The sequence below is a fragment of the Ochotona princeps genome, chromosome 24 (genome assembly GCF_030435755.1).
Source record: "Ochotona princeps isolate mOchPri1 chromosome 24, mOchPri1.hap1, whole genome shotgun sequence".
Classification (NCBI taxonomy): Eukaryota; Metazoa; Chordata; class Mammalia; order Lagomorpha; family Ochotonidae; genus Ochotona; species Ochotona princeps.
Genome location: NC_080855.1, coordinates 22116760 through 22259500, shown reverse-complemented (window position 1 = coordinate 22259500; position 142741 = coordinate 22116760). Strand labels below are relative to the sequence as shown.

Genomic DNA, 142741 nt, shown 5'->3' with positions numbered 1-142741 from the left:
AAAAAAAAGGTTATCCATCCACATCATTGCTATTCAACGTAGTGCTGAAAGCTCTGATGGGTACAATAAGAGGAAATAAAATGTATATTGATCAGGGGGAAGAAACAAAATGGTCCCTCTTTGCAGATGACATGATGGCTTGCATAAAAAAATGCAAAAGAAATCTAAAAACTTTCACTAGCACTAACGGGAATTCAGTCAGGTCACAGTATACATAGAAAACATGCAAAAAATCAACTGCAAGATTATGTATTCACAAGGAACACATGAAAACTGAAGTAAAAACATAATATCATTTATAATTACTCAAAATATAGAACAGATATACACCTCACTATGAATAGGAACTAACTATAGGGTACACATTACAAAGTCAAAACCTTAAACAGATACAGCAGGTTGGTGAGCAAGGCCCAGTACAGCAGAGACAACTAGTCTTCCAAAACTGACACACAAGCATAGCAACATTTTTCTCAAGATCTCATCAGGATTTTTTATAAAACTAGGCAAAATGATTCTAAGGATGCATACAGTAAAGTAAATGACCTAGAATGACTAGAACAGTTTGAAAAGACATTAACAAATCGGGAGAAATCACTGCACCTGGTATCAAGAATTATTATAAGCAGTTCCAGCAATCAAGTCTTTGGTGACAGCAGAGGGACAGACACAGGGACCAACAGAACAGAAAACCCAGAAATAGTACTACACAAAGATAACAGACTGATTTTGGACAAAGATGTGACGAATTCATCGGAACGGGTATTCTCAGTGAATAGTCCTGGAGATGGTAAAAGTAACTTGGTCTAATCTTACTCTTTATATGAAAAAAGAATTCAATTGGCTCATACATTTAAATGTAAAATCATAGTTAAGTTTAACAAAAGAGAAAATATTTGGGGCATAGAGTTTGTTGAAACACTCTTAAACACATGACACAAAAGGCATGAATCCCTGAAGACTTGAAAACGAAAAACCTGCACCCTCAAAGACCCTGTTAAGAACTGATAACGTGCTAGAAAATATCTACAAACCCCACAGCTAACACAGGAATCACGTGTAAAGAACTCAGAAAAGGGCCTGGCGGCATGGCCTAGCAGCTAAAGTCCTCGCCTTGAACGCCCTGGGATCCCATATGGGCACCGGTTCTGGTCCCGGCAGCTCCACTTCCCATCCAGCTCCCTGCTTGTGGCCTGGGAAAGCAGTTGAGGATGGCCCAATGCATTGGGACACTGCACCCGTGTGGGAGACCTGGAAGAGGTTCCTGGTTCCCGGCATTGGATCGACACAGTACCGGCAGTTGCGCTCACTTGGGGAGTGAATCATGGGACGGAAGATGTTCCTCTCTGTCTCTCCTCCTCTCTGTATATCTGACTTTGTAATTAAATAAATAAATCTTAAAAAAAAAAAAGATGCAAGTGCTAATACACTTTGTATTTCTAATTGTGTGCTTTCAGGAATTTCAGGTGAGGTGAGGCCTAGCAGTAATGGAATATGGACAGAGAAACCAGGAAAAGCTGAATGTGTGCAGGTTTGTGGTTATGTTCAGGTTATTTGCTGCACGTCTCTTAGGATAATTTATATAGCTTTGGTAGGTGGACACAGGTCTTCAGTTTAATGGATGGGTTCCACAGTAAGGACCATTTGCTCCTCTCAGGGTTTCAATTCAGACTGGATTGCCATATGGACTTGTTATTTGCTAATTTCTAGTGGAAACTGCCATCATCAAGCTTGGTTAATAAAGACCTTTTTTTAAGATTTATTTATTTATTTATTTATTTATTTATTTATTTATTTCAAAGTCAGATATACAGAGAGGAGGAGAGACAGAGAGCAAGATGGGCAAGATCTTCCGTCCGATGATCCACTCCCCAAGTGGCTGCAATGGCTGGAGCTGAGCCAATCTGAAGCCAGGAGCCAGGAGCTCTTCCAGGTCTCCCACACGGGTGCAGGGTCCCAAGGCTTTGGACCATCCTCGACTGCTTTCCCAGGCCACAAGCAGGGAGCTGGATGGGAAGCCAGGCCACTGGGATTAGAACCAGCGACCATATGGGATCCCAGTGCATTCAAGGCGAGGACTTTAGCTGTTAGGCCACTGCACCGGGCCCAATAAAGACTCTTAATATATCCTAGATTTGTCTGGTGTGATCTTTATCACACATGCCACAGGTGGATTAGCCTGCATGCCAGTCTCTGATCTTTTTGTTTTATGCTTTTTTGCTCAATCTGGCAAGGCACCATGGTCCCTACCCTAATGAAGTTCAACAATATAATCAACTGAACAAGACAGTTTCCAAGCCACCAAAAAAAATAAAATGCACAAACCATGATTCTATGCTGAAGACCATGGAGGCCTGATATGAGATGAGGGAAGCAGAGTATGCCTCTCTGGCAAGGTGGTATTTGACAAGTGATATATAAAAATTAAGCAGTTTATGAAGACTGGAGTGGGAATGATCAAAGCAAAAGAAACAGTAATGGGGTTGGCACTGTGGTGCAATAGGCCAAGCCACCACCTGCGGAGTCGCCATCTCACATGGAAGCTGGCTGGAGACCGGGCTGCTCTGCTTGTGTTCAGCCCCCTGTCAGTGTGCCTGTAACAGCAGTGGAAGATGGCCCAGTGCCTGGGCCCCAGCTGCACACATGTGAGACTGCATGGGGAGCTAGGCTTCTTGTTTCGGCCTGGGCCAGCCCTACCACTGCAGCCATTGGAAGAGTAAACCAGTGGATGGAAGATTGATCTCTCTGTCTCTCTGTCTCTCTGTCTCTGCCCTACTCTTGTCCTCTTTCTCTGTAACTCTGCCTTTCAAGTAAATAAAATAAACCTTAAAAGAAAAAAAAAATTTAACCCAGCAAGGTCTGTGGTGTGGGAACAGGTTTGGAGGAAGCCAGGGAAGCCAACGCAAAGTGAACAAGGAAGTACGAGCTAAGGGAGTTTGAAGCAAGGAGCAGGGTCAGTCCCAACAAGCACAATAAAAATGAGATGTTTCGCATTGAAAAACTCATCAAGGGGGAAGGAAAGATCCAGGTCCCAAGTCGACAGATCGCTTGGTATGAAAGCACAGGAAAGGGAAGAAAATCAGATGGAAAAGCACACAGAGTTCAGACCAGAGCTGAAGGCATGGACTCAGTGCTACAACCGGGAAGGCATGGAGAGTTTCCCAAGTGGAAACAGCAGGACCTACAGACGGAACGAAAGAAAGGGATACGGGAAGGAGGTGAGGCGATCATGGGAGGCAAGAGTCAGCACAGGAGCTGGGAAATCAAGCGCTCAGGGTCGGGCCTACTGAGGTTGAAGCTCCTAAGGGGCAGCTAAGCAGGAAGGCCAAGCCTACGCAGCTGAGAGTATGAGAAAGGGTTTTTTTTTTGAAAGGGAGGTGGTTGGAGCTATTGTGAGAACTGAACAAATGAATACAAAAGGTAGAACTTGGTTTGCTGTAACAGAAGAACAAATACAGATGAAGTGTGCTCATCACCTAAGCAGAAAAATCGTTCTCCTCTTAGCACAAGCTTTTTATTTGTGCCCAAAGGAGAGATTTAGACAAGTCCTGGGAGAGAGGTTCATGCCAGGCCTCCTCATGCTTGTGAGAACTTAGCTAAAATCCTTACAGTTAAGAGGACTGAACACATGAATCTCCTCTGTGTCTTAAGCATATAGGCTAAGACATCAACATCACAGCCTGCACATCCTACATGTGAGGCTGTGGTAGGGTAGACAGCTAGTTCAGGGTCAACTAGTTCAGGGTCACAAGCTTGGAAGCCACTCCCCACCACCACCTAGGTGGTCCCTCCTGCCCACCTGTGATGCCCACCTATCATCACCTGGAACCTGAGCAGGAGAAGTATTGCATTGTTGTGTAACCACTCCCCTCACAAACCCCTATAAAGGCCCATGATAGGGAGGGGCTCACCCTCTTGGTCCTGTGCTTCCAACGCTTTGGCACTCAGACTCTCGGCCTCCCCAGTACCTGCTTGCTCTCTGGCTTTCCATGGACAGACTCTTAGGACAGGTGGCCCCTGACCATGGCCCCTGTATGGCTGTATTCCTCACCCTCTCTCTGTTCACAGCTTGGGCGGGACCGTAAAGATAGCAATGCTATGACGCTTTGTATTTCTAATTTGTGTACTTTCAAGAGTACCAGGAGAGGAGGGGTCTATGTGGGCAGAGAAGCCAGGGAAAGGTGGATGTCTGCAGCTTTGTAAGGGTGTCCTGGCTGTTCACTGCATGTCTCTTAGGAAAACTTACAGTACTGGAGACCTAGACTTGTCTGGCATGATCTCACTCACACCCACAACAAGGCAAAGTTCTAAGCACTTTTTGTCTACTCAAAAACTTGCCTATTTGAGAAAGGCAGTGTGGCCTTCCAAAGGCACTGCTCTGATCATGTCTCATGGGGCTTTTCTGGAAGAAGCAGCGGTGGGGTAAGGGGGCTCCAGAGCAATCTGTGAGTCTCCTGACTCCAGCTCCAGGGCCACCTGTAGACGGCAGACCATCAGGGGGAAGGGTGTCCCACAGTGCTGTTTGAATTCCTTCATGGAGGCTGTGCCATGGACAACTTTCTCTGGTTTCTTCAACTCGTTGCATTTTTACTGATCACGCATGGACGCCAATGTACCTAAGCATCTCGCAGAGTTTAGAAACAGAGATGGTTCTCTCCACTATTTGGTGGGAAAGCTGAGGCTTGCAGAATTTAAATAGCTTCATACAAATATAAATAAATTACAGAATGTACACAGCCAACCAGACTGAGTCAGAACTCTTCTTTAAATACCTGAAGTCCAAGTTCATGTATTTTCTTCTGCCAGGCTTCCCCCTGCCCCCCCTTTTTTTTAATAAAATCTAGAGGAAGTAAAGCATAGTAAAATTAAAACAATTCAAAAACAAGACCTAGGAAGACTTCACCTTCAATTCACAAAGTTTTAAAAAAACGGACAAAGAATATGAATAGGTAAGTTGCAAATGAGGTCCACAGATGTTGAACAAATGGAAAGATTGTAAAAGACATACTTTTTAAACTAATCTTTTAAATTGGAAAGTCAGATTTACATAGAGAAGCAGAGGCCAAGAAAAATTTCTTCCATCTGCCGGCTTACGCCCCAAGTGGCCACAAAGACTAGGGCTGAGCTGATCCGAAGCCAGGAGCCAGGAGTTTCTTCCAGGCCTCCCACGTGGGCACAGCGTCCCAAGGCTTTGGGCTGTCCTCTACTGCTTTCCCAGGCCACAAGCAGGGAGCTGGAAGGGAAGTGCTGCTAGGACACAAACCAATGCCAATACGCATCCCTGAGCACGCAAGGCAAGGACTTTAGCCACTAGGCTACCACACTGGGCCCAGACACACATTATTTTACACTCAATAGATTCATTTTAAACATAAAAAAACTCGGAAAACTACAGGTTTCGGTGAGAGGTGCTCACACATTGGTGGTGAGCACTGTAGACTGGCAAAATGACCATGGTTATCTAGAAAATTCTAACATGCTCACACCCAACAGTTCAGCAACTCAACTTCTAAGCAGACTCTACAGAGAAGTTTGTCTCACTCGTGTACAGGGAGATATACACAAGAATATTTCCTGTTGGTGACAGAAAAAAAAAGTAATTTAGATGCCCATTACCAGGGCATGAGTATATAAAATGTCACCAATTCATACTGGAGAATACTGACTGGCAGTTAAAGTGAATAAACTAGATCAATGTGCTCCACTGTGGATAGATCTCAAACAGACAAGCCTAAAGGGAAAAGGCAGCTTTACAGAACGAGGCATGAAGTATGACGTCACTGACTGAGGAAAGTGATTTACAGGATAAATGTAGATCCCAAGACCAGCACAGGGAAGGGGGGGAATACATCTGCAGCCAGAGGAATCTTGGGTCCAAACTTGCCAAAATGTGCTTCCAAAATCTTCCCATTTCCCATTTTAAATGCAGAGAAAGAAGGAGAGGGAGAAGAAATCTCATATCTACTGTTTCATGTCCCAAATGTCCACGACAGCCAGGGATGGATTAAGCCGAAGCCAGGAACGGAGCTGAATCTGGGTCCCCTGCTGGATGCCAGCAACCCAAGCAAGCACTTGAGCGGTCAGCTGGCACCGCCCAGGGGGCACAGCACCAGAACAGTGGAATCAGAGGCAGAGCTGGGACTCCAACAGGCACGGTGACACGGGATGCAGGCCGAGCAGCGACTGAACCACTGCGCACATGCTCACTCCCCTCCCACTGCTTTCTGACTCCTCACCACCATTGTCTTCCTGGCCTTCCAGTCTGTCTCCCATCTCATCCCCCGTTTCTCTCTTCAGATTCCCCCATCTAAGCTCCAACAGTAAACGGAAACTATTAGTTCCCTTGATACTGTAAGAAAATTTTTGTTATTTATGAGTGTTATTCTGGGGAATGGGCCCACATCTCTCATCAGATTCTCAGAGAGGTCAGTGTCCCATAAGATGAGAATCCAAGGAAGGTTTTTTGTTTTGTTTTGTTTTTCCAGAGAGTAAATGCAGCATTACAGTTTCTTTGGTCTCTCGTGCCTTGGGGAGTAGGAGTTAGTTCTCATCAGAAGAAAAAAATAAATAAATAAAAGGGACAGAAAATGTAAAGTGATTTGTTCTGACCCTGTTTCCAGGAGCTCTGTGCCCTGGGAGAAAACACCCTGCCATAGGAAACATAAACACCTCCATCCTTCCCCGCCTGCCAGGCTGCCCATCCATCATTCCAGGCAGGCTGTGGGCAGCTGTGGCCAGCTTCCTCTCCTGCTGTTCCTGACCCTTTCCATCAGATAGCAGGGTCTGGCTCCAGCCAGCATGTTGACAATTAAAAAGATTTTTCAGAGCCAGGAAGAGAAACTATGCACCATTGGAGCCCTCGGGTTGGGTACCTACGGCGATCAGGAAGAGCACAGGTCTGCAGAGGAGGCATCAATACAACCAACCCCACGGGGCCCAGGCATGGCTACCAGGCTCCCCAGGGCTGCGGGCCCGAGATCCGAGCAGCTCCTCTGGAATGTGGATGTTGCGGAGCCCACAGCTTTCTGCTCTGTCCTCTCGGGCCCTCTGGAGAAAGAAACCAAGAGACGAGCCTGGGGCCTATCGAGGGTGAGCCAGGTAGCCCTGCCACACTGGCAGGCTTGCTCACATGCCTGGGTGACAGCTGGTGGTCAGTTCATCTGGACAGCTCATTATCTAAGAGGACTGTTCTAAGAGCTAATGCTGTCAACAACAACAAAAAAAAGATCAGAAATGTGTCTGCCCTCACACAGCTTGCATTGCAGGGCAGAAACAGAATTTCTTACACCATTAACTACAGTCATCTGAGCAAGTGTGGTCTGTGAAAAGACAACAACAATAACTCATAATAATAATGCAGGAACCAGCATCATGGCATAGCGGGTAAAGCCACCAACCATTATGATGGCATCCCATATGGGCACCAGTTCACGTCCTAGCTGGTCTACTTCTAATCCAGTTTCCTGCCAATGGTCAAGGAAAAGCAAAGTTGGCACAAGGGCTTGGGCCCATATCACTCACAGGAGACACCTGATAGACACCCCTGGCTTTGGTCTGGGGAGTGAACCAGAGGATGTTAGAACTCACTCCCTTTTTCTCTGTCTCTCCCTCTTTAACTCTGACTTTCAAATAAGCAAATTCTTAAACAATGACAATAACAATAATACTGTGGAATGCTATTATGTTCTGGGCACCTTTCAGATGAGGGTCGTGAGGCTGCAGAGGGCTGTAACAGTGAGAAAGCAGACAGGAGCCCGTGTAACACGGCGGCGACAGCTGAGTCAACAGCCTCACTGCCATCTGGGGAGGGGCTTCTGAGCGAGCCCCGCTGGGCTAGAGCCAGGCAGAGAGCTGCAGGTGAGGTCAGAGGGAAAGCGGAGGCCACCTTGTGGAGAGCCACCGCAAGGAATCTTCTGTACATTCTTGTACAGTTCACATCTCTTCAACCGTGTGTGGTGTGTGTTTTTTCAAGATAATAATTTCTAACCAATATATACAGCAAAACCAAATAGCAATTCTGAGCTGCACCCTCAGATTCCCACGTTAGTGGACTCCGCAAGAATAACATTGTAATCCCAGGACTCAGTAATGTGAGCCTGCTGGGAGCCAGCAGGAGAGACCTGTGATTTTTGGACATAGGCTGCCCTCTGCTGTTAGCTTCTAGAGTAGCTGCCAACATTAAAGAAGTGCGTGCCTGTTCCAGCAGAAAGCAGATAACCAGCCATGGCAAAGCCCATCTTCCTTGCCAGTGAACCTGTCACAGCAAGTCCTGAAAGACCAGGTCAGAAAAAGAAAGGAAATATGTCCATATTTTTCCCATTTATTTCTCTTTCAAATGTTTTTTCAATACTTATTTATTATTAGTAGTAAGGTAGAGTCACATAGATCATTCATCTCAACCACACTCATGGGTACTTAGATTCAAAATAGACTGCTCTGGTCCAGGCTGTAGCACCCACAGGCACACCCAAGAACTGATGTTTGGACCAGGCAGGGCCAGGCCAAACCATAGCGCACTGGCATATGCAGGAGCCAGGATGGGATCCAGGCCATGTTGGGGTAGGCTGCACACCTACTGATTTGCATGAAAGCCAGGGATGGGAGCACGCTGGACAGGGTTAGGTTCAGCACCCACCAATAAGTCAGAACTGGGGGCGGGCCGCGTCAGGCCAGGCTGCAGCATCCAAAGGCAAAGGATATGCCAGGCAGGGTCAGAGCAACCAATGGCATGCACAAGATTTGTAGCTGGGGGCAGGCCTCACGGGAGAGCTAAGGGACACTCCAACTGCACTGCAGTTCCCACTGGTGAGCACAACAGCCAAAATGGGGGCAGCAAACTGAGACAACACTGCAGCAACCCCCAGCATGGGTGTGGACTGGGTCTGGAGTATGCCAGACTGGGCGAGGCTCAAACACCTGCTGGTGCTCAAGAAGCCAAAATGGGTGGAGGAAAGGTTGAGCTAAGTCTTTGCACCTGCTGAAGCACCTTAGAGCCAGGTAGGGGGTTAGGTCAGGCGGGCTGGGTTACAGCACCCAACAATAAGAGCCAAAATGGGTGTGGGCCAGTCAGGCAAGGCTACTGTACCTGCCAGGGCAGGAGGCAGGCCACATCAGGCTGAGCCAAGAGCCTACCAATGTGTGCAAAATCTAAGACTAGGAGGTGACCTGACAGAGGAGCGTTGGGAACTCCTTTGTCAAGATACAATGCCTGCAGCTGAGCACAAGAACCAAGACTGGGGGCAGCCCAGACCAGGTCAGGTTACAGTACCCACTGGCTTATGTGGCACAGGTAGAGGGGCAGCCAGGCTGGGCCAGTTCATAGCACACACTGGCAGATGTGAGAACCAGGACTGGACCAGTCTGCTGCACATACTGGTATGCACAGGAACTAGGGCTGGGGGAAGGCCTGGTGAAGGTTATTGCGGGTCACTCTGACTAAGGTGCAGTTCCCACTGGTGTACATGAGGGTTGAAAAGATGATGGGCAGAGTTGGGCTGTGCTATAGCATCCACTGGTTTGCATATCAGATGGGGCTGGAGACAGAACTGACCAGGCTACTGCAACCACCAGTGTGTGTAAGCTGGTGTGGGTGATGGACTGAGCTGGCACACACAGGAGTCTGGTTTGGGTCACCTCTGGCAAAGTTTCTTTGTTCATCCCACCCAACCCCCCTGAACTGGACTGCTGGACTCAAAACTCCAACCATGGGGAAAAAATCACAGGTTCTGTGGTCTGACCATGGTGGAGTGCCCGTGTTAGAACCAGGCCTCCTCAGTTGCTGAAGCTGTGCAGTGGATGGCATGCCCACATGCACATGGGGGGAAGGGGAGTAGGGCATGACAACCAGTTCATTGAGGACTGCAGAGGACTTCTAGTATCATGGAAGGCAGAACAAATTGGACAGCTCAGCCACCCAAGAGTGTATCTGGGTGAGTGGAAACTCTAAAGTGGACTTTGGAAGGATTTCCTCATCCTTGGAGCAATTAAATGAACACATCTCAGAATTACCAAAACCACTTAAGCAGCAGCCTTGGAACATGCTGCACAGCAGGGACACTTGCATGGCACCGAATGGCCATCCCACATTCCGGGGTACTGATGTGCTTGGGTTGCTGGCAGAAACCCTCTCTCCTTTCCATCTCCCTTCCCCTAGATACTGGAAGAAAAATTACAAACAATTGTCTCATCCACTTTCTCTTATTCCTCAAACCTCCCCACTAATCAGTAGTCCATCAGTGGTCCATTAGTGGTCATCACCCTAATGCGGTGTATTCTTACCAACCATATAAACATCATCAAAAATAAAATGTATTATTTTTAAAAGAGAAAGATTGTTCATCCTATGGCTACTTCACAAAGTCCTGCAATATCTGAGACTGGGTCAGGTCAAAGCCAGGAGCCTGAAGCACTATCTGGGTCTCCCATATGAATGACAGGAACCCAGGTTCCTGCATCATCATTGCTGCTTCCCAAGGTAGACGTTAGCAGGAAGATGTGCCAGAAGCAAGGCAGGACTCTAAGGCACCCCAGTATGAGATCTGGGCATCCTAAGTGGTGCCTCAACCCAATACACCACACCTGCCCCTGTATTATTTTTTTAAAAAAAGTTAGAAGACTTCATCTTTGAAGATCAATTTTAGGTCTACAGCAAAACCTAGGCACTTCTCACTCCCCACCCCTACTCAAACATCTCCTCCCCTTTATTAACATCCCCTGTCCCAGGAGCATGTAATTGTTACAACTGATCAACCCACACAACTGTGCTGTACATGCCATGGGTGGGAACAAGTACAATGTCACATACCTGCCACTATAGTGTCGTACACAGTAGCTTCACTGCCCTAAAAGCATTCCTCCCCACTCACCCACCCACCTACCCCCAACCCCTGGCAATTCTGATTCTTTTTCAAGTGTCTCCACAGTTTGTCTGGAAATGTGAGGAGGAATCATACAATTTATATGACAAAACGATACAGCACTGTCTATAGGTCTCAAAGACTCACCCACCTGCTCACATGATGCTCTCCTCCAGTGTGTATGAAACAAGCTGTGTGGGCACTGTTAGCCCATTAGCAACTGACAGGATTGAAATGCTTGGAAGGATCTATAACTTGCACTAGTCTCATCGGCCAAGACTGCTAAGACCAGGATGAGAAGCGAATCTTTCGACCCCTACTCCAACATACCTGAGGGCCAAAGAGAGTGGGTGGCTGGCTCAAACTCACCCAAACTGTGACAAATTCAGGATGAATAAAAGCCATGATTTGACCTCACTCCAAGAAACACTCCTTCTCACGGTCCCCACCCTCAACCCCACTGCCTGGGTAGTCTAGATCAAAGACCATAAGTGACTCTGTTGTCCAGAGTTTATATGAAGAGTTTCTCAGTCCTGGCGGTAGAGGAGGGTGGCAGGCACTGCTCTCTACAAGTTGAGCGATATTTTTTAATTTTAACATGCTTCTCTCCTAGGCATTGCCAGCTCCCCTACCTGCCACCCGCTTCAGGATGTAGCAAAAGCTCTCTATGCTCAAACCCTCAGGATAGAACTGCAAGGAGAAAGACCATGGCTGCTCCACTCTTCATTTGAAATTATTCTTTTGAAACTCATAGCAGAAGGAATCATTTAAGAGAAATGGTTTCTAAATCTCCACAATTGGGACTTAGGACATCAACAGCCAAGGTATAGGATTTATATGCCACACACCATAGAGTTGGAGAGTGAGGCACCAACAAAATCTTACCACCAGAGAGAGTCCGTAGCTAATTCCCATCCGTGAAAAAGGGGCCCGCCCTATCTGCCTCACCTGCCCCACCTCTGTGGGCTAAGTCTTGGGAGAAAGGGAGAAGGCAGACAGAACTCCCAGATGCAAGTGCCCATGCACCTGGGGCCCATCACCACCCTGGCACCATCAACAGCCTCACACGGCAACAGGAGAACGGAAACAGCAGGTGACTGGCCCACACTAAGGGTCAAAGACTTGATGTCCTGTGGATTCAGGAAACCATTCTGATGTCCTGCTCTCCTCAACCACTACCTTTGCCCAAGAAGGGCCGGGGGGGAGGAGGGCGCAGAGGAGCGGCCTGTATGGAGCCAAGGTTGACCCACAGTGAACTTGGGGATGGTGGAGAGCTCTAGGGGGTATGTCTGTCCACTTAGAATGTGGCCAAATCACCAGCCTCAAGCAGGAGTTGCCCGGGGTAGAAGACTGGGCACAGTGGTTAAGATGCTGTTCAAGCTGCCTGTATTTCATACTGGAGTCCCTGGGCTCAAGGCACAGCTGTACATCCAATTCCAACTTCCAGCTAAAGTACACCTGGGAGCTAACCGGTGACAGCCCAAGTACTGGGGTCCCTACCACCCCACAAGGAAGACCCAAATTGAGTTCCAGGCTCCTAGGTTCAACCTGGTTTAGCACTGGCTGTTATGGGAAATTGGGGAGTGAAATAATGGATAGAAAACCCATCTTCTGTCTCTCGGCTTTTCAAATAAACAAGTTTTTCTCAAATAGCTGTTATTCAAAGGATAGCTTCACTTACTTGTGACAAGTAAAGGAAACAGTGGGAAGGCGTAGTTTCCCTTAGAAATTACCTCCCTGCCTGGACTTTCACAGTAAGAGTTAGGGGAATAAACAAGATGGGCCCGGTGCAATAGCGTAGTGGTTAAAGTCCTCGCCTGCACGCCCGGGATCCCATATGGGCACCAGTTCTAATCACAGCAGCCCTGCTTCCCATCCAGTTCCCTGCTTGTAGTCTGGGAAAGCAGTTGAGGACGATCCAAAGCTTTGGGACCCTGCACCCGCCTGGGAGACCCAGAAGAAGCTCCTGGATCCTGGCTTCGGATTGGCTCAGCTCCGGTCGTTCTGGCCGCTTAGGGAGTGAACCATCGAATGGAAGATGTTCCTCTCTGTCTCTCCTCCTCTCTGTATATCTGACTTGGCAATAAAAATAAAATAAATCTTAAAAAAAAAAACAGAGTAGACAGGAGGGCTCTTCCTGCTTGAGCAACCCACCTCATATACACTGTGTTCAAAATTCCGACACACTGGTTTCTTGCAGCTTTCCCTGCTTGTGATGATCTGGACCTCTCTGAATACGAAGTTGCAAGATGAGCCTTCCTGGAACAGCCTGAAGAGCAAATTCTGGAGCCAGCACTGTGTACAGTGGTTTAATCCACTCCCTGTAATGCTGGGATCCCGTATCAGAGCACTGATTCGAGACCTGGCTGCTCTGCCTCAGCTCCAGCTCCCTGCTAATGCTCCTGGGAAAGAACGAAATGAGGGCTCCAGCACCTGGGTCCCTCAAGCCAAGCAGATCAGTCCCACCTGTGGCAGCCATTTAGGGAACAAACCAGCAGACAGAATATTCTCTCTTTCCCTGTCTCTGTCTCTGTCTCTCTCTCTACTGCCCCCCCCACCCTGACTCTCCCTCTGTCTCAAACAAATAAAACTTTAAAAAAGAAAGTGTTATATAACAGGGCCTGGCACGACAGTCTAGTGGCTAAATCCTTGCCTTGCATCCACCAGGATCCCATACAGGTGCCAGTCCTAATCCTGACTGCTCCACTTCCCATCCAGCTCCCTGCTTGTGGCCTAGAAAAGCAGTAGGGGAAGTCCCTAAGCCTTGGGACCCTGCATCCATGTGGGAGACCCAGAAGAAGCTCCTGGCTCCTGGCCTCGGATCAACTTAGCTCTGGCTATTGTGGACACTTGGGGAGTGAACCAGTGGATAGATCTTTCTCTCTGTATCTCCTTCTCTCCATGAATCTGACTTTCTAATAAAAATAAATACATTTTTGTAAAAGGAAAAAGGTATCTATTTGAAAGTGAGAGTTATAGAGAGACAGAGAGGATCTTCTACTCACTGGTTCACTTCCAAAGTGTCTGGTACATCCAGGGCTCAGCCAGGTCAAAGTCAGAAGCCAGGGGCTTCATCCACATCTCCCACAGGGGTCATAGGGGCCCAAACACTGCGGCCATGGCCATCCTGTGCTGCTTTTCCCAGGTCATGAGGATCAGAAGTAGAACAGCTGAGAGGAAATCACCCACATGGGATGCCAGTATTACAGACAACACTGGCCCTATTTTTTAAAAAAGATTTATTTGTTCAAAAGTCAGAGTTAAAGGGAAAGAATGGGTCTTTTTTAAGATTTCTTTCATTTTCATTTTTATTTGAAAGGTAGATTTATTTACAGAGAAGGAAAAACAGAGAGATCTTCCAGCTGCAGGCGCACTCTCCAAACAGCTACAATGGCAAACGCTGAGCCAATCAGAAGCCGGGATCTAGGAGCTTCTTCCAGGTCTCTCACACGGGTGCAGGGGCCAGGTCCTTGAGCATGACGAGCACTGTGACAGCCACCTCCAGAAGTGCATTCTCCTTGTCAGGGTATGTAAACAAGGAGCAAACCCTGCAGCATCCCCGGGTGAACATGGAGGCAATCCACAGGCAGAAGCCAACACACACAAGACTAAAATGCGCTTGGGCCTAGCAAATCCAAAATACAGAAAACAGGGCCCAGGGCGGTCGCCTAGCGGCAGAAGTCCTCAACTTGCACACACCAGGATCCCATATGGGTACCAGGTTGTGTCCTGGCTGTTCTACTTCCCATCCAACTCCCTGCTCGTGGCCTGGGAAAGCAGCAGAAGATGGCCCAAAGCCTTGGGACCCTGCACCTGCATGGGAGACCTGGAAGAAGCTCCTGACTCCTGGCTTGGGACCAGCTTGAGACCATCCAGGCCTGCTGGGGTCTTGGCCACACCTTCAGGTGGGCGGCACCAGCATTGCCCACCCATTTTCTAATTAATGAAGAGACCACCAATAGGGAACATCTTACCTGTAGGTTCCCCGCCCAATAAGGAGGGGTCAAGGAAGGTTTAAATTCCCAAGACCCTTTCTCAAATCTTCAGTGTCTCTCTCTCTCTCTCTCTCTCCCTCCTCTGTTTTCTCTCCGGAGGTGCTTCCCCTTCCCTCCCTTCCCTGCTCACCTGGTCCCTTCACAAATGAACTTTCCTGTTTGCAACACATTCCCGGCTTTTTATTTCTATACTAAGCTGAGGAAAGAACCCACCGGGCATTTCTGGTAACAAGCTCAGCCCCAGCCATTGTGGCCACTTGGGGAGTGAGTCAGCGGATGGATCTTCCTCTGTCTCTCCTCCTCTCTGTATATCTGACTTTCCAATGAAAATCAATAAATTTTTTTAAAAAGAAGAAAAACAAAGTGCAAAATATGGAACTAGTTTATTAAGAAAGTAATGAATGTATCAGCTGACAACGATGGGACAAGCCGTTCCAGCAACAAACACAAACATTTCACAAAGTGGAATAGCAGTTTGGGGAGAGGGGGAGGGCATTTTATCACAGCCAACGAAAATTGTCCCCACAAAACCCACGTACCAGTAGCTCAAAGGACTTTGTTTTGTTTAACAAATGCTAACTGCTGACTCTGCCACAAGTTAGACATATGTTTAACTTAATGGATAAACAGAATGCTTGTTTGAAAATTCCAGAGACTGACCTGGAGAAAGCTGGCTGAAGCTGCAAAGTGATCCAGCCCACACTGACCGGACTTCCCACTGCAGCTGCAAGTGTCTCCTGCAAGGCGGCTTCTGGTCAGCCCTTTACTCCCCAGCAGGAGGCCAACATGCAGCTGGCCCTGTCCTTTGTTCCCCTTGCTCCTGGCTCCTTCACTGCCTTCCCTTTCTGTTCCCTTTAAAAGCTGAGCATCTGAGACAATCTTGGTGACAACTAGTCCTGCATCTCACAGAGAGGCTTCCATCTTGCGTAAGCCTGACCGCCTCGCATGAACCCTGGGATCTCAGCCCTGACCACTGGGCGGTGAGCAGCCCAGCCTTGCTTTTGATAATGGTCACGTGTCCGTTAGATGCCACGGACAACAAGATGAAAGACACCACAGTCTCAGGAAAACTCACCGGCGGAAGTAACATAGGCAATGAATGCGCACGCCTGAGAGCCAGAGACCTCAAGCTACAGGGCAGGCATTGTGGCACAGTAAATCAAATTGCCACTTGGTATTCCCACATCCCACTATCAGAATGTCAGTTCAAGTCCCAACTACTCCATGCTTCCAATTTGGGTGCCTATTAATACATTAAAATGCTTGGGCCCCTGCCATTCACAAGAGACTGGGATGGAATTCCTGGATCCTGGTTTCAACATGAACTGGCCCCAGCTGTTGTGGACAACTGGGGACTGAACCAGCAGATGCAAGATTGGTATTTCTCTTGCTTTTGTAAAAGGGATTAGACAAAAAATGGAGAATAAAATAACAAAGGCAAAAGTGGGATAAGTTTTTTTCCCCAAAGAAAGAAATGTGAATCCATGAATAGTCAAATGATGCATAAAACATAATAACAGAGTGGGCACTGGGCATGGGGGTAAGACACCAGTTAGGAAGCCTTCATCCCATCTCAGAGAGCCTGGGTTCAAGTTCTGGCAAAACCCCTGAATCAGCTACCTGCCAACACAGACCCGTCACTGGCAGTGGTGATGGCTCAAGTGCTTGAGTTCCCTCCGTTCACATGGGATGCCTGGACTGTGTTCCTGCCCAGCCCTGCCCCAGCCACTGCAGACATGTGGCCAGTGAACCAGCGGATGAGAGCTTTCCCTCCACCTCTGCCTGCCAAATAACTCATTAAAATATGACACACAAACTTATATTTTCCAACAGTCAAGGATTCAAAATATCGAACTCATGTCCTTATTCTAAAATGACAAAAGAGAAAACAGGATATAAGAGGTGTCAGAGGTTACCCAGCAACACAAATACCCCGGGATAATTGCACAGCAGGTCCAGAAAGCCACTAGTTTGTATCCAGGCAGGAAGCCAGAAGGCTCTGGGTTAGAGATCATTAACTATCATCAAGACACCACTCAGAACAGAGTGCAGTTAGAAATCTGTTAGAAATATAGTTGACCTTAAAGAAATCATAAGGATGGTTCTCAAGCTAACAAAAAAGACTGTGTAAGAAAATTAGGTCCAGATATGAAGCTAAGTAAAATATGGAGTGATTACACGCAAACGGTGCAGTATTTAAAAAAAGGAAAGGCATTCCATTTTGATGCCCCAAACCACTTATCTTTAAACATACAGATTTAGCAATGTAAGATCAAATTCTTACTTTGTACAAATTCAAATATATTATGTGACTCTGTCATGGAAGATATTTATATGATCTTAATTCTGTCCATGGAGTTTGTTCATTTTAAATTTCTCTTCTAAAAAAAAATTTCTCTTCTAAACCTATTAACAAAATGTTAAGTGTTACAAACCTTGCCATGATAGAAGCTGGGAATCAGAGGAATGCAGGAAACATAAGGAAAAACGTAGGAGTATTAATTCGCACATCTAGAGGTAGTGTCTAACGGTAGTGGAACTAGAAATAAGAGTATAAAGATCCTTTTTAATGTAGAAGTGATTGCTTGAAGAACTACAAATGGTGAAACAGCTACTAAAATTTGTGGGTGAAATTTTTAAGTAAGATCATTTCTTTTTCATGAACCCCGGGGTGGGGAATCTGGCAGGTCTTGGGTCTCCTCCCACTAGGTGGGTGCTAGTTCGTGAGCCCCAGGGGAGAGAGATTCAGTGATGCTTGGGACACCTGGTCCTGCTACTTGGACTTGCCTGCAAGAACATGCCCTACTTAATGAAAAGGTGGCGCAATGGACACAGGCCCTGTTGTAAAAGGAGAATATGGCAGCTCATTTGGAGCTATAGCAGAAGAACAGAACTGGACAACAACCCCGAACAAATGATGACAGCAAAAAGCTTCGTTGAATGGAGCCAACAGACATTGGGAGGATGACATAATCCTTGGATTGGTGAAATTCACAGCATTTTAGAACTATCCAAACCACCTGGACAGAACCCTTTGAATATGTACACATTGAGACTCTGGGTTGATATGAGGTGGCAGTTCCTCAACCCTGGGTACTGGGATGTGCAGAAAGTCATGAGTGGTTTTCCCCTTTGTCTCTCCCCTTCCCCCAGAAACAACAAGAAGAAATTGCAAATTTGGAAGCAATGAATTCACCCAATTTTCTCTCAACCTTGATCCTTTCCAACCTGATCAACCATGTAATCATTATTTTAAAAAATGATAAATTTTTTTAAAAATATAATTTCTTAACTTTCAAAATGTAGTGTCAGTAAATGTATTTGCTTGCAAAAAATTAAAAAGTAAAAATATAAGGAAGGGTATTGTGGTCCAGGGGTGCCACCTCCTGAGATACATGCATTCCATATTCAGAGTACCTGGATCAAGTCACAACTACTCTGCACTTCCAATCACCTTCCTGCTGGAGTAGCTGGCAGGAAGCAAGTAATACTTCAAATACTTGGCTCCCAATTGCTTCCACAGGAGACACTAGTGATTTGGTGAGTGACCAGTGGACAGATATTTCTCTCCCTCTTCCTCTCTTTCTCTCCCAAACTCCCTCTCTCCAAGTCACTCTTCTCTTTTAAAAAAAATGAAAAAGCAAAAATAAAAATATCAAGTTATAAAAATGGCGATCAGAATAATTTAGAAGAAATGGTTTAGAAGTAGATTATTCTGGGGAGGTGGAGAGAGAGTTGCGAAATCAGGCAGGGAAGACTTCATGTTATATGCTTTCCCCTATTAGATTTGTTGTGTTTTTTCTTTTAATATTTGCACTCTAATTTAGTAATGCTTTTTTAATGTCTTAAAATATTAGAGCAACCAGTGAAGAAGAAGAGAATAGGATCTGTAACTTCCAAAACCCAGTATGGAAAAAAATGAACCAAAGAAATTCAATCAATGCAACAATATCCGGAGAATGAGGAGCGGGAGAGGAAAACCAAGTAAACATGGTAAACCTAAAATAAGATTGAGAACATAATAAGGATGCAAAATTCTCAGAAGACAAATTGATCAGAAAGTAAATATACCATTCTGAAGGACACAGGTGTATTAATGAAAGTAGAGTTTGTAGTCTGAATATATGACTATGCCAACGGTAATACAATGAAGTTATGAATTCAAAAAGGACTTGGAGGAAAGCGCTTGAGAAGATGAGAGAGAAGTGGTTTACATTCTGAGACCACAGGAGCGAGCCCTAAGCACAGCTGCAGTCATAGCAGGGAGGCCCACGCAGAGGCCAAGGGCGTTTAGGACCACCATACCTGACTACGTTACGGGCTGAATTCTGTCCCCCCAAAAATCACATGTTCAGGCCCTAACCACAGACAGCACTTAGACCAAAGTCTTTAAAAGAGACAATCAAGAGGCTGGTGATATGGTGAGGTTAAGCCTGCTCCACTGCTGCTCCACTTTCCACGCAGCTCACTGCTAACATGCCTGGGAAAGCAGCAGAGGTTAACGAAAATGCGTGGCCTCCTACCAACCATGTGGGAGGCTTGGCTACAGCTCCAGGCTCCTGGCTTCAGCCTGGCCCAGCCCCCACCATTGTGGCTACTGCCGGAGTAAAACAGCAGATGGAAGATCTCAATTTCTCTCTTTCTCCCATTCTATTAGTCACTCTGCCTTTCAAATAAGCAAAATTAATCTTTATTATGAATTAATACTCTATATCAACAACTCAGAGTAAGGAGAGATGAGCATATCGATGGAGCAAACAAGAGCACAGGATTCAACCCCTTGCTTGCAACAGATGCTCCAAGGCAGTGCAATGGAGAAAGAGGAGAGTTTCAACAAATGATGCTGAAACAACTCCATATTCAAGCAGGGAAAAAAAAAAACATGAAGAATTTCCACCTCTTTCTCACTCCATTTATACAGTTTGTCACAGGCCAGAATACAGAAGGTACAAAGCCTCACTTGCAAAAGGAGCAAAATGCGTAACTAAACACCTCACTTAACAGGTCAGCATGTTGAAACATGTTCAGTGTCACAGCCATCAGGGAAATGTAAACAACAGAGACCTACTGTCCCTGTGTTTAGAGATTTATTATCTGTTTGAAAGGCAGGATGATAAAGAAAGAGAGAGAGAAAGAAATCTTATGTCGCTGGTTCACTTCCTCAAATGACCAAAGCCAGAAACCTAGAACTCTATCCAGCTCTCTCATGCAGGTGGCAGCAGCCCATACCTGAGCCATCTTCCGCTACTTTCCCAGGAAGTTGGGCCACGTGTAGAATAACCAGGACTTGAAATGATGCTCCAAGCTGGGATGCCAACATCACAGCTAGCAGCTTATCCGGCTGCATCATGACACCAGCTCATCTCTCTTTTGTTTAAGTTCGGCCACCTAGGAGGTATGCAAGACATACCTGAAGCAAAACATTATTTCCCCCCAAAAATGTGAGAAATCAAATGCATAGTAAACAAACCCTCTCCTTCATCTTTGCTAAGAAGGTTCACTGGCATCGATTTTTCTGAAAGACAGAAAGACACCTGCTGATTCCTTCCCCCAAACACCTGCAACAGGCCAAGCGAGGCAACACTAAATCCAAGCGGGAGGAAGTCTTCACTCAATGCCTTCTGGAGGGCTCGCTAGCAAGAAGCTAGAATCCAGAGCAGAGAGCCAGGACCTGAATCCCCCATTTCAGGAGATAGGAACATCTCAAGTGTCATCTCAACCACCAAACCAAACATTCTACCCCTGGCACAGGTGTTTATGGAAGGGAATTTGAATTTAACAACATTACACACACAATAATATCTGGCCTAGAGTTACCAATTTTAGAAATAGTCTAGAGAAAAATTTGCCATGTGTGTGAAAATCAATATATAAAAATGTTCACAAGCAGGTCTGCTTGGAAGAGTGAAAATCTAGGAATACTAAAACACCCACTGATATGAACAGCGGTTAAATGAGTTACAGTGCACCCATTATTCACAGAATGGAAATGACTATCAAAATAACAAGGTAGATTGTATTTATTTACATGGAGATCTCCAAGATATAATATAGGCCTATTGTTATGAAAAAAGAAGGGAGCCATACAACAATGTGAACGGCCCTATTTGTATCCCCTTTTTCTTTTTAAATTGTACATGTTTATAGAATGTGATATGGTAAGTCAATGCATGGGTTCCACGCGTAAAGATAAAATCAGGTAGCTAGCATTCCCTTCTGTTTCAACATTTCTAAAATGTTTTCGATTAGCAATCATTGTGCATATTTATGAAGTATGGTGTGACATTTGGATGCATGTACACAGTACACACACCAATTCAGGCTGGTAAACGTTTCCCTCTCCTCATACTTACTTGATGATTGGGCCCGGGAGCTCCCCTCTCCTATCTACTCAGAAAATAAACTCTTCCTTATTGTGAACTGTAGTCACTCCACTGTGCTGTGCAAGTCTACCAACTTCCTCCTCTGACCTATCTGTGCTTTGCTGTCTGCTATCCAACCATCCTTCATCCTCCCTTACCCCAACCTTTTCGAGCCTCTGGAGGTCACTATTCTACATTCAGATATGCTGTTTTAATTATATTTTATTTGAGAAACAGAGAGAAAGCTCTCAGGTGCTATTTCACTCTCCAAGGGCCTACCACAGTCCTCAGAGGGGGCCAAAGCTGGGAGCAGGAACTCAGTCAAGGTGGCTGGCAAGAACTCAGTTACTTGGGCCATCACTGCTGCTTCCTAGGGCCTGCAGTGGCAGGAGCCAGATCAAGGAATCAAACCCAAGCACTCTGATGTGAAGACACATGCACCTTAACCAGCATCTTGACTTCTGGGCTAACGTCTTGCCACTCAGGTTGACTTTTTGGGAGGCTGTAACTGAATATGCACATTTTTGCAAACAACTACAAATTTTTAGAAGGGTATGTGTGGGGACTTGGTGTTTAACTCCATGCACATAAGGAAGTGAAAAAATATTTCACCACTTTTTATTCTATTTTATTCTATTTTTCATCACTTTTTATTCTATTTTAATCATTTCAACTGTTGATAACTGGGGTGAATTTTCTTGCTACCTATGTAATCAAAATAAAGCAAAAGCTTCCTTTAAAGATGGTGAATATTAATTACTGATGGAACTAACATTTAGTGACTTATGTCCCATATGCTGTATGAAAATTCCAATGGGTTAGGCACTGGTTCATTATACGGGAAGCTGGAGTTCAGAAAATTTAAGTTAGTGGGGCCCATATTGTGGCACATCGAGTTATGCCACAGCTTGTGACACCAGCATCCTGTATTAAAGCACCCAGCTACTCTACTTCCAATCCAACTCCCCGCTAATAGGCCTGGGGAAGCATCAGAGGATGGTCTGAGTAGCTGAGTTCCTGTCATTCATGTGAGAGACTCAGACTAAATCCCAGGCTCCTAGTTTTGGTTAGGATGCCTCTTAGGAAGCCAACATCCAGTATCAGGTGCCACGGTTCAAATCCCAGCTCCACTTTCAACTCCAGCTTTCTACTAATCTGCATCTGGGAGGTGATGGGTTACACCCAAGTGGCTGAGAACATGCCACGCACACCCCTGACCTGGACTGAATTACCAGCTATTCACCCTGACCCAGCTCCAGCCGTCGCAGACATCAGGGAAACGACCAGAAGATAGGAGATGTCTTTCTCTTTCTCTCTCTTTCTCCTACCCCTACCCTCCCATTCAAATGAATAAATAAAAATCTGAAAAAAAAAACATAGTGTATTTTGGGATAAAGTGTCTAACACATTAACTTTTAGGGGGCACATTCAAACCGTAACAAGATAGACATAGATTATATAGACATAAATACAGAAGTACTACAAAAAGTTTTATAAAAATGGAATTAAAAGGCAAGTTTTTTGCCACAAAAATCTTTTTAAGTTCTGTGCACTATATTTTCATAATATAAGTCTTCCATTCTTTTTGGAGTACCCTTGTAGATTTAGTACACATTGAGTATTTTTTTCAGTGATTGATGAAGAACATCTCGAGTATAAAATGAACTACGTGGTTTCCTCGTCTTATTCCATGAAGTGGGCCTACCCCCCATGTTTCTGCTTTCTGTAGTGGTTACTGAATCTCCTGGGGGATGATACTGCAAATTCTCAACAATCAGCACGGGCACTGACTGACCAATCAGAATGGACCCTAAGCCGTAGCACTGGGGCAGGTCTAAGGGTTAAACATTTTGCTTGCTTGATGTGGAAGAGCAAAGGGAGTCCCAAGAGAGGGTGGCACTGGGCTGTCCCTCACAAGGCTCAAGACAGCAGCGGCACATCGAGTAATGAGAAACAGCTCAATATTTTAACAGTGTCTGCTTGTCCTGGACTGAGATCTGAGTATTTTTTTAAGGATTGCTGTTAAATGGTGAGCCTGCTCAGCAACTCTTTTTTACATCTGTACCCAAGGGTTGTGCCTTGAGTGCTGCAAGGCAAAGGGGAAGGCTGGCAGGTACTCTGTGATCCTCCCCAGGCTCCCCCATCCCAGCACCAGGTGCCCAGAAGCACCCCCTCATTCCCAACTCCAACAGAGTTTAACTTTGTTGTTTACCACCACAAATCCACTCTGAAGTGGCAGCTCCAGTTGTTTCCCAGATAATTTTTGAGATGCTAATTGCCACCTGCTGATTTCCTGTAAACACTGTACTTTACACATGTGATTACTCAGAGAGTTGTGGACTGCTGCAGGGAAGAGAGAGAGTGTGTGTGTGAGAGAGAGAGAGATTACTGTGGTAGATGTAAATCACGGGCAATGTTTACTCACAAAACTGCATTTGTTAAACAGCAGGGGAAAACAAAATTACCAAACACCATAAACTGAAAGTTCTCACACTGTATAAACAACTAAAAGTCAGCCTGGCAACTTGTGAACTAAACTCTGAAGCCAAACAGCAGGAAATTGTCATTTGTAAAAAATCATGAATTACAGGTTTGGTTTTTTTCTTAGAGAAACCAAGCCTCAAAATATTATCTAGATTTTTGTTTCATTTATGTAATTTGAAAAACAGAGACAAGGCTCCCAACCACTGGTTTACCTCCCCAAAACCCATGATGATCAGAACTGGGCCAGGTGAAGCTGAGAGCTGGGGAGCCATTCCCATGCAGGTGGCAGGAACACAGTTGTCTGGGCCATCACCACTGCTTCCCAGCATCTGCACCAGCAGGAAGCTGAAGTCAGGATCCAGGACCAGCCCAAACCCAACACTTTAATTGTGGACATGAACATCTTCACCTCAAAGGACGGATTTCAAGATGTAAGAACACACACAGGTGCCTACTTCCCTTGCTTCTGATCCAGTTTCCTACTAATGAGCATCCTAGAAGGCAGCAGATGATGGCTCAAGTTCTTCAGTTACTGTCACAAACATGTAAAGCTGAGCTCCTGACTCCTAACTTTGGCCTGGCCTAGTTTTGGCTGCTTCAAACATTTGGGGGGTGATTTAGAAGATTCGAGAATATTTGTTTCTCTGCCTTTCAAATAACCATTAAAAAATAGGCCTGTCAAATAAGATTGTTCAAATCAAAAATCTAGGAATCATCCTCAATGCCCCTCTTCCTCTTACGCACCTTCACCAGACCCCCACAAGTCCCAATAGCTCTACACACAAAATATATAGCACACAGTCACTTCTCTCTCTCCCTGTTGACACACTCAAAGCCATGCCATATTCTTTCCATCAGAACACATGCTTTTATGTGTGGTCACCCTGCCTTTACACTTGTCCACACCCAACTCAGCCTCAGCACCATACAAAGTGACTGTGTTGAAGTAGAATTCAGTTTCACTTTTAGCCTAATATCCTTGAGTATTAACTTTCAGAAACAATCATAAGCCCTGACCATGATCTGTGCGTTCTTTCTACATGGCCTGGTCCCTGCAGGCCTCTGATTTTTCTCACTCATCTCTCCCCTCGTGCTCTATGCCACAGCCACACTGGTCTCCTTTGGGTTTACAGAATACTAACACTGTTACCCACATGGAGGCCTCTAGGTATCCTTGCTATTTTCATTTCCAAGAACGTTCTTTTACCAACTGCACATGTACAACTTCTAAACATCCTTCAGACTGCAGCTCAAACATCGAACCTTAGAAAAACATTCCCTTGATGAAACTTTCTAAGAGAAACTTTTCCCAGATAGTATCTGTACGACCATTCAACTTCTTAACATCTACAACGTGAAATTACTCTGTTATCCTGTATGTTGGTTTGCATATTATTTGTCTCCTCTCCAATCTCCACTAGCACCCACATTCCTCAGGAGCAGGAATCAGGTCGTTCACTGCTGTGCTTTCTGTACTGAACACCTGACTTGAAATGTAATTAGTTCTACACACATGTCTGGTGAACAGAGGGATGGATAGAATTTAAAACTGATAGGTCCTAGAGGTGTCTTACAAAAATCTGTATGCGTCAAATCTTCTCCCACCATACTACTTCCAAACTGACTCTAGCCCAGGAATCTATATGGGAAAGAACTTTTTCTTCCAGGAAGAGGAGATATATTCCTTTCCTACAGCCATGAGTACATGTTCCACTATTCATACGAAGTCCACATTCTCTGGCAGAAAGTCTAAGTGCCCTCCAACCTCTGTGCATAACTTCATCTTCCACAATTTTGTTCACCACAGTAAGTTCCCAGCATATTGCAATTCATACCATAACAGAACAGTACTATTCGGGCCCGGCGGCGTGGCCTAGTGGCTAAAGTCCTCGCCTTGAACACCCCGGGATCCCATATGGGCGCCGGTTCTAATCCCGGCAGCCCCACTTCCCATCCAGCTCCCTGCTTGTGGCCTGGGAAAGCAGTCGAGGACTGCCCAAAGCCTTGGGACCCTGCACCCGCCTGGAAGACCCAGAAGAGATTCCTGGTTCCCGGCTTTGGATCAGCGAGCACCGGCCGTTGCAGTCACTTGGGGAGTGAATCATGGGACGGAAGATCTTCTGTCTCTCCTCCTCTCTGTATATCTGACTTTGTAATACAAAAATAAACAAATCTTTAAAAAAAAACAGTACTATTCATCCTTATATCATCTCTCTTTGAAAAGTCTCTTTCCTCTCCTGCAAAGCACCTTCCAAGAGTCCCTCTATGAAGCTCTTCCTGTTACTCAAAGGGGTGTTACTCTGTACCTTGTGCATACCTCTACCAGATTTATTCTAATATTTGACAAAACTAGTCTTCATTTTATCCAATTTACTGCTAATGCTTTGACTAAAAGGGTTATGTCTAAGGCCTATCCCACAACAACCTAGCATGGTTTAAAAGAAGGTATGTAGCAAGGAGCTGCTGGTTACTATACACACCTATTGAGAATTGACTGACAATTTTTCATTATTGTTTGAATTAATGAAAAATGTCAAAAGCTTGAAAATTTTGACAGCTGTTCTGCTAGCTATCTATTATTAGGGCACCAAGGGGGGAAGGCAGTTTTTAATTTGCGAAATGGAAAATTACTTCAGTTAGTTGCCTTGGTTAAGAATAATATTGAAAATACTGTCTGAAATGGAAACACCAGTATACACATACATAACCTTTCATTTCAGTTTTAACAGAAATGGACTGGAGTTGTATAGGAGAGAAGTGTGAGGGGAGTTGTTTTGTTTCATTTTAACTCAGCCACGACACAGGTGGCATTTCTTGAAACTATTTAATGTTCATTTTTATGGTGACCCTTCATTAATTCCTGTTGGCCGTCAGTCATTAGATCTTGGAAGGATTTTCTCAACCGTGGTGCAACAAAGTTCGAAAACATTTCAAAACTATCAAAACCATTCAAGTAACACCTCTGGAACACTCATCCCCACATCCTAATTGGAGATCCACGTGGGCATGCATCCTCCTCAACTATGTAAACAATATTAAAAAATAAAATTAAAATTTAAAAAATTAGTTTAAAAAAAAAAAAAAAACCTGTTGGCCAAAAGCAAATTAATCAGCTGGCTGGCTAGTAGATCAGCACCATGGACAGAGGAAAGTCTGCCAAAGGTTGCTCTAAGGCTGGGAAATGAAATGTGCTGCCCCAATCGGTATGAACATTCCTCTCAGAATCAGGGGAAGAGAGTACCTCCAGGTTTGAGTCAACCCAGACAAGAGAAGTCTTGAGGAAGAAACTGCTCCAAGATGTCTCCCAGTAGCATGTCTTTTTCTTACGACCTGTTAATCAGGACACACACTCTCATGGAACTAAATGTAAATACCTAACAGGAAAATGTAAGTATATCTGTCCTTTTCACCTGCCTATCTCTGTGACTCTTGTCCATTTGGATGGAAACTATCTGTAAAATAAACAAGCTAGTTTTTAAAAATGACTAAAAAAATTACTGATGTAATTGGAAAGGTTCAGGATGAGGCTCAAGTTGTTTTAAAATACAAGTCTTTGGTTTTCTGCACCATATACTGACAAAATAACATGGCATCCAAGAATTGCCTCAATAGACTCCAGAATCAGTGAAGTAGGTGGCAATGTAAACAAGACCAGTGCTACGGCCAGTCACAGTCTGAGTGTCCCCTAAAGGCCTATTTATTGAAGGCTTGGTCCCCAAAGTCTCATGTTAATGGTCAACAGATTAAGGGAAGAGGCTTAATGCAATGATGGTATCTAAGGGTGGGCCCAGTGGATGTTCTTTAAGTTATTGGGGGGGGGGTGGGGGGGGGAGAAGGCAGTATGCCTGTAGATGGTAATTCTTGCACAAGGGTTGGTTTTATAAGTCAGGTTTCAATTCATTCTCTCTCTCTCTCTCTCTCTCTCTCTCTCTCTCTCTCTCTCTCTCTTTTCATCTATCTGATTCCTGGATCACAAAGTGATCTCTCCTCAGTATGCACTCTATGTCATCAGCCTCGGTAAAACACATGACTAAAGGGGTCCTACCTGATCTCAAACCTGGAAGCTCTGAACAGTGGACTGATACAATGCTTCTTCCCTTCTACACAACTCCTCTCAGGCACTGTTTGATTTTTAAAGATTTTTTAAAATTCATTTTCATTGGGAAGACAGATTTACAGAGACAAGGCGAGAAAGATCTTCCTTCCATCCGCTGGTTCACTCCCTAAATGACAGCAACAGCTGGAGCTGAGCCGATCCAAAGCCAGAAGCCATGAGCTTCCTCCGGGTCCCCCCCATGGGTACATGGTCCCAAGGTTTTGGGCTATCCTCAATTGCTTTCCCAGGCCATAAGCAGAGAGCTGAATGGGAAGTGGAGCAGCTAGGACACAACAGGCACCCATATGGGATGCTATGCTTGGAGGTGGAGGATTAGTCAATTGAGCCACTGCACAAACCCCTCTCAGGCACTTTTAAGTAACCAAATGCTGAATAATACAAGATCAGTGAAATGTTGCTCATAGTTAAAACCAAAGGACAAGAGCAGGAATTAATTTATGTTTTAAAAATTTCCCATTAAAATATATATGATATTTTAACAAATATGTACATTGTTTGTATACTCCTAAGGCACTAACACATTGCAATCATTCCTGATGACCTGTAAGATCCTGTACCTAAGTGATAATGAGGACCACATAGGCTCTGCTCTGAGAGAAGCTTCAGAAGCCCAGACCTGGCACCAGTGTGGTGGCTCAACTAGCTAATCCTTCACCTGCAATTGCCAACATCACCTATGGGAGCTGGTTTGTGTTCCGGGTATTCCACTTTCCATCCAGCTCCTTGCTACGGACTAGGAAAGCCGAGGAGGATGACCCAAAGCCTTGGAACCCTGAGTCCAAGTGGGAGACCCCAAGAAGCTCTTGGCTTCAGACAGACTCAGCTCTGGCTGTTGTGGTCATTTGGGGAGTGAGTCAGTGGATGGAAAACCCTTCTCTCTATAAATCTACCTTTCTAATAAAAATAGGCTTCTTTTAAAAAAAAATCAGCAGCAGCCTAGGCCGTAGCTGAAGCTCAGATACCTAAGGATGAGCACTTTTCTTCTGAAGATGGCTCATGCTAGCTCTTCCCCCAGCAAGCAGCAGCTGGGTGTAGCCTGGAGTTGCAGGGGCTGAGGCTGAGTGTCAAGGGTCAGATGCCAGGTTGGCATGGTGGTGGGAAGGTCCAAAACAACAAATTGTTAAAAATAGGATATAAATAAGTAGGACCAGGATACAATGTCAAGCACACTGGTGTGAGCTAAAGCAGGAAGGGGTGGAAAGGTATGAAAGGAAGACACACCTCAGTGACTTCCCAGCTGGAAATCTGCTAGGGCCTTTTCAAGCAGCAGTTGCAGAGTGGCCAGTGGAGAAAAGAAAATGACCCTGAGAGTACTCACTTATCCTATCAGGGCACCCAGCTCCTGACTCCCACTTCCTGCTACGCAAACCCTAGGAGGTAAGCTGATCCCGCGATGGGTACCTGCTACGCTTAGAAGGCAGTTTTGAACTCCTGCCACAATTTAAAAAGAAAATCCACTCAAAGGAGAGATGGGGGGGAGTCTACTGGCCAGCTTCCTTTCAAGTTTCACAAAACGTGGCAAAGCTCACCAATGAACCAGTCGTAGGCATTGCTACTGTCAGACCAGAGTGTGCCTCAAGCTCACTTGCACCCGACTGTCTTAACCTCTGCCTACCTCTACTACTGTTAGCAGCCTGAGTTTTGCAGGCATTCCACAATGTCCCCGAGCTGCTTGTGACACTCGCCTTTCCTAAAATCAAATGACTCAAGAGCACAGAAAACTGTTCTATAGACTCCTGGGTGGCCACTTAGCCTGCAGTAACCTTGGGCAAGAACATGGCCGTGACAACCTGGGCTCTGCCCCATCAGCTCTGAGCATTCTCTCCCTACCTCCTTTCCAGGACTGCCTCTTCAAGAAGCCTTCCCAGACCTGCTGAAAGGCTCACATCCCCCCCCAGCCACGTAGGTTCTCAGCGCCATGTCTCGGCGATAACCACACACTCATTTGTGGATTAGCCAACTCCTGCGCCTTCTTCTCTCACCAGCAGGACACCACAGGGTTGGCAAAGGGCCCTATTTTTGCATGTCACTTACCCTACATCCTGTCAGGCACCAAAACAAGTGCTCAATTAATACCAATTTTTTTTGTAATTTTTTTCTAGAATGTCAAGAAAGAAAAGCTGCACAAAGACTCACAGTTGTTGGCACAGCAGGTGCCCCCACAGCCTCTCTGAAGTTTCCTCAGCCTGTAGCCTCCGAACTGCTAGGCTTGGACCAAGTTTTAACTAAGACTCTGGAGAGGCAAAAAAAAAAAAAAAAAAAGCACGAACTGTGCTTTCTACTCAGCCATCAGCTACTACAGCGCTTTTGGCCCACTGGTGCGTGCCAAGGACCTAGAATTTGTCCTGGTAGAGTAAGCGCTCAGTGAACACCACACGGGCTGGCATGGTTCCTAGAATACCCCTTCTGAGTTTTACGTGAGGGGATAAATGCACTGTCCCTCGTGGGAGCATCAGGAAGAAGGCCGCCAAGCACAGCGCCCCTCTCCACCTGCTGGGCCATGGCACTTCCTCACAAACCCCTGGAAAGGAAAATACCCAGCGTGGCCGACGGGGGAACGGGGGGGGGGGGCGCCACCGGGGGGGGGTCTCTCTGAGTTGAGAACCGGACCTGCGCCGTGTCCCTCGCCAGAAGGAGAAGGAAGTCCAGAGAGGGCCGTGCCAGCTGAAGAAGCCACTAGCCAGGACCGACCCCGAACCAGGCACGGCGAGGCTGCCCAAGGCCGCGCGACCCCTCCGCCAGACAAAGTAGTCCTCTTCCCACACGGCCAGGACGCGACGCGACGGCCCAGCAGGATGTTCCTCCGCCTCACAATAAGCCTCCCCGCAGCCCCCACTCCCCCGCTGCAATCTCCCTTTCAAGGACTGCATGTTTCACGCACACAAGCCGTTTGCCACTCAGCTGTCACGGTGTCCCTCCGCCCCGGGGAACATTCTCCCGCCCCGAAGTCCCTCAGCTGCGAGTCACCGAGGTGCGCGCTCTCGCGAGAGCTGGCCCCTCGGCCTCCCCCGCCCCAGCCCCTCGCCCGCTGGGAAGGCTCGTGTGGCCTCCCCGCGGCGGGCGGCGCATGCGTGGCCGCGGCTCCCAGCGCCCCTCGCGCTGGCCGCGGGGCTGAGTGGACGAAGCAGAGCGTCCGGAGCCGAGCGGCCGCCCCGCCGCGACGAGGCCCTGCTTCGTCCTGCGGCTTGCTTTTTTTTTTTCCTCCTCCTCTCCAGGGTGGAAACGCTTTGTGGCCTTTTGTCGGCGTCAGGAGGTATCCCCAGAACGGTCGGAGCTGGTCTCGAACACCAGCCAGGCTCCAACGAGACAAGCTGCAGCGGCCCGGGCGCACCTCTGCGACCCGAGCCCGGAACCCGGCCGCACCCAGCCGGGGCCTCGGCTCGCTCCCGGGAGCCCCGACTGCCGGGGCGCTGACACACCCCCCTCCCGCCGGCCGCCTCCACCTGTCTCCCCTCAGTCCCTGCTCGATTTCTGTCCTGCGCTCCAGCACCAAGAAGGGATGCACCCTGGAACGGCACGTTGCAAGGACACATCTTGTTTGGGGAAGGGACTGGGGTGTACACGGTCACCTTTCCCCCAAGGGCCTAGCTAGGATCGATTTGGTTAAACAGCCTGGGTGGTCCCCTGTTCTTGACACACACCTTCCCACACATCCAAGGAGCAGAGAGAGCTCTTGGAAGGCATTGCCAGACCACCCCTCCTTCCCGTCCGGGAGCCTGACGTGAGCAATGGCTGAAACCCTGAATGCTCTCATTGATGCGTCCCTGGAGGTGGATGGATGTGTAATAATGAAGGTGGAGAAGGGCCCCGAGTGGACATCCGATCCCATTCTGGAAGACCCGCGCGGCTGTGAGTCGGAGACCTTGCGCCGATGCTTCAGGCAGTTCTGTTACGAGGATGTGGCTGGACCCCGTGAAGCGTTCAGTAAACTCTGGGAACTTTGCTGCCGGTGGCTGAAGCCAGAAATGCGTTCCAAGGAGCAGATCCTGGAGCTGCTGGTCATTGAGCAGTTTCTCACCATTTTGCCCGAGAAGATTCAGGCGTGGGCACAGAAGCAGTGTCCCAAAAGCGGAGAGGAGGCCGTGGCCCTGGTGGCACGCTTGGAGAAAGAGACAGGAAGGCTGAGACAACAGGTGAGAGCGCGGTCTGAAAAATGTTGTGTTTATTAACAAGGGGCAGGGGGAGGGGAGAAGCAGGTGGACGTTGCAGAAAGTGCTTACTGTAGAAAAACAGTACAGATGAGAGACTTTTTTTTTGGAGAGACTTCTAAAGTGAATTCATGTAAAAGAATTTCCTTGCGGGGGGGGGGCTTTGAAATGTCTTGCAAATGAAAGTCAACATTGTACACTTGTTTTGACTTTTGGTGTCACCTTTCTGACATTTTTTTAATAGGAAAGCAAATATGGTGATGGCTCACCAGGTTTGACTCTCGCAGCTTGATCTTAAAAGAGCTGTCTGGGGGATTGGGGTGGGGGGGACAGCCGTTATTCCAGGACCTTCTCCAACCCTTTAATGTTGCAGCTGGTGCCTTCGGGGGGCATTCCCAGTGCCACCAGCCTTGTCCCCTTTCTCCAGGGTAGCCGTCGGGTCCCTGTCTCTCAGTGGCTTTGCGTGTGCTTGCGTCTTTGAACATCCTTTCACTGACCTTATAAAATCCCGCAGCGGTCACGAGACCATGCAGCTTCAGCCGGCAGAGGATTCTGGCTGTGGGAAGATCTGTCAGCAGGTTGCTGGGCCGGACAAGATTAGACAGGTGCAAGGATTGACTTTGTAACGGTGGTAGTGAATATATTCGCATTCTAATCACTTTCCCTTTCCTGTGAACTCGGTGTCTGGCCCAGGATGTTCTGAATGCCGCTCCTGACACCCAGCAGAGGAGTGGCCTCTTCACCCAGTGCCCTGAGGGACCTCGTGGGGAAAGGAGTGCAGCGTTCATCCTTCTCATGTCTTCTGTCATCCTTTTTTTTTGGTGGGAGGGGGAAGAATATGACCCTGGTTTGGACCTCTTCTCCCACTCTGTGTTTTCACATTGGCTTTGTCCCCCAGGTCGGTAGTCCCGTACATTCTGAGAAGCGAGCTCCGCTTGGAGAAGCCTGGGAGGTGGCAGAGTTGCAGCCTGAGCCAGAGGCGAGCCAGCCCAGGATGGTGTCTCAGGACGAAGCTCGAAGCCTTCCTTCAGAATGCCAGGGACTGCTGAGGCAGAGGAGAGCGCACCGGCTCGTCCCCAGGAGTGGTGAGAGGAAGGACCCCCCCCAGGGCGGGTCCTTGGGCAGTGCAGGCTCCCCTCAGTACGTATCGGAAAAGAAATTGAATATTTGGGTAGGAAAACTTCATTTGCTTCAGGAGTCTTATATATATACTCAATGTAAGACCGGTGTTTAATCGTGGGACCTGAGGAAGCTTACATTGCCCAAGCCAGCCTTGAAGTCTTGCATGTAATTTTTTTTTAAATCTCTGATCTACAGTGTAGCTTGTGTTTTTAAGTCCTTCCATGGGTATGTGCAGTTGACTGATCTTGAACACCCTGAAAATCTCTTTGGAAAGAGAAACCAGTTATACATGTCCAAAACTTGACACACCAGTTAAGTGGCGTGGCCCAGCACAATAGCCTAGTGGCTAAAGCCTTCACCTTGCACACGCCGGGATCCTGTATGTGTGCCAGTTCATGTCCCACTTCCCATCCAGCTCCCTGCTTGTGGCCTGGGAAAGCAGTCGAGGACGGCCCAAAGCCTTGGAACCCTGCACCCACATGGGAGACCCAGAGAAGGCTCCTGGTTCCCGGCTTCAGGTCAGCCACTTGGGGAGTGAATCAGCAGACAGAAGCTCTTCCTCTCTGTATAGATGACTACAACAATAAAAATAAAAAACAAATAAATCTTTTAAAACAAACAAGCAAAAAAAAAAAACTTCACAGAGGAGAGACCACTAACATTAAGGAATCAAGTCAAATGCAAGGAAATGAACACCCTGTTCCTGGCAGTCCCCGCTGATGTGTGGTTCCATCTCAGACTTGGAGAAAAATGACAAGGTCAGGGAAACTAGGAGCAAGAGCCTTTGATCTGCATCGTACTGCCACCCCGCCTTGCGCTCTTGCAATGTGACAAGGAGCACCAATGCATACAAGTAAGAAGCTTGTTCTTAAAAGGCAAACAGGCGGGCCCTGCACAGTAGACTAGTGGCTAGATGGGTGCCAGTTCATGTCCTGGCTGCCCACTTCCCATCCAGCTCCCTGCTTGTGGTCTGGGAAAGCAGTCGAGGACGGCCCAAAGCCTTGGGACCCTGTACCTGCATGGGAGACCCAGAAGCTCCTGACTTCTGGCTGCATTCAGACTGGCTCAGCTCTGGCTGTTGTGGCACTTGGGGAGTAAACCAGCAGACAGAACATCTCTGTCTCTCCTCTCTGTACATCTGACTTTCCAATAAAAAAAAATAATAATAAGGCAAACAGACGTGGGTGCTAAAGCTGACGCTGGTGTGGCCTGTGTGGCCTTGGTCAGGTTACCTCGTGTTTTACAGGTGAGTCATTCTCATGTGTAAAAGGAAAATAATGCAGTCATTACTACAGGTGAAATCAGGCAGTATAAAAGGGACAATGCCAAATAGTGCTTTAAAAAAATTGTGCCTTTTTTCAAGATTTATTTATTTTTATTGGAAAGTCAGATTTAAGAGAGGAGGAGAGACAGAGACAAAGATCCTCCATTCACTGATTCACTCTCCAAGTGGCCACAGTGGCCGGAGCTGAGCTGATCCAAAAGCAGCAGCCAGGAGCTTCTGCCAGGTCTCCCACATGGGTACAGGGTCCCTAGCCTTTGGGCGATCTTCAACTGCTTTCCCAAGCCACAAGCAGGGAGCTGGGTGGGAAGTGAAGCAGCCAGGACAGGAACTGACGCCCATTTGGGATCCCGGCGCGTGCAAGGTGAGGACTTGAGGCACCGGACTATCACGCCTGGTACCTTTAATCCCTTTACCAAGAAGCAAGATGCACTACCTCCATGCCCCACCCTGTCATACCAAATTCACATAATGGCAGAATGTTCACTCACACTTATTTCTTAGTAACAGCATGAATGAAAAGGGCAAGAACCCAGAATGTTCACTGTTTTTCTTCTGTAGTTCGGCCCTCTGCCTGGGTTTCTGTTGCTGCTGGTGAGTGGAACACCATTGATGAGGAAGTGACAGCCACACGTCTTCCTGCTGGGCCCCAGGTAAAGGGAGTTGTGCTCTCTGGCTTCCTTTCCTCGGCTCTTTAGTAACACATCTCTTGCCATCACAGTCCTCCAACATTTATGTTCCCTGCAAGACTTTGTCCTCCTGTACCTTTTTTGCGGAAGGCCTGAAAAGCAGAACCCCCTGCTGGGTCGGGTCACCCCTCTCATCTCAGGATTCTCGATTTTATCTTGTGCCACACCTGTCGCATAGCATGCGCTTGACTGCTTGAGTCTAGTTCTTCTTCAGGGCCTTTTTCTGCTTCCTCCGTGATCATCGGCCTTTGAAGACTCATGCAGTTGCCGTGGTAGTGATTGGTGTTAGTGTTGTTCCAGGAACCGGTGAAAGATGTCCACGTGACCAGAGGTTTCTCCTACAAAAAGAGCCTGCATCAGCTTCCTGCTCCCAGAGAACTCTGCCGGGATGTCAGGAAGGGAGGTGTCAGGAGTACTGTCTCTCTAGGTAAGAATTCTTTCCCTTTTCAAGTAAAAGACTTGGGGGTTTCTGACATACTCATTTCTGCTGATGATGTCAGCACTGAGATATGTCCATGCTAACACTTAAAGGATCTCCTTGAGTTACCAAGTGTAGTCCCTTACTACTTTCTCTTACCTCACCTGTGTCCTCCTTGCTATTTAAAAAATACTAAAAGTTTAGTGATTGAAACATTGAAGAGGAATAATATATGACTATCATATTTATATTATCAAAAATATAAATTTACACACATCCAGTATACTAGAAGCTGCATTAAGTCACAGGCTCTTTTCAGGATTTGTTTTCATTTTACCATAGTAACCCGACACATAAGCCAGAGCTTTCATTTACACATGCGTGCCCATTATTTGTTGGATGCATGGAAACACTGAGAAAGTAAGGGGCTAAAAAGCAATAGCGAGTGGTGAATTATTTGAAAATGTTTTATATGCATGAGAGACAGAGAAGGAGAACAACAGAGAGAGGGTGCCGCTGCCTCCTTGACCGTTGCCTAGATGTTCCCAGGGGCTGGGGTCGCACCAGCAGCGCTCTCCAGGTCTGCCATGAGTGTGGCAGGGAAGCGGGTACTTGAGCCATCGCTGCTGCCTTAGAGGAAGGCTCAAGTCAGGAGAGTCAGGGCTTGGACCCAGACACTGAGGTGGGGAACGGGCTTCCCAAACAGTGGCTTTAACCATTAGGCCAAGCACCCATCCCTCGGTGATGCAGTAGCACAGGTCTTCAGGCGGACGTGACCAGTGATGTGTCCCTCTGCAGGCAGAGCTTTTGGGTAACTATCTTCAGGCATTTTAACATGAGACGTAACTGTGATTCATTCATATGTGAGCTTTGATTCATAAGTCAGAATTTTCTTATGAATAAAATTATGGGTCAGAAATGCACACTAATCCACATCACAGATGATTTATACCTATGCTTCCTAATAGAGTAGCCACCAGCCAGATGTGGCTATTTAAATGTGTTATATCAATTAAACTAAAACTCCAGTTCCTCTGTGGCAGTAACCATGATTAAAACGTTTGATAGTTCTGTTGGACAGCACTGTGACAGAACTTTTCCATCATCACAGAATGTTCTACTGGCAAGGCTACATACATATATTACCAGTATAGAGTATGAAATGAGCCGCATTGGGCTAAATGGATAAAAGCATAACACATTGTTTATCATTAGAAAACAGTTAGGATAGTTATAAAAGAAATGCTAACTTCAGGTGGGCATGTGAAGAACAAAGCAGTCTTGCCAAAGCAGCAGGCATCTCGGCTGTCTGCCTGCTGCGTATCGTACACACGTCTCCTTCCATTTCCTTGGAAATTCCACGCAACATCCAGAACTAGCAAAATACTGAACTGGAGTCCTCAGGAAGATCTGCTTGTGGGAAGGGACCTTACTTTGAGAATTCAGATTTCACCTAACAGAGTTCATGTGCAAAATCCCAGGTCCAGAGCCACCGCCCCCTACATGTTGGTGGTGGTTCAAAGGCTGAATCTGCCATTGGAATCTATTTTGGCCCATATGATGTTTTGACTTAAAATAAGTTTATAAATCTGAATTTCCACTCTCTTTATACATGCTAAGTGACACGCTGGGCCCATTTTCCAGTATGGCAGCAAAGGGCCAGAGCTGAGTGAAGGGTTCACGCTCAACTACTGACTGCACTTGTCACTCGAGCCTCCTTCACAGTGGACTTTGCCTGCCCAGTCCCTCAGGTGTGTGCGCTTGCTCTGTCTGCACAGCTGCTTTTCTCTTGTAGAAACGCAGTAACTCTGCTTCCGCATGGTGCTGTCAGGCAGGTTCGGTTTGATATTGCTTCTGTCAAATCCTGAAACCTCTTTTTGTGTTGTCTGGGAAACAAAGCTAAATGTCATTCCATGCCTGTTGGGCATTGAATACTTATAAAATGAACATTTATGTAATTTTCCCAGCACTTCTTTGAATAGATAGTATAATTTCCCCGGGAAACCAAGGTTTAGAAAGGTTAAGGAACTTCTCCTGGTCAAAAACAAAGTAAGCAAACTAGCTAGTATTCAAATTTAAGACATGTTTATTTCTTCAGGGTTGTCAGCAAACTCTGAATTCCAGTCCCATCCCTACAGCCTTCCAGAATGTCCCCAACTTCTCCAGAATGTCCCTAAAAGTTTATTTTTTCAATTAATGCAATATTTTGTTTGCCATGAATACTTGTGAAAATACATGCTAATGATTTTAGAATGTATCATTGCAGGTAATGTCTCTCCTAATGATAAAAAGTGGAGTTCACTTTGTCTTGAGGAAAAGTCAGATGTTTTGTGTCTTAGGACGAGAAGCTAAGTTATAGTGAGTCTCTTCTGCAGCCCCACCCTTATGCAAAACAGCTCCACACTATTTGCCATGTGTATCTGTGGACGCCTATAACTGTTTGAAAATTAGGTTCTCTTGTCGCAGGTTTTTCTCCCAGCTCTATTAAAATATAACTAACAAAATCTTATGTACTCGTGTTTAAGATGCAAATGCTGATGGTTTTATATGCATATACATTGCAGTTCACTGGTGAAGTTAGTTAACACAACCATCACCTCACATATTTGTGTCTCGGTGCGTGCTGAGAACACTAGTGATGTACTCATTAGCAACTTCGCATCTGTACACAGCTTTGTTAACTAGAGTCACCGTGTCGGACTTTGGCTCCGGAACCTAACCATGGTACAGCTTCGCCCTCCTTCCCCTCACCTCTAAGCGCCCGGCAGCCACTCTCTCTGTGAAGTCAGCTTTTCTGGGTTCTCCGTGTAGCTGGGCTATATGATGAGTACAATGTTCATTCATCTCTGGCTGACTTCACCTAACATAAGCTTTCCATTCATGTATGTTGTCGCAAATGGCAGCATTTCCTTTAATGGCTGAATTAAAGTACATCTCTTGCTCATTCATTCCTCTGTCAGCAAGCACCTGGATTGTGTCTTGGCTGTCGTGAATAATGCTGCAGTAGGCTTGGGCTGCAGTTAACCTCCTCCACATACTAGCTTTGTTCCATCATGTGAAATGGGATTGCTTGATCATACGATCTCTCTGGTTTTAAATCTTCCGAGGAACTGCTGTGCTGTTTTCCACAATGACTGTACCGATTTACATTCCTCCCAGCTCTGCAGAATGGCTTCGCTCTCCCTGCAGCCACGCCAACACTGACCTTGTTCTGTGAAACTGCTAGTAATTGTGTACATGTATGGAGTACAATATGATGTTTTGAGTAAATCAAGCTAATTAACAGATTTATCAGCTCATATGCCTTTTTTGGTGACAGCATTTAAAATTGCTTGGGAATTTTGAGATGTACACTATCTTACCACAGTGGCCAGTCTGTGCAGGACATCAGTAAAGCTCATTGCTCCTGCTGGAATTCCATACCCTCTCCTCAGCTCTCTGCTGCTGTGTGTTGGACAGTTTCAGAAAGACATGAGATCATGCAGGGTTTATCTTCCCATGCCTGGCTGCTTTCACTTAGCGTAAGAGCCTCAATGTTCATCCTCACAGTCACAAGTAACAGAATTCCCTTTCTTCTTAGAAGCTGAGTAATATGCCATTGCATATGCGTACCACATTGTTAAATTTTTTTTATTGTTTTTCACGAAGCATTCTGTACCACAGCTCTTACCCATTCATCGAGGGAAGACACCTAAGTCACCCATGCCTTAGCAATTAGCGCTAGTGCTGTTGGTTTCTCCTCAACATATAAATCCGTGGCTGTAGGATGATACTTCAGTGTGGTTTTAATGGGTATTTTCCCCACTGACTAGTGATATTAAACACCTTTTCATGTACCTTATCACCATTTGTATGTCTTGGTAAAAATATATGTACAGGTCCTTGGTAGATTTTAGTTAGATTACTTGTTTTGAGTTTCTTGTAGCTTTTTGTTTGTTTTTTGTTTTATTTTGTTGAGGCAGATGGGGTTTGTTAATGCTTTTGTTGGAGGTGGTTATGTTCTGCTCCTGAATTGTATGAGTTCCCAGTGTTTTAGTTTCTAACCCCTTACCAAATACATGGTTTGCAAATAGTTTCTCTCTTTCAGTTTGCTGGTTGTTTCCAGAGTTCTGCAGAAGCTTTTACATTGATATAGTACCACTTGTTTATTTGTGCTTTGTCATCACATTCAAAAATAATTGCCAAGAACAGTGTCAGGGGCTTTTTGCCTGGTTGGGGTTTTGGTTTGGTTTGGTTTAGTTTGGTTTTAAGAGCTTTATCATTTCAGGTCTTAGGCATGATCCAGTTAATCTTTTAATCCATTCCAAGTTGATTTTTGTGGGTAATATAATACAGGTGTCCAATTTCTTTTTTTTTTTAAAGATTTATTTATTTTATTACAAAGTCAGATATACAGACAGGAGGAGAGACAGAGAGGAAGATCTTCCGTCCCATGATTCACTCCCCAAGTGAGCCGCAACGGCCGGTGCGCGCCGATCCGAAGCTGGGAACCAGGAACCTCTTCCAGGTCTCCCACGCGGGTGCAGGGTCCCAAAGCTTTGGGCTGTCCTCGATTGCTTTCCCAGGCCACAAGCAGGGAGCTGGATGGGAAGTGGAGCTGCCAGGATGAGAACCGGCACCATATGGGATCCTGGGGCATTCAAGGCGAGGACTTTAGCTGCTAGGCCATGCCTTCGGGCCCACAGGTGTCCAATTTCACCCTTGCACATGGATGTCTGGTTTTCTTAACACCAATTATTGAAGAAACTTTCTTTCCCATTTGTATATTCTGTGTACCCTTGTCAAAGGTTATATGCATGATTTATTTCTTGGCTCTATTTTGTTCCACTGGTCTTTTTGTCTGTTTTTGTTTTTCTTTTAGGTTTATTTTTATTTTTATCAGAAAGGCAGATTTGCAGAGAGAAGAAGAGAAAAAGAAAAACATCTTCCATCCACTGGTTCCCTTTCCAAATGGCCACAATGGCCAGAGCTGAACCAATCTAAAGCCAGGAGCCAGGAGCTTCTTCCAGGTCTCTCATGTGGGTGCAGGATTCTAAGGCCTTGGACTATCCTCTACTGCTTTCCAGACCACAAGCAGGAGCTGGATGAGAAGTAGAATAGCTGGGACACAAATCTACACCCGTATCAGTTGCTGGCACTTAAAAGGGGAGGATTAGCTAGTTGACCTATTGTGCCAGCCCTGGTTTAATCTGTTTTTTATACTGGTAACATACTGTTTGGTTATTGTAGCTTTGTAACATAGTTTGACAGAAATTCTTGACTTCACACCTTTCACAGTCCGTGTGTTTGTATTTGTGTGTAATGCTGGGATGTTCATGGAGGGAATACAAACATGGTTTCTTTTATAATTAACAAATACTAGTCAGGAGCTACTAAAAGGGAATTGGAAGTAATAAAATACAAGTTTCTTATCCTTAAGGGTTTTTCTCTTAAGAATCATGTAGGAAAGGAAGGATACCTACATCAGAAATAAGTGTGAGTTAGGTGATTATGTCAGACACATAAGAGTAACCACAGCATGCATTGTCATGATGGAGGGAGGCTTTGGCATGAAGGAGCAGCCCAGGAGAGCACGCTACACCCAAACACTGAGGCATGCAGTTAGGAATTCTCTGTCTACCGTGAAGTGTGTTTCTTTTACTGTAGGAAGTTCAGTGTCTACCTCTAACAAGACTGCTCGTTTGGAACAAAGAAAGGAGCCGTGGACTGTGAGCCTGCATTCCTCTAATAAGAGGAGCATCCTGAGAAGCAGCTACGTTAAGGAAAAGTCAGTTCATGCTGTTCAAATCCCTGCGAGCAATGCAGGAAAGACATGGAGAGAGCAGCAGCAGTGGGGTTTAGAAGATGAAAAAATAGCGGGAGTACACTGGAGCTATGAGGAAACAAAGACCTTCCTAGCAATCCTCAAAGAGTCTCGCTTTTATGAAACACTTCAGGCTTGTCCCCGAAACAGCCAGGTCTACGGTGCTGTGGCTGAGTGGTTGCGAGAATGCGGCTTCCTGCGAACCCCAGAGCAGTGTCGCACCAAATTCAAAAGTCTCCAGAAGAGCTACCGGAAGGTGAGGAACGGCCACCTGCTGGAGCCCTGTGCCTTCTTCGAGGACATGGATGCCTTGCTGAACCCTGCAGCCCACGCTCCGTCCACTGATAAACCAAAGGCGGTGCTCACTCTCCCCAGACTGAAGAGCATTGGCATTGGTGCTAAACAACACATCAGTTCAGTAGAGCACGAGGAAGCCGCAGAAGAATCTGATTGTGACGAAACGGGCATTGAATTTATCCGCAAATCTAAGATACGTGGTGCCCCTGTCCTGTTTCAAAATCTGAGTGGTAAGAATTGTGCTTGTTTTCTGATTTTTAAAAACTGATATGTAATAGTGTTAAAAAAGGAGTAACTCAGTAGTGTTGCTGTTCCCGGTGCAGTGAGGCTGGCCACACAGAGTTCTTTTTCACTTTAGAGATCAGTATGGATTTTGAGTATTCAGGGACTTGTGGAAGAAAAGTATATGGAGCTGAGTGAACTCTGAGGATTATTATTTGAGAATTGGCAGTGCAACCATTTATGTTAGATTGATTGTATAGGTCAAGGATGCATTATTTGAATGCCTGGGATACTCGAGTACTGTCTTGTGAAAGAATATGTAACTAACAAATTAAAAGGGTGAAAACAATTTAGTAAAAATGTTTGCTTAATCTCAAGGCAAGGAAGGAGAGAAAAAGAGAACACAAACAGGATCAAATAGAAAAAAACAGTTACATGATAGATGCAAGTCAGTGTATCATTAATTACAAACTTAAAGATTAACATTATGAGACATTAAAAATACCTATATGTTGCTTACAAAAGGTATATCTTAAATGTACAAACACAAGACATTAAAATCATAAAAAGTTACGCCATGCAAGAGAAAACTAACATTGACTATTTGAGGACTTGGTTACACAGAATTAAGCTTCTAGTTGATAAGTGTTTGACAGCAAAAATATCATGGAACTACTTTGAGCTTCAGTTTTTTCTTATCAAATTCTCTCTGTACAACGTGACTAGGCGTGCCTTACAGGGTTGTCTCAGTGTTGAGTGTGACGTATGGGTTAAGGGATCTGAAAATGCTGAAGTAAAGTATACCATTTCCTGACATCACCTTTCAGCAGTGCTTGTCCACTCAAATTTATGAAAAAGGGTTCAGTTCTTAGAAAGGAAAAATAATTCAGGCTAGGAGAGTTACAAATGCATTCATGGCTACATCTGCAAAGATGGCAAAGTGCATTATGCAAATGCAGGTGCTGACCAACCTACACATTGATAAATATGAGGGTGGGGCTCTTGGGATGGTCTCGAATATGGGATGATATGATAAGACTGGATGAGACCATCCAGTAAAATAAGAGAAAGAAATCCCTTTTCCACTACTGAAAACAAACAAAACACATGATTAACCCATTGGAATCAGACATGCAGTGAAGAATTTTGTTCTGGCTATAAATACAGAACAACTGCTTGTCTTGCAGTTTGTGTCACTTCTCAAAGTCGTGAGGACTCAGTGGCATAAAAAAAAAAAAAACACTCGTAGTTCTTGTCAAGAAAGATGGGCAAAGAAGTGAGTGAAACTTTTAGGAGAAATGCTCTTAATTGAGTTTCTTTACTCACTATTCTTAACCACTTGGGAACAGCAGCACTCTGCACAGCCAGAGCCCTATGTTAGTCACCATAGCAGTGATATACTTGAGGGATCACATCTTATTCCAATTAAACTCAGTGATCAGCTTGTCAGCTTCAGTTTTAAAATGCTCTTGAGATTTTTGTCTTTATAGATTCACTTGAGAATCGGTGCCTGTACAACTTAAGTCTCCCCGTCTAGGACCATAGCATCTCATTTGTCAAGTTCTTTTATATCTTGCAATAAAAACTTAAAAGAGTGTTTTTATAGAGACTTCTTCATTCCTTGCAAAGCATATTCCTGAGTCCATCATCAATCTTGAGTTCTTTTAACCCCTAATATATATGGTGTAGAAAAACTACAGACTCTTTTCTTACACCCTTCACCTTGACCCTTGAATGTAGGTGTGCACTGGGGCTATGAAGAAACCAAGACCTTTCTTGACATTCTCCGCGAGACTCGGTTTTATGAAGCGCTGCAAGCCTGTCATCGGAAGAGCAAATTGTATGGGGCTGTGGCCGGACAGCTACGGGAGTGTGGCTTCCTCCGAACTCCAGAGCAGTGCCGAACTAAGTTCAAAAGTCTTCAGAAGAGTTACCGCAAAGTCAAAAATGGCCACGTGTTAGAGTCCTGCGCATTCTACAAGGAGATGGACGCCCTGGTCAACTCTCGGGCACCTGCCCCTTCCACCGACCCCCCAGAAGAGATCCTGATGCCCTCGAGACAAGCAAGAGGGGTTATTGAGATTGAACCCCAGGAACCTACAGGCTGGGAGCCTGAAGAATTCTCGCAAGAGGCAGTGATAGAAGATTCTGACAGCGAGAGAATGAGTGAGGAGGAAATCTTACAAGAACCAGAATTCCAAGAAACCCCATGTCGACTCCAAAGCCCAAACGGTAAGGATCACCAAGAGGTTTTAGTCTAAAAGAACTAAAAGAGGCACTAGTGTAAGTTACTTAGAATCAGGTGAGGCAGCATATTGCTTTTGAATACTTATTCATTCAGCAAATATTTCAGTGCTATTTAAGGACAGGATTCAGCCACTAGGCCATTGCACTGGGCCCTCAGCCTTGATTTTCGTGTGTATTGGTCAAACAGTGTTTTGTATCTCTTGGAAATCACTGTGAACAAGGAGAACTTAGAATTATACAGGAGAAAAAAACTTGAATGAAGGGGATATATCAATATGCTCCAAACAAAAATGTTTCAAGCCTATGTGTGATGTGCCTAAAGACAAGATGTGTAATATTGTATGTTCTCAACTTCTATTCTGGTTCTGCATTCCACTTGTATGTTTCCCACTGACTCCCAGATGCTCCCATTAGCATGTGGGTAGCGGAGCCAACTGAAATGTCAGAGCTAAAATCCCACATCATGGTCCCTCCCTGTGCGCTCCAACAGCACATCCAGACTTAAAACCTCAGAGGTGAATTTACTGTCTCCTTCCTCATCACTTATGTCAAAGCAGATGACATTTTATCAGCTGTCACAGACCCTCTCATCTCTTTCCCCCATTACTCCCCTACTCTAGTTGGGGTTTTCTCTCTGTCTTTGATGCTGAAATTTTATGGTGAAAATTCCCAAGCCAGTTTTCCCCATCGTTAACTGAAGCTCGTCCTGCTCTGCTTCGCTTGTATGTTAGTTAGCATTCTCCATCCTATACTCTGTCCTTGTCCAAAATGTGGTACTTCCCTCATACACTGTAAGATGTCTCAGGTCTAAACTGTTTCATGATTTCACCTCTACCTGGGTGCCCTTAGCTCTACTTGTGTGCATGTCTAAACTCTGACTCTCAGCTCCCCTACTTTGTCTCCCTCTGTTTTTTTGCCACTAAACACTTTGGGTGTCCTGAAATCCCCAGGACATGGTGAGCACCTGAAGGAGCAGCACTCTATCTCTGCATGGCACTGCATGAAGCCCACAGGATTGATACCCTTTGATACCCTGGATATGTGCACTAGTATAGTACTGACTCCTTTAAGAGGGTGGCTCTGTCAGAACTGACTGGGGAACTAAGAGGCAACAAGAGAAAGTAATATCCATTTACATTACCAGAGAGTGAATACGAGAAATTGCCATTTGAAAGCTTAAATCAAATCTCATGTAACCTTGGCTTTGAGAACTCTGGAAGTGAAATCCTAGTGTATCTTGTTTTAAAGGTCAACACCAGACCCATACCCAAATTTGTGGGCTCTGTCTGGTTTAACTACTAGGCTGAGACTCACTGGATTCAGTCAAAGCCTTGAAAGAACCACTGCTCAGTGAAAGATGGTGGATTAGGGCTTTCTGCTCCAGTTGACGGACCGGCAGGTGACTTCCCTCCTCTCCCCAGCCCATGCTACAGCCACCTTTCTTGGATTTGAGACTTACAAGCCTTTTCCACTGAATATATGGAAGGAAGGTAATAAGGAAACTGACAAGTAAAAACAAGACAATATAACAAATGCTTAATAACAAAGGCTTGGGGAATCAAGCCTCAGTGGGCCCAAGGTACACAGTTTATGAAATGTTTAATGAAGAAATAGTGTGTCTGGAATTTGCTTCTAGATAGTCCAGGTGGAGGGGACAGAGAATATGTGAGAATAGAAATGAAACAGAATTTCCCATGAACAGATTGTTGTTAAAGACAGGTAAGTGGTTTGTGAGAATTCATTACACGTACTCTTCCATTATTTTATTTCATTTTTATTTAATTGAAAGATAAAGTTAGAGGGAGAGACAGACAGGACTGCCACCTGATGGTGCACTCTCCAAATGGCCACAGTGGCTGGGCATGGGGCCATATTGAAACCAGGATCCAAAAGCATCTTCAAGATCTCCCACATGGCTACAGGGAACCAGGCACTTGGGCCATCTTTCATTGCCTTGCTAGGTGCACTAGCAGGGAGCTGGATTAGAAGTGGAGCAGCCAGTTCTCAAACTGGTGCCCATATGAATACTGGTGTCTCAGGTGACAGTCTTAGTCACTACACCACAATATGAGCCTGACGCGTGCTCTTCTCTTAACTTCTGTGTGTGTTTGCATTTCCCATGATGAAAAGTTAATGCTGAACTCATGCATGTAATAGAGACCAAGACAGGTGCCAAAACCAAAATTGTTTGAACCCAAAACTTGTGTCTCTTCACTGTATTATGCTCTTTGCCCAGAAGAATTCATAGAAAAGCTTGTCCTAAGATGTATCTTATAGTGAATGTGAGGCAGAGATTAAAAAGAAGGTAATTCCAGTTTGGAAAACAGAAGATTTGAGGTGGCGTCATCTGTGGGACAGCTAGGGGAAGAAAAAGTGACTTGAACATCGGTGAAGAAGGAAAATATTCTTGGATAGAATATAATTGGACATCAATGAATTGTCCTTTGAAGAATTTAGACCTGATTAGTAGACTGTATGTTACAAGTAGGCTTGTAACATATTTTCATATAGATGTGAAATCAAAATAGAGTGAATATGAGTATAACTTCATGGGATAAACCAGGTTGCTCCCAAGTTAGTGGTAATACAAGCAGGGATATTGGCTGGAATTATAGTCCAATCCTGGGAATGTCTCCAGGCCCACTCAGTACTGGATATTATTGGCCTGTTCATGGAACGGAAAGAAAACACTGCACAGTAAACCCAGGAAGAGTCATCCTCTCTGAGGCCCGGGAGGTAGCTAGGAAGTGTAACATAGCAAATCTGGCAGGTTAGGTTGATTATTTATGTGGATACAGGAGTTAAGTGAAATTTATGTCCTCTTTTTTTTTTTTTTTTTCAGGTTTTGAAATTGACAGTAGTACCAAGGAGGGTCCGACACAGATAATCTATAAGGACATGGAGCAACATAGAGCATTCATGGAAAAGTCTGAAAGAGCTGTTTCACAGAACACTGATCCAAATAAATGTCGCAAAAGAGAGTTCATCTCAGGAAGACAGTGGGAGAACCTCCAAGGAATTAGGCAGGGAAAACTAATGTCTCAGCTGAGAGACACGGGGAGGGCCGCCGTGCACCCGAGGCCTTTCCTGGGGAAGAGGCCCTACAGACTGCTCAGATACGGAGAAAGCTTTGGAAGGAGTGCTCGTCTTTTGTGCAGGATGACCCACCAGAAGGAAAACCCCTACAAGTGCAGTGTCTGTGGGAAGTGCTTTGGTAGAAGCAGGAGCCTGGTCAGACACCAAAGAATCCACACAGGAGAAAAGCCTTTCAAATGCCTTGACTGCGGGAAAAGCTTTAACGACTCCTCCAATTTTGGTGCCCATCAACGGATCCACACAGGGGAGAAACCCTACAGATGTGGAGAGTGTGGAAAATGCTTTAGTCAGAGTTCTAGTCTGATTATACATCAGAGAACCCACACCGGTGAGAAGCCTTATCAGTGTGGAGAGTGTGGGAAAAGCTTCACCAACAGTTCTCACTTCAGTGCCCACAGGAGAGTCCACACTGGCGAGAATCCCTACAAATGTGTGGATTGTGAGAAAAGTTTCAATAACTGCACAAGGTTTCGAGAACATCGCAGAATGCACACCGGAGAGAGGCCCTATGGATGTGCCCAGTGCGGCAAGCATTTCAGTAAGAGCTCTGTTCTTACCAGACACCGGGAGGTTCACCTGAAAGAAAAGCTGCCGTCACACCATCCGTCCATGTATTTCCCAGAGAACACACTGAAGGGCGAGACTGAGGAATTCAGGAAAACACTTTGATGATGGCTTCCTCTCTTCCTAACTGTCCCGTGAGCCATCTTTACCCCACTCTCAGTCATGGAAGCTGTAAAGTGTAATTCCCAAAACAAACGAAAATGTGAATAAACTGAAGACTTGGCATCATGTCCTCACCCCTGTCTCGATCAGTCTGTTCTCCATCTGAATCTCAGCGTCTCGTTTTATAAAGCAGAGAAGACACACTGTCTGAGTTCAGAATGAAATATTCTTCAGCCTGTTGAGGCCACTGCTACAGGATTGCCAAGTTCGGCTTCATTCCTTAAGATCCCTCATTGTGAGTGAATTGTTTTCAAAGAGATAAACAAAGTGGAAGGTATTATTGTTATTATTATTTATTGTTATTTATATAAGATCCTGGAAGCAACTTGAAAATGGATTTTCACATTTGGGTAGAATTTTCAGGAATCTGTTCAGAAGTGCACCAAAATCTATCTTAGTTTTAAAGATAGTCACCAAAAGGACAGTGAAGATCTGATAACTTCCTTCAGAAATCTGCTACTGTCAAGAAGTTTCTTTCTGTCAAGAAGTTGCCCCCAATAGAGTACAATCTCTGTACTGTCACTGGCCCTCCATCAAGATGAGAAGCAGTTGGTCATACATCATCTGTTCTGTTTCTGAAGACTTAAATCCCATCAGCTGCTGCTGCTCTGATCTTCCAGTTGCTTTGACTGTTTGCCATAAGCCCTACACTGATGTCCTAATTGTCCCAGGTGCTCTTGTCTGACTCCAGCACTGCCGTGCCCCCCTCAGGATGCATGCTCACTGAGTGTCTCCTTAAAGTAGAATTTCAGGCACACCCTAGATCTACCCTGTAGCTCTCCTGAATCTTATCTAGACTGGACCTAATGCCCTCCCCCAAGTTTCACTAGGAAATTATAGTGGTGTTTCTAAGACATTAAAAGGGCTAGGGAAGAAGTGTGCATTAGAGATCTGAAATATTGATGTTTCTTAGGCCTGCTGCAGACCAGAGAGTCCCTTCAATCCAGGGCTGACTTGCAGGTACACCAGTCTCCTGTTCTTGATGCTTCTGGTTCCTGTCATTAGGATGATAAAACTCATGCAACCCCACAGCCCACTGAGTGAAAGTTGAAATAATTTATAGAAACTTCCTAACAGAATTTTTGTTTTCCTCGTGTACCTATCTACTGAAAAGTCTGTCTGAGAATCCTTTTAGCATTGCCCCTGAAATTGCTGGGGGGCGACGGGGGAAGGTTCAGACAGGAGGAGGGGTGGTTAGTTCATTGATGGAGTTAAAGAAGAAACCAGGAATCGGAATTAGGGCCACTTGCAAAAGGAGGACAATGGTGGCACTTGCACCCTTCCTACGTTCATGACCCAAGGCCGTTTGGCTTTGGGGAAGGACAAGCCCCCAGCGTCAGAAATGTGTATGACTTACTCTTTTGCTGTCCTCTCTCCCTTTGTTTGTCAAATGTTCTCTTGTTTGAAGACATGTGGAGATAATATTCTTCCTTTATGTTTGCAGCTGTTCAGCCAAGTACCAAGGCAGATAGGCACTGTAGAAAAAATGTGATTTGTGTCGTCAGAAGAGGGTGTGGCCTGTTGGAAGGCAGGTGACTCAGGTAACCATTGATAAATGTTTCTGATTTGTTGGCCATGTTAAAATTGTTCACATCCCAGTAGGTTGACTTCCTCTGTGTTGTCTGATTTATAGATGTCTAATGATGCGTGATTTCATGTCAGTAGTATGCCTAGCACAGTGAGCTGTGTGTGTGTGTGTGTGCCAGTGGGCCTGTGCTTACGTTATGTAGATGTTCTAGAATTCCAGCTCTAGAGAAAACACGCATAAATATTAATCATTGCTTAGTAATGTGTACACAGGATTGAGAATTGTGTGGAAGCATGATTCAGGAAGATAGATGACTCATTCATAAATATTTATTAAGCACTGTTACGTGTTAGGTTATGTTCTAGCCACAAAGAGAAATGAAAACTGAAAATGGGGGCAAGTTGCCAGTTCTCCAGGAACCTAGGAATATGATAGAGGAGGGCCCGGCCTGGCAGCCTAGTGGCTAAAGTCCTTGTCTTGCATGCGCTGGGACACCATAAGGGTGCCAGTTCTAATCCCAGCAGCTCCACTTTCCATCCAGCTCCCTGCTTGTGGCCTGGGAAAGCAGTCGAGGACGGCCCAAAGCCTTGGGACCCTGCACCCGTGTGGGAGACCCAGAAGAAGCTCCTGGCTCCTGGCTTCAGATCCGCTCAGTATTGACCATTGCAGCCACGTGGGGGGACAGAAGATGTTCCTCTCTGTCTCTCCTCCTATGTATATCTGACTTTCCAATAAAAATTTTTTTTAAATATGATAGAAGAAGTATTGCACCAAAAGGTAATTACATGGTTACACCTATGCTAGTTACCAAAGTGAGCAGATCATCTTCCCTCATCTTCCTTTGCAAAGGAGTTTGTCTAAAATGCCCAAAATTATATTTGGTACCTCTGTCTCTCCAAGTGGCAGGAAAATGCCAAGGCCCATTCCAGCTCTCGTGGGATAAATCAATTCTCCCACATACAGCAGGGCCAGCTGGAGTGGGATGTAGGCTTTGCTACCTAGATTCCTAAAGGAACGTGGACTGTGTGTGTTAATTCAAGGACGTGTCTCTGTTCTGAAGAAATGGAATGTTCTGTCATCATCTTAGCCCAAGGCGACTTGTCTGCTGCATTTTATCTTTCTTCAGCTGAGGCATAGAAGTTAAAATATCTGTGACATCACATTGCTTGTATGAAGGCCCATAGGAAAAGCTTTTCTTCAGTATCTCAGTACCAGGGAATCCTATAAACTTAAGCAACAACAAGGAAAGGGACAGTTTCTCTTATAAACACTGTGATTTTTTTAACACTATAATTTCTGTTAACTTACTGCTTTTTTGGTCTGGCTGGCTTCTGGAAAGTTTAGTAAAACACTCCTCAACCAGCTGTCTAAACTTCTGTTAATTTAATTCTGCCTTATTTCTTTAGAGATTGCCTCAAATCCTATTTTTGAAATAATAAAATAAGCCAATAAACACTTCATTCTCTGACACATTATCCAAGGTATTTTAGAATGAATTTTATATTTCCTAGCTAGGTTTGTTTGTCCCTCTCACAGACACCTCTCGAACTTACTGATGTTATTATGTACTCAATCCAATTCATTCATTAGGAATGAAAAATGGCTTTTTTAAAGACATTTATTTTACTTTAAAAAATTATGGTGAGACAGGGAGAAAGAGAAATCTTCCATCCTCTGTCTCACTCCCCAAATGACCACAGTGGTCAGAGCTAGACCAGTCCAAAGCCAGGAGCCAGGAGCTTTTCCCAGGTCTCCCACGTGGGTGCAGGGGCTCAAGGTCTCAGGCCCTCCTCTGCTGCCTCCCAGGCCGTTAGAAGGGTACTGGTTCAGAGCTGGAGCAGCTGGGAATGAAGCAGCATCCACATGGGATGCTGGCACCACAGGGAGAGAATGAACCTGTACACCACTGTGCCAGCCCCAAAATCTTTATTTTTTTTTAAAGAGGAAACTTCACATATACACATGAAAAGCTCAGGACAGCCCGCAGGTTGTGAGAGGAGCATAAGTCCAGAAACCAAAAGAGACAAGTGTTGGTCCTGTCATTCACCCCTTCCTGAGTGCTGGTTGGTCTAAAGTTCCTGTTCTGCAGAAAAGTTGAACTTGATTGGCAGGACTGTCCAGGATCTAATGTTTCATGAGGCTGTAGGGTGTAACATACATAAGGGAGAAGTCTCAGGGCCGGGCTCCCAGCCTGCGTGCAGTACCTGTGTGTTTCAAGCTCGCTCAGTAAAGAAAAAGGACAAGACATTCACATCCACAGCAGGCAGCCCCCCAGGCACCCTCATCACCAAAGACGGGGGCCTGAAGGGAAGAAAGTCTGTTTTGAGATCTGTATCCCATCCTCCCAGACACAGACGAGACAGCCATGAGCAAGCTGTTGAGTTCCGGAGTGAAAGGAGCCAGGACCGTGTAAAACTAAACTGTTGCTTCTCTGATGAATGCTTCCCCAGACCAAGTATAACTGTATCTTCGTTGTTTCGTATTAATGTTCACCTAGATGTCTTCCTGAAGGCCTGTATGTGAAATAAATGTCTAAAATAAACGGCTTCCATTGGTTTCTTCTATACTATAAAGGATGTCTTCTATTAAACTTGGAGGAGAAAAATAAAAAAAAAATTGGGGGAGAGTGTAAAATAAAACTTTTAGTTCAAGAACTTAAAAACCAATCAAAGTGGGCCCAGTGCAGTAGCCTAGTGGCTATAGTCCTTGTCTTGCATGCGCTGGGACACCATAAGGGTGCCAGTTCTAATCCCAGCAGCCCCACTTCCCATCCAGCTCCCTGCTTGTGGCCTGGGAAAGCAATGGAGGGCAACCCAAAGCTTTGGGACCCTGCACCCGCATGGTAGGTGCTGCAGCCTAGCCGTGTCCAGTCTGCTCCCATCCCTGACTCATGCAAACCAGTAGGTGTGATAACCTAGCCCAGCATGACCCACACTCCAGCCTGGCTCTTGCACATGTCGTTGAGCTAACTAACCCCAGATGTTTGCTTCCTTCCCCTGCTGTAGTGCCCACTTGGCCAATGAAAAACAAGACAACAGATGCATGGAAGGAAACACTGAACATTTTATTATCAGTATTGTCAGAAGCAAGGAAGTGGTCAGGCCCAGAATGCCATTCTGTAACAGAGGATCTAAGGAAAGGGGAAAGAGGAGTGGCTGGAGAGGCGGTGGCGGTGGTGGGAAGTGGGCAGGGAGGAACAGCCTTGTTTCGCTCTTGAGCTCCTGTCAGCTTCCCTCTTAGGGGGAAAAAAGAAATCCCTTCTGTTGGGCAGTTTGCGGTCCTCTCTAGGGCAGGGGATGCTGTAAGCATTTTCCTGGCTGAGGGCCCTGGAGCCTGCATCCTCCTGCGGACCCTGGAAGCCGGGCGGCCTCTCCTCTCCTGTGGGCCTCTGCCCTGGAGGGAAATGCAGAAGCTGGCCTCGGCCCAGGGACGGTCAGCTGAGGGCGCCTGGGGCAGCAGGAATCCCACCAGCTCCCCTTCACCGTCCACTAAAGATTAGGCGCATTTTTCCATCTCCAATGATAAACCTGAAAAAAAAAAAGGGCCTTGTAGGGGTTCTGTCTGCCAAGAGCCTCTCTCATCAAGCATCCAGGTCCAGGATACTCCAGAGAAATGTCCCCCTGAGCCTGTCCAGCAAGGGCCAGATGAGGGTGAGGGAGAGAGAGACGTTGCTTTCAATTTGGTCTGCAGCCCAGTTCCTGGCGACGTATGTGCACTGCCGCCCTTCCAATCGCAGCAGCCACGGAACAACCCGCGAGGCCTTCACGCCGCTTGGAGCCTCTCCCAGACAGCGCAAAGTGGGCCCGGCTTCTTCCAAGTCCGGACACTGTCCCCTGTGTCCCCCACCCCCACCCCATGGGCAAGGGGAGCTGGGTCTAAGAAGAGAGGACCAGGAGGAGCAGAGGGAGCACTGCTCACCATGCATCTGATGCGACTGGTATGCCCTGACCTGCCCGCTGCTGGGGGCATCATTGCCTTCTGGTGGACAGGACCCCATGGCGGCAGAGAGCAGCAGTTCTGTGGGGAAAGCTCACCCTCCCCCTTCCCATGCTCACAGCCGGTCAAGGCCGCAGGGCTAGATCCGTAGTGGGACACTGCCTGCCTGGCATTGCTCTGGCTACAGTGATGGACTCCGGCATGGGGGTGTGGGCACAGGGCCCCAGTCAGTGAGCATTGACGGCAGGAGCTCTGCCAGAGCTGTTTCCTCTGCAGTAGTTCAGCTGTTAGCAGGCAAGCCAAGCATGGCTGCCGAACACTGGGCCTCTGCTGGGAACTCTGTGTCCACATGGTGGTGGCAAGGAGGAAGACAGGAGGGTCTGGCGGGGGTGGGGAGGGGAGGGGAGATGCGGGGGTGGGTGGGGGAACCTTTTCTCTGCCCACATCCACTTCAGGTATTTATAGCATCATGTATCAGCCATACCAATGACCAACTTAAGAACCAGCCTGCTACGGATATGTATTTGTTTAATTTTGAGTCCTGCCTGTGGTTGACTTGATGGGGTCAGACCAGATGATTTTGTGGGTTAACTGTTCCCCACCTGAGGCCTTCAGGAAAGACCCCATCCTAGGGATTGCTTGGATACGCCAGAAGCCAGGGCCACCTGACCCTCCAGCCCAGGGACCCACGGGGCATGTGCCCACCACATTCCTACCTGATGAGCAGTCCTACGAACAGGCCACCCAGGAGTGGTCCTACCCAGTAGATCCAGTGGAAGGCCCAGGAGTTGGCCACCACAGCAGGTCCAAAGGCACGAGCAGGATTCATGCAGGCTCCAGATATGGTCCCCCTGCAAACACCCAACCATGCTGCTCCCAGGATCCCGAGCAGGCCCCCACTGAGACCTGACCAGCCCCCTTACCCCGAAACCCTCTCTGAACTCACCGCCCCTTCCCTCAGCATGTCAGGCAGTCCTGGGCAGAGTTCAAGGAAGGTGAAGAGGTTTTTCGCAGTAGAAAACAGCAGCCCGGCTCCTCCCTGGCCACTCTGCACCCACCCACCCTTCTAGAACAGCCAGGAATGTCAGCTCCCTGATAGCAGGGAGAGAAGATGAACCCAGATCCTCACCCAAGCCCGCAAGGCAAAGTCAAGCAGGTGTCAGCAACTTTGGAATCAAGTTGACCCAGATGCAAAACCCAGCACAGTTAATTCCACTGAGTGCTGTGTGACCTTGGCTTCACCGCTCGGCATTTCGCCACAGATGTGAAGTTCCTGTCCCATGCAGGGGTGAGAGCCCAGGCCTCACGTATGTAGTTAATGTACAACAGATGTTGACTACGATCACACTGACTCAGCTGAGGGCCTGTTGCACCACGGGCTGGGGGCCCAGGCTCTCCAAGCGCACCTCTGTTTCCGTGTCTGGATCTGTGTCCTCACAGCCGTTCACCGGGTTGGGAGTCTCCTGCAGACCTCATTCCACCCCTGGGCCCAGTAGCCAGTCAGGATCCAATCATCTTGTAAGTGGAACAGGCGTCGTGGCCCAGTGAGCCAAATGGATGCTCAGGACACCTGGCTCTCATATGAGAGTGCTTGGTTCAAATCCCAGATACTCCATATCTGATCCAGCTTCCAGATAATGCAGCGGGGAAGCAGCGGATGATGGCTCAAGTGCTTGCATCCCAACCACGCACGTGGAAGAGCTGGATGAAGCTCCCAGCTCCCTGGCTTCCTCTTAGCCCAACTCCAGCTGTTGTGGCCACTTGGGAAGTGAACCAGTAGCATTTCAAATCAAAAATTCTTTTTGAAAAAGTCTTGTAAGTGAAGCAAATGCCACTAGAGGGCAGTAAAACGTCACTACATATATATTTACGTGTGTGTGTGTGTGTGTGTGTGTGTGTGTGTGTGTGTGTGTCCCTCCATGGCCAGGAAGCGGGCATGGGAGGCAGCAAAATCCTGATGGGGGAAAAAACCTAGATTCTGTGTCCACAGGAACCAAGTCACACGTGAAGGAGACGCTCCCTCATTTCAGCAGATACCAGCTCTTGTTCCAGATTGGTCACTTAACTTGCCACTGCTGGGTCACCTGACATTAATCCTGTTGCCTCATGTTCTCATCTACAAAATGGGAGTAAATAATCCCAGAGTCAACTTTGTCTCTCTAATCCCTGCACAAACCTGCCGAGAGGCTCAAAGGAAAGGAGTGGGTCTAGCTCTCCTGCCACAGAAGGAATACAACAGTGTAGTTATTCTGTGCATGCTACAAAAATGGAAGAACGTTTTATGTAAAAATTCAGATTTCTAACTCTCCTGGAAAGAAAGTAGAAGGAGGGTCGTTCCAGACTCACACTAGCACTGAAAGAGAGGGAGTCCTCACCACTCCCTGTTGTCTGCCCAGTGCCAGCCCAGTCCCCCACACGGCAACACCGTCCTGGCTCCCCTTGGTAAGTGTGTGTCTGACACACACACACACACCACCTCCTGAGCCAGTCCTCAGCCTGGATCTGAGCCCAGCAACCCCACCTGTTGGGGACACTCACCCTGCCAGGATGTCCACGGTGACGGAGAGGCCAATGGAGAATGGGGCCAGAGGGCCTTGCGTCTTCCCATTGATGCAGCCCATGCACACGGCCAGTGCCAGCAGCATCGTCATAATAATCTCTGCCCCCAGTGCCCTGGCCACCTGCTCGTGCTCCTGGACTGTCACAAAGGCCGCTCCCGTGACGTTCCAGAACTTGTCTTCCAGGCTCACCGACTGTGGGGAAGGAGGAGGGGGAAGGGTGCTCAATGCGTCACCACCCCTTGTGAGCATCAGTTGTGGGGGCGCTGACCTGGGTGCCCAGAGTGTGCTGTGTGTGACTGAACCACTGACCCCACTGACCCCACTGACCTCACTGAGGGCTGCTTTGCTCCTGGGTCGGGTGGGGATAACCCTGCATGCTCCAGGATTTATGAGCCTTGCACTTGGGTGACGCAGGTGACCGTCTCTGAGACATCTTTTTCACTAAGAGTGTCACACATGCCACTCACAGGTGGCCAGGTCCCTGCCAGACTCCAGAAGGACAGTCCTGAAGAGCAGGCTCCTTAGGAAAGAGGTCTGGCTCCCGGAGAGGGAGAAGGGTCAGCACACAGCTTCCGGGCTCTGCAGCCAGCAGCTTGCCCAACCTCGGCCAGGGTATCCCAAAGTCTGTAGCGTGGGGGTGATCATGAGATCTCCTTGCTCACTCGCACACCAGGACATGGGGTGCCTGGCACACAGTGGGCACACTCTAAGGATGTCTGTATCCGCAGATTCCACTAGTGCAGCTCAAAATACCCCAGACAAAACCACATCGCTACTGAGCATGCACACAGCATGGTTAAGCCCTAAATGAGGCAGCATGGCTATTCCCGTGGAATTCCCATGATTCCAGGTGTGAGGTATACTCTAGGGAAGTCGGGTCTCTGGAAGCTACAACTGAGCTGTAGTAAGTGGGGGGAGGGCTGTGCGTGCAAGGACCTTGACACCCACAGAGGTACTGGGACCCTTCCATCCCCCGAAGACACGAAAGGCGGGATGAGAAGGAAGGGAAGAAGGGAGGGAGAGAGGGAGGAAATAAAGAGGGAGAGACAGAGGGAAGGAGGGGGAGAAGAAAGGGTGAGAGAGGGAAGGAGGGAGAGAAGGAGGGAGAGAAGGAGGGAGGGAGGGAGGGAGGGAGGGAGGGAGGGCGGGCAAATGAAGAGCAAATGGGTCAAGCACATAAGAACTACCCAGATCCTCTCTAAGCCACAGCTTAGTCGACTTCCCCGCTCTGGGCAGCGCAGGTTTGGAGGGGACCCAAAGTCCTGGAAGAAGCCCCTACCCTGTGTATAGCACAAGACCACCCAATGCCCCTGGGAGAAACAAAGGATTACCCATGTGTCCACTCCCCATGCCCGCCCCCTTACCCCAAAAGAGCTGAAACCAGCAGCCCAGCCCCTTGGGGGACACCCACCTTGGCCAGGGCGGCCCCAAGGAGCCCCCCACAGAGCTGCGAGACCCAGTAAGGAAGGAGCATGAGCAGACTGAGGCCTCCGGTCATCATGGCCGCCAGGGACACGGCAGGGTTAAAATGTCCACCACTGCAAACAGCAAGAGCAGGAGAGACGTGAGGTCAAGGTGCAAGGTGAAGGACTGCGGTCACACCCCAGCTAGAAACAGAATGGGCCTGCCTCGTGGCACTGTGGGTTAAACTGCTACTCCTGATGCCAGCATCCCATATAAGCACTGGTTCGAGTCCCGGCAGCTCTGCTTCCTACCCAGTCCCCTGCTAATGTCCCTGGGAAGACAGAGAAAGATGGCTCGAGCGCTTGAGTCCCTGCTGCCATCCACATGGGAGACCCTAGTTTTCTGGCTTCACCTTGGCCCAGCTGCAGCTGATGTGGCCATTTGGGGAGTGAACCAGTGGATGAAAGATTTTTTTTCCCCCTCTGTCTCTATCTCTCTCTTGTATTACTCTACCTTTCAAATAAGTAAAATTAACCTTGGAGAAAAGCTGGTTGCTTGAACTTCTCAGCCAATAAAAATCCTGGCTTTAGTCTGAAATTCAGAGTGTCATGGTGAGATTAGAGTGTTGAGGACCTGGGTATGGCTGGAAGTTCACCGTCAGCTTAGGGAGGGACCCAGATGGGTGTAAGACAAGTCTGAACCTAGGGTCCCGAGGTACACTCAGGTTCCCTAGCCCCTCCATCATTCCTGGAACATCATCCCTGGAGGCGGTGGGGGGAATGTGGCTGGCAGCAAAGCTTGGCCTTCCTCGGATTTCTCGGATACCCCCTGATGGTCAGAGACAGATTCGCACCCATGGTGTAACTACTTTAACTCGCACAGCGGAAGAGCAGGTGGCAGCTGACTCTCGGTGTCTGGCTCATCTCACGGAGCAGCGCCATCTCCGAGCCCATCCATCCACACTCCACGTGTTTGTGCATCCACTCATCCTGGGACAGGAGCCGAAGCAGATACCGTTTCTTTCCTGTTGTAAGCAGGGTTGCAATGCACACGCGCGTGCAGGAGCTCTGTCAGTGGCTCGCTTCACTGCCGGAGGGTTTGCTCCCAGAAGTGGGAAGAGCTGGTGGCAGGGTAGGCAGAGGACTCCCCACACAGCACCCCTTCATGGTAGAAGTTACTTCCATTTCCACCAAGCATGTGTGAGGACTCTCTCCACATTCTCACCCGCATCTGTTTTGTCCGTTTGCCCTCCTGTCTGGAGTCAGACAGTACCTGTCATGTTTTTATTTGCATTTGCTAGCAACATTGAACATTTTTCATGGTTTTTTTTTTTAAGTTTGTGTTTCTCTTTCTTTCTTTCTTTCTTTTTTAAAGAAAATATCTGTTCGGGGACAGGCATAATAGCTCAATGGCTAAATCCTCACCTTGCAAGTCCTAAGATTCCATACAGGTGCCAGTTTGTATCCCAGCTGCCCCACTTCCCATCCAGCTCCCTGCTTGTGCCCTGGGAAAGCAGTGGAGGATGGCCCAAAGCCTTGGCACCCTGCACCCGCGTGGGAGACCCGGAAGAGGCTCCTGGCTTCGGATTGGCTCAGCTCCAGCCGTTGCAGCCACTTGGGGAGTGAATCATCGGACGGAAGATCTTCCTCTCTGTCTCTCCTCTCTGTATATCTATCTTTCTAATAAAAAAAAAATAATAATAAGCAAAATAAATCTTAAAAAAAAGATTTTTAGCTTCTCCACTCCATGTGAATATTTATGCATTTTGAATGTTAACCCTTTGTCATATTCATAACTGGCAAAAATTCCTTCCATAAAGAGTACAAATATTCCATGAGAATCTGAAAAATGTTTAAATAGTAATACTTTTTTAAAAATCAAAATAAAGGGGCTTGGCGGTGTGGCCTAGTGGCTAAGGTCCTCGCCTTGATCCCATATGGCCGCTGGTTCTAATCCCGGCAGCTCCACTTCCTCTCTGTGTCTCCTCCTCTCAGTATATCTGGCTTTGTAATAAAAATAAAATTAATCTTTAAAAAAAAAATCAAAATAAAGATGCTCCCACGCCATCATTCTGTCCCCTCCCCTGTGTACTGAGCACGACCCAGCCAGGATCAGGCTGGGTGACCCAAGGACCACACAAGCTTCCCAGACAGACCTCACACTCATTAACTAAAAAATGATCAACACGTTCCCCAATTTCATTCATTTGTTGTGCGTGCAGCAGGTACTGATTTTTTTAAGAGATTGTATTTTTATTTGAAAGGCAGATTTATGAAATCAGAAAGATTTTCCATCCTCTGCTTCACTCCCCAAACAGCCACAATGGCCAGAGCTGAGCTGAGCTGAAGCCAGAAGCCAGGAACTTCTTCCGGGTCTCCCAAGCGGGTGCAGAGTCCCAAGGCTTTGGGCCGTCCTCGACTGATTTCCCTGGCCACAAGAAGGGAGCTGGATGGCAAGTGGAGCCACTGGGACAGGAACTGCCACCTCTATAGGATGTCAGGTGGAAACTGACATCCTCAACTTGCAGGTAGAAGTTTAGCCTGTCAAGGTACCGTGCCAGCCACAGCACGTAGTGGTTATTTATTAAACACTTACTGTATACCAGGAGCTATGTTGGTACACACCTTATCTTGAATCCATTCAGGAGCCTCAAAGTCAAGGCTAAATAAATATTGGCTGAAGAAGTCAATGATTGAATGTAAGGTCAGTTTTTCAGGAGCTGGTGCTGTGGTGCAGTGGGTGAAGCTGCCGCCTGCAGCACCAGCAATGTTATCTTGGGGTTCTGGGTTTGAGTCCTGGCTGCTCCACTTCTAACCCAGCTTCCAGTTAATGTGTCTGAAAAGGCAGTGGCCTCCAAGTCCCTGGAGCCCTGCTCCCCTCGTGGGAGGTCCCCTCGTGGGAGTTTCTGGCTTGTGTAGCTATTTGGGGAGAAAATTAGCAGATGGGAGATTCTGTGTGTTCGTGTGTGTGTGTCTCCCTTTCAGATAAATACATTAAATCTTAAAAAAAAAAAAAAAAAAGGTTGGTGTTTCCAAGACACAATACAGTGAAGTGCCTAAGAGGTTTCTTTTGCACTGGCTGGCCTGGGTTGAAAGTACAGCTCTGCCCCCTGGGTGAGCTGCATAGCCTCGCTGTGCCTCGATGATCCCTGGTGAGGCTGCTGCAGAGGCCCAGGGAAAGAATATACCCGTGGCACCAGGCCTTGTTTGTGTGATGAGGACTCAGCCAACACCTAAAGTACTGGAACTGTCCACATTCACACCACCGCACCCAGAGAGGCTCCGCCGCTGGCCCCAGCCACCCGCCCAACCAAGGCAGAACAAAGCTGCATTCAACCCGGGACTCATCAGATCAGAACAGTGCATCCCCTTGAGGCCAACCATGGCCTCCCTCACACCTTTACAGATGTGCAAGGTCATGTTTCACTCTGTTTTTCTCAGCAACATTATTTCCGTTTCCCGAGGGAGACAAAAGGCAGTCCAGCCACGGACCCTGACCGCCCTGCGAGGTGCCCCAAGCAAGAGACACTGTCTCACCTAGCACCCACTAACTCCCACTGTCCCCTCCATGAGCTTCCACCCAGAGGAGAGCGCGAAGCTGGGGGAGCAGCTCCCCTCTCCCCGAAGGTGGGGGCCATGGCAGGTGCCCGCCTACCAGGTGGGACAAGCCCGTGCTTGGTTCTTCTGCCTCTCTCCTGCCAGTTGCAGTCACAGGTGATGGTATGGGTGACAGACTCCTTGGCAAAGTCTCATGTCACCTCTCCCCCCACCCCAAAATATGTGGGTTTGGGCACTGGAGCCAGACAGCGCATGGTTGTAACTCCTAGCTGCACCCTTCCCTATAAGCTGTACAGGTTCCTTAGTCTTTTCTACCCCACAAAAAGCAGTTGCCAGTATAAAAAGATTGATAGCTGAAAAAAGTGCTTAGAAAGCACCCGGACAGCAATCTCTGCATGTTGGCTTTTAAAAGTCTCTAGTAATACTCTTAGAGCATCTCATGGCATTCCATAAGGATGTGCAATTTTTACATGACAGAAATATCCCACAATACTGATTACTCCCATGAGCTGGGTGGAAAATCTGAAGTCTACAGGGGAATTTGCCCTAAACCACTAGACCGACACTGTAGCACCAGGGCCCTTACCTCCAGGCAGTCTGACCCCTGCCCCACACTGCTTTCTGTAAGGGATCCTTCTGCTCCGCATGCATGTTCAGGGGTCCCTGTCAACAGCTCTTAGCCACCAACCCTCTCCCCAGTCCCCCAGGTCAGCAGCAGGCTGACGGCTCGGCACTACTCTCACCTGATGTTCCCCAGGGTGGCGATGACAAGCCCCAAGGCCAGGCCGTGGGCCAGGGCGGGCTGCAGCAGGCCAGTGTCCGGCCCATTCTCAATGACCGACAGGCACCCAATGAAGATGAAGAGGGTCGAGCCCAGCAGCTCCACCAGGCAGGGCTGCACAAACCGCTCGTACAAGTATACGTGGCGCCTGTCCCTCATACCCGGCTCCATCACCTTGCCTCTGCCAAGGTCGGAATCGCGCACAGATGTCTGCAGGGGGTAAAACCATAGGATGCACACAGGAGATGAGAAGCAAGCTGGAACCAAGTCCCGACCCCCGGCCACCGCTCACACCGCCCAGCTGCCACACATGTGACACGCTGGCTGTGGGCTCACCTCTCCAGACATTGGGGCAAGATGATATGAGGTCTGGGCCCTTGCCAGAGTTGCTGGGAACCTGCACCTGCTTGACTGCACACGCACGTCTCCGGGACAGGGGCTGTGGATCCTGCTACAGGCTTGGCCCATTTTAAAGGGCTGCAGAGGCTCCCGAGGGTGTTGAGAAAGCAATAAAGCCTGGGTGGGAGGCGGCCCTGAGGCCAGGAAGAGCAAACCTTTTTTTTTTTTTTGTTAATCTCAACAGGGCAGAGCAGGGCAAGGGGGGTGGGGTGGATAAGGGCTGCTGGGCTTTCTGCCAAGGGTTGGGGGTTAGCAAAGAAACCAACCTGGTGACACCATCCAGGCCCACACAATGGAATGAGGGGGCCCAGCACCCCAGTTCCCCACAGTGCGTGCAAACAGGCCCAAGGAGGGCCCCCTATGGGTGGGATTGCGTGTTAATCAGGAGCAGAGTGGTTGTCAGTGATTTTTCCATGATTCCCACCAACATCTCCTTGGGGTCGCCTGGATAGCCAGGCGCACCCTGACAGCCTGACTCAGGAGCAGCATGGAGATGACAAAATAACCCCTCTTCCCTACACATGTACATACACACGCCTCAGAGGAACAGCAGGGTCCCACAGGCATCCCCAAGGAGCACGGAAAAGCCAAGGACTTTAGCAGTCAGTTGCCTGTCTGCCCTTGACTCTGAACTCGACCCTGAGCTGGCTGTATACCACAGAGCACCTTCCTCCTGGAATCTGCTCCCGGGTGAGGTGTGGACGACAGGAATAGCTCCAGAGTTACAGGGGTCAAGGAGAGGTGGAGAGGAGTTGATGGAGGCAGAGGGTTCGGGATGGTGCCAGACAAGCATGCGCTTGTGTGGAAGTGCAAGCTCACTGCTCTCTCAGGAACACTTTCGACTACACCAGCTCCTGGACTAAGCCCCTGAAGCACATCATCTCAGTTATGCCTCCTAGGTGGGTCCTATGCTTACAGCATGACTTCAGTGACTGCCTAACTGTGGGATGTGGCAGGACAAGTACAGGACGGACAGCTCCTCGCAGGCAGCAAGCTTCCCAGAGGAATGAAACTCACAGAGACGCGATGGAGAAGGGTGGCTCCCAGGATCCAGGCGAAGGGCGGGTGGGATGCGGTGGCTCAACAGGCACAGTTCCTATTTGGGAAGACAGAGATGGGCTGTACCCACATGCGAATGCACTTACTGCCACTCACCATCCACTCAAAAGAAGCCAGGCAGTAAACTTCACGTTAACTATAATTTAACACGATGGAAGTGGGAGAGAGACTTGAGGGCTAAGCCACTATATTGTCATTTTACTGATTTCTTGGGGGGAGGGTCGCTCGCCTCCACCGGCTCACTCTCTCAGATGCCTACAATGCAACCTGATGGCTTCACACAACTCACAGATGACAACAACTAAAAAAGAAAAAGTAGCTACTACTTGTTAGTCGCAGCTAGGTTGTCAGGTACCACACAGAGCAGTTAAACACACACAAAAATGTCATGATGCCTCCGGGAAGCTGGAGTGAGGAGCTAAGACAGCTATGAGGATGGAGGGAGAGAGGGATGAAGGAAGGAAGAGAGAGAGAGAAACGGTGAGACAGGTTTCCTTATTCAACAAACATTTTAACGAGCTCTGTGAGCCCATCACCGAAGACCTAGATAAGGTTGTAGCAATGAACAAGCCAGGCCAGGCTCTCAGCTCTCACGCAAGGTGTGCAGGTATAGACACATCGTGTTAGAGATAAGAGCATTTTAATGGCGATTTTAATGGCCATTTATTATCTGTGCCAAGCATTCGGAATATTCTCATCACAACTATGTGCGTCCCATGACTTGCTATCTCTGCTCTCAGAGAAGGGAAAGAAGGCATCAAGAAGCTCGAGCTTCAGCTCCCAGTTGTGCAGAGAAAGATTTCTGCCTCTAAGTGCGCGCATTTGGTCAGGGCTTTGACGGCCTTGGTGAGCTGGAGGCCCAGGAACAGGAACAGGACACGGCCGCTCGACAGCTTCCCAGCCCTGGAGTCCCAGGCCATGCCGCTGACCGAGTCCCTCACACCCCGTTCTCTGCCGGCTCCATGCCGCAGCGCACTGGAGGAGCTATTTCTCACACCTCCCTTCGGTTCCCTCCCTGTCTCCCTCGGGCTTCGCCCAGGCCTGCCGGGATGCTCCCAGCATGGCTCTCTCTTCTCACCAGGGCTTCATCACCTCTTGCTTAGTCCCTGGAGGAAAAACTGAACCAGCCCTTGGTATGCATCGGCCAGCAGGTGGGCCTGGCACCAGAGCCCTCAGCTGCATCTTCTCAATGAAGATTCACAACCTGCTCCTTATCATTTAGAACCACCTAGTCATTTTTATAATGACCAATTAATATCAGTTATTATTTCCTCCATGTCACAGGGGAAATTAATATTTATAATAACTTTTCAATTGAAATTTATAACTTCTTACTTCGTGTTTACAAGAGCCTGTTAATTGATATTTACAAATAACACATTAATTCATATTTATGATAATCTAATGATTAACATTTTTAGTAGCCTATGAGTTGACATGTGCCAGAACCCATTAACTACTATTTACGATAACCTATTATTCCTCCCATTTGCTAGGCAGGCCCTCCTCATCCAATCTCCTTCAGTGCAGGGAGGCAGCAGGGCATCTTTCAGCCAGTGAGTCTAGATCTGGGGATCGGACTGCTCTGTCCCTCACCCCCTATTTGCTCTCTCAGCCTCCAGGTACTTGTCTGTACAGCCGATCTAACAGTGGGACCCATCCCCTTGGGCTGTTGTGTGGATCAAGTGCGGCAATACACTTGGCACCAGCCCAGTCCACAGCAAGTACTTAAAAGCTAGCTGCTATTAGCACAGTTTATCTCACTGCTCTGACAAATAATCCCAACACCTTGATGCCTGAGCGTAACAACAACGGATTCGCTGCTCACAGGACAGTCCCCATCGCACGCTCTGCCACACGGTGCCTCGGGAATCCAAGCTCCTGCCATGTTGGGGTTCCCCCATCGAGGTCCTCGGGTCTTCTTAGGAAATGGGGAAGAGAGAATGCGAAGAAGTGTGTAGGAGGTTGCCACCGGGTGATCCCTGGACACAGTAAGCTCTTCCATCCATCCACATCGGCTGGGCTGTGACTCAGTCCCGTAGCCTCCCCCGACTGCAGAAGACTCCAAGAGATGCAGCCGGGCTGTGCGTGCAGGAAGGGGCAGCAGGCACGGTGGGAGCACCGAGCAACGCTCTACCATGTTCTGGCTGCTGCGGATCCCCAGGCTGCTACTCTGATCAAGTCCTTCCAGGACTCTGACCTGTCAGCACCTCCCACGGTGTCAGGGCAACATCAAACTCCCTCGGCCGCACGGGCGTTGAGCGCCAGCCCCTGATTCACCTCTTGCCACATGGTCCACAGACATTTCACTGGAGAAGCCCCGTGTCCTCACCCCACCCTGCCCACCTCGAGTCCTCTTGCACCCTCTTGGCCAACATGTCCTGGCATTCCTATCTCAGACCAGGTAGTACGTCCTCCATGTCTCCTGACCCAAGGGGATTGTTAGTCATCGGGCCACACCTCTCCCTCAGAGAGCTAGACAAGGCTAGGCTGTGCAGCTCAGAGCCTGTGGTTTTCTAGAGAAATCTGAATTCCATGCAGGTTAAAACAACGTATTTGCGATGCAGGTGGCTTCTTACCCAGCCTGCTGTTCCCACATACAATGCCACCTAAATCACTAAGCACCTGGGAAGCCAGAGAGACACTGTCATTCAAAGCAATAACTGAACTGGTAAACCTGCCAACTTTTCTTTTTTTTCATATATAATACATTTATTTTAGTTTTGATGATGTCTACGTAGTTGAGATGCTCTGTGGACCAGTGATTAGGGTGGAAAAAGTCAAGGAACACATGAAAGTAGATGAGACTACTGCTTCCAGTTTTTACACTTTTTACCTGTATCTGGAGGAAGAAGGGAGAGAAGGGGGGAAGGCCAACTTTTCAGTTCCATGCTGATTGAGCAGGCCTTCCAAGTTCTATCCCTGTTTGAATGCAATAGTCTAAGTTGTCTTCACGCACCCATAGGCATCTTGTGCACCACTTGCAGGCAAGCCCATAAAAGGAGCACAAAAGCCGGACATGGCAGGGGCTTTGGGCCTGGAAGATGAGATACCCAGGGTCCCACGGTGGAGTACCTGAGTTCAGGTTCTTACTTTAGCACCTCACGCCAACTTTCTGCTAATGCAGATCCTTGGAGAAAGCAAGGATGGCTCAAGCGATTCAGGTCCTTCCCCGTCCGCCACAAACACACACAGACATAGAAGACCTGGCTTGGGTTCTCAGTTCCCTGCTTCTGGGAGCTTTGACCCAGCCCAACCCAGTTAATGCAGTGCTCGCTCTGTTTGTCTCCTTGAGAAATTCCTAGCACATGGCCCCTTCCCTCTTTCTTGCATGAACAGTCCCTGCACGAGTGTGTGACACTGAGAGAACTCGCAGCGGAGCCAGAGTAGTTTCCGTTTGCAAGGGAAACAGTGATACTGTCAGGAACCACTCCCAGTAGTCACAAGAGCATGTTCAGTTCTCCTATCGAGATGGCCCTCCCTTCTTTCGGGTTGTGCTGTGTTGTCACAGAGATGGCTGTGTGACAGTTGTCACGATAAAATGAAAGAACCCCCTGAAAGTCAGGGTGGAAGGGGCTGGGCAATAGATTCAAGGTTTAAGACGCTGCTCGGATGCCCATGACCCATATCTGAGTGTCCGGCTTACGCCCTGCTCTGCTTCTGGTTAATGCTTACCCTTGGGGACAGGGGACATCTCAAGTGCTGGAGTCCCTGCAGCCCGATGGAGCTCCTGGCTCCTGAGTTTGGTCTAGTCCAGTCCCGGCTGTTGTGGGCATCAGGGGAGTGAACCAGCCGATGGAAAATCTCTATGTGTCCATCTCTCTCTCTCTCCCTTGCCTCCAGTTCTGTATTTGTTTTTGTCTCTGCTTTTCAAATAAATATGATTTCAAAAGCGAAAAGAAGGAATGAGGACGGCAGTATCCAATCTGATTCCAAGATCTGAGAAGCTGGGTAGTGGCCCAAAGGTACATACAAGTACCTTCCATGATAAGTCACTGCAACATTTAAAAATGAGGGTTTATGGGACTGGCACCCTGGCACAGTCATGAAAAAGCCACTGTGTGCAGCAACAGTATTTTACAAAGGAGGGAGTACAAGTCCCAGCTGCTCCACCTGCAGTCTAGCTCCCTGCAGCAGAAGGTGGGCCAAGTGCCTGGGTCCCTGGGCCCAGGTGGAACACCTAAAAGAGGCTCTTGGCCCAGGCCCGGCAGTCACGGCCATTTGGGAAAATAAACCAGCAGGTGGAAGATTCTCTTTGTCTTTCCCTCTTTCTCTCTGTAATCCTGCCTTTCAAATAAATGAACAAATACATAAAAGTTAAAGTTATAAAACATTCACGGCTGTTTCATTAGTTACTGAAGAGTGAAATAAAAATGCAAATAAAATGTTTATTTCGTGTGTATGTGTTCAGCGTGCACAATTGTGTTTGTACAACGGGCATGGGTTGTTTTTTGGTACTCTTGCGCTATTTTTTTTCAAATAGCTTCTGAGTTGTTAGAATGTAAATACTAAATTTCTTGGGGTGTCATTACCTACTGAACAGAAGTAGCAGGCATTCCTATCAGAAAGTTAGATACACAGAGAGGAGGAAAGACAGAGAGGAAGATCTTTCGTCCATCGACTCACTTCCCAAGTGGCCACAACGGCTGGAGCTGAGCCGAGCCGAGCCAAAGCCAGGAGCCCAGAGCCTCTTCCAGGTCTCCCATGTGGGTGCAGGGTCCCAAGGTTTTGCTTTTCCGTGTAGGGTCCCTGGGAACTTTCGGTTATTGAAAATGAATCTGGATTCCACCCTCTGTCAGGTTGTACTGCAGGTTAGTATGAACCAGAGCCACCTCCTCCTCCACCTGGCAATGTCAAGTTCAGTGTGCTGACCATCTTTGGGGACGCTGGTAACCACACAGCTGGGCTAGTCCAGAGCCGCTAACAGGCAGGTGCTTTGAACGGAGGCGGTCACGGCCCTGTCACTTGCGGTAGCAGTCATGGTCTCACCACCTGCACTTGTAACCACAGTGAAGATGGCAGTAAAAGCCGCTTCCATTTACAGAAGACCCACAGGGGTGGAGGGTGGGGGCAGGAGGGGCAGGGAACTGGGCACTAGGAACGCATTTTACACAGACCATCACAACAGACTCACTCCTCCTCCTCTTTCTCTGTTATCCTTGTCTCTACTATTCAAATGTGATCATTGCAGAAGAGGAAACCCTGCCTGTCAGTAAACACATGTAGCCAATAGCCAGAAGTTCAAATTGAAACAACTGAAACAATACAAAGGGACCCGCATTATGTTGCAAGCAGTCGGACCACCAACCACCTGGGACAACCAGCATCCCATATCAGGATACCAGTTTGATTCCCGACTTCTCTGCTTCTTTTCCATTGCCCAGATAATGCTCCTGGGAAGGTGTCGGAGGATGGCCGAAATAATTAGATCCCTTGTATCCATGAGAAGTTCCTCATTCCAGGCTTCAGCCAGGAACAGCCTGATTGGTGAGGCCATTTTGAGAGTGAACCAGAGGATGGAACTGCTCTCTCTCCCTGCAACAATTCCTGCCCCCATTGTCTCTCCCTCTCTTTCTTCAGAAAAGAATAAATAAAGGGCCTGGCACAATAGCCTAGTGGCTAAATTCTTACCTTGCATGAGCTGGGATGCCCTATGGGCACCAGTTCATGTATTGGCTGCTCCACCTCCCATCCAGCTCCCTGCTTGTGGCCTGGGAAAGCAGTCGAGGATGGCCCAAAGCCTTGAGACCCTGCATCCATGAGGGAGACCTGGAAGAAACTCCTGGCTCCTGGCTTTGGATCAACTCAGCTCTGGCCGTTGTGGCCCCTTGGGGAGTGAACCAGTGGAGAGAAGATCTTTTCTCTGCCTCTCTTAATCTCTGTGTATCTGCCTTTCCAATAAAAAAATAAATATTTTAAAGTAAATAAACACATACACAGGAGCTGGTACTGTACCCTAGGGTGTTAAGCCACTACCTGATTTGCTAGCATCCCGTAAGGGTGCTAGTTCGAGTCCTAGTTGCTCCACTTCCAATCCAGCTCTGTGCTGATGTGCCTCTGAAAGCAGCAGAGGATGCCCCAAGTGTTTGGGTCCCTGGACCCATGGAGGAAACTGGAGGAAACTCCTGGCTCCTGGCTTTGGCCTTGCTCAACCCTAGCTGAGCCATTTGAGGAATGAACCAGCAGATGGAATCTCTCTCTCTTTTAAACAAATAAAACAAATATATATTTTTAAAATGCACAGACAGAACATTTTCCTTTTTATCTGTGAAAAAGATTTTTATTTTATTTATTTGAAAGGCACAGAGAGAATCTTCTACTCACAGCTTCATGTGGGTTATCGGGACCACCACCTGCTGCCTTCCCAGGCTCATTAGGAGGGAGCCAGACAGGTAACGGAGCCGCTGCTTCAAACAGGTGCGTCTGATGGCAGATGGCAGTGTCACAGGCAGCGGTTTAACCTGGTGCACCACAACGCCAGTCCCAGCAATAACATTTTTACTGCTAGATTAGAAGAACAATTATTTTTTTACCAATTCGACCTCAGGGCTGACCAAGGTGAGAGAACTAGGCAAAGTCTTACTCTGCTGTGAGGAGTGGGAACTGTCCCAAAGTATTGTCACACAGATTTGCAGTATTTATGAGATATTTAGACACACTTAAACCCTAGGTGCAGCTAACCTTAGTTTGGGAAATCCTCAAGAATAAAAGGATTTTTGGGTAAGAGGATACATACGGAGGCACTGATGTCATCGTTGTGTTGCAGAGCTCTGGGAGCAGTCTGAGGGTGTCATGATGAACCCAGCCATAGCAGACAGGACGCCTGATCCAAGTGAATGTCATCTGCCTGTGTGGCCTCAGCACACCACTGTTCACGTCTCCGGACTGTCCTCTTCTCCGACCCAAACTGCTCCCTCCTCCTGGCATTCAAGCCTCTCAACTAGAATATGAGAACATTTAAAGTTTATTTATCTGTTTGAGATAGAAAGAGAAGCAGACACAACTCCCATCTGTTGTTTCCATCTGTAAATGCCCACCACAGCCAGAGCTAGACTGCGACCAGAGCTGGGAGCTAGGCACTCAGCCCGTGTCTCCCACCGAGGCAGAAGGGACCCAACTTGAGTTCTCAGCATGACCTCCAGGGTCTGCAGTAACAGGAAGCTGGAACTGGACAGTGAATCAAGGTACTCCAGGGTGGGACTCAGATGTCTCCATGGTCATCTTAAACGCTAGACCAAATGCCTGCCTCGCCATTTTGTTAAAACAGCTTTGCTGAGGGATAATTGATATTGCACACTAAATAAGAAAATAGTTTTATCTCTCCCTTTCCTTCTCTACGTAACAGCATTTCAAACCAGTAAGTCTGAAAAGAGAGGAAGGAAGGAAGAGAGGGAGGGCGGGAGGGAGAGAGGCAGGTAGGGAGGGAAAGAGGGAAGTAAGGAAGCATCCAGACACAAGAGAATCCATACCGGGGAATTACGGAGCTAAAGAGCGGAGCTCGACCTAGTGCGGTTAGCTTCGGGAGGAGGCTGCATGGGAGAGCTGTCACACAGATCTCTTGGCGTGGATGGGCACTACATGGGTGCATTTACTTTGTGAAAACTTTCTGAACTTGTGTCGTTTTCTGTAGATATGTTATTCACAAATAAAAAGGGCCAGCATTCGTGCACAGTGGGTTCACTGCTTGTTAGGAACCCTCTCATCTCGTATCAGAGTGCCGGGTCAAGTCCCAGCATCTTTGCTTTCCATCCACCTCCTTGCTCGTGAGCCTGGCAAGCAGCAGATGATAGTGCAAGGAGTGAGTCCTTGCCACTCACATGGGAGACCCTGGGGGTGCCCCTGGATTCAGGCTGTGGTCTGGCTAAGCCACATCGAAGCCATCTGGGGAGGGACCCAGTGGGTAGAGGGCATATCTCTCTTCCTGCCCTTTACTTTTCAACAAATCAATCAAAAATATTACCCCCCCCAAAAATAGATAATAAAATGAATCATTCCTTAGGAACTTACCTTCTGAACATAATCAAGAAGAAATCTGTGCCTAAATCTACGGCTCCTAAGAAGAGAATAACAAATTGTCTCAATACTGTTAGCACTAACATAGTGTCACCATAATTATAAGCTTAGATACTGCTTTTAGAAAACCAGAGGCCTTTATGATTCCAGTGATTGAATTGGTTGGCAATAGCAATAAGGGCTAACGGCCAGTAAGTCACAGCCCAGGCTCTGTACAGGGGACTTCATCAGCTTCATCCTATCTACTCCCCACGACAATGTGATGAGGGCACACTAATCCCATCTTGCTCACAGGAAACTGACATTCAAGGACCTGGAAACTCACTTAAGGGCATATATAAGTAGGGTCTGAGTCAGTTGGCAAAGACGTAAAAAACAAAAAACAAGTAAATCCAATTTGAAGAGGAGTAACACAGAGACAGATTTTCCCTCCATTGATTCACTCCCCAAGTGCATGCAATAGCAAGGGTTGAGTAAGGCAGAAGCCAGGAATTGCATCAGAGTCTTCCACGTGCATGGTAAGAACCCAATATTTGGCCCATCATCACGGCCTCCCAGGTGTGTTAGCAGGAAGCTGGAATAGGAAGCAGAAGTGGGACTTGGTATGGGATGCAGGTGTCCCAAGCAGCAACTCATCCCACCATACCACAACATCCACCCAGGACTGTGCTTTCAACAGGCGAAACCTCTCTACAAAGACCCGAGCTATCCAAAAACAGGAACCACTAGTATCTTCTGACAGATTCCTTGGGATCCATAGTAGTACTCCTTGACCTGGAGCTTCGCTTTCGTGGAATTTAATTTCCCATGGTCAAATGCAATCCAAACATGGAAAATTCCAGAAATAAATAGTTCAAAAGCTTTAGCTAACATTCCTTATCCTGTATCATTTAGTTACTCTATTTTCATGAGCTATTGTTGCTCATCTCTTACGATGCCTAATGTGGAAATCACAAGTACGTACCCATACATACAGGAAGAAACATGATACAAATGAGATGCCGTGTTGGGCTTCAGGCATCCAGTGGGAGTCTTGGAACATGCTCCCTCTGATAAGGAGGAAACTAAATCCTTTGCGTAAGCAGATTTGTAGAAGAGAAAATCCTGCCGTGGGCAAAATTAGGAAATAAATTTTGGCCTTAACTAAGGATCTTCTCTAAATTGGTTTTAATCACCACCTCCTCTTTTTCCTCAAATGTTTAACATGTCTCAGGAAACAATCAAGCATGATTTTAAAAATATGCTTTCTTCAAGCAATAAGGATTGGATGGGGAACTTATAAAGAAAAAATATTTTAAAGTTAACTGCTAAATATTTAAGATTTTATTTTTAAAAACTTAATGGAAAAAAGTTCTGGAAATTCTATGAAGAACTCAACAAAAATCATTCAAGCTTGATTTTAAACTGAAGGGTCAAGGAGTTCTTAAAGTTGGGTGAGTTTAAAAGCCGCTGAGCCTAACTCACGCTGGCAGTGTCTAGCATTCAAGGCAGGGAGTGGAATATGCAACTCAATCTATTTTGTTTTCATTTTTAGGACTTTGTCTTTAAAGAAGATCACTGTTAGTACATGGACATTTTAATTTTTGATGCAAAGTAAAATCACAATATTATTGAAGTGACACCACTTTTCAAGAAACGTGAAATGCCAAAATTTGCTTCTCTCTCAAAAACTAAGCTGACCATATGTGAGGTCTTCAAAATGTTTGTGGGAGAAGGCCAGGCAGGAGCTCTGGGGGTGAAGGTGCCAGGTAGAACCCCCATGTCCCACTTCAGGGTCCCTGGGTTTGATCCCCAGCTCTGGCTCCAGCTTCCAGGAGACATGCATCCTGGAAAACAGAGGTTACGCAATTGGTTTCCTGAGTTGAACACCTGCGTCCTGCCTCATCGGGACCATCTGGGGGAGGGAACCCAGATATATGAGAGCTCACTCTCTTTCTCACTCTCTCTGCTTCTCAGTTCCTCCTTTTAGTTCCAAGTTATAGAAAGTATATATTATGGAAAATACTATGCATGCACCTCAAAAAATATCTCACACCAAAATACAGTTGTCTTTTGTGTGTGTGTGATACAGTGCCATAGGCTCCGGGATTCCCCCTTCCACCCTCTACGCTTATTTTTTAATTCCATTTTGCATAAACTGCTTGAAGTATGTCAGTCTGTTGCCAAATAACACGCATTCCTAATCTTGAACCCCCATCTCTCACAGCTCCCAGAAAGTCTGTTCTGTGCGTCAAAACTGGCTGAATGACACCTGAACGGTTCGCAGGAGCGTGTCCTAAGCCTTGCCTCTAACACAGCGGTGTCCTGATGTTACCACCCCCCGCCCCGACTCCCCCGTCTCCTTGTTGCAGCCCTGTCAGAGTCCTGGGCACAAGATCAGATCCCGGGCAATTTCATTGCATGACTCTTTGCTTTAAAGGGTATTGAGCAAGAAGCTAATTTTAGAAGTGGATATTTACACTGTAAACTTCTTAGGATTGATTGAAAATTAACAAAGACCAGGATAACAGCTGGGAGGGTGTGGGTAAGGGTGTGTGTGTGTGTGTGTGTGTGTGTGTGTGGACTTCTCAGGTACATTAACCAGGACCAGATAACTCCGTGTGTGTGTGTGTGTGTGTGTGTGTGAGTGTGTGCGCGTGTGTGTGTGTGTTGAGGAAGGTAGTATCCTGTGCATGGTCAATGCCAAGCAGTGTCTCTGGCTTCTGTCCACCTGCCCTGCACCAGTTGTAACCACCAAGAATGTCTCTGGGTATTTGTTCCTTGGAGGCCAAACAGGTTGAAAACAGAAAAGGATCTGGGGTAACTGGGGAAGGCTCTGCTGTCCCACAGGCACAAGTGACCATCAGGTCTTAGTGGCACCCACTGAGGTCCCTGCACAGACCTAAGCATTCAGGACCCACATGGCATTGTGGGGTTGATGAGTTTTGTTAGCTCAGACATGACAGCCAGTCCGCAGAGAGAGAGCCAGGACATTCCAAGGTCCTTACTGATGAGGCCAGCAAATTCTTTCTGATTGCTTGTGTCTATAAAGCAAGGCACCAGGAAAAGTCTAAGATAAGAGGGATTGTCTAGAAGGCCAGGGGCAAAAAGGCTTTCTTCCTCACAGACCCAATTACAATGATTCCTTTCTTTCCATTTATTCCTCATTGTGATAAGCTATACATAAAGTTTACCACTGGGGCCAGCAGGGTGATATAGCATGCTAACTCCCCTCCTGCATCCTGTATGGCACTGGTTGGTGTTCTGGCTTCTCCACTTCCCATCCAGCTCCCTTATTGTGGCCTGGGAAAGTGTAGGCCCTTGGGGCTCTACACCCATCTGGGAGACTTGGAGGAAAGTTCTGGCTCCCGGCTTCAGATCGGTCCAGCTCTGGCTGCAGCAGTCCTTTGGGGAGTGAGCCTGTGGATGGAAGATCTCTCTCTGTCATTCTGAAATTCAAGTAAAATAAATAATTTTTGCATAAAGATTATCATTTAAACCAGAAAGTGACAGAGACAGGCTGAGAGATAGCTTCTAACTGCTAGTTCGCCACTCAAGTGCCTGCAAGAACCAGGGCTGGGCCAGGGGAAAGCCAGGAGCCTGGGACTCAATCCAAGTCTCCCCCATGGGTAGCAGGAACTCAACTACTTGTGCCATCATCCAGAGGAAGCTAGTTCAGAAATAGAGCCAGGACTCAAATCCAGGGTTATGGGATGCAGGCATCTCGAACCTTTCATCTTCAAAGAGAGTTCACTCCCCGTATAGCCATGTCTGGGCCAGACTGAAGTCAGGAGGCAGGAACTCCTTCCTGATGTCCCACGAGGGTGCCGGGGCCCAGGCACTTAGACCTTCCTCTGTTGCTTTCCCTGGTGCATTAGTGAGGAGCTGGAAGGGCAGAGGAGCAGCCTGGACTTGAAGTAGCATTCTAATAAGTCACTTTTCTTTTTTTTTTTTAATTTTTTTTTAAAGATTTATTTGTTTTTATTACAAAGTCAGATATACAGACAAGAGGAGAGACAGAGAGGAAGATCTTCCGTCTGATGATTCCCTCCCCAAGTGAGCTGCGACGTGCCAGTGCGCGCCGATCCGAAGCCGGAAACCAGGAACCTCTTCCGGGTCTCCCACACAGGTGCAGGGTCCCAATGCATTGGGCCGTCCTCTACTGCTTTCCCAGGCCACAAGCAAGGAGCTGGATGGGAAGTGGGGCTGCCGGGATTAGAACCAGCACCCATATGGGATCCCGGGGTGTTCAAGGCGAGGACTTTAGCCGTGAGGCCACGCCGCCGGGCCCATAAGTCACTTTTCTTTCCTAAACTTACAAAAATATTTTTTCTCTGTATCAATGATGAGCTTCTCTTAGACTATCTTGTTCTCACTCTCCTTCTATTCTGTAATATTTATTTATTTAAGAGGTACAGAGACTTTTCAAAGGAAGCTCCTGTTTCTCCCAATGCCGAAGCAAAAGCCCTGAAGGCCGAGAAAGCAGTGCTGAAAGGTCACCCACCTTCCGCTGGTCCAAGACATTGTGCCTGCAGCAGCCCAAATACCCTCGGAAGAATGCCCCAGGAGAAACAAACCTGACCAATGGGCCATCACCAGGTTTCCCCTGACCACAGAATCTGCTGTGAAGAAGTCGGAAGACAGCAACACACTTGAGTTCATTGTGGACATCAAGGCCAACAAGCACCAGATCAAACTGTGGCCAAAGCCAATACCCTGATCAGACCTGGCTGGCTCTCATTATGATGCTCTGCATGTCACCGACAAAACCGGGGTCAGGGCTGGCACAATGGCTCATAACCAAAGTCCTCACTTTGCATATCCAGGATCCCATATGAGTGCCAGCTCACATCCTGGCTACTCCACTACCCACCTGGCTGCCTGCTTGCAGCCTGGGAAAGCAGTGGAGCACAGCCCAAAGCCTTGGGAACATGCACCCGTGTGGGAAGCTCCTGGCTTCAGATCAGCTCAGCTCTGGCTGTTGTGATCATTTTAGGAGTGAACCAGTGGACGGAAGACCTTTCTCTCTGTCTCTCCTTCTAGGTAATTCTGCCTTTCCAATAAAAATAAATAAATATTTTTAAAATGGGGTCATCAAGCTGCCTAATTTTAAATATAAGTTTTTTTTTTTTACCATAAAAAAGAGGCAAAAAAAAAAGAAAAAGAAAAAGAAAAATAACTATGGTCCAAAATGTCTGGAAAGGCTGGCTGGGACTGAGCCAGGACTGTGGCTGGGAGCTGGGAATTCAGTCCAGGCCTCCCACATGGGGTGGGCAGGGACTCGGTTACTTGCACAGTGTTATCTCCTTGGTCAGCACGGATAGGAAGCTGGAACCAGAGCTGAGAATCCAACACACCATCTCTGAGCGGAGTTGCAGGTGTCAGAGGGGCAAACAAAGCACAAGACCAAACACCTGTCCCCATGCCCACCCTCCCTCCCGCCATCTTGCTCTGTCCTTGCTGTGGATCTTGAATCTCTATACAAAGTCAAATCCTTCCTTCCTCGGGTTATGCCATCTTGCTGCTCCTTGGGTGGTTCACACGCTCAGGGAGGAGCAGGCACCACTCCCTGCCGACATTCAGCTCCTGCAACCCATCCCCCTCACATCCTTTCAAACCTTGTCATGCAACCTCAGTCTAGCCAATCAGATGTTCTGTGTCCTGGGTCATCCTGACGGGCTTGGGGGTGGGCATGCAATCGCAAGCACCTCTGGAAATTTTCCTGGGAACTTGGGTGGTAGAGAGGAGCCCGCCCCGTGGAGTCACTAAAGGTGATGGTGCATGGCTGAAGTCACCAGGGTCCCCTGTTCACTGAAGAGCCAAGTAGCCTGTAGGAAAAGGAGACATTAAGAAGAAAATAGGACATGGTGGGGAACAAGTCAGATGAGCCGCCCTGGGTGCAACCTCGCCTGGGCCAGCCCCTGTCTTTTAGGTCTTTGGCTTCCTTAGACCAGGCACAGCTGGGTTTTTCTCCAGCTTTACAACATTCCCTTTTCTTCTGCAGTTGCTGCTTTCCTGGGAGGCACCGAGCGAGAAGCCACCAGGGGTAGCAGACATTTTTGGACCATAGATAGTTGCTGGGATGTAGAGGGCAGGCCAACACTGACTCATCAGGGCACACCTCTGCCCAGAATACGGGTGAGTAACATCTCCCGCGCGCACTTTACAGTCAACTCAAGCAGCCCCATGACAGCCACATTAATAACTGTTACTCAAGGTATAGAATCCAAGGGCAAAAACCACATTCAGATACCCTGCCCTGGAGTTTATGACTGTCACAGAGGGCTTGACCCTGGGACAATCAGACAGGATGTGTCTCCTTTGTCACCATGCCAGAATTTGTCAGTAAGGGAGTCCTTTTCATTCCCAATCATTCTCTTTGGGAATGCAAATGTCTGGGAAGAGCTGAGACTCTTTAGTGGCCTCTGAGGCCTCCACAGGACACGTGGGACCACAGGTCAGCAGGGGTTCAGGGAAGGTGCCAGCAGTACCAAAAACCCCAGTAGGAAGGGTGTGGTATCCTCCAGCTGGAGCTACAAGGTCTCACCCATGGGTGGGCCGGGACATTCCCAGCTGGAATAAAGATGGACATAAAGTGTTAGGATTCAGTAGTAATGGGAGCAGAGGTTAGGCATAGTGCAAAGGAGGTGAGCAGGAGCAAGGCACAGGTAAAGGGTTCATCTAAGTTGACCTGCTAGTCAAGTGCTGACCTGTTACACAATCAATAGAAATTGAAACAATTAGAGATATTAAATTGGGATGCAGAAGGGTGATTCAAGCTAAGACTACCAGTTTAGGGACAACTGGGATCAAAGGTTGTTGGTTGCATTAGTCCACGGGTATGTGCAGGAGCCAGGCTGCAGTGTGGGTCATGCTGGGCTGTTATCAAACCTACTGGTTTGCATGAGTCAGGGATGGGAGAAGATTGGGCAGGGCTAGGCTGCAGCACCTGCCAATGAGAGTTGGGCCTGGGGTCTGGCTGGAACAGGTCAGGCTGCAGCATCTGGTGGCACGGGCCAAGAGGGGGGATGGGCTATGCCAAGCTTAGAGCAACCAATGGAATGTGCAAGATCTGTGGCTGGGAACAGACCTGGTTGGAAAACTAGGGACACTCTCCGGATGGGTTATGGTTCCCACTGGTGAGCACCAGAGCCGGAATGGGGGTGGCGATCTGGGATGGACATGACTGTAGGGACCCTCAGCACGGATGTGGACTAGGTTTGGGTCATGTCAGACTGGGATAGACTCCAGCACCCACTGGTGCTCTGGAGAGCCAGGAAGAGTGTAGGACAGGTAAAGCTAGGTCTCAGCTCCCACGGAGCCACACGAGAGCTGTGTCTGGGTGTAGACCAGGTGTGGCTGGGTGTAACATCCAACAGTAAGAACCAGAATGGGTGTGGGCTGGTTGGCCAAGGCCACTGTTCCTGCCAGCACAGGAAGTGGACTAAGTCATTCTGGCCCAAGGACCCACCAGTGTGCATAAGATCTGCCACTGGGAGGAGACCTAATAGAGGAGCTAGGGGAAACTACTTTGTCAGGGCACAGTCCCTGCAAGTGATTGCAAGAACCAAGGCTGGAAGCAGCCCAGACCAGGCCAGTTTAGGGTACCTGCCAGCATCTGTGTGGGTCAGGCCTGGGGGCGGGCCAATGGGCCAGTTCATAACATCCACTGGCAGACCTGAGAACTAAGACAAGGGGTGGTACAGGCTAGGTCAGGCTGCAACACCAGCCAGTTCACATTAGGGCCACGACTGGGGGCTGGCTGGGCTGCACCAGGCTGCAGCACCCACCAACATGAGCTAGAACTGGAAGCAGACTGGGTTGGGCGAGGCTACAGTACCCACTGGCCAATGCCAAGGTGAGGCAGGCCATGCCTGATTGGGGTTGCAACACACTTCAACACACACGAGACCTAGGGTGGGGTGTGAGCCTGGTAGGGGCGCTGAGAGGCCCTCTGCTGGACCACCACTCCCATTGGTGAGCGTGAGAACTGGGACTGGGGCAGACAAGACTGGGGAGGGCTACCACACCTGTTGGCCTGCATGTGAACTGGGTTAGAGGGAGAGCCAGGCTGGGCTGACTGACTGTACCCATTAGGGGATGCATAGGTCAGAGGAAGTGCAGGCTGGTTGGGCTTTGCCACTGCATCAGCTGGCAAGTGCTGGGACTGGGACCAAATCCTGTGTAGCTAGACTGCAGAACTATGTGGAGGGTGCCAGATCCGGGGCTGGGAGTGGATTCAGTAGGGAAACTGTGGGCACCTCTCTGATGCGTTGCAACTCCTCCTGGTGAGCATGAGAACCAGTGCTGAGGAAAGGACTGGCTAAAGAGGCGGTGGGACCTGCTGGTGTGAGTGTGGGCTGGATAGTGGAGTTGGTTGGGTTGGGCTAGGCTTCATTGTCCATTGATGTGTGTGAGAGCTGAATGGGATGTGGGACAGACAAGATCAGTCTACTGCACATGCTGGCAAGCACAGGATCCATCGCTGGGGTGGACCTAGTGGGAGCTCCTCGGAGTCGCTGTGACCAGGCTGCAGCTCCTGCTGGTGTACGTGAGGGCCAAATGTGTGGCGGGCAGGGTTGGACTGGGCTGCTGTATCCATTAATTTACATAAGAAATGGTGCTGGAGACAGAAGTGACCCAGCAATAGCAACTGCCACTGTGTGTGTAGACAGATATGGATGACAGACAGAGCCAACACACACAAGAGTCAGGTCTGGGATAGCTTCAGACAAGGTTTCTTTGGGGATTCCCTCAACTGAAATGCTGGCCTCAGAACTCCAACCAGGGGAAGAGTGATCCGGTCTGTGCGTCAGAACTGGGCCTCCTCAGTGGCCTAGAAGAAGCAGTAGACAGCATGCCCAAATGCACATGAGGATATGGCAATCCATTGGGGCTGCCGAGGACATCTAGTATCATGGCAGAGGAAGGAGGGCATAACAAATTAGTCAACTACCCCAGCCATGCGTCGACAGCAAATTTCTGGGCGAATGGAGATGGTAAAGTGGACCTTTTCATCCAACGAACCTTAGTATTTCCTCATCGTTGATTGGTGAGATCGACCGCATTACAGAACTATCGAAACCACTTGAGCAGAACCCTTGGAGCAAGCTCCACATCCGGGCCACCAGGAAGGCATTGGGTGGTTGTTCCCAATCCCTGGGTAGTTGGGAGGCTGGGTGAAGCTTTTCTCCTTCTGTCTCCCCACTTCCCCCAGATACAGCAAGAAGAAAGAAAATTTGGAAACAGCAGTTTCCAAATTACATTACTGTAATTTTCCACCCTTCCCACCCTAATCAACTATGTAAACATCAAAATTGAAAGTTTTTTTTAAAAAGTGTTGTTGGTCCCTAGCTTCATTGAATTCTGCCTCACCTCTGAGTTCCTCCCACAACTCTGTGATGTACAAGTTCACTGTACCCCCCAAAAGGAGCTATAAACCAGAGCTACATGCCTGTGGACCAGCAGAGCTAGCAGCAGAGCTGGACGGCCATGGAGTGTGCCCGCAGAGCCAACAACTTGCCTCTTTCTAGTCCTCAAACTCGGTGAAATGTCATCTTATAATCGTTTTTCCTAAACCTTTAGATAGGGCAACTCACTCTGCAAATAATGTCATTTCCATAATCACGATTACACAGAGAGAGATTAAAAAATATGTACAGCATTGAAATGGTTATATTTCTCAGAGTAAATACACACAATTGTATCAGCTTAAATGGTTTTTTAAAAAATTATCTTCGATATACAAATTCCTATCAGGTAAAAAAGAGCTTCTAAGCACAGATATGGCATAACTTGCTTTTCAAGGATTTCTTCATTGAAGGTCAAGAGTGAAAAATTTGCAAAAACTGAAACCTTCTGTGCTTTAGAACTGGTAGGGATGTGTCTTCTTCTTTCTTAATGAGTTCCTTTAGACTCAAAATTATGCAAAGGCATTTATAGTGGAATTTATGGTCATGGGTTAAAGATGTCCATATAGTGCTGGTAAAAGCACAGAGCTACATCCAAACAAACAAGAAGGATCTTTGTCTTATTCTTTATCTCCAAGTAAATGTTAAGTGAACCAAAGGTTAAAATGTAAAAGAGGCCATAAAAGCACTAAAATAAAACCTGGTGAAAACCATTTTGTAAGCAGAGTAGGAACAGACGTGACCTGAACACTAGAGACTCTCAGAAAGGAAAAGATCCTATCTGTTGTTGCCAAATGAAGCTTCTAAATGAAGAGAAATATTTTCTAAACCAGAAAAGAAAAAAATGATGACAGAAACAAACTTAAAAGACAGATCAGAAATTGGGTAAAATTCTGGCACATAGAAATACAACATTACTATCTCTACTCTGTAAAGAATTCCTATCAGTCTATGCAAAAAAAAAAAAAAGTCACTGAGAAACATGGGTAAAAGACACAAGGAATTCAAAAATAATAAATTCACAATAACATATGTGGGAGATTGCCCCTGGATCCCTGCCTGCTTGGCCTATGTGGAAAGTCACAAACACAGCACACCATGTCCCCAGGGGGACCCCTCTGACAAGGGTTCCGGCCAACTGAGACCTTAACTTGGCCGGTTCACTGGGCATACAGCAAGAGCAATGGGCTGCACCCCAGTCTCTCTTCTCTGTCCTTGAATCTTTTGGGTTGAAATGGTTAGATGGGCTCTCTTGGGTAAATCTGACGCATGCAAGGTGAGGACTTTAGCTGCTAGGCTATTGCGCTGGGCCCTCTCCATGGAGTTTTAATACCACACATTGTGCATACACCTGCTGCCTCTGTGTGTGCCTGTCTGCTGTGTGAACTCCCCTGATGACTGTGTGCATACCTGGCCTGGGAGGGATGGGCAAGGCGCACCTGGGACAGCTCGAGTGGGTTCCACATGGCCCCCTCACATGGTAGGTGAGCTGGGGCTTCTTCACCAGGTGGTGGTCATGGTGAGAGACAGAAGTGCCTGCACGTAGGCCTGGTCCAGTCGCTGCACATGTCTCACAGCCCAGTCGGCCACGATCAAACTTGCTGACGCAAGCAGGAGAGAGCTGCCCTCCAGGTCCACTCCTCAGACAAGACACGGCTGCTCCAATGTCGTTTTGCCAGGTCAGTCCTGATCTCTGCATCCCACCACCCCTGCCTCCACCTTCCCAGTCCCATCTCTATCTCCCATTTTAAAAAATGTATTTATTTGAAAAGCTGACAGACAGAAAGATCTTCCATCCACTGCTCTGCTCTCCAAATAGCCTCAACAGCCAGAGCTGAACCAGTCTAAAGCCAGGAGCCAGGAGTTTCTTCTAGGTTTCCTTTCTTGGGTCATCCTCCACTGCTTTCCCAGGCCATAAGCAAGGAGCTCGACCACAAGTGGAGCAGCCGGGACATGAATCCGTGCCCATATGGCATGCCAGAGTCGCAGGCGATGGCTTAGCCTGCTGTCCCAGCATGTCGGTCCCCTTATCTGCAAATCTCCTTCCCTCCCAGGACCAGAATCCACCCTGCTGGCTTAAAACTCCAGGACTCAAACTCCTCCACAGCTGGGAAACTACAGGTGGGTAAAACCAAGAAAACATTGGGTCTTCGCCACAGTCCCAGAGCTCTCCCTGCTGTTGCACTGGCACCAAGTGACAGCTCCAACAGTCGGGTTTCTGCCAGCCACATGTGAGTCTCGGATTGTGTTCTTGTAAACAGGTTCAGTGGCCTGAGGACCTGGGTCAATACCCACTGCTTTCCCGGATGCATTATCAGGCAGTGGGAGCGGGATCAGAATAGCCAGGACCCACACCGGTGCCCTCATGGGACGCCTGCCCTGCTGTACCAGTCCGTTTTTCTCCTCTTGGACTGATCTTTAAGCTGAGCCTTGTTGAGTGAGAGCTCGCCCAGTGCCCGTGACCTGCTTCCTAACCTTCTGGGGTGACCAGTCTTGATGACAGTGCCTGAGTCACCCACCTGCGAATCCCAAGCATCTTTTCCTCAAGGAGCCACAAATCACGCACTTTGATAAAAGCAGGGTGACATCATCTCCCACACCAGGGCCATCTGAGGTCACCAGAACACTTTACTAGCATGGCAATTATTTTGACACATTTGATTTTCTGTCCCAGTAGATTGTGTGTCTGCTTTGTACGCTGTCCTAACACTTAGATCAGTGTCTGTACCCAGAACGTGCTAGATCAATACTAGTATGGTAAGTAAAAAAAGAAAAGAAAGATGACCAATATGGGCTAAGAGTCAGAAACAGAAAGCTGGTGAGAGCCACAGGGGAAGTTTACGTAGGGTGGTGGGACCGGCCCAGGTGGGCAGGGGAGTATTCTGAGGTAAACCTGGGCTGGGACCAGGAACAGCAGGTGCACAGACCCTGCAGAAGTAGTTTGGGGGGTGCAGGAGAAAACGGCAGGGCCAGGAGCACCCTACCGGCAGAGGGAGGTGGCGTTCAGGGCGACCACTTAGGCACACTCGTTCCAGACTTACTTCAGATTTCCTAAATCCAACTCCTGTGTCCACCCAGCTTCCCAGAGCTGTGGGACTGCCCTGCAATACTGTGGCCTCGGAGTTACCTTCAGGGAATTTTGCTGTAGCAAGAAGTCATCAGTTAGCATCCAAAGACCCGGAGCAGGGCAGCAGCTTCAGACGCAGATCCCTAAGCCCGTGAGCCACGGGGTCCCGTGGAGGACACCCGGCAGGAGCAGCCCAGCGCAGTCCTGCAGGAGGCCTTGTGCCTCTCCAGATTTGACAGAAATGGAATCATGTTTCAGTCCTTGTGAGCACTTGGGGAAAGAGTCCAGTGTGTGATCCACTTGCAGCACCCGTGCCGAGACAGTCACACAGATCCCTCGGAGCCCCTCGGAGCCCCAGCCTCGCCTCCTGAACTCAGGTCCCACTCCCCAAAGCATGTGTTTTTCCACACATTGATCAGCCATCTCAACTCCTCTTGGGGAACAAGGATGTTACGCAGAAGTGCATAACAACAGATCTGCATACAAGCTGCCCACATGGGCGTCTGATTCATGACTGCCTACCCGTCCCATCCCAGAATGAGCAGTCAAAAAGCTCTGCAGGTTAAAAACCCAGCCCGACTCTGCCCGGAGAGACCTACATTTTCCAATGTTATGTAAACACAAATGATGCCACACTGAACGAAGATTTCAAAGCCTCCGAGTGCTGTCTTGCCCACCCATCTTGCGTTAGGGAAGCTGAAACACCAGATATTCCACTTCCCAGCCTCTCCTCACATACAAACAGTTCTAGGGTTACCAGATGTGGTGAACAGAGGACCCCAGGGGGGCCGCTGTGGCACAGTGCGCTGAGCTGCCACCTGTGGAGCGCGTGGGATTGAGTCCCATCACCATTTGGGATTCAGCACGTGACATGTGACTTAAGTGCCCCTCCCCCAGCCCCACCACCGTGTTCCTGTGCAGTTCTGGGCTCCTGGCTTTGAACTGGCCCACCCCTGCCCTCACCTGCCTTTGCATTTGGGGGCTGAGCCAGTGACTGCAAGATCTGTCTCTTCCTATCATTCTTTCTAACAAATCAATGTTTTGAAAACAGAGAACAGGGCCCGGCGGCGTGGCCTAGCGGCTAAAGTCCTTGTCTTGAATGTGCTGGGATCCCATATGGGCGCCGGTTCTAATCCCGGCAGCTCCACTTCCCATCCAGCTCCCTGCTTGTGGCCTGGGAAAGCAGTTGAGGACAGCCCAAAGCCTTGGGACCCTGTACCTGCGTGGGAGACCTGGAGGAGGTTCCTGGTTCCCGGCTTCGGATTGGCGCGCATCGGCCCGTTGCGGCTCACTTGGGGAGTGAATCATTGGACGGAAGATCTTCCTCTCTGTCTCTCCTCTCTGTATATCTGATTTTGTAATAAAAATAAATTTAATAAATAAATAAAAACAGAGAACACTGATGACTTCACAGTGACATTTTTAAATAAAGGTCTTTATTTTTACATTACCTGAAATACCTTGCATTTGCGTTTTCACCCCTCAGACGCTGGCCATTTCCTTGGGCTGGAGGTGGACGCCAAGAGTGGGGAACTCAAGCAAAAAGCCCCCAAACGCCCATCTGTGAGCTGGTGTGGTGGCAGAGTGAGTTGGGCTGCCGCCTGCCTTGCTGGCATTCCATGTGGGCAGCAGTTTGATTCCTGGATCATCCACTTCCCATCTGGCTCCCCGCCAACAGACCTGGAGGGCAGCAAATGACCCGAGTGCTTTGGCCCCAGCACCCACTCGGGAGACTTCGAAGCTCCTGCTTCCTGGTTCTTGGCTTTGGACCGGCCCAGCCTGTGCCACTGTGACCACTGGGAAGCGTACCAGTGGATGGGAGATTTTTTTCTCTCTGCTAATTCTGCCTTTCAAATAATTTTTTAACTTATTTTATTTTTATTGGTACATCAGATATAGAGAGAAGAAACAGAGATCTTCTGTCCACTGATTCACTCCCCATGCGGCTTCAATGGTCGGAACTGAACTGACCTGAAGCCAGGAACCAGGAGCCTCTTCTGGGTCTCCCATGCGCGTGCCCATATGGGATCTTAGCACATACAAGGCGAGGACTCGAGCTGCTAGGCTACTGCACTGGGCCCTAAAAAAGTCTTAATTATAACAAAAACTCCTTCAGTCTCCCACATAAGTTGCAGGGATCCAAGTTCTCGAGCATCTCCGGCTGCCTCTCAGGTGAGCATCAGCAGGTGGCTGGAAGCGGAAGTGCACCCAGGCCTCAAACACAGCAATTCTTACATGGGAATAAGCGGCACCTTAACGACTGCCCCAACTGCCCATTCCCACCTAATCAGACTTCATGTTTTCCTTAGTATAAACGCTACAATTTCTTTAATATGCGTGTCCCTAACGCTATATTGAAAAAGCTATGTGAGGTGCAGTGTGATAGCCTGGTGGCTAAAGTCCTTGCTTTACAAGTGTCCAGAATTCCACATGGGCACCAGTTCATGTCCCACCTGCTCCACTTTCCATCCAGTTCCCTGCTTATGACCTGGGAAAGCAGTGGAGGATGGCCCAAAGCCTTGGGCCCTGCATCCACGTGGGAGACCTGGAAGAGGCTCTTGACATCAGGCCAGCTCAGCTCCAGCCACTGTGGCTATTTGGGGAGTGAACCAGCAGATGGAAGATCTGTGTCTCTTCTTCTCTGTAACTGTCTAATCAAAATTTAATCTTTAAAAAAAGCTATGTGGGACCTGATGCGGTGGCCTAGTGGCTAAAATCCTAGCCTTGAACGTACCAGAATCCCATATGGGCGCTGGTTCTAATCCCGGCAGCCCCACTTCCCATCCAGCTCCCTCACTCAATGGCTGACACAACAGCAGGCATTTCTCCGCAGAGGAGGAGCTGTTGGCTTCACCAGGCTCCAGTCCAGGTGCTGTGAGCAGCGCTGCCCAAGGAGGCCCCAAGCACAGACCCTGCTCTCTGGCCCTTCTCAGCTCCTGGCGGCTGTTCCACTCCTCCGTGCCCCTAGGGTCACCTTCGAGGCACGTTACCCAAAACCTCTTCTTCCCTCACAGTGACTGTCCCCAGTAGGCCTTCTGTGATAACCCTGGCCCATGCAGAGAACTGCCCCACATACCCCCAAGGCCCCCGACTGTAGCCCACACGTGCAGCTGCCCTTGCGAACACCGGAAGGCGCACACGCCCGGGCTGGTACACTAGGCCATGGACACGTGGGGGCGATTACTCAGCACACTGCAATCGCCACGACAAAGGATGCAATCCGGTGGGCCCAGTCTGGTGAGGCAAACACAGGTGCCAGGGCAGTGCACCAGCTCCTGGGCAGGCAGAGGGCTCAGGTGTGGGCACCACAGGACGTGCCACAAGAAAGAGTGCAGAGACAGCGTGGGGTGGGAGTGGGGTAACATCCCAAATGGACTCAAGGCCGGTGGCTGACTCACAGGAAGGAGACCCGGGCAGAGCAGGACACGGGCGCGTGGCCTCAGCTGCCATCACCGTGAACTCTTGCCCACCCTGGGGAGGGCAGGACAGCAGCCACCTGTACCACAGGCAATTGGCAAGTGAGATTTATTTAAACAACAAGGCAAAAGGAACAGGAAGGACAACTTTGTGACCAGCGGCCCCACAGTGCGGGGCTGGACGTCAGCGGGGCCTCTCCAGGGCCGAGGAGGGCACAGCGTCTCCTCCAGGAAGGCGGGCAGTGCCAGCTTCTCCTGGTCAGTAGGTTATCTCCTTCAGACCTGCGGGCAGCAAGCACACAGATGCCAGTCAGCCAGAGCGGGAGCCCAGAGACCGCAAACCTGCTGGGGCCTGCCGGGGCAGTGTGCGGCTTCTCACTGCGGCTCTGCTCCCTGCTGCGTACAGGCAGCGTTCACCAATAGGAGGTCAGGCAGCATTCTGTTTATGAGTGGTTTGACGGGATTAAGAAAGCCTTCTGAGAGTTTATGGACTCCCTGCAGTTGACATAAAAAGGAAGTCTTTACATGCTGAACTTTGAGCAAACTCAGATACGGTTTTTCACCACACACACGTGGGGCACTGCCAAAAGCTCACAGCAAAGGGCAATAAAAGGGGGACCGACGCTGTAGCACCATGGGTACGGCTGCCACCTGCAACGCTGGCATTCCATATGGGAGCCAGCTGGAATCAGAGCTGCTCTACTTCCAATCCAGCTCCCTGCTATTGGTCTGCCATGGCAGCAGAGAAGAGCCCGAGTCCTTGGGCCCCTGCACCCACACAGGAGACCCGGATCAAGCTCCTGACTTCTGGCTTCGGGCCGGCCCACCTCCAGCCACTGTGGCCGTTTGGGGAGTAAAAATCTGGCAGATGGAAATCTCTCACTCTGTCTCTCCTGGTTATTTTTATTTGAAAGGTTGTTTTCACAGAAATACCAAAAAAAAAAAAAAAAACCTAATGGGGCGAACAACACAAAAACCCACTGGTCAGTGTTGGACACAAATTTTGAAAGGATTTTCTGGGGCTCAACTGCACAGCTGGGTAAATTTACACATGAACAGAAACGATAAGCCCAGCCTGGAATTCTCACACAGGGCACACCTTGCCTTTCTCTGTTTTGCAGCAGTCCCTGCAGGAGCGCCCAAGCCACACGGCTCCAGGGGCAGTGACACAAGGGGCAACCACCAGGCGAAGCCAGACCAAGCAGAAACAGGGTCAAGGCCAGGGTAACGTGAGTCCCTGCGGCCCCACCCTGAGCCATGGGTTTGTGAGCTGACGTGATGATCTGTGCGTTTAACAATTAGCAACCCTGATCAAAATGACACACTCATTACCTTCCAGGAAGACTATTTCTTTAAACCCTGAAGGCCTTTACCCTCCCAGCTGGGAATCTCACAGCTAGTCCTGCAGAGGCCATCTGTCTGGGGGCCTGGGTTAATCTACACAGTTCTGGTTTCTGCAGGAAACACAGAAGACGGAATGGCAAGCTGTCTGTACATGTAGACACACGGACGGCACACTGTGCAGACACACGGACGGCACGCTTTCTGTCTGAACACGCAGACACACAGACGGCACACTGCCTGTGCACGCACACACACGGACACTACACGCATGATCATCTACTTCCTCCAGGGCTTATTCAGCTCCGAGATGTCTCTCACTTCTCAGCGCAGGGCAGCGCCCGTCTCAAGGTCAAAGCCACAGGGCCATGGCCACGCACCCAGCTCACGTCCACCCTTGGTCGCCCAGCACAGGCAGTAATGCTGCATGAGCTGCTCGAGAAGCTCCATCTCGTCCAGGAACTCCAGGGCCTCTATCCTGTGGAGGGTGCAAACAGAAGAGCGAGCGTTTACACACCGCTTGGTGCACACGAAGACGCTGAGTCCAGGTCACCCAGACGGGAACACACTCACGACGTGCTAAGTGGAAGAGGAGGCTACAAAACAAACAATATGGTAAGGAGAAAAAAATCTAAGACCAAAGTCCTTTTCAAAGTTTTATTTATTTGAAAGGCAAGATGACAGAGACAGGAAAGCAGGGAGACCTTCCACCCACTGGCTCACTCCTCAGATAGCTGCAAAGGCCAGAGCTGGGCCAGGCCGAAGCCAGGCTCCAGGGCCTACACCCACGTCTCCCACATGTCGCAGGGACCCCAAGCACATGGGACCGTCTTCCTCTGCTTGCCTAGGTGACTCAGCAGGGAGGTGGATCGGAAGTGGAGCAGCTATATGACTTAAACTGGCACTCATATGGGATGCCGGCACCACGGACGGTGGAGTAACCCACTGTACCACAATGCCAGGTGAAACATACGTTTTCAACTCTCAGGATCAGAAAGATCAAAACAAGCTTACAAGCATTTCGGCAAGGTTAGGGAGGAAGACTGGTAGGATTACAGAACAGTAAAACAAAACAGCAGAAACGCTCTGGATGGCAATGAGCACCGTTACAGAAGCCTGAAGTGCAAAGCCTGATCCTGCAAGGCTGCTCGAAGCAGTCACCCTGCAGAGCGTCCTGGCATAGCAGTTTGGGTTCACACATCCCCTACCAGAGTGCCAGAGTTCTACTCCTTTTTCTTTTGGAAAATCAGATATACACAGAGGAGAGACAGAGAGGAAAACCTTCCGCCCGCTGATTCATTCTCTAAGTGGCAGCAACAGCTGGAGCTGAGCCAATCCAAAGCCAGGAGCCAGGAGCTGCCTCTGGGTCTCCCACATGAATGCAGGGTCCCAAGACTTTGGGCCATCTTCAACTGCTTTCCTAGGCCACAAGCAGGGAGTTGGATTGGAAGCAGGGCCGCCAGGATTAGAACTGGCACCCATGTGGGTGTGTTCAAGGTGAGGATTTTAGCTGCTAGGCTACCGCACTGGTGCCCCCCACCCTTTTTTTTTTTTTTTTTTACGATTTATGTACTTTTATTGGAAAGGCAGATTTACAGAGAAGAGAGACAGAAAGATCTTCCATCTGGTGGTTTAGTCCCCAAGTGGCCGAATCCAGGAGCTTCTAGGTCTCCCACACGGGTACAGGGTCCCAAGGCTTTGGGCCATCCTCTACTGCTTTCCCAGGCCACAAGCAGGGAGCTGGATGGCAAGTGGATCAGTCGAGATATGCACCAGCGCCCACATGGGATCCCGGCACACACAAGGCCAGGATTCTTATCACTAGGCTACCACGCCAGGCTCCAGAGTTCTACTTCTGGCCCCACTTCTGCTCCAGCTTCCTGGTCATGTGCATCCTGGCAGTCAGCAGGTGGTAGCTCGAGCAGTGGAGTCCCCACCAATCCATGTGGGAGACCTAGATTAAGCTCCAGTCTCCTGGCTTCAGCCTGGCCAGTCACAGCTGCTGCAGATGTTGGCAGGAATGAGCCAGAAGACAGAACAGGTGTCTGCCTCTCTGTCTTTGTAATCTATTCATATATATATATTTACATTTATATTTATATAATTTACCCTGTACATATATTTTTGGATCATTATGCAGCAGTAAGTAAAACACTCTAAGCTGGGCCAGCGCTGCAGTGTGGCATGTAGAGCAGCTACATAAGGTGCCAGCATCCCATACGGGTGCAGGTTTTACTCCCGATCCAGCTCCCTGCTAAGGGTGTGGAAAAGCAGCAGGGGTTGGCCCAGGTGCTTGGGCCCCTGTGCCCACACGGAAGACCCAGAGGAAGCTCGTGGCTTCAGACTTGCCCAGCTCCAGCTGTCACAGCCATCTGGGGAATGAAGCAGAGGATGGAAGATCTCTGTCTAATTCTCTTCAGGAGTACAGTGCCACTGAGAGGGAGATGAGCTGAATAAACCAAGCCACAACAATTCCAAAGGGTAAGCAGCAAGGTCAAACCTTCCTCACAGACATAAGGGATCAAAGCTACACCACCAGGTCACCACAGGGGAGAGACAAGAAGCACAGATCAGAAAGGCACGAGAGTAGACAGACTTCAGGTAGAACCAACACCCTGCACCCGTGTGTGTATGTGGAGCTGTGCCCGCAGAACAGAGCGAAATAAGATAGCCCAGTTAAAGCCTAGTGGGTCTGGTGTGTGATGGCTTGATCGACTAATCCTCCCAGTGCTGGGATCCCATGATCCCATGTGGGCTCCAGTTTGTGTCCCAGTTGCTCCACTTCCCATCCAGCTCCCTGCCTATAGCCTGGGAAAGCAGCAGAGGATGGCCTAAGGCCTTGGGACCCTGCATCCGCATAGGAGACCCAGAACAAGTTTCTGGCTCCCAGCTTCGCATCAGCTCAGCTCCGGCCATGGCAGTCATGTGGGGAGCGAACCAGCTGAATGGAAAACCTTTGTCTCTCTTCTCCATAAAATCTGCCTTTCCAATAAAAACAAATCTTTTTGAAAAAAAAAAAGAAACAAAGCCTAGTTACAGCCATTCTCAATGGTTTCAGTATTACCAATATACTACATCCATATATCAATACAAATCTCAAACACGTACAGAATTATGTACCCTAAAATAGGATATGCTAGCTTGAAGTATTTTTAATGTAAAGATAAAGGCAATTTATCTGTTAAGCTGCTGCCCGGGACACCAGAACCCACAGTAGAGTGTCTGGTTTGAGTCCCAGCTAAGACATGCTTCCTGTCACGGGCCCGAGAGGCAGTGCACGACGGACCAGCACCTGAACCCGACACTCTGAGGGAGACCCGGGGGAGCTCCTGGCTCCTGATTTCAGCCTGGCGCAACCTGGGCTGCTGCAGTCATCTGGGCAGTGACCAAGCAGATGGAAGAGCTCTCTCTCTGACCTTTCAAGCAGCCAAATAAACATTTTAAAAATAAATAAATAAAAACAGGAGAGTGACTTAACAGATTCCTGCATAGGGTATGAATTCACTGATTAAAAAACCAGGAATCTGGGCCAGCCCCGTGGTCCAACAGGGTAAACCTCCACCTGCGGTGTCAGTATCCCACATAGTTTAAATCTCCGATCGCTGCACTTCCCATCCAATCTTCCTGCTAATGTGCTCTGGAAAGCAGCAGCAGATGCCCAAATCCTTGGGTCCCAGCACCCATCAGAGAGACCCAGAGAAGCTCCGGGCACCTGGCTTTGGACTGGCCCAGTGCCAGCCACTACAGCCACTTGGGGAGAGAACCAGTGGACGCAATATCTCCCTGTCTATAGATCTGCCTTTCAAATAAAAATACTTAGAAGAATAGGAATCTATGGATCGATATTTATTTATTTGTGCATACGCATCAGAAAAGATCATGCTCTGTGGAAACAGCTATGTTTAGAGAGTGGGACCACTAAATGGACGTGACTTCAGATTTCATGTACTTCACATTGCTTCAAAAATTTTTAAGGGAAAATATTTTTCTTTCAGAATAAGGGTGAAGTCCATCTGTTGCAGGAAACTTTTTATTTTTCTCTTAACAACCCTTGGGTGAGGTTATTTCCCTCCTCCTCCGACACAGGAATCATGTAGAAGTTCCACCCCCAGACACTGCTGTGGGAATTCTCCAGCTGTGATTGCTTGCTTTGACTAAAATAGTCTGCTTTTGCGAAACTCTATCTCAACTAAGCTATTAGTTATCCTCACGTTGCTAACAACATGAGGCTTGATTCAAAGTGAGTCCGGTTAGTGGCGGGTTGGGTTTTGTTGCATTAGGGAAGACAGACAAGCGAGCCTTGAATTCCCAGGGCCTTTCCCCCAACTCTGCCGACTGTACCTGTTCACCTCGGCGCGTGGTAACCGGCTGTACAACTCCATCATGTCCACTGCCGCCGCCGTCTCCCACCCACTCACCAGCAGCCGCTCTTTCTGTGATGGGCAAAACAGGAAAGCTACAAGGCGCCACCCTAGGAGCCCCAGCCTCCCCTCTCGCGTGTGGGAGTCTCCTGGGGCACTCCTCTTTCAGGAGCCCACCCCACCCTGGGACCTGCGTTCCGCCCACTAGCCAGAGTTCTGCCCTGAGCGTGCGTGTTGTCACGGGGGAACTCACTGAAGTGTGTCTGAAGAGAAATGGGAGGAAGTGGCCCACCGCCCATGTCTCTCCAGGTGCTCTAGGGCAAAACACCACCAAGACAGGTACAAACCAAGCTTCGGGAACAGTGCGTGGGTGGCCCAGTGTCTCATCACAGACAACAATGGCTAGGAGGGTGACGGGTTACGAGGGTTCAAGGGTGTATTCAACACTCAGGTGCGGGCTGTGTCGGGCTCTCTATCAAACACACCAATCATAAAACAACTAAGGGGAACAGAGCCTGGCCCGAGCAGCACAGCACACACATGGAGCAGCTGTGTCTGTCCGAGCCCTGTGGAAGTGGCACATGACTAGGTGAGGGAAGGCAGCCCAGACCGGCAGAGCCTCCAAGGGGGTAATGAGCCGAGAAGCCGCTGCCTCCAGGGGTCTGCCTGGGAATATCCCAATACCAACAGCATGGTGGAGGGGCACACGAACAACGCCCCTCAAACACTGGCTGACAGGTTGCGGTGTCAGCTTTGTTGCTCCTGCAGCCGAAAGTCAAGCAGACAAGGAGTGGGAAACGCAAATGTACAGTTTCCCACACCAAGGCGGCAAAGCGGGACTGGGATTCCCCAGGAGCTGTCAACTCGCCAGAGGCCTGGCTGGCACCAAAGCTGCCTGCCAGCGCTCTGCAAGGGATCCCCACCGCAAGGGAGAAGCTGCCCCTCCTCGGTAGGCTTAGGGTACCGTGAGTGGGGAAGGGGGCTGTCCCAGGCTCGGCCCTCTGACCTGCGACTCCAGCGATCTGCAGGTTTCCACGCCTGCCAGGTCACACTGTCGTCGCCGCAGGTTTTCGATCATGATCTGGCCGAACCGATCACCCATGTTCACCTGGGGAGGGAAAGCGGACGGCCATCACGCCCAGGGTTGGTGTGTTTCCCCAGCGCGCACCACACAGCACCGAGGTTCCATGTTGAGGCAGTCAGGCGGTCACACACTCTCGTGTGGGAAAGGGAACGCGGGGCACTCGGTGCAGGGAGCAGTGCAGCCCCGCCAGGGGCACCCCGGCTGCGCACATCCACTGCAAATGCTACACCGTGATCGGCCGTGTCTGCAGGTACTGCACACAGGCTGCATGGCTGCTAGCTACAGTGTCAGCCACGGGGACAGGAAGGAAGGCAGCCCCTCCAAAAGCAAGGTGCAAAAGAAGGAGGATCGTAGGCTCCCATCTGCCTGTGAGGAAGAAGAAACAAACCCCACTCCTTATGGAGACGTAACGCTGCTGCCCACACCAGGGAGCTCACTTCTCCTCACCTGCCCTGTCATCCTGTTTGATTATCACACTCCATGAATTGTATTACTTTTTGAATTAAAAGAAAATATTTTAAAACACCAGTTAACTGGGGATGGCACAGTGGTGCAGTAGGCTAACCCCATGTCACTGGTATCCCCACATGGGCACCAGTGTGTGTCCAGCTGCTCTACTTCCAACCCAGCTCCTTGGTTAATGGTGGGGAGGAAGCAGCAGAGGATGGCCCAAGGGTCTGCATCCCTGGAGACATGATGAAGCTCCTGGCATCATTTTGGCTCAGCCCTGGCCACTGTGACTATCTGGGGAATGAGCCAGCAGACGAAAGCGCTCTAACTCTGTCACGTAGATAAGTCTTTAAAATATGTGAAACTCACAGACCGTGCCTGGTACGCTGCCAGCAAGCTGAAAACTTGCTGTCAGCACTTTGGCAGCATTGTGCAAATGCCCATCAGCCATGTGGCTCTGTCACTGTAAAATACCACGCAGGATATAACACAGGACACAGGGACACAAGATAAAGATGTCAATGAGGAAGAAAAAAAGGAAGGAAGGGAGGGAGGGAGGAAGGGAGGAAGAAAGAGAGAGAAAGAAAGAAAGAAAGAAAACTGCCACATCCCCAGGCTTCTCCAAGGCGACAGGTCAAAGGTCACTTCACCCAGCTAGATGACGCTGAGTAAGCACCTGCTCAGCACCAGAGCACACAGTGAGGCCGCACGTCAGCGGTGCACACGCGCGGGACAGGGAGCTCACGCTTCCCAGGCGAGGCAGCCGGAAAGCAAAGACAGGTGCCCGGGACTCATTCACATCAAAGACAAGGCCAAGGGGGCCAGCTCCCCTTACACCCATGTGACACGAGGGAAGACTCGGTCTGAGAAAGGAAAGGAAACGAACCCATCAAGAACCAACTGTTCAGAAACCTGGTCCCAGATGGAGCTGGGAGAAGGTTAAGGGACCAAGACCCTTGTGATTAAATGACATGGGGCAAGCCCTTTCACTGATCTTGTCTGCAATAAAACAAAGAATGAGATTTCAAAAAACAAAGCCAGTAAAACCCAAATAGACATTACAAACAGCTAAGAGGGGGATGTGTTCGGCACAGCAGTGACGTCACCTGGGGCACCACGTCCCACACTGGAGTCCTGGGTTCAAGTCCTGGCTCTGCTTGCTGCTGGTGCCCACTCCGCCAGGCAGCAGGTGCTGACGGCTCACGTGCTTGGGTCTGTGCTATGACCTGGGAGACCGAGCGCGAGCTGCAGGCTCCTGGCTTTGTTCTGGCCCACCCTAAACTGCGGCATGCAGCTGGGGAGGGAGCCGGCAGAGGCGAGACTGCATCTCTGTCTCTCTGCCTTTCAAATAAACAAACTGAAAAAATACCTGGGAGTTGGGGGAGTTCTAGAGGTTTTTCAATGAACTGATTCTGGAGAAATAACTGATGGGAACTAAGTGGCGGTCACCACCAGGAAGTGGGCATGATGCGCCTGGCAGACTTCCCCCACCTGCAGCCCGCTGCCTGCCCTGAAGACAGCCAGCTGCTCCCACTACACTGATGGTGACCAAAAACCCCCTCCTGCTGTCTTCGACGCCTACAGAAGAGACAACGGGAAGTAAACACAGAAGACTCCGGTAAAGGGTCAGATGGAAGCGTTGAGAACTTTGGCCCAGAATTCCAGGAAGTGGAGATCTCAGGTCTACGGGGCTGCCAGAGGGGCTGGAGGCAGAACAGCACAGCAAGCACAGGCCGAGGGGGCTGACAGGGAAGCCCAGCATCCGGCGCTCCCTTTACCTGCTCATAGTTTATGAACATGGCCGTGTCGAAGCTGCGGGCTGCCCACTTGAGGAGGTTTGCAGACTGTTCCGGCGTCATGTAAACCAGCACACATTCGGCTATCAGGAGGGTTGGCAGTCTTAGAAGAAGAAAAATGGCACGTTAATTTGTCTCCACCGAGTTAGGTACCTCTCATGGTACACACGCAGGGATTTCAAAACGTATGTGGAGGAATGAGCTGAAAGGGCTTCACGTTGATGCATGACTTTTGAAATCCCACACAGTTGTTTCATAACTGCTCACATTTTCCATGAGAATGCTATTTATAGATTTCAAAAATGCACCAAAATAAGCATGTGTTTTAATTCCATTTTCTCCATGAACTTCCTGAAGCACCCTCATTTACAACAGGACTCGCAAGGCGGTCACCCTAGAAAAACCAGGAGGCCTGTGCAAACACAGCACTGATCAGAGCAGGCAGAGCCGTGCAGTGCCGGCCCTGGGCCGCACAGCGACAAGGCGGACAGCACCCTGCCGGCTCATGAACACGCACTGACCTCATGTGGCTCAGGCTCTGTGACAATGTCATCCACGCAGGAAGTGGAATCAGGCATCTGACGTGGCAGGTAAGGTGTCCAGGTCCCCTACCGTCAGACCCAGTCCCAGCTCCTGACTCCAGCTTCCTGCTAACGCAGACTCCAGGACACGGCAGTGAGGGCTCAAGTCACCGGGGTTTCCTAGACCCACTTGGTATATGTGCTGCCAAAGCGAGCACTCTTAGACCCACTTGGGAGAAGTAGACCGGGCTCCTGGCTCTCACCCCAACTAGGGGTTACTGTGGGCACCTGGGGAGCAACCAGGTGATGGAAGGGTGGTGGTGTGTGTGTATGTGTGCACGTGTGCACACACCTCTGAAAGTGAAAAAATGGTGGGAGGGGAAAGTACAGGTAATTTTAACAGGGGTACAAAGTTGAGAAAAGGTGCTCTTTAAAACTTCCAGGGGGCCTGGAGTGGTAGCCTAGTGGCTAAATTCCTCACTTCACATGTGCCCAGACCCCAAATGGGCACTGGTTTATATCCTGACTGTTCCGCTTCCCATCCAGCTCCCTGCTGTGGCCTGGGAAAGCAGTCAAGGACGGCCCAAAGCCTTGGGACCCTGCACCTGTGTGGGAGACCCAGAAGAAGCTCCTGGCTTTGAATTGGCTGAGCTCTGGCCACTGCATCCATTTGAGGAGTGAACCAGTGCACGAAGCTCTTCCTCTCTGTCTCTCCTCCTCTCTATATATCTGTAGATGTGACTTTCCAATAAAAATATATATACCTTAAAAAAAAAAAAAAAAAAAAACTTCCAGAAGATTACTCCAGCAGCCATGAGAAAACGGAAAACACACGGAGTTAAAGCAGGACCGGAAGCACACTGCACTTGCCAGTGCCCTGACTGCAGGGCACAAAGTCATGAACACGTTAAAAAAAAACCATCTCACTGTGTATTCATGTTACATTTCTTTAATTTCTCTTCCAGGTCAGCTAGGTCTCGGAGATCTGCTCCAACAATGGCGTATCTCTTTGAATCCATCATGTGACCATCTGCAAATCCAAGCAAAGAATAATTTCAGCACAAAATCACAAAGAAAATAAGTTCAATGTATAAGGCTTTTTTGTTTTTAATCTTTATTAGTATTATTTTTTAAATTTATTTCTTTTTTATGGAAAAGGCAGATATAGAGAGAGAGGAAGAAACAGAAAGTGCAAACTAAAAACCTCACATCAGCACAGTCACTCTTCCACTGAGCACAAGCAGGGCTGCAGGGAGCCGGTGGCTGGAGGCCACAGCGAGCCGTCAGCAATTGGACGACTCGCACACATCACCACTACGATTCACTTGCACGGGGGTTATGCAAGCTGTGTACAGACAGCACACCCAGGGAGGGCACTGTGGGGCAGAGGGTTAAGGGGCTACTTGGGATGCCTGCAACCCACAGTGGAGTGCCTGGCTGGAGACCCAGCTACTCCACGTTCAACACAACTTCCTTCAATGCACTTGGGAGCCAAGGAATGGCCGCCTTGCAGGAGGCCCACGCAGGGTTTCTGGTTCCTGTCGCCGGCCTGGCCCAGCCCTGGCTGTTGCGGCATCTGGGAGAGGGAGCCAGCGCATGGCAGAGCTTTCTCTCTGCCTCTCTCTCTGTGGCTTTGCCTTTAACAAACCATCTACCCTTGATGGATGCTTGGTCACAGCTGCCAGGGAACGGAGTGTATTTTTGGAGAACGTTATCTCAAAGTGTAGGATCCCAGGGAAACACGCCATTCGTGAAATAAAACCCAGCACTGGCAGGAGGCCAAGGGATGAGGGCAGGCTTCTGGGAGCAGGTGCGAAAAGTGACTTGCTCACAAAACGAGATTCACATCCCTTTCCTCCCTCACTCTATTCCATAAGAAAAAAGGACGGCCAGGAAACCCAGGCATTGTGCATGGCAGTGAGGGACTCTACAGGCATAGATCGTGGGTACCCCGATCTGGAAAGCCAGCCAGCATTGAGCTGGCAAGTCAGCGTCTCCGTGTTGCCCCTAGTGGGGCTCCCTGGCAGCCACACTGCCTCGGAGAGCTGATGCCTAAGAATGAGAGCAGAGCTGAAAGCATGCCATTGTACTACGATTCAAAAAATCAAAGCAGCAGTTTGTATATGGGCAGAATTAAAGTAGCTTTTAAAAGAATGGGGAGTGGGAGGAGCACAGAGGACAGCTATGAAAATCAACTACCCAGCGTTGGTCACTACCAAATTAAAGCAACAGTTTAATTGGGTAATTCTGCCATCAGAGACCATGCCACCAGGTCACCACTAGAGGGGGATGTTGGCCACCAGATGCGGTCACTTAACGGAATGGACTCCAGAGGCCCACAGAGCTGAGGAACCGCACAGAGGACTAAGCCGTGGCCTCCAATGGCAGCATGCCACACTGGCGTGCTGGTTTGCAGTCCCACACCACTCCACTTCTTTTTTAAAGATTTATTTTATTTTTATTGTAAAGTCAAGTATACAGAGGAGGAGAGACAGAGAGGAAGATCTGCCGTCTGCTGATTCACTCGCAAAGTGGCCACGACGGCCAGAGCTGTACCAATTCAAAGCCAGGAGCCTGGAGCCTCTTCCAGGTCTCCCACACGGGTGCAGGGTCCCAAGGCTTTGGGCCGTCCTCAACTGTTTTCCCAGGCCACAAGCAGGGAGCGGGATGGGAAGTGGGACTGCTGGGATTAGAACCGGCGCCCATATGGGATCCGAGCGTGTGCAAGGTGAGGACTTTAGCCACTAGGCTACAGTACCGGCCTGCCACCCCACATCTGATCCAGCCCCCTGCTAAGCAGCCTGGAGAGGCAGCAGGGGTGGCCCAGGTACATGGGCCCTGCCACCCAAATGACAGACCCAGATGGGGTTCCTGGCCAGACCCTGGCTATTACAACCATATGGGGAGTGAACCTGCAGTGAAAGACCTCTGCCTCTCTTGCTCTGTCACTCTGCTGCAATAAAAAGAAATAGCTTCAAAAAAAAAAAAAAAATTCATTTTAAGACTGGGGCCCTAAGGATACCTAAGAAGAATCACACAGAAAGTTGCTTTAAGTTCCTTCAGGGTAACAGTGATACACACGGGCTTCTATCAGATGTATGTGCTGGATGTAGCCACACACACACAAGCACGCACACGCACACGCACACCCCATCTTCATGAAGCAAAACCCAGCAGCACCGACACTCCCCGCGCCCAGGGGGCAGCACTTGGGTCGGGGTACTTGCCCATCTGAAGCGCGTCCTCCGAGTGCACCTCTGCAATGGGGTTTAACAGGACCGGCTTGCATCTGGAGGGCGAGAAAGCCAAGAAAGGTGAGTTCACCGACTCCAGAGCCCACGGGCAGCGAACTCGGGGCGAGCGGTTCACATCCCAGTGCTGTGCACAGGCTAAGTTTGAGTGTGGATTTTTTTTTTTTTTTTCAGATTTTCGCTGTTGACCACCCCTCCCCCAATGAGTCACAACGCTCCACAAGTTTCAGCTTCGGCAGCGTCTGGGGTTTCCAGGTCAGGGTCGCCCAGCCTGCGTAGGCTGCTACAGTTCAGGGCAGCGGTCACCCTGCAAGGCCTCTGAGGGAGCGATGACTGAGCCGGGCACGGGCAGGAAGCATTTCGTGCAGGCAGGTCTACACACACTGCATTCAGCTTGCGACGGGCAAGTCACAAACTAATCAAGAAGTACTCGAGCTTGGCAGGCGCTAATGACAGGCTAACAAGAAATTTCCAAATGTTCTAGCTTCTTGCCTGTTCTCAACAGCAAAGCAAGACAAACAAAAAGACACAAGATTTTTTTTTTTTAAGTTCCTTTGATTTGCCGTAAGTAATAAAAAGAAGTGACTCTCACACAACCCTAAAGCTCAGGAAGGCTTGGGGGGTAACTCCGCCAACCTGGCAAATGCAAAACAAACAGAAAAAATGGAAGCCAGGGACCCAAACTTGATACCCCTACGGTTCCACAGCGCCAATCGACTCCCTGCCCAGGGAAACGGCCTCCAGCCGGGCAGGGCTCCCAGCCCTCATTCTCTCATGTCACCCAGTTCCAACAGCTCAGTGGGGTTTACACATCCCAGGGCCCTGGAAATGCCACTTCCACTTTAACAGCATATTCAATAGAAACTGCAATCCCATTTTTCAGAAGGTGAAAAAATTATTTTCATAGGACAACCTACAAAAGGAAAAAGCTTCAGTAATATTTTCATGTTGTAAGAATCAGATTATCTAAAATAAGTTGAAACTGCTGTGTCCGTTTCAAAACTTTAAAGACTCAGGATTTTATTTAAACCCAGAGCAGGTAGGTGGGTGTGCATCCGATTAAGGGGCCTTGGCACCGGCTTGGGGTCCACACTCACTTAATGTTGTGCAGCTTCCTCGTTACTATCATTGGAAAATCCACTTCAAAATATTTACTCGGCAGAAGATCTTCATCCTGGGGAAAACGCACAGCAGTCTTTGTCACTTTTTGTGAACTCACATATTTGCAGATCATCTTCGGCAAGCCCAGCACCAGGTGCTGAAGACCAATGAGGACTGGGGCCAACACAATGGCTTAATTGGCAAAATCTCCACCTGCAAGCACCAGCATTCCATATTGGCACTGGTTCTAATCCCGGCAGCTCCACTTCCCAACCAGCTCCCTGCTTGTGGCCTGGGAAAGCAGTAGAGGATGCCCCAAAGCCTTGGGACCCTGCACCGGAGTGGGAGACCTAGAAGTTCCTGGCTCCTGGCTTTAGATTGGCACAGCACCGGCTGTTGTGGTCACATTGGGAATGAACCATCGGATGGAAGATCTTCCTCTCTGTCTCTCCTCCTCTCTGTATATCTGACTTTGCAATAAAATAAATAAATAAATCTTAAGGAAAAAAAAAAGAAATAGTCTCGTGTCATAGAGACAGGGGCAAAAAGGCCAAGGCAGGGCAAGTGTCATTTCCACCTTGTGGGCAGAGAGTCTCTGTAAGCCTTGACCTTGCCCATGTGGCAGACCTGTGGGGAAGAGGAATGGAGACTCCTGGGATGGCACAGCCTGAGATGAACATGGCTGAGCGGTCACACACTCCCAAGGGAGACACCGCGTCCCCTGCATGGAAACAGAATCCAGAGACACTGAGCAGCTGGCCTTGGTCTCGAAGCAGTACAGCGGATCCCTCAGCGTACTGTGCTCAATCAGAAACGAAGACACAGCACCACCAGCCTGCTAGAGGGCAGAGAAAACCTCACACAGCAGAGCCGACGGAGCTCAGGCTAGCCCTCTGACCTCACACAGCCGAGTTGATGGAGCTCAGGCTAGCCCTCTGCCGACAATTATGAAGAACATTCTCTTCTGTTGTTTTTATTTAAGATTTTTTTTTATTGGAAAGGCAGATCAGGTTTACAGAGAGAAGCAGAGACAGAGAAAAGATCTTCCATGCATTGATTCACTCCCCAAATGGCCACATCGGCCTAGCTGAGATGATCCAAAGCCCAAAGCTTCTTCTGGGTCTCCCATGTGGGTGCAGGGTCCCCTGGCTTTGGGCCATCGTCTACCACTTTCCCAGGCCACAGGCAGGGAGCTGGATGGGAAGTGGAGCTGCTGGAACACAAGTGGCACCCACACAGGAACAAGGTTCTTTCAAGGTGAAAATTCAGCCTGGGCCATCAGTCTGGGCCTAGAACATTCTCTTCTACTCTGTGCTGTACCAGCTACCACACTACAGCCAGGGACGCAACACAGAGCGACACAACGGGTCCACCATGATGCCAATGTCTGTTCCCCACTCCAACACCACCAGCTGTAGGATTCTGAAAGACACAACCTCTGTGCCCCTCTTTCTCTCTTCTGTGAAGCTGCACAGAGCTTCCATGCAATGCACGAGGTCATGTATGTGAAGCACATCACACATGTTAGCTCTCTGCCCTAGACCAACAATGGCTGCTGAGACGGCGGTAAGGACGCCGACTCTTCCTTTACTGAGAAGAAAGGCTGGCAGCTCTGCCTGCCAGAGACCTTTCTATCAGAGACCGAGTAGACACGCAGGTCAGGTTAGGTGCACACACTCTCCTTTATCTTGATCCATGTCTGCAAGAAAGCCAGTGAAAGGCACGTACCCGGTACTGCCACCTGACCGACCTCGTGGGAGAACAGAGCAAAACTGTACCAACCTACAAGACAAACAGTCTGTGAGGACTTCGGGGCTCCAAGAGCAGCAAGGTCAGTCCTGGTTCTGCCGCTGAGCGGACACAAGCTCCTGGCGTCATGACCCTACGCTCAGCCCCTAAGGTGGCAGGAAGGGATCGAAGCAGGGGCCCACAAAAGGACGGAGCATCGTATAGTCATCACTCTGTCTTGCAAAGCTCCCAAGTTTTATCCAACATGGCTACTGCAAGCAGCTCTACGTCCCAGCAAATCTATTGGTGGAATCTCTACTTCTCCGTGTATTTTCACAGGTACACGAGGAAACATACACATATTTCTTAACTATGTTGGCGGCAACCACAATTAGAAACAACTGTATTAAGTACTACGGGGTCCTAGTGAGATAAAGCATGGTCCTGGCAGGGAGGAGGGCCGTTGGCAGGGGTGGGCGGATGTGGGAAGGGTGACCTCTTACCTTGAAGGCTAATTTTTAAGTTTTGAGTCTGGTAAACACCTTTAGAAAATGAAATCTAAACAGCCTGAGATGGAGGACGAGAATTTTAACTCACCTTTAGTTTCCAGAAGGTGGTGTCCATCCCTGCCCCGAGGTTGAGGATCTGACAACGGCACTCGGTCCTCCGTAGGAACGCCTTTATGAGCTGACTGACACCATGGACACGAGCAAAATATCCTGAGACAGGGAGAGAGACGAGCCGTCACTCAGCGGCATCAGAAACTCGCCCTGCAAAGCTCACTCCGCCAGGAGAGTCGGACAGACTTCAGGCTGGCACTGTGGAACAGCGGCCTGAGCTGCCATGCTGCCGCCCATGTCACAGCACCAGGTTGGGTCCCAGCTCCCTGCTAACGCGCCTGGGAAGGCAGAGGAGGCTGGCCCAGGTCCTCGGGCCCCTGTCACTCAGGTGGGAGCCCTAAAGGCAGCTCCAGGCTCCTAGCTTCAGCCTGACCCTGCCCTGACCACTGAGGCCATGTGCAAATGGAAGACTCCCTCTCTTACCTTTTTTTTTTTCAAATCGATAAAACAAATCTAAAAAAAAAAAAATATTTTCCCTTCTTCACGCTCCAAGATTTATCTGTTATATAAGAACTAACAAGTTTGGAATTCTCTTTTTCCAGTTGTTAGGAACAAGTCAGACACTAGCTGTTTAACCTTAAGAGAATAACACGCTGTCATACTTATAAAGACAAGCATTTTCACAAGAGACCCGAAAGAAGCTCCTGGCTTCAGCTCAGCTCAGCTCAGCTCAGCTCCGGCCACGGCGGCCGCTTGGGGAGTCAATCAGCAGGCGGGAATATCTTTTCTGTCTCTCCTCTCTGTAAAAAAATTAGTCTTTAAAAAAAAAAACTTTCTAAAAAGAAAGAAAAGCGTTTTACATCAAAACTCTTGCAAAATGAGTGCTCCAAGGCTCCTGTGAAGATACTCAGGCCTTGGGCAGAATGCAAAGTTTGGGTCGAGGTAACTGGCAGATGACTTTTAAAGTCAAGGTAGCCATGTTTCTAAGCTGAGGCGTCCATCCCCACCCTGAAGCCACCAGGGCCTCTAGGTAACATGGGGAGAGCGTGGTGGCGGGGGGCGGGGGGCAGACAGGTAAATGGAAACCTAAGAAAATTACTTGTGGAAGGCTGGGGAAAGCCCACAGAAGGTGAAGCAGTGAGAAGGGGACTGGCGGGCAGGCACCGGGCCGCAGCAGGCTAAGGTGTGGCTTGGGACGCTCCCCCCTCCAGAGCACCAGCCTGGGCTCCTGGCTGCTCTACACGTGCTGTCCAGAGCACAGCCCGGGTGCCTGGTCCCTGCCCCACAGGTGGGAGAGCCCAACGGAGCTCCAGACTCCTGGGTCGGTAATGGGCGAACCCTGGCTGTCGGGAACGTTTGGAGAATGAACCAGCAGAAAGAAGATTTCTATTTCTCCCTGTCATTCTGTCTTTCAGATAAATTTTAAAACCTAAAAAAAGGGGGGTGGGATCTAAGCAGACTGAATCAAACTGTTCAAAATGTGTGGGTGAAGAGTTTGTTAAATTACACAGCATAGCCCTGGCGTGTTGGCTAAATGGCTAACTCCTCACCTTGCATGCGCCAGGATCCCATATGGGTGTCAGTTCATGTTCCGGATGCTCCACTTCCCATCCAGCTCCCTGCTTGTGGCCTGGGAAAGCAGTTGAGGACAGTCCAAAGCCAGGGGACCCCACACCCGTGTGGGAGACCTGGAAGAGGCTCCTGCCTTTGGATCAGCTCAGCTCCGGCCACTGTGGCCATTTCAGGAGTGAACCAGCAGATGGAAGATCTTTCTATCTCTCTGTAAATTTGATCTGCCTTTAAAATAAAAATAAATCTTAAAAACAATCACTTGAGAGGTAGAGTGAAAGAGAGATCTTCCATTTGCTGGTTCATTCCCAAATGCCTTCCAACAGCCGCACACTGGCCAGGAACTTTATCGTGGGTTGGGCCATTATCTGCTGCTTTTTCCAGTACATTAGCAGGAAGCTGGATCGGAAACAGATACTCATGTCCCAAGTGGCGGCTCACTCCATTGCACCACAAAACCCAGCTCCAAGGACATCTGAGAGCAGCCATTTTCAAACTTCTATAGCAACCTGGCAGCATAAGATTCTATCTGTTCAAAATACTAGTAAATCATTCTTGTCACACTTTGTGGAAACGCCCATGAGGACTGTAAATGGAGGAAAAGAACCCTTAGCACACACTCCAGGGGCAGCACATTCTTAGCGCATTGCTAGCCATTCCTCCAACCTCCACCTCATCCCTCCCCCAATTCAGAGGTTCAAATCCCAGAACAAGGAGAGAGCAGGAGGGGGAGGAGGCTTGGCTGCTGAGGGTCAGGGGGAGGGGGAATTGCCCTACTGGATCCTGGCTCTACAACAGGTTAGGAAATCGGCCTCCAGGGCACAGGAGGGAGGGCAGCGTCACAGAACACACATCCACTCAGGAACCAGCACAAAAACACAAAAACACAAAAACTACCAGAACCAACCCTCAGGATCACCCTGCGGCCCAGAGGCCCTCCACACACCAGCGCGATAGTCATCCAGCCGTGCTTCCCTCGGGCTTGCCTAAGTCAGGCTCTACTCCCAAACCCAGTGACTTCGGCAGTGGGCACTGCTTGTACGGCTTGTCTTGTTAACCAACACCAACACACTGCTACACAAGTCATGTTTGACATGAACATAGTTCCCAGTAACAGCTGTTTAAACTAGAAATGATGTCCAACCTCACCCATAAAAGCAGCATCAAGGGCTCGGCGAGGTAGCCTAGTGGCTAAAGTCCTCGCCTTGCACACGCGGATCCCATATAGGCGCCGGTTCTAATCCCAGCAGCCCCGCTTCCCATCCAGCTCCCTGCTTGTGGCCTGGGAAAGCTGTCGAGGACGGCCCGAAGCCTTGGGATCCTGCACCCGTGTGGGAGACCTGGCAGAAGCGCCCAACTCCCAGCTTCAGCCTCTGTGATCGCTTGGGGAGTGAACCAGCGGACAGGAGATCTCTGACTCTCCTCTCTGTAAATCTGCCTTCCAATAAAAATAAATAACGTCTTTAAAATTTTTTTTTTTTTACCAAAGAGGACTATCAAATAAAATTATAATAAGATGCCATTTTCCATGTACCAGATTACCAGAGATCAAAAACTTCTCATGGGGCAGGCATTACGGCACAGTGGGTAAAGCTGCTGCAGCCTGCAACACAGGCTGAATGTGCAGTGTGGGGACAGCAGCACATCCCTGCACCCCGATCGAGCGTCCGGGTGTCCGACCCAGAACAAACTCCAGGAGCGTCAGGCCTCGGTGGGGATGCCAGCATGCCGGGGACGGGGGTCACTTGCCTCTGTTGATTTCGGGGGCCTTCCTCTCTTTGGACAGTCTCACGAAGTGCTGGATGTAGGGATCCTGCCAGTAGCCGAGGCTCACTGCAAACCTGAAAATGGACAGAGAGGAACAGAGATTAGCAGGTCCAGGCCAAGGTCCCGCCGCCAGGAAGCAGGTTAGACGGCCCCACAAGGCCGGCACACACACGCCCCATGCCCCGTTACAAACACAAAGACTCGGCCCACCACCAACTCTCTCTCCTCGTCCCATGGCTCCTCAACCTCCCCAGGGTGGTCACACCTCCCAGCCCTTTCCTCAGAGTATCAGCTCCTGTCCCAGGGTCTACATGCCAAAGAACCTCAGCTCACACCGCCTATGGGAGACGTGCAGCACACTTAACCCCTGGGCAAACTCACTGGTCTGGGTCAGCTGACTGGCACACAGCAACAAGAGCTCAGAAATACTCAGTAAGCACCACAAGTTCATCTCAGCGTTCCTCGACTGTCCAGGCCACACCACAGAGGTCACGGTGGGAAAGCCAGAGAAAAACCCCCAACCGTAACAAGCACTTGGGGTCCCCTGACGCCTCCCCACCCACGCACAGTATTTCAACTCTGGGAGCCAAGCCCCTGAGTCAGCACCCACCTCCGTGCCAGCCGTGGCAGAACCAGCCAAGAAGGACCTGGCTCCCTGAGGACACACCCTGCTTCTGCAGGCTGGGAGCCAGCTCCAGCTCTCTGCGTGCGTCTACGGCCCGATCAATACCCTCACCACTTAAGACACCCCGAGTCAGGCTTCTCGTGCTCACTGCCTTGAGCCTCCTGGCGGACACCCCAGGCAACACCAGGCAAGCTGCAGGGTAAGGAGTGTGTATGCATCGAGGCCCAGCACGAGACTCCCAGCTCCAACAGGCACATATCCCTTCTCTTCATTTTCTCTTCCCACAAGGCCTACCTCAACGTTAACTAACACAGGTGCTAGGTACCAAGTTCTACAAAAGAATGTGTCCCATAGCCTCTGTAACATTCGCACACCCATAAATGTTGGCAAGGAAGCTTCTCCATGCTTCAACTGAACACAAAGACAAAATACTTACCAGAGGACACAACACAGTTTGCTATATAAGTCCAGACCGACTAAGGAAAAAGAATGGACCACAGAGCTTTAGGACATTAAACTTCAATTCTCTAAAATGGTGCTGGCCAGACACTCTATTGAACAGTTTCCAATCTTTGAAAAAAAACATATTTCGGGAACAGTAAAATAGAAAATATCAGCTTGCATTCCAGGCAGTAAGGAGTTAGAACTTTTTCTTAACACTTCTGTTGCAGGTGTATGAGGGGTTTGAAAAACACGGCTTTCAAGGGACTCATCCGGTGCCACCTAATGGTGAATGCAGTATCCGCAGCTGAAACAAACCACAAGTGACTGCAGGTTCTCCCGCAGGTTGAAGGATGGGAAAAGGCGGGAGAAAAAATCCACCAGCCAGGACAGACCCCTGTCTGACTACTCCACACGCAAGCCACCTGCTCCATTGCTGGAAACTGAGCAGTTGCCTCCCTCAAAAACAGAAACTGGAGGAGTTTCCACGGCTGTCAGTACCACTGATTTAGCCAAGCAACGAGTGTCTTCTGTTTTGTGCTGGGCCCTGGTGACACAGAGGTGAGCAAAAAGAGGACAGACAAGATAACTACAAGATGATGGTGTGGCAGGCATTAGATGCAGCGGCTGAGCTGCTGCTGGGTACCTCTGCGTTCCACATCCGAGGTCACGTTCCCGCATCTGTGAGGGAGAGGATGACTGGGGCGGGACCCTGCAGTATCAACAATGACTGGCTCTGAGATTTCTGGTGTTTTCAAAATACATGTACATATATTTGCTTAAACTGTGTACAATAAGCATGATGCAAAATATCACCAATGTGAAGATAGATCAGCCAAACAGAAAAAAAAAAATAACCACTGCCGACTTACTTTGTTTTTATTAGCTAGAATTTTAATTCTGTAGTTACTAAAAAAGTTCTTTGGGACATATTCAATTATTACCATCTCTCTCTTTTGCACACACAGAGAAGGGTGGCTGGGGAGAGGGAGGTAAGTTGGTCAAGCCTTCGCTTTCAGGCTGTCGGCGTGGGCCCTCCGTGGCTCTGGCGATGTGCCAGCTCTCAAGAACCACAGGCTGCCAGACGCTCCTCCAGGCCAGCGGCCTCACTCCAAGTCCTACCAGAGGCTCTCTCTTGATCTCATCAGAAGTTTACCGGTCAAGGGCTTTCATCTGTCCACCAGCCTTCCGATCCACCTGCCCACTGGAGAGGCACAGAGAGCACGCTTCACCATGCCCAGTCACTCCCCAGAGCCCGTGATGACTGGGACTCAGCCAGGCTCAAGTCAGGAACTGGGAACTCCACCCTGGACTTCCACAGCAGGTGCAGGCACCCGCCCCCTTGGGCCCTCAACACAGCCTTATGCAGTCTGCAGCATCAGGGAGCTGGAGCCAGGAGCCTGAAGGGGCTGTGGGGTGTGGGGTACAGGCATCCTCACAGTGAGGCCACACTCCCACCCTCCCACCTGAGGCCACACTCCCACCCTCCCCCCTGAGGCCACACTCCCACCCTCCCACCTGAGGCCACACTCCCACCCTCCCCCCTGAGGCCACACTCCCACCCTCCCACCTGAGGCCACACTCCTACCCTGCCACCTGAGGCCACACTCCTACCCTGCCACCTGAGGCCACACCCCCACCCTCCCACCTGAGGCCACACTCCTACCCTGCCACCTGAGACCACACCCCCACCCTACCACCTGAGGCCACACTCCCACCCTCCCACCTGAGGCTACACTCCCACCCTGCCACCTGAGGCCACACGCCCACCCTCCCACCTGAGGCTACACTCCCACCCTGCCACCTGAGGCCACACGCCCACCCTGCTATATGGCTTTGCACCCAGTACCCATGACTGCAGCTCCTTCAGTGACCTGTGACCTGAAGCGTCCAGCAGCTGTCCCGCTGGCCACAGGCAGCCAAGCCTGCAACATGACCCACAGTGCCTGCAGGATACAGATGGCATCTGCTCTCAAAAGGAGCTGGGACGGAAGCATGCGCGTCACGGGTCTGCGTGTTGCCTCACGCACAATGGCAGCACTATCCAACACGTCACAGAGCACCAGCATTCTTACTGTACTAACATTCTCATACATTCATCTTTTAAAATCCTAAAATAGATGTCAGATACATAAGATCTGTTCTTGGTATATAAATTAATTTTTCAAAACCCCTAAAATAGCAACAGAAAAAAAAAGTATGGGAGTAATTCACAAAGGAAAAAACAACACTGCTTTGATGAACATAAAAAACTCAACCCTATCGATAATAAAAAAAATCAAAAATTTCAAAAACGCGAGCCCGGCATGGTAGCCTAGCAGTTAAAGCCCTTGCCTTGTACATGCTGGGATTCCATGGGTGCCAGATCTAATCCCGGCAGCCCTGCTTCCCATCCAGGTCCTTACTTGTGGCCCGGGAAAGCAGTCAAGGACAGCCCAAAGCCTTGGGACCCTGCACCCCTGTGGGAGACCTGGAGGAGGCTCCTGGCTCCGGACCGGCTCTGGCTGTTGTGGTCATTTGGGTTTGAATCAGCAGATGGGGGATACCTCTCTCTCTCTCTCTGCTTCTATCTCTGTAACTCTGCCTTTCAAATAAAAATCTTTTTCTTTTTTAAGATTTATTTATTTTTATTGGAAAGGCAGATATACAGAGTGGAGGATGAGATGGAGAGGAAGATCTTCCATCTGATGATCCACTCCCCAAGCAGCTGCAAAGGCTGGAGCTGAACCAATCTGAAGCCAGGAGCCAGAAACCAGGAACCAGTCACTCCCCAAGTGGCCTGTCACAGCTCAGCTCAGCTCAGCTGATCTGGACCCAGATGCTGCTTCTGGGTTTCTTACTTGGGTATAGGGCCCAAAGAACTTGGGCCATTCTCTTCTGTTTTCCCAGGCCATAATTATGGAGCTGGATCAGAAGTGGGGCAGCTGGACATGAACCAGTGCCTATAGCTGGGCCCCAAAACATTATCTTTTTATACGTAAATACCTACTGATGATCTTCAACAATCAAAACTACCACTAAGGGGTCCAGCATGGTAGCCTAGAGGCTAAAGTCCACACCTTGCATGCGTCAGGATCCAATGTGGGCACCAGTTCATATCCCAGCTGCCCCACTTCCCAACCAGCTCCCTGCTTGTGGCCTGGGAAAGCAGTCGAGGATGGCCCAAAGCCTTGGCACCCTGTACCCATGTGGCAGAACCGGAAGATTTTCCAATAAAACATAAATAGATCTTAAAAAAAAAAAAAAAGAACACACCAGTAAGAAGGGGAAAAGACTTGACTAGAACATACACAAAAGTTGCAGGCATGGCCAATAACTGCAATGAAAAAAAAATTAATACCACTTTTTAGCCACAAGAGAAAAACCATAATAAAATGCTACTTTACATCTGGTGTTCAGAACAAACAGTAATAAGTGTGAGGTGTGATCCCAGCTCCGCTCATCTGCTGGTGGCAACCGTGAACTCACAGCCACCTTGGAGAAGCCTGGCACGTGGCTGGATGGTCTCACCAGGACTAAGGAACTCCTCTCCTAGACTGGAACCTGGGAGAACTGAGAGGCCTTTCCCTTCCTGGTCCTCCCTCTCCCCTCTCCCACTGCAAATAAAAGCCGCTGTCTTACACTGCCAGCCTTGACCTGTCTCCTTGGCCAAACTCCTCAGGCTCCTGCAAGCCTGGCTTCTAAACAAGCAGTCAGTGTTAACAGCTCAAGGCCGCATCCTGAGGGTGACCCTTCAAGGATGGGCCTGAGAAGCTGCAAGGCTGCCTAAAGAACACGCCGTTTCTTCCAGTCAGTACTTGACCGTGGCTCCCTGTCTCCTAGTGCCCGTGGGAGACCAGGACTCTAACAAGTGCCCACCTGCAAACCCAGATGTGTTTCCTACGTTCCAACTCTCCTGTCTCGCTTTTTCTCTAAGAACAACAACAACAACAACAAAAAAAAACGATTTTCTTTATTTGAAAGTCAAACCTTACAGAGAAGGAGAAAGAGAGATCTTCATCGGTTACTTCCCAAATGGCCACACTGGCTGGGCTGGTTGGGCACAAAGCAGGAGTTTCTTCCACATCTCCCACATGGGTGCAGGGGCTCGAGCACGTGGGTCAGCCTCCACTGCCTTCCCAGGTGACAGCTCCAGTGCCACCGCACAGGGAGCCTGGAAGTTAAGAGCACCTGTCTTCAGCCTGGCCCAGTCCTGGCTGCTGCAGGGCTTGCAGGAGTGAACCAGCACATGGACAACCTCTCTGCCTGCCTCATTCTCTCTCCTTTGTTTCAAGTAGATGAAAACAAACTTTACATCTAAGACCAATAATTTTGGCAAATATTTTCCAAAGTTTAATCCATTCCTAGGGGAAAAAAAAACTCCATGATTTCTTTTACTCTCTCAATGGGCACATTTTATAGTTAATCTATCAACAATGTTCTAGCTGGAACATGGTGCAGTCTTACTGGGGACACACTGTAGCTCCTACCTTGAAAATGGGCCAAACTCTCAAGCTCAGCTGCTGGAGCAGAACTCTTCATCTCAGTTAGCAAGCTGGAGAGGGCTGGGGAAGCTCTGACCTTGGGGAAGCTCGCTTTGCAGACAGGTGGGTGATCCTGTGACCTGCTTCGATGATGAGGTAGGGTTGTAGGGAAAGGAGATTTTCTCAATTCACCTCAGAAATCGGAGTTAAGTTCTTCAGTTTTCACAATGGAAGCTCAACCTCATGAGCCTCAGTGTGGTTTCAAAAGCACAAAGCTCACTTCATCAAAAGCAGTCAAATAGGAAACCAGCTGTGCAGATCCCACAGGAAACATGACCTTGAACGCTGACCTTCAGCTCCTAATCACTTGAGCATCTGATGAGTACCTAGCGAGTACCTAGCCAGGTCTCCCATGTGGGTGGCAGTCCTTGGCCCATCTTCCACTGCAAGCATCCCAGCAGGAAGCTGGATCAGAAGCTGAGCAGTGGGGCGAGAGCCAGTGCTCAGACACTGCATGCTGGTGGTCGCAGTTTGCAGCTTTCCACTGCATCAGCTCTACTTTCAAAATGCATCCGTGTAAGTTCTCTGCAGCTCCCCCGTCACCACCTTGACCCAAGAATGGCCTCTCTCACTTGGGATATCCCCAGAGCTACTAACTCATCTCCCTGCCTTCCTTCACCCTTACCCCCAGCCCCGAGTCTGTACTTCACAAATAAACTGAAGTGATGCTCTTACAAACGCAAGGCTAATCCTCTGCCTGCGGTGCCCAAATTCCATATGGACACCGGTTCATGTCCCGGCTGTTCCACTTCCCATCCAGCTTCCTGCTTGTGGCCTGGAAAGTGGTAAAGGTATCTCCTTCTCTGTATATCTGCCTTTCCAATAAAAATAAATAAATAAATAAATAAAATCTTTTTAAAAAAATGTAAGGCAGACATGGGCCCATGTCTCCTACAAATTGGGCACAAGGCAGTGAGGGAGGCTGGCCCAGTTGGGCGCCACAGCTCTCAAAGAAACAAGGAGTGGGAACAGGCGGAGGCAAAAAATCTAGTACCACACAGTTCTGAAGAAACGGGTGCAGATGCAAGCACGCATGCCCTCTGCATCCCAGGACTCTTCTCAGAAGCCCGTTCACGGCTCCAGAGGCCCACGGGCCATGCAGGTGTGCGATTCCTGCAGAAAACCACAGCTTCACTGGCTGTAGGGTGCCAAACCCCACCTCCCCGTGACGTGTTTAAGGAGCTGCAGACACAGGGAGCTCTTTCACGCTGAGGAAAAGAACAGCTGAAATTATAAAACCCCATCCAACATGGTTGAGGAAGGCATGCTCTGGCTATAATACCATTCTAGAGCTTTCTTCCTATCTGCTTACTTTTTTTTTTTTTACATCAACAAATCTGCACACCTAACCCTCATGGCTATAAAAAAGATGTTATGTGTCTGATAATTTTGATGATGCTCTGAGTCGCTTAGCAAAGAACAGTCAATGGAAAAGTTACTTCTTATCTGACCCACCTTCCTCTGTGCCTCGACCCTCCCCTCCATAATCAGAGGCCCACATGGGTAGGTATCCCTCTCCACTATGTAATTAATACTAAAATTTTTTTATTGTAAAAACTTTCTGCTTGTACAGTGTTATAAAGGTGGTTATTAGCAACTGAAAGCTGGATAAAGCCTAGCATTACCCATCCACATTCACAAATCTCACCTGGCCCTGCCTGCCAGCCTCTGCTTGCCTAGCCATTGAATCAACCACCACCAGTGCCTACCACGTCCCACACGGCGCCAAGTATCCTCATACACAGTATCATTTTAACCTTCACAGCCAGTGGGTATTGTGATCACACCCATTTTACAGATCGGGAAATTGAGCCATGGAATGGGCTTTCTTTTTTTATTAAAACAGCGAGGAAGTGGGGGAACCCAGTGTGAGGATGTGGCTCTAGAATTCACGCTCATAACCGCCAGCATGCTCTCCAAGAACCACAAAAAGAACCAAGCTGACTTGACCCTCCTCCAGGATTTTCTCTCAGTTCCTTCACCAGGAACTGATGCCCCTCCCATGGTTGAGCTGAACTCCCTAGAGACCCCCTTTCTGTGCCTTTTTGTCGTCAGCTTAAAAATCACTGGCTGCACTGGGGGCTAATTCTGTCAAGTCAAACCACAGATCCACCTGGAGAGTGCATAATCTGGGAGTGGCTGTGGCCTGGGAGGGAAATAGTGGGCTCCTCCCTCTTGGGTTACCACTCCCACAGGAGGGCACGAAAACTAGGACAGGGGCTGGGGTGGCTAGACAGAGACACACCCAAAAACATCCGTGAGGGTTGGATAGTGGAGCTGGTTAGATGGAACCAGGCTTTAATACCCATTGACATGTACGAGAGCCGAATGGGATGTGGGACTGACTGAACTAGTCCGCTACACATACTGGGAAACCAGGGTAGGGGCGGGCCTGGTGGGGGGTGACTGTGGGTCGCTCTGACTAGGCTGTAGCTCCCACTGGTTTATGTGAGGGCCGAGTATGTGCTGGATTGCAACACCCATTGGTTCCAGTGGAAGTCGGGGCTGAAAACAGAACCAACCCAGCAATTGCAACCACCAGCTGATCCGGGCGATGGACTGTGCCATGTCCTGTACTTGCTAGTACATACAAGAATCTGGTCTGGGAACACCTCAAACTGCCGGACTCAGAACCCTAACCATGAAAAGACAGAGGACAGAACAAATCAATCAACCACCTTAGCTATACGTTGGCAGTGATCAACTAGGCAAACGGAGACTCTATGATGGACTACGTCAACCAGCGGATTCTTCAACGACCTCATCGTGCTTGGAGTGGCGAGACTGGCAGCAATTCATAACTGTTTAACTATCAAAACCACCTGAGCAAGACCCTCGGTGCCTGCCCCCCATCAGGGACCTGGGGTGGGTGGGAAACTGGGTGGGACTTCTCCCTCAATATCCCCCTTTCCCTCAGATACATGAAGGAAACAATATGGAAATAATAGTCTTACCCACTTTCCTATAGCCCTTGAAGCCTTTTTACCCTAATTAATTATGTAAAGATTGTCAAAAACATAATTTAAAAAATGGGGAAAAAATCACTGACTGTATCTGAGTAGCTGTAGCCATCTAAGAAGCTCTAATTATACATTCCACAGGTCATCCTTTGTTTCCTCTTTCTCGATTAGGCTGTGGAATTCAGGATTTACACACACAGAGTCTTGCTTCCTAAACCAGACCCAAGTAGGGTCCGACATACAGTGATGTCCCCTTGACGTTTGTCTGAGGCGCTGGAAGCAAGAACCCTCACCACCACCACGTCGGACCCTCTCCGTCTGATCACGACCACTGGGGAGCCCCGGGGTACCAGCTCTGCAAAGCGGTCAGGGACGGGTCGCCTACCTCTCACGGCCGTGAACTTCAGGTGCACAGCAGGAGTCCTAACAAATCGAGGACCTGCACAACTCCTCCAGGCCCTAGTCCCTGGCCTCAGGTCCGGGTTTGCAGGCAGGCTCCTGTTTCCAACAATGCCGAGGCCGGGCGCGCATGGCTCGGCGCCGTGCTCCAACTGAGACCCCGCTACCTGCAGGCCACAGGGGCGGTGGACCTGCAGGTCCACACAGGCCAGCGCCCGCCTCCCTCGGACCCCGCCCCCGAGCCCCTGAGGTACCTCTTACACAGAGAAGCATCCTCACAGGTGCCACGCACGCCCTCGTCGTCCGTGTCGCAGCTCGACGGCGAGGAGGAGGTGTTGAAGGACGGCTCCCTCAAGCTAGCGGCCATGGACTCGGAGGCTCCGGGGTGCCGTGCCCACCAGGGACATGAAAGCAGTGTAGACACAAGCGTCCGGGAAAAAGAGCGAGCCGCAAACAAGAATCCTCGAGAGCCAATGGGTTTCACCTGGCTCAGCTGGCGCGGCTCAATGACGCCGCCCACGACGGCTGCCCAGCGACCATCCTGCTCATTGGCGCCTCCACCACGAAGCTCATTGGACAACGTCCCTGCCCCTCACCCGACACAAGTGCTCATTGGGCGACTCTTGGTTCCACCCACACAACCCGGAAATTCGCCAAGGCATTGCGTAAACCGCGTCAGAGAGAACCTACCGCAGTGTTTTCGGGGAAATGCAGTCTTCGCTGCTTTGGGAGGCACCTGTTTTCTTCTAGTTAGTCATGAAGTTTTTACAACTGTAATTAACTCAGGGTGGAAGAGTTATCAGGATCTTCAGCACTGGGGCGAAGGGCAGAGGACCAGGCAGATCAAGTGAATTGTTAACATTCAGTCTGGGGCCCAGTGTCATTCAACAAATGAACAAGTTGGAGTTCTAAGTGCCTTGCACAGATAGCCTCAAAACGTCGTCAAAGAAACAATGAGGGAAGACGCAGACAAAATACAATGGAAACCAGCTGCAACGATCAACGGCTGAATTTCAAGCTAAGCAAAACTACTGTTGTGTAGAGAAATCTACACGGCCGGTAGAACATTCTACACAAAAGCAAAGTAATCCGGGGAAGGAATTAGGATATTGGTGGCCTGTAAGGAGTAGGAAAAGTAGGAGTCAGGAGGACAGAGAAAGAAGCAGGAAAGACACCAACACCTTTGCAGTTCCTCAAGTGGGAATGGATGTACCGCATGATGCTCATGTTCCTAAGCACATTTAAAATGCTCATGACTTAGCTCCAAGTGGGAAAGCAGTGGCACAAGGAATACCCCTCCTCCCACCGCTTTGGTGTTATCACTTCGACTCCTCTCTCCCTTACTTCAGATCCCTCCTGTGAGCACAGGACAGTGGCAAGGAGGCCAGAAACTCCCCTCGGGTCTCCCACATGCATAGCAGACACTCAGGGTTGTTGGGCCGTCACCTGCTGCCTACCCAGGTATGCATTGTTAGGATGAGAAGCCAGGTAACAGGGGCTCAAACGAAGCACTCTGATCGTGGCATGTGGGCATCCCAAGCAGTGTCTTGCCGTGTCACCAAGCAGCTGCCCACCAGGGACATGACTCTGATATCTCTAGTTGGGCACTTAGAGATCCTCCAGTGACACGTGAGAGCTGACAAGCTTTTAGGGGTGACCCACATGGGGACCTGAGCTGCTGACTCAAACCTGCACCCCTGATGCCAAACTCAGAGTTGAGCTTATTAGCAGTGTGCCGCTGGGATCAAAATTCTAGAGACGATATGGCAATTCTAGAGGTCTGGGACTCCTGCTGAGACTTCTGTGTGTCACCACAGAAGTGCAGCACAGGGCCTGCCCTTCCATCATAGGCCAGGAGGGCTGAGAGGATTGTTGGTTGCGGGTAAGAGTTCTTGTCCTGGCTGTTCCACTTCTGCTCTAACTCTACCAGAATAGCCTGGAATGCAGCAGCAGATAGTACATGCCTGACCTGCCATACATATGGAAGACCCGGATAAAACTATTGACTCCTGGTTCAGCCTGGCCAGACCCAGCAATTGAGACAATCAAGAACTGGCAGACAATTTCTCTCTCTCTCTCTCTCTTTCTCTCTCTCTCTCTCCTCTAAGGTCAGTGAACAACAATGATGTGTTCCGCATGATTCTCAGTGTACTGGTCCATTCACTGTTTTTGTTGACAAGTCCCTTCATGTCCTTTGCCCCTTTTCTACTTGAATTGGTTTCTCACTGTTCAATATTTTAAATATTTATTTATTTTTATTGAAAAGCCAGATTTACAGAGAGGAGGAGAAACAGAGATGAAGACCCTCAGTCCAGTGGTTCATTCCCCAAGTAGCCACAATGGCCGAAGCTGAGCTGGTCTGAAGCCAGGGAATCGGAGCTTCTTCCGGATCTCCCACACATGGGTGCAGGGTCCCAAGGCTTTGGGCCATCCTTGACTACTTTCCCAGGCCACAAGCAGGGAGCTGGATGGGAAGTAGAGCAGCTGGGACATGAACCAGCACCCATATGGGATACTGGCACATGCAAGGCAAGAATTTAGCCACTACGCTACCATACCAGGTCCATGGGTCCTAGTTTGAGTCTTGGCTGCTGAACTTCTGATCCATCTTCCTTATAGCCTGGGAAAGCAACAGCAGATGGCTCAAGTACTCGGCTTCTGTACCCACATGGGAGAGCTGGAAGAAGCTCCAGAGTCCTGGCTTCAGAACAGCACAGCTCTGGCAGTTGTGTAATGGGGCGCCGCCATTCATGGCTCCTACCCACTTGTCAGGTTAATTGACAGCGGACAGGACATGGAAACAGAGTTTCTGCACCCCTCTTCCTACATCCCCTCCTGCCAGTCAAATTAAGGTGTGAAAAGTGCACCCTGCTCCTCCTTCCAGGCCATTCCGAACAACTAACAATGCAGAAATTACTTGGGAGGCTCCCTGCACCTGGGCCCTCCTATGGTACTAGATGAGGTGAACTACAAGAAAACTTTGGGTTCTGGTAGCTCCCTGTCTGCCTAAAACCTAGTTTGTACTGCGTGGCTCTCAATCTGATTGGAGGATGAAAGCTTAAAAACCTCTTGACTTTGGTAGCTCAGTGCAGTGGCTCCTGGAGTGCAGCGGGAGCCGGTGTCACCAAACTTGGACAGTAAAGACTCCTCCAGGGCCTGGTACAGTGGCCTAGCGGCTAAAGTCCTTGCCTTGAACGCCCCAGGATCCCATATGGGCGCCGGTTCTAATCCCAGCTGCCCCACTTCCCATCCAACTCCCTGCTTGTGGCCTGGGAAAGCAGTTGAGGACGGCCCAATGTTTCGGGACCCTGCACCTGCATGGGAGACCTGGAGGAAGTTCCTGGCTCCTGCCTTTGGATTGGCACAGCACCGCCTGTTGTGAGCCATCGGATGGAAGATCTTCCTCTCTGTATATTTGACTTTGCAATAAAAATAAATAAATCTTTTTGTTTGTTTGTTTAAAGAATATGGGTCAGAAATCTCTGAGGCGGAGAATGAAGTGGGATAGGCAGGTAGCTAGCTTAGCATCACAACTTGAAAGACACACCTCCCCTACTCTATGCAAAACAAAAACTCTAATAAATAAACAAATAGAAAGTAGAAATCTCTCTCCCACCTATCCTCTCCTTTTCCACACTACCCCTGAATATGATCCATGTGTGTCTCTGATTTTTCATTTTAAATAAACTTTACAAGAAAAACAAGTAGAATACACAAAACTGAGAGTTTATGAAGACAGGTTCTCATGCATGACGGCCTGATAGTAACCATCACCAAATAACTACCAGAACTACCTCAAAGGAAGGCCACGATTTTAAAAGAGAGATGCCAACTACATGCCATGCTTAGTATTCACACAGCTTGTGTTAGAACCTAAATGCAGCGCCCATACCGGGGTTGCCGGACCTGAGAACATCCTTGGAGTTGTTTGCATATACAAGGCAGTGATCAGGACTGGGAACACAGACTCAAAAAAGAAGAATGAAAATGCCCAACGTCAGACTTTTCAAAGAATCTGGACCTTATCACCAAAGACAGGCTAACTTGGCCGAGAACCATAGCAGCATCCCATGGCTTACTGCAGAGGCAGAGTTGCTAACTCTTGGGCAGGCCGCATCGCTGCATGTGTGCTGCCCCATCTGGAACCTCAGGAGGTTCCTGGTCCACTGACAGCAGCCTGGGGAAAACTGGATTGGAGGCAAGGAAACTGGAAGCAGTAAAACAAAGCCCCTGCCTACTGTCTTTGGTGCACCCTTTAGCAGCTCCACCATCTCTCCCTTAACTAACAGTTCCACTCTGAAGAGTAACTCATTAAATTAAGGGAGTGACAAGAGGGCAAACCCAGAGCCAAACTCTTTTGAGTCGCACACTCAGGTTGTGCCTACAGCTAACACCTCTGTTCTGAAAGTTCTGCAGGCCATGATCAAACACAGTAACAACCCATCTACCCCAGACCCAAGCTGGAGCCCACTTTTTTGCTATTCCAAGAGAAGCCCCTTGACCCTCTGCCCCCCATCATTCACCAAAGGAAGGCCACATGTACTGTGGATCAACCAGATTTAGTTGATCTCTCACAACTTTGCTTATCAAATTTAAATAAATACTTTTTATTTGAAAGACAGATTTACAAAGAAAAAGAGAAATAGAACCTCCATCCACTGCAATAGACCCAGAGCTGAGCTGATCTGAAGCCAGGAGCCAAGAGCTTCTTTTGGCTCTCCCACAAGGGGTATAGGGGCCCAAAAATGTAAGCTATCCTTTGCTGCTTTCCCAGGCCATTAGCAGGGAGCTGGATTGGAAGTGGAGCAGCCGGGACTAGAACTGGTACCCATATGAGATGCTTGCATTGTAAGGTGAAGGATTAGCCTCTTTAGCCATTGCACTGGCCCCTGTAGATAATTTTTTTAAAGGTTTATTTATTTTATTGGAGATTTAGATATATATAGAGAGAGGAGAGACAGAAAGGAAGACCTTCCATTCACTGATTCACTCCCCAAGCAGCTGCAATGGCCAGAGCTGAGCCAGTCCGAAGTCAGGAACCTGGAGCTTCTTCCAGGTCTCCCATGCGGGTGCAGGGTCCCAAGGCTTTGGGCCGCCCTCGACTGCTTTCCCAGGCCACAAGCAGGGAGCTGGATGGGAAGTGGGGCAGCTGGGATCAGAACTGGCTTCCATATAGGATGCTGAGTGTTTCTGTGGCAGCAGGTGTCTGCCTCCTGCCGATTGGCCAGGAGCTTTTGCAAGGTGGACATGAAGTCACGAGTGAGCTGCTCTGATTTTTGGTCTTTTTCTTTGAGCAGCTGCTCACGAGTGTGGAGCTCCTCCTTCATTGCAGAGCAACCCCGCTTCTCATGGATGGACACACGAAACTTCGTGTTGGAGTGTTCTAACGCCCTGATCTTTCCCTTAGCTGCGTCTAGTGATTTCTCATCTTCCGGTTGGAGTTCATGTACACCATTTCTGGAGTTGATCTTCTCTCTTGTAGTTTTTCTCACAGATTGCTTCAAAGTCTTGTTTTCATCTTCAGATTATCCTCCAGAATATATAACTGATTATTTTTGGCCTTAATAAAAAGCCCTTTCCCTTCATTAACTTCTGTAAAACATCTTGTTTCTTCCTGAGCTCCTCGACTTCTGAAGACATTTGCTGGTGTCCTGTCTCAAGTTTTGAAGTCTCAGTCATGGAATGAGATAGTCTGAATTGCTTCCTGGAAGAGCCTAATTGTAGCTTTTGCCTCTAGCAGTGTTTTCCACTTTTCAGCTTCTTGGAGGAATTTTCAAGGCTCACTCAAGGTAACATGCCCTCGCCTCCAGATAATCTCCTACTAACGCTCTGTTCTAGAAGGACTCCAGTAAAACTTTGGAGCTGACTTAACAGATTTCGTTTGAAACTGCCCAAGAGTTTCCAGGACTTGGCTAAACTCTGAAATTTCTGGTTCTGTTTTTCTTTGTAAGGATGGATCAAGTCAGTGTCATCCAACTCTTGGTTAACGTCTCTGTGGCAATAATGAACTGAGTAAATTGGTCTAAAATCATTGTGAGTCCAAATGGACACATGTAGGTATATTTTGAAATATGATTTTGATTTGAACTATTTCCTTCATTTTTCAATTTAAGACATGACAGTTGATGGAGCCTGGCATCATAGTGTAGTGGCTAAAATCCTCACCTTGAATGCGCTAGGAGCCCATATGGGCACCGGTTCTTATTCCAGCAGCTCCACTTCCCATCCAGCTCCCTGCTTGTGGCCTGGGAAAGCACTCGAGGACGGCCTAATGCTTTGGGATCCTGCACCCACGTGGGACACCTGGAAGAGGCTCTGCGTTCCTGGCTTCGGAACAGCTCAGCTCCAGCTGTTGTAGCCGCTTGAGGAGTGAATCATCGGACTGATCTTCCTCTCTGTCTCTCCTCCTCTCTGCATATCTGCCTTTTCAATAAAAATAAATACAATCTTTGACAGGGGCCCGGCAGCGTGGCCTAGCGGCTAAAGTCCTCACCTTGAAAGCCCCGGGATCCCATATGGGCGCCGGTTCTAATCCCGGCAGCTCCACTTCCCATCCAACTCCCTGCTTGTGGCCTGGGAAAGCAGTCGAGGATGGCCCAAAGCTTTGGGACCCTGCACCCGTGTGGGAGACCCGGAAGAGGTTCCTGGTTCCCGGCTTCGGATCGGCGTGTACTGGCCATTGCGGCTCACTTGGGGAGTGAAACATCGGACAGAAGATCTTCCTCTCTGTCTCTCCTCCTCTCTGTATATCTGGCTTTCCAATAATAATAAAATCTTAAAAAAAAAATAAAATAAAAAGAAGTGACAGCTGATGTTCTTCCTTTCTAAAAAAATTTACTTTTATTAGAAAATCAGATATATATAGAGGAGGAGAGACAGAGAGGAAGATCTTTCATCTCCCCACATGGCCACAATGGTCAATACTAACTGGATCCAAAGCCAGGAGCCAGAAGGAAGCCTCTTCTGGGTCTCCCACGTGGGTGCAGGGTCCCAAGGCTTTGGGTCATCCTCTGTTGCTGCTTTCCCAGGCCACAAGCAGGGAACTGGATAGGAAGTGGAGCCTCTGGGACACGAACTGGTGCCCATACGACATCCCGGTGCGTGCAAGGTGTGGACTTTAGCTGCTAGGCTACTGTGCAGAGCCCAGTCTCTTGTATTTTCTACAAAACTGTGCTGTAATTCTTTGTTTCTATTGGTAAACATTGTCACCCAGACACTTGATGTTGATGATTCTCAATCTCCTGACTTCTTTTTGCTACTAGTTCCTTGTCGGTATGTTTAGTTTGTACATTTCCATTGCATCATGGCCAGTTGTTCCTTCTGGCTTACAAGCCTGAGCAATGTGCTTCCAAGCATCTACTTCATTTCCACGTCTTGCAACTTGACTCGACAGTCTATTTCCTCTTGTGACTTAATGAGGTCATCAAAATCCTTGTAGTCAATTTGGTAAGTTGAAACATCGCCACAGCAGGGTGACACAGAAGTCAGTGTTGGGACATTGTTGGCACTTGAATTCCAATCTGTAGACTAAATGGAATCCTCAGTTTTCCCAGTTGGCTCATCAGAGCTGTCTGCTTTGCCTGGAGAACTCAGAATTCAGCCTTTCTCCTATACAGTGTGTAGATAAAGGGCAGCTTGCAGGTTTTTCTTGAGCTATGATGCCTGGTATAGTTTTTGCAACTTCCTGCAAAGACTTGTCCGACTATCATCTTGATGTCCTTGCACAGCCCTCCTCAATTCATTACAACTAACAGCTCCCAAGAAAAGTCACATTATCTTTCACTTGTCCCAGGGAGAGGCTTAAGCTGGAGCGTGCAGGCCACCAAACCCCCAGGACATAGCTGTGGGTCGCTGAACTGGTCTGGACCGCTTGGAGAAAGTGTGCAGCACAGTTGTACAGTCCTACAAAGTGTCGGCAGGCCAAGGTATGCTGCGGCTTTATGTAGGCAGCACGGAGTGGGCCTGTGTTAGGCAACAAGGCATTGCCTGGAGATACCAAGGTCTAGACTTCTGTCCTCTAACCCTTCTTAGCCCACCAGGTGCCTTGGTCCTTTTAGCCTCCCTTCCCCAGTGCCAGGTGCAAAGCTGGAAACTCTCCCCCCTCCACTGCCCCCCGCCCCTAGTGTGTGCAAGTGTTGGCATTTCGGCTCCCCCAAACCAAAGCTCCTCTGCTAAGTTCATACCCAGTGTCAGGGCTGAGTTTGGGATTCCCTCCAGCGTCCAACTTCCCGCCCATGTGCACTCTGGAAGCGAGCCGGTGATGGCTCAAGTGTCTGGACCCTTGCCACACACGTGGAAGCCCAGGCTGGAATTCCTGGCTTCCCCCTGGACCAGTCCAGGCTGCTGCTGGCTTCGGGAAAGTGAACCCTTAACAGATGCTAGGCTGAGTGCTCTCTCTGCTGCATCTTTCAAACAAGTAACAATAACATTTCTTTAAAGAAAAAATACGTATGGCTTTTCCCTTTTTGCTTATTTCACTAAGTCGCACCATTCGTGTTCTCCATCTTTTCCTTTTCGCCCCACAGTTATTTGTTGCAATGGCATGAATGTTTACAAGAGGAAACACAACAGTACCGTTAAGGGTGCTCGGACAAGCATCCACACCTGTGCCTACGCGTGGCTTATTTCCACCAGCTGTGGAATGATTTAAACAGGGAACCTCTAGCGTGTTTGCGGGTCTCCTCAGAGTTTGGAGTCCTCAAACCCACCCACCGTGTTGACGTACGCATCAGCCAGCCGCCACAGGGTACCACACCGGGCGCAGTTTCTCGAAGCCCACTGGAGGGTGGTCTCCCGGCTGAGGGGGTCGAGGGGGGGAGCGTTGAGGCGTCCCAGGGCCGGCAAGCCCCGAGCCTCGCGTTCCTCATTGGCCGGGCGCGGCTCGGCTCAGCTCGGCCGCCCCTCAGGCAGCGGGGTGGCGCCGCTGGAAGTGACGCGGCGGAGGCGGGGCCGGCTGGGGAAACCACCGCCTCCGCCACCGCCTCCGCTGCTGCTGCCGCTGCTGCCGCCTCCTGGGCCGGGAAGCGATGTAGGAGCCGCCTGCCTGTCCCCTGCCTTGCCCGGCCCGAGCCCCGCGGGCCGCCGCCGCCGCCATGAAGAAGCAATTCAATCGCATGAAGCAGCTGGCCAACCAGACCGTGGGCAGGCGAGTGTGCCGGGGCCGGGGGCGTCCCGCCGGGGTTCTTGGCCGGGCCCGCCCCTCCTTGGGCCCAGCGGCTCCCGAGTGGGCCTCAGCCGCGCCCGAGGCCGAGCGGAGCTCAGAGTCGGGGGGCTGTGCCTCGCGGGGGCCTGGGCGCCGAGCTCCAGGCGCACCCCTGAAACCCCACCGAGGCGGGCCCGCCGTCTCCTCCACTGCCACCCTTGGACCCCCCCCTCCCCGCTGTCCATTGTCCCAGCCCAGAGGAGCGTCGCCCTGGGAGGACTAGTATTCCTGATCCTTATCTCACTTTCCCAGGGCTCCAGCCGGTCCCGGCTCGCCACCTTGGGCTAAAAGTCCTTCACTTCTGCTGCCCCCAGAGCTGTGAAGAGGGGACCGCGTTGTTGCCTTCCCGCCCTGGCGAGTCGCTCCTCCTCGCTAGCAGGGCAGTACGGGGTCGTAGGTCCGAAAGGGTTCGTCCAGCCGCTCGCATTTCCTTCGAGAATTCGGAGGTGCTCGCCTGCTTCGCTCTCTCTCGGCCCCAGGGCTACCTAGGAACTTCACCGCGGTTGCCAAGTTCTTGACACTTAGCAACTTGGCGTCGGACGGAAAAGGATTGTTGGAGACCACCTTTGGGGGTGGGAGACGATGCTTGCTTGTCTGGGTGGTGGCTGCTGTCACGCCTGGGGAGAAATGGTATTGATTGTTAAAGGACAGAAGGTACCGGAGTGCGCTGGCGAGCAGGATGTTGGCTCAGGCATGGTTTGTGGTTTGGAGAACTTCTTGAGGTGGTTGCTCGTGAGGCCTCTCAGCTGGGCCAAGTGCTTAAAGGACTTCCAGGGCAGCTGTATCGATTTACTGTTTAATCAGTGAAGAGATAGGAACGTGTGGATTTTTCACAGCACCTGCTTTTGCTTCTTCTTTTTTACTTTTTTTTTTTTTTAACAGTAAAGGGGAGTTTGGCTGTATCACATGGGACACTTCTTTTTCTCTGTGTCTGTGAAAATACTTTTACTTCCTCTTGGGTTTTCTAAATTTGCTTTTTGCAGTGTTTCATTTCCTTCAATATTTTTGCTTAGTGTTGTCCTTTTTAATTTTCTTGGCTGTTTTTTGGGTGCCCCACCATGGTGTCTTGGTGGGCCTCTATCCTCTTTGCAGAGTTAATCCCTGCCCCTGCGACGTGTAGGCAGGAGGAAAAAAAAAAAGCTTAGACGGCAGGCAGGAGAAGTCACGGGGCTGATGCCTCAAGGCAGGACCTGCAAGCAAATGGTAAAAATTCTTGTGAGTCTAGCACGGCCCTTTGTGCGTTCTGGAACTACTGTTCAGGGAGCTTCTGGGTCCTCATCTTAGATGGTGGTGTTGACCTGTTGTTAATTTGTGTCAGGCCAGGGGAGTTTGCTGTTTTCATGCAGAGTTCTGAGAGATTGGAATCTACACAGCCCTTTGTAATCTCTTGGATTCTGGCTTCCTTGTAGTCTTCAACTCCAGCCAGGCTGGTCTTTCAGTTGTTAGAGGAGACCATGCTGTCTTCATTTGTTACCTGGGACTCAAGGAAGCCTCTCTCACCGCCTCATTCTTTCAGGTCTCTTGTAAGGGTCTCTAGGCCTTCTGGAAGCCATTGCTGATACTCCCACATACATGGGGTGTCCCTCTTGGGTATTTCCTAATCCCCTGCACCCCTACTTTTCTGCACCACAATTGCTCCATAACACGGAATGCCTTGAGAGTCTTTGCTGTAGCCTCTTTAATGCCCAAGGTGTGCAGTGGTTCCTGCCACATGATAGATGCTCAATAAACTGTTAATTCTGGTTCTTACTAGATTTCCCTGGTGGTGTGGGCCCAAGGATGGGAAAACGTGAATCGTGTAGAGTGCGTGGTGATTCATGCTACAAGTTTAATTCTGGACCTGACCTTTGGCTCTGTTTGAAAATCTTTATTGCTAGATGCCAGTGGAAGCAGGAGCTATTCCAGAGCTATTAAGGGTGTGGCGTTGATGCACCCAAAGTCAGAACATCTGTATATACTGAGGAACCTGTTGCATTTCTTGCATGTTCAGTTCCTTGATATTTTTCTGTTTTTGTTTCCCACTTTGGTCAGCACAAAAGACTAGGACGGGAAAGCTTGGAGGTGGGACAGAACCCAGGATCAGTCATTGGAAGCAGTTAGGTGGTGTGCATCAAAGGCCAGAAGCATGGGAGATTTGTGCTGTCCACACCCCCTGTTTAAGCTCTAGATGGGGAAGGAAGTTCTTTTTAAATATTTTTTTTTTTAATTGAAAGGCAGATTTACAGAGAGAGGAGAGACAGAAAGATCTCCTGTCCACTGGTTCACTCCTCAAATGGCCACAACAACCAGAGCTGAGCCAATCTTAAGCCAGGAGCTAGGAGCTTCTCCACAGGTCTTCTACGTGGGTGCAGGTTCCCAAGGCTTTGGGCAATTATCCACTGTTTTCCCAGGCCATATGCAGGAAGCTGAGTGGGAAGTGGAACAGCTGGGACATAATCAAGCACTCATGTGGGATGTGGTGCTTAGAGGTGGAAGATTAGCAAGTTGAGCCAACATGCCAGCTTGAGAAGGAAGTTCTGTGTGTGAATGACTTGCCCCTTGTGTGTTGGTGGTCGCTTGCAATATCCTCCCTAGAATGGAGACCTTAGAGATCTTTGAGATGGACATGTGGAGAATTAGTAATGCTTGGAAAGAGTGAATTCTCATGATGCCGTTTGTTGTTTACCATGGATATGAGTCTATGAGAATATTCGAGAAGATAGTCTTGTGGGTCACAGGGCAGTGCTTGGGAGCTGGCGTCATGACGTAGCGTCCCAAAGAACTGAGATGGTTATTTTTGTCCACCTGCCTTTTGTTGATTCACAAAAGCTAACTGAGCTCAAACCCTGCTCCTTTCTTTGTACATCAGAGAATGCAGGGTGAGTGCATGATTCCTGCCCTGAAGGAGTTCAGCAGATCTGTGGAGGAGATAGATAAGCAGAAAATAATTATGTCCATGAGATAAGGGCGTGCTGATGCAGAGGGAAGGCCCTCGCTGTTACTGGGTGGATCGAGGTAATACAAGTGTTCCAGAGGAGACTATTTGAGTAGAATCTATTATTTCAGTTCTCTCTTCAGGCATTTCTTTTAAGTTGTTCCTTGTACTCAGGTGTCTTTGGGTGGTAGGAAATCCAATTCATGTACTTTGAGCAGTGACAGAACTTGGTTCACGTATGACCGATGGAAACCACGAGTGGAGGTTTCGTGTTTAACTGGATCTGGGGAGTTCAGCTCTTCACGAGGTGGTGTCCATGGGGAGAGCTCACCTCCACCCCCTCCACCTAGCCTCCCATCGTCTTCAGTTCAATCCTAGGGAGAAAGAATACTTTTCTCTGTCATTGTGTCCAAAATCTTTAGAATGTTGACTCTGAGTGCCTTTGAGTTCCATGCTTTGCCAAGGAAATGGAATGACATCAACCCCACCCAAGAGTAGGGGAGTGCTGCTTCCCAGGCTACATTGGGGTGCTGTGACCAGAAATAGGGGAGATGGGTGCCAGTCAGGCACACAGTCAGCGACACAATGTGTGTTTCGCAGTTGTGCTAAACACCAAGTTGTGCTTCTTGAATATGATCCTGTGGACACAGATGGTACTTTGGGGCAGGTCATGTCTTGAATAGGGGAAGGTATTCACTAGAATGGGGAGCTTGGGGTTATGGGAAATGTTCAAAAAATAAAGGAATTTGAGGGACATCACAAGGGGAGTACAGTTTCCTCGTCTGGGAGGGAGCGTCTCATTGGAGATTGTTTTCTGCAGGGACCTTTTGCTTCTGCATGGTTGTCTGAAGAGAGATCGAAGTTACAGATCCAAGGGCCCGGAGGGCCAGGCTAGTAAAAGAAATGTGTGTTGGAGCCAGGTAGCAGTGTGGAGCTCTGTGTGCCCTTGATTTTAGGTGTTTTCAAGAAAATCTTGGAATCTGATGTGAAGCAGGAGGTGGCATTTCATTTAAGTGACCATCATGGTGCTACAGGGGTACTTCAGAAGGTTGGGCAAAATTGGAATTAAAGTGTTCAGCTTGTTGCAAACCAGTGTTGAGACTAGGGATAGCTTGCTTTTTTTGTTTTGTTTTGTTTTTTAAGATTTATTTATTTTTATTACAAAGGCAGATATACAGAGAGGAGGAGAGAGAGAGAGGAAGATCTGCCGTCTGATGATTCACTCCCCAAGTGAGCCGCAACGGCCGGTGCTGTGCTGCTCCAGAACCAGGAGCCAGGAACCTCCTCCAGGTCTCTTACACGGGTGCAGGGTCCCAAAGCAATGAGCCATCCTCCACTGCTTTCCTAGGCCACAAGCAGGGAGCTGAATGGAAAGTGGAGCCACTGGGATTAGAACCGGTGCCCATATGGGATCCTGGGGCGTTCAAGGCGAGGACTTCAGCTGCTAAGCCATGGCGCCGGGCCCGGGATAGCTTTCTTATGTATTTCTGTGAGCATTGCGAAGACCCCTTGTACAAGGAACTAAATAAAATACTTTGAAGCCAGTTGTGCCTGTGGATCACTTATTGGCCACTGTTGTATAAAAGAATCTGAAATTAGCAATCTCAGCTTCCCCTCGCCCCATCTTAACCTCTTGTGTATATATCCTGTTCTTTGGATCTGTTGAAGAGCTAGCTCATGGTTTGTTTTACTGCAATCTGTGAAGTCCTGATTGTAATAATCATCAACTTCTCTACAATAATTTAGTTTACAAGGCGCTGCACCCATCTGCCTGGCTTTGCCCTCAACAATGAGCAGTGGTTATTTACTTGTGTGTTATGAAGAGGGACAAAAGGCTTGTCAAATTCACAGAGCTAGGAAGAGACCAAGGCAGGACTTGGGCCCAGGGCTTCTGACTTTGGATGCTGTTTATTCTGGACTAGAGAAACCAGGCTGCCTCTTCATCAGGAAAGGATTCGTGCCGTTAATGTCTATTAGGTGTCTCCTGTGCTTACTAAGTTGCTGGGCTGGGTGGTTTGGGTAGATTATCACACACTGCATTCTCGTGGTGACTCTTAGAGAATATATTATTTATTGCCAATTTAATAATGAGGAAGCCAGAGATCACAGAGGCTGTCGAGCTAGTAAATGACAGAGCTGTGGGTCTAAACGCAGGTTTCTTGAATCCATACTTTCTGTAATCTGCCCTCGTGTGGGAAACCTGTTTATTAATGAAATTTTCCTGAGATGTTGGAGACTGTGACTGGGATGTCCGTGTAGTCCCGTACATCTTAACTAGAGCTGAGTTAATCCCCGAGGGACATTTCACAATGTCTGAAGCCAGTTGGGATGGTCTTGACTGGCAGCTTTGGGGAATTACTATAGCATCTGGCAGGTAGGGGCGGTGGGACCGTTGAGCAGTCTGCAATTAATAACATTGCTACTACCCTGACAAAGACTTGTAAGCTCCCAAATGTCAATAGTGCTGAGGTGGAAAAACTCAGATTTATTTATCCCAAGGTTCTGAGATGTGAACTGGCAAGACCAGAGACCCAGAGTTATCTCTTTGCAGGGCATAGGTGTGTTCTGTTGGTCTACAGTGTTTATTTACCTAGTCATTGGCTCTCGTGGAAGAGCGTGTCTGTCATGTGACAGTCTGAGTTTCCAGCTTTTTCTAAAATCATGGGAGACCTGGCCATATCTGGCCCCCTAGCCAGGACAGGTAGCTGGGGCTGAGCTGCAGCCCTCCTATTCAGGTGAGGCGCCGGCTGTCCTAGTTGCCCACCCTTCTCTGTCCTGTGTTACTCGTCAGCCTTGCTTGCCCACTCCGTTGTGATTGTAGGGATCCAACGACCATCTCCAGGACACCACACACGTACAGGGTCCCAAGGCCTTGGGTCGTCCTGTGCTACTTTCCCAGGCCTCAAGTAGGAAGCTGGATGGGAAGAGCAGCCAGGACATGAACTGACCGGCGCCCATATGGAGTCCCATTGTGTGCAAGGTCAGGATTTAGCCACTGAGCCATCATGCTGGGCCCTCCATGGACTTGTTATGCCATTTATATATTGTGAAATCCTAGAATATGAGAGTGGTTCTAGGTGAGTAGGGAAGAAACCAACTGTGAAGGGATGGGGTTCTGTGGCCTCGTCCTCTGTGAATCACAAACTCCAAGGCAAATACACATTATCTTCTAATCCTCCATGTCCATGAACTTTTCAAAGTGCCCCCGTATGATGAAATTGCCTTGCTGGCTATCCGAGACAGAACCTCAAATCAGTCCTGGGATCTCTATGTGCACCGTGAATTTTGTCAGACCACAGGATGCTTTGTGTATATCATTCTGTGTGTTAAGTATAGGTGGGTGCTGTGGTAATTAGGGAACTACAAATTCCTTTCAGAGTGTGATTATGCTTCAGTATCCATTTGTGTGTAACTACATTTGAAACTATAGGGGTCAGAGGAGTTTTACTTTTCCAGGTGTTTGAAGAGTAATAATGCCCATTTTTTGTCCTGTAATGTCTTCAGCAGCAGCTGGGGCATAGCAGCAATCAAACATACTACTATTTCTACAGCAACACGTATGAATATACCCACACCGAATGGAAACACAGGGCTTATAAATAGCCTAGTGTCAATGCAGGTCAAGTTTTGTTGCCAAGCAAGTTATTACAAATAAACTTCTTGTTTTTTGAATTGAAGATTTTATTGGGTTTAAAATGGTGGATAGAGTTTGTGGATCTGCCCTGCTGTTAGTAATGGAGCTGTTGAGTGGGCAGAATTATTCTAAATAATGTCTCCCCTACCCAAAAGGTTGAGACCACAATTCCAATGTGTAAGGGGAGGTCATGAATTTTGCTATGCCAACAGAGGTCACAGTCACGAAGCAGAGGCAGACAGACCAGTAAGTAAGTGAAGTAGGAGGTAGGTGCAACAATAGAGAATGGTGGGGACTGTGGTGGACTGCCAAGCACACGGCTATTTAAGGGCATTCGTTCCTCTTTAGTCATGTGTTGCCATGGTGAATGTGGGCGCAGTGGAGCCACACCTTCCTGTTTTTAATGATGCTCTAGAATCCTGGTTTCCATGTGAAGTTCTCTGATATTTAAATGTTGGCAACTGAAACAAAATATCCAGTGTGTAGGCCAAAGAAAACATATCTGTCATCTTTATCTGGCCTTGGGCTGTCTGCTTTGACCTCTACTTCAGAGACTAATGCTCATGGTATGAAAAGTTGTCAGTGGTATTTGAAATAAACTATTTCTTAAGCGTTGGAAGGAAACCTTTATTTTATTCTTATTTATTTATTTTTAAAAGATCCATCCATTTTTATTTGAAAGGCTCATTTTACAGAGAGAGATCTTCCATCCATGGATTCACTCCCTAAATGGCCGCAATGGCAGGAGCTGAACTGGCCCAAATCTAGGAGCCAGGAGCTTCTTCCAGGTCTCCCATGCAGGTACCGGTTCCCAAGAACTTGGACCATCCTCCGCTGATTTCCCAGGTCACAAACAGAGTTAGATGGGAAGTAGGGCAGTCAGGACACGAACTGGCTCTAGGCTCCCAGCTCCAGATCAGCTCAGCACGGGATGGGGAGTGAATCAGTGGATGGAAAAACTTCTAGCTTTGTCTCTTCTCTGTCTGTAAACTCTGCCATTCAAATAAAGATAACTATTTAAAAAAAAAAAAAAAACAGCCCTTGAACAACAGATTCGAGTTAAGGGAGGCTGCAGAGTATGGCTGCCCTGCGTTCCCTCAGCTACAGTTGGAGTGACATTGCCTTACCACGTGTCCACTCTGAGGCCTGGGTTCCCATGCCACGCTCTCTAACATTAATTACAGCTCGTTGATGATCGGTTGTGGCTGCTTCCTTGTACTTACTCAAAGGTGTTTCTCTCTGCCTCCACTTTCCCTGGTGTCGCCCTCAGAGAGTTGCCTTTCCGTCTAGTCCTAAACCCAATCTCTACTTCAATATTTCATGAGCATGTCTTCTGTAGTTTCCTGGTATTCTTCCACAAGGGTCAGCCAAGTTTGTGCAGCTTACTGACTTGGAATCATAAATTAGAGACTAAGTACACAGGCGCTCAGAAGAGGATAAACAAGTAAACGTTTAAAAATGTACAGAAATTCTCCTGAGTACCTACTGGCTACCCGTCACCTGTCAGGGCGAAGATTTCAAATCAGCCAGCTTGGATTTCATGTGGTCATTGGATACCCTCAATGCCTGGCCGGGAGCGGCTACTTGGAACCATGCCCCGCTGCTCCATGGGGAAATGTACCACAGAATTTGTACTTGACCAGCTGTATTGAGACCTAGGGTGGAGGGAGGGCAGAACGCACGCTTGAGGGGCTCTGAGATGTGCTAGAGGTTCTAGGAGGCTTTCTCGGCACATGTAAGACATCAGTGATGATGATTTTGATAAAAGAGTATTTTATTTTATTGGTAAAAGAGATTTATTTTATTCTTTAGAAAGAGACCTTCTATCCACAGTTTCATTCCCCAAATGGCTGCAATGGAGCCAGACTGAAGCTAGGAGCGTCTTCCAGGTCTCCTGTGTGGGTGCAGGGTCCTGGGGATCTGGGCCATCTTCTTCTGCTTTCCCAGGTGCGTTAGCAGGGAGCTAGAATAGAAGTGGAATAGCTGGAACACAAACCAGAGCCAAGTGTTTTGTTTTTATTTTTAAAATATTGTATTTATTTTTATTGGAAAAAGAAGGCGAGACAAAGATCCTCTATCCATTGATTCACTCCCCAAGTGGCTGCAACGGCCAGAGCTGAGCTGATCCGAAGCCTGGAGAGCCAGGAGCTTCCTCTGGGTCTCCCGTGTGGGTACAGGGTCCCAAGGCCTTGGGCTGTCCTAGACTGCTGTCCCAGGCCACAGGCAGGGGGCTGGATGGGAGAAGTAGAGCAGCTGGGACACAAACTGGCACTCATATGGGATCTGGACGCATGCAAGGAGAGGACTTTAGCCACTAGACTACCATGCTGGTCCCTGTTTTTCTTTTTTAAAAAGACTTATTTATTTACTTATTTGAAATAGAGACAGAGACACAGAAAGGGGTCTGCTATCTCCTGATCCACTCCCTGAGTACCTGTAGTGCTAGATCTGAGCTTGTTGGCAGCCAGACACCAGGAGCTCCACCTTGTCTCACATGGGTGAGGGGCCCCTTCTGTTCCTTCTCCAGGCGCATTGGAAGGAACCTGCATGAGAAGTCAGGCAGCCAGGGACTTGGACTGGTGCTTCAGCTTACTGTGCCACCAACACCACCACACAGGAGGCCCTTGATTGATCTCCTAGCAGGCAGCTAGAGATAAGAGGGGATTGGGAATTCTAGAAAACAGAAACAGGTTTAGAGAAACTTGACACTGAAAATTGTATCCTTTAACTTACCAGGTAAATCACTGTTAATGTGGTTCTTAGTAAGGGACCAACTTTCGCCAAGCTCATTTATGTTTAAATCAGTGGAGCAGTGAATGGCTCTTTGTATATCTGCTTATTAAGACCAGAGTGACTGTGGCATTTCAATTCACAGTCCCTGGGTGTGTTTCCATCCAAAAGAAGGTGTAAGTTGGTTCCTCAAAGCTTTACAAAAGCTTGCAAACCAGCATAATGTTCTTTGCCTAGTGTAAATGACTGGTCACCTTTCTTCCAAATTGACAGTTTTGTTGTACATCACAAACTCATGATTGCTCAGTGTAACTTTATCTTTACTTGCAGTTTTTCATCTTCTGTTTTAATAATCTCATAATTTCTGTAGTTTTGGACCCATCAGGTTTAGTACCCCCGCCCCCCCAAATAAAACCCCAAGATAACAGCACAAAAATACGAGAACGGGACCACTGTCACCAGCTTTCAGAGGCAGGCTATACTAACTTTTGCCTTCATTTGTGGAAACCACTGATTCCATTTCTCATGAGTTGAAGGAGATGACTGTGATAGAATTTGGGGAGCCAATATATGCAGACGATGAGAAAGATAAGTCGATGCTTAGAGAGACTTTGGTAATAGGGAGGAGGAGGGGAAAGGAGACAGGTGGGAGTCACTGAAATAGGTTGAGAGAGGTGAGGAAAGCTGGAAATCAGGAGGTAGCTTTGGGGATTTTAAAAAAATTAATTTATTTGAAAGGCAGAGACAGAGAGTGAGGGGCTAAAGACAGACAGATTTGCCATCCCTGGTTCACTCCCCAAATGGCTGCAACTGCCAGAGCTGAGCCAGTCTGAAGCCAGGAGCCAGGAGCCTCTCTCAGGCCTTCCACATGGGTGCAGGGCCCCAAGCACCTGGGCCATTTCTGCTGCTTTCCCAGGCACATCAGCAGGGAGCTGGATCACAAGTGGAAACAGCTGGGACTCGAGCCAGTGCCCATATTGGATGCCAGCACTGCAGGCGGGGGCTCTACCTGCCTAAGCCACACCACTAGCCAGAATGGGGAGGGGTTGATTGGAAAAGATACTTCACACCGTGATGTCTGGCGCGAAGACAAAGAGTTGAAAGCTTTAGGTTATGGCGGGATGCTATGTTTTGAAATGGAGAACACAATAATCTTCACTTCCCGATTTTTTTTAGTACTTCTCTTTAATTTTCATTTATTTCATTTTATTTATTTTTGTTTTATTTATTTCATTTTATTTGAAAGGCAGAGAGAGGCAAAGATCAGCTGCCTTTTGATCCCAAATATCTGCCTTAACTAGGGCTGATTCCAGCTGCATCCAGGAGCCAGGGGCTCCATCCTGCTCTGCCTGAGAGTGGCAGAGGTCCAAGCCCTGGAGAATCTGTAATTGATACCTTAGGGAGAGTTGAAACCTTTAAAACATGAGTATGGTGGGGTTGGCCTTGTGGTATTGCAGGTGAAGACTCTGCCTGTAATGCCGCATCCCGCAAGGCTTGCCAGGCGGTTCAGTCCCAGATGCTGCACTTCCCATCCTGCTCCCTGCTGATGTGCCTGGGAAAGCAGAAGGGGATGGCGCAGGTACCCGGGTGCCTCCTGCCCGTGTGGGAGACCCAGATGAAGCCGCTGGCTTTGTCTTGGCCAGCCCTGGCTTTTGCAGCCATTTGGGGAGTGAACCAGTGGATTACTCTGTCTCTCCCTGTCTCTGTAAGTCTGCCTTCCAGAGGAAATAAATTAATCTTTTCAAAACAAAAAATGAACATAGCACACCTCTTTCTATGCACATACCTTTATAGTTCTTAAATATTTTGTTTTCGATACTGAATATAGTACTTACCTAATTAAGTTGGCAAGCATGGGTGATATTAATGTTTGCCTATATATTTAATTACATTACTAAAGTGATTATAGCTGATACTTCTGCTCCTTCTTTGGATTATTATGTATGTGATATCGGTATTTCTATTTCTTTTTTATTTGTTTTAAGGATTGCTTCCTCATCTCTAATTGATTAGATTTCAGACTAATATGTAACTGTGTAACTGATGATAGCAATATATAAGAAAAGAGCCTGTGGCCCCTTGCACTAGACATTCCAGGCCCAGGATAAAGACTATTTAAGTCCTTTTAAATGTGAGTATGGTCATATAGGTTGTCCCATTGGCAGTCTGCAGCATCCTTCGTTTTGTTTTGAGCCACACACATTGAGTGTGCCTGATATTTGAGCTTTTATTCTGTGTCTTAGTCATAAGGTTGGCAGGTGTTTTTAAAGCAGAATGCTGAATTTGTAGTATTCCAACTATATACATAAAGCAATGTGATGCACTTTAGACTTGGGCAAGAATTTGAAGAGGAAGTTGAGAAATGAGAGTAAATGAGACCGATGTGGCAAGATGTTAATATCACTCATAAAAAGTACTCAGCAGGTCATAAAGCTTCCTTGTAGACTCTGAATCTTGGGGCATTCTTCAGGAATAGAAGCCTTCTAGCCTGTAGAGTGAAATAGAGGTAGTTATTATTTATTTATGTGTTTATTTGAAAGGGACAGTCATGGGGGGAGACAGGAAGAAATCTTCATTTGCTGGTTCGCTTTCCAGATGGCCCCAATATTCGAAAGCTAAGAGCCAGACCTTTCTTTTGTTTTTATTATTTTTATTTTTGATACTGTTTGCGTAATGGAGAGGGATGCACACCCATGTGGGCTTCCAGTTAAGGTGAGGTGGGCCAGGTGTGGGGAGGGGGGCGGGATAAATCTTTCAGTTCTATTTTTTTTTCCCCTTCTGTGTCGGACAAGGGAGGATGGCGGAGGGGGCTGCTCCTTGATGTCAAACTACCTCAGCGTCTGGGGATGGGGGGTGGTCTCTTGATACCTTAGAGATCCCAATGTGGGAAGTGTTCTGAGAATATTACTGGAGTGGTTTTGATAGTTCTGAGACGTTATTGGTTGTGTTGCTCTGGGGTTGAAAAACTCTTTCCAAGTCCTGTTGGTTGACAAAATCTACCTTAGGTCATCCACAGACGCAGGAACATGCTGTAAAGCTTGGCCAGGAGAATTGTCCAACCTGTTGTGCTTTCCAGCCTCTGACGTCTCCTGCTGGGCTAGATGAGCTGTCTGTCACGCCCTCCATTTGCATCTGGGCATACTGTCTACTGCATGGGTCCTGTCCTGATACATGCTTTCCAGGGGCAGGCTATGCCCAGGAGTCTGAGTCCAGAGCTCCAGACCAGAGCAGTGAGCGCCGTCTGTCACAGGAGCAGAAGTGTGGTTCTCTGTGATGAGTTTTGCTGGTCATGAAATTACCTTCACTAAAGATTAACTTTCTTGGCAGTTGGTCCATTTTTGTAAGTTTTAGACTAGGGCTGAAAAATCCTAAAGCCATAGTAGAAGTGCTGGGAACTGGACCTGGGGGCTTGGAACCTGCCAGTGTAGTATATCAACTCGCTCACTGACCTTGGCAGAACAACCTGTTGGCTGTGTCCCCACACCTCATGAACTGGCGCTCCTGATACTGCAGAGACCAGCTCTTGTATGTTTAAGAAGCTGGCATGTACGAGGAGGCGTCATAAGACTGAGGAAATAGCATGAGACAACAGGTTAGCACGAGGGAAATGGGTTGAATTTCACCTTTCCATTTTGTGCCAAGGTAAATGCTGACAGATTAGGAGTGAAAAATAAGACATAAAATAAATAGAAGACAGCTTACAATGGAAAATACTACATACTTTGTCATAAAATTGTAAAGTATAATAAAAGATAACTACATGATAATGTGATAACCAAACCTTTGCCTGTTATGTATATATTGTGCTATTGTAATTAATATTTTGGGGGGTCTGGCACGATAGTGTAATGGTTAAGGTCCTCACCTTGAACGCCGGGATCCCATATGGGTGCTGGTTCTAATCCTGGCAGCTCCATTTCCCATCCGGTTCCCTGCTTGTGGCCTGGGAAGGCAGTCGAGGACGGCCCAAAGCCTTGGGACCCTGCACCCGCATGGGAGACCCGGAAGGAGGTTCCTGGCTCCTGGCTTAGGATCAGCGTAGCACTGGCCATTGTGGCCACTTGGGGAGTAAATCAATGGGTGGAAGATCTTCCTCTCTGTCTCTCCTCCCCTCTGTACATCTGCCTTTCCAATAAAATAAATCTTTTTTAAAAAGAATGAATCACACAAAAATGAAATTAAGAATTAAAAAAATTAATATTTTGTTGAGGGAGTAATTGAAAAAAATCCAAGGATAGCCACACAGAGTTAATATCCTTAGTGCATAAAGCTCTCTAATGAATTTCAAGAACTCCCCACTCAGGAGCAAAGAGCATGAGTATAAAATTTTCAGATGAGCTATAGGTGACCGATTAGAATGTGCTTATAAGCAATCAAAGAAAAACGCAAAGCGGAGAGTGTTCGTTTTTCACTTAGTAGTCTGGCAGAGTTCAAGGCAATGACCTGTTGCTGTCTAGGGCGCGGCAGAGAGGCTGGGTGGTACCCTGGCAGGGGGAATGCAGATGGGCACGGCGTGCTGCAAGGACCGCTGCTAACATCACTCTTTGTCCACTGTCTGCCCCAGGCTCATCTCCGATCCTCTCCCACACACCACAGTTCCCTGCTTCCCCTGCAGCCGGCCTCCCGATTTCACCTGAGCTGCCAAGGAACAGCTCAGGTCTATGTCTTTTTTGACTTCTCCACTCCCAGACCTGGGATCTGGGGTGTGGCCCAGAAAGATCGTCCAGTTATGCAGGGTAGGACTGCCAGAAATGTTACGGCCTCCTAGCTTAGCTGAGCTTTTCCGACTGGCTCCCGATCCTTGGCTGAAGCTCCTCTCCCATTTTTTTCCCCCCAGTGCTTTTGCCAGCCTCTCACTTTCCTCAGATCCACTCCACCCTCCCCCCAGACACACCCACTCTCCTCAGATGACCTGCCCACTGATTCCCAGAGACAACCCCATGCAGCCGCCGCGTCCCCTGATGAGTGCTGGTCTCCGTGGCTGTCATCACTGCCCGTTGGCCTCCGTCCAGACACCTTCCTGGGGCCAGCCAGCTGCCGCGAGCGGTGCCACTGGCCCGAGCTTTCCCCGGGTGCTTTGCCTTCTCAGCCTCCCTCTCTGTGGCCTCTGCTCATCATGTTCAGAATGTTCTCAGCATCTCCTCCCCACCCTTTCATGTGAGTTATCTCTCGCTCGCTCATCAGCCTCCTGCACTTTGTTCTCCCCGATCCGTTCTCGTGCTTTCCCACCCCTTCTGTCCTGTCCTGTCTGCCGCAGCTGACGGAGCCACTCGTCTTTGCTCACACCCTGCAGTCTCCCTTGTCCTCTCTAGGGACTCCTTTTCTGTGCCCTGTTCCCTCTTTACAGTGTTTTTTGTTTTTGTAAGTCGCTTGAGTCCTTCACCTTTGCAGGATCCACCTTCTGAGAGAGCTGCCTCTAGTGTGTGTTTGCTGCTGAGAGTTCCAGCAGGCCCCACATTTCTGGTCCGGGTCCCTTTTCCGCTTCTTGGAGCTATGTAGCAGTGGCCAGAGTGGGTGGCCCCACCGGACAGTCAGCAGATCCTGGAGCTCAGTATTTCCAGAACTGACTTCATTCTCTGAACCCTCACGTCCTCCCATGTCTTCTATGAGAAACCTCAGTAGGTGGGGTATCCTAGGCTCTTGCCTGTCATCCCGCCGCAGCCAGGCCGTGATACGTTGCTCTTTGACCCCCTCTGCCATGTGGTTCACTGGGGCCTCTTCGCTTCTCACTTGCATCTCCCTTGTTCACACATGAAGAAACAGAGGCCTGGGAAGAGTCAGTCACTTGTCTGAGATCACAAAGACCCGCCGCTTCCTCAGTAATAACGAGAAAAGAAATTTATTGTTTATTTATTTGAAAGGCAGAAAGAGAATTGAGACAAAAGTGGTCCATCTGATGATTCACTCACCAGATAGCTGCAGGTGAAGTTGTACTATAGCAAGTTAGGCCACCTCCTACTATGCCACCGTCCCACATGGGCACCAGTTCTGGTGCCTGGCTGCTCCATTTCTGATCCTGCTCCCAGGTGTGCCTGGGAAGGTAATGGAGGATAGGCCAGTTGTTTGGGCTCTTTCCACCCACGTGGGAGACCCTGAGAGCACTCCTGGCTCTGGCCACTGTGTCCATTTGAAGAGTGCCAGTCGATGGAAGATATCTCCTTCCCTCTCTCCTTCTCCCCCACCCCTGTAACTTTCGTATAAGTCTTTGAAAGGTAAAATGGCTGTAATGGCCAGCCTCGGGCCAGGCTGAAACTAGGTCTCCCATTTGAGTGACAGGAACCCAAGTATTTGGGACGTCACCTGCTACTTTCCCAGGTGCATTAGTGGGAAGCGCGAGAAGATGCGGGGCAGCCGGACCTCAAGTTGGTACTCCAATAAGAGATGCAGGCATCTGAAGTGGCACCTACTGTGCCACCACACCAAGCCCCCAGACAAAAAGGTTTTGACCTTTCTAGAAATTAGCACTTTATGGGCCCGGCGGCATGGCCTAGTGGTTAAAGTCCTCGCCTTGAAAGCCCCGGGATCCCATATGGGCGCCGGTTCTAATCCCGGCAGCTCCACTTCCCATCCAGCTCCCTGCTTGTGGCCTGGGAAAGCAGTCGAGGACGGCCCAATGCATTGGGACACTGCACCCGCGTGGGAGACCCGGAAGAGGTTCCAGGTTCCCGGCTTCGGATCAGCGTGTACTGGCCGTTGTGGCTCACTTGGGGAGTGAAACATTGGATGGAAGATCTTCCTCTCTGTCTCTCCTCCTCTCTGTATATCCGGCTTTCCAGTAATAAAATCTTTAAAAAAAAAAAAAGAAATTAGCATTTTGTGTATATTATATAATCCTTTGTGTATATTGTAGAATTCTTTCAAAGCAATAAAATTTTTGTTATAGGCAGAATTTTTTTTTCCAAGATTCATTGTCTTTGAAGGTAGAATGCAGAGCAGAGAAAAAAGAGAGAAAGGTATATCTGTTTGCAGGTTCACTTCCCAAATCCACAAAGGTGGGACTAGACCAGGTGGAAGCCAAGAGCCAGGGGCTTATTACGGGTCTTCCAAATGGGTGCAAGGTCCCAAACTGACCATCTGCTGCTGTTTCCCAGGCTCGTTATCAGGGAGCTGGATCAAAAGTGGAGCAACCAGGTCATTAACTCATACTGACGCTGCAGACAGTGACTTAATCCACTATGTCACAATGTTGGCCCCAATAGAATACTTTTTTTTTTAAAGGTTTATTTTATTTTTATTGGAAAGGCAGATTTACAAAGAGGAGAGACAGAAAGATCTTTCATCCACTGCTTCACTCCCTAAGTGGTTGTGACAGCTGGAGCTGAGCCAATCTGAAGCCAGGAGCCTGGAACTTCTTCCAGGTCTCCTACATGGGTGCAGGGTCCCGAGGCTTTGGGCCGTCCTCTGTTGCTTTCCCAGGCCACAAGCAGGGAGCTGGAAGGGAAGTGGAGCTGCTAGAATTAGAACCGGCACCCATATGGGATCCTGGGGCGTTCAAGGCAAGGACTTTAGCCGTTAGGCCACGCCGCCAGGCCCTATGGGACTTTTTCTGTTCTGCTTTCAAAGTTAGTTGTGGGTGGCAAATGAGTTAGTGTGTATACGGTGTTCTCATTGGTTAGAGTGCTTGTGATAATGAGAAAAGACAGATACCCTGTTTGGACCATATCCAGGTCTGATGAAAAGTTAGAGTTGTCCAGTAATGCTAGAGAAATTACTAGCCAGTTTAAAATGCCTCGTCCCTTTGCTACTTCCCCTCCTGCCTGTGTGTCAGCTAATTTTATCATTTGTTGGTGAGTTCTTAGGAGACAGTAATAGACGAGTTCTTAAAATCGTTGAAAGCAGGAAAATTGGCCGGTACCATTATTAGTGGGAGATAGTCGCGGGCCGTAGGCTGACATGTGCTTATTCTCCCTGCTTTAAACACTGAGATGTTAAAAGAGATTTTAAAAATAAATCTTAGAAATTGGAAGGTATTTTAGATAAAGTTCTAGGTGTACTTATTACTGAGACTCAGACTGTAGGTAACTAACACAAGTGCAATTTTATTTGTTTATTCATTATCTAAAGCAGGACAGTAGTATATAAGAAAACTCCTCAAAGAATCCATTATCTCCTCAGGAGAAAGAAGATAAAGAAGATTCAAAGTTCTGAGAAAATAAAAAATGTAATGTCATAGACCATAGGGGTTATAGCCTACTCCCCAAAGAAATGTGGTTAAGGCTCGGGTCCTAGAACTTTCCAGTAATGGTTCTAAAGGGTAGACAGTCTAATTGTAATTTCTAGGGGTGGAGCCTTTGGGAAGTGATGATTGGATTAGGTTGTGGAGGTGATAATCTGATCCCTGTGCTTTCATAAGAAGAGGCAGACACACACGTGTCCTTCTTGCCATGTGGCACTTCGGTCATCTTGGGTCTCTGCCAGCAAGAACGCCATCATCAGATACCAAACTGATGGGCTGCCCAGTCTCCAGCTGTGACCCTCCAAAATCCTAAGTTGAAATAAACTTCCTTGCTTTCTAAGTAGGTTGTTGTAGACATTTTGTTGTAGTGATCTGAGGCCGACAGATACACCCATGCGGGAAAAGCCAGGGAACTCAAGACGACGTGGTCTGGGAAGTGAACCGAAAACAGATTTCGGTGTTGTCTCATTTTCTTGGATATTCAGGCACCCTAAATTTATGTAATCAGAAATGCCACTGCTACAGAGCAGGCATTTGCCAGGTCCCTATCAAGTGAGAAGGGTCCTGTTTGTCTTCCTCCAAACCTCACATTCCATGAGTGTGGTGTGGTGCTACTCCTGTCCCAAACTCTGCT

The 142741-nt window shown here is 48.6% G+C and overlaps 3 protein-coding genes across 3 annotated transcripts; 1 reads left to right on the top strand and 2 right to left on the bottom strand.

The window, feature by feature from the left end:
- The first annotated feature begins 31376 nt into the window (after nucleotides 1-31376).
- ZKSCAN2 (zinc finger with KRAB and SCAN domains 2) lies at nucleotides 31377-47938 on the top strand. The gene is made up of 7 exons (XM_004587114.2): nucleotides 31377-31947; nucleotides 32861-33047; nucleotides 34928-35019; nucleotides 35356-35482; nucleotides 41120-41803; nucleotides 43536-44027; nucleotides 46885-47938. The coding sequence occupies exons 1-7, from the start codon at nucleotides 31543-31545 to the stop codon at nucleotides 47805-47807; spliced, it is 2910 nt and encodes a 969-aa protein (XP_004587171.2). The 5' UTR covers nucleotides 31377-31542; the 3' UTR covers nucleotides 47808-47938.
- Nucleotides 47939-52728: 4790 nt separating this feature from the next.
- AQP8 (aquaporin 8) lies at nucleotides 52729-61823 on the bottom strand. The gene is made up of 5 exons (XM_004587113.2): nucleotides 61594-61823; nucleotides 57301-57427; nucleotides 55867-56081; nucleotides 54045-54179; nucleotides 52729-52919 (listed from the first exon to the last, which is right to left on the bottom strand). Exons 1-5 carry the CDS (start codon nucleotides 61800-61802, stop codon nucleotides 52871-52873), a joined length of 735 nt encoding a protein of 244 aa, XP_004587170.2. The 5' UTR covers nucleotides 61803-61823; the 3' UTR covers nucleotides 52729-52870.
- A 25244-nt stretch (nucleotides 61824-87067) lies between these two features.
- Nucleotides 87068-116645, bottom strand: LCMT1 (leucine carboxyl methyltransferase 1). Its single transcript, XM_004586832.2, has 11 exons — nucleotides 115706-116645; nucleotides 106486-106577; nucleotides 103205-103326; nucleotides 100876-100952; nucleotides 99755-99816; nucleotides 97455-97557; nucleotides 95989-96109; nucleotides 93683-93784; nucleotides 92657-92748; nucleotides 88696-88793; nucleotides 87068-87256 (listed from the first exon to the last, which is right to left on the bottom strand). The coding sequence occupies exons 1-11, from the start codon at nucleotides 115816-115818 to the stop codon at nucleotides 87234-87236; spliced, it is 1005 nt and encodes a 334-aa protein (XP_004586889.2). The 5' UTR covers nucleotides 115819-116645; the 3' UTR covers nucleotides 87068-87233.
- Between the last annotated feature and the right edge of the window lie 26096 nt (nucleotides 116646-142741).

Bases quoted from the DNA above. Each gene is read 5' to 3' on its own strand.
- ZKSCAN2 (XM_004587114.2), top strand. From the start codon at position 31,543: ATGGCTGAAACCCTGAATGCTCTCATTGATGCGTCCCTGGAGGTGGAT. The intron at 35,483-41,119 runs GTAAGAATTCTT...CTTTTACTGTAG, and splicing joins CAGGAGTACTGTCTCTCTAG to GAAGTTCAGTGTCTACCTCT. The intron at 41,804-43,535 runs GTAAGAATTGTG...CCTTGAATGTAG, and splicing joins CCTGTTTCAAAATCTGAGTG to GTGTGCACTGGGGCTATGAA.
- AQP8 (XM_004587113.2), bottom strand. From the start codon at position 61,802: ATGGAGCCGGGTATGAGGGACAGGCGCCACGTATACTTGTACGAGCGG. The intron at 54,180-55,866 runs GTGAGTGTCCCC...GGGTGTTTGCAG, and splicing joins ACCGTGGACATCCTGGCAGG to GGGGACCATATCTGGAGCCT. The intron at 52,920-54,044 runs GTAGGAATGTGG...TTTTTTTTTCAG, and splicing joins TTCGTAGGACTGCTCATCAG to GTTTATCATTGGAGATGGAA.
- LCMT1 (XM_004586832.2), bottom strand. From the start codon at position 115,818: ATGGCCGCTAGCTTGAGGGAGCCGTCCTTCAACACCTCCTCCTCGCCG. The intron at 92,749-93,682 runs GTCAGAGGGCCG...TGCCCATCACAG, and splicing joins GCAGATCGCTGGAGTCGCAG to AAAGAGCGGCTGCTGGTGAG. The intron at 88,794-92,656 runs GTACAGTCGGCA...CACCCTCCACAG, and splicing joins CCACGCGCCGAGGTGAACAG to GATAGAGGCCCTGGAGTTCC.